The sequence below is a fragment of the Pseudophryne corroboree genome, chromosome 1, assembly GCF_028390025.1.
Source record: "Pseudophryne corroboree isolate aPseCor3 chromosome 1, aPseCor3.hap2, whole genome shotgun sequence".
Taxonomy (NCBI): domain Eukaryota; kingdom Metazoa; phylum Chordata; class Amphibia; order Anura; family Myobatrachidae; genus Pseudophryne; species Pseudophryne corroboree.
The window spans coordinates 1,245,341,533-1,245,456,743 of NC_086444.1; the positions used below are offsets into that span (position 1 = coordinate 1,245,341,533).

At 52.6% G+C, this 115,211-nt stretch overlaps 2 protein-coding genes across 3 annotated transcripts in view; both read right to left on the reverse strand.

Moving 5' to 3' along the window:
* Nucleotides 1–271: 271 nt before the first annotated feature.
* MOGS (mannosyl-oligosaccharide glucosidase) lies at nt 272–93,493 on the reverse strand. The gene is made up of 5 exons (XM_063925713.1): nt 93,400–93,493; nt 52,090–52,422; nt 48,615–48,832; nt 38,351–38,529; nt 272–2,233 (listed from the first exon to the last, which is right to left on the reverse strand). The coding sequence occupies exons 2-5, from the start codon at nt 52,412–52,414 to the stop codon at nt 499–501; spliced, it is 2,457 nt and encodes an 818-aa protein (XP_063781783.1). The 5' UTR covers nt 52,415–52,422; nt 93,400–93,493; the 3' UTR covers nt 272–498.
* A 12,768-nt stretch (nt 93,494–106,261) lies between these two features.
* Nucleotides 106,262–115,211, reverse strand: part of LOC134931886 (programmed cell death protein 4-like) — a 38,863-nt gene continuing 29,913 nt past the window's right edge. For both annotated transcript variants that reach the window (XM_063925732.1, XM_063925722.1), the window contains 3 exons: nt 109,722–109,832; nt 109,510–109,649; nt 106,262–106,406 (listed from right to left, as the gene is read on the reverse strand). In XM_063925732.1, the coding sequence (XP_063781802.1) occupies nt 106,355–106,406; nt 109,510–109,649; nt 109,722–109,832 (303 nt within the window). In that variant the 3' untranslated portion in view covers nt 106,262–106,354. The remainder of the gene's footprint in view (nt 106,407–109,509; nt 109,650–109,721; nt 109,833–115,211) is intronic.

Consider the following 115,211-nt stretch of genomic DNA (forward strand, 5'->3'; position numbering starts at 1 on the left):
ACTGGACATTTTCCGGAATCCCCCCCCACTTGTAGCCACTCATTTCTTCTGAAGACCCTTAAATTACAAATGTCACCATCGCTATTGAGGACCTGTCCTTACCTCAGCCGCTCACCAGCTGTACTGTGTACTGAGATCTGTGCTGCTAATTGTCACTTGTGCCCTGTTTATGTTTTACCCTGTTCTGTCTTACGGTTTGCCTTTGCACGGCGCTGCGGACCACTTGTTGTGCCATAACAATAATATTTGGAAGAAAGATGACAGACTCACATGGGAGGGGGACTCTTTTATTGTGTCCTAGATGTACGCAGGAGAGCGTGTGCCTGAGCCAGCCGGGCACAGATTACACAGACGGAGGAAGTATCCCCCTCAGTGAGGGTCTTCCTGCACAGTATGGACACCTCGTTACTCTGCAGTGGTATAGCCCACGTGGTCAGTGCTGGCCGTGGCACATTTCATGACACAATCCCAATGCCTGCGCCTCACACGGCTGCCTCCTTAGTATTCTTCCGCCATAATAAGTACAACTAAAGAGCTCCAGCCGGTGAACGGGTGACAGCCTTGTCCGCGGCCCGTTTCATCGTTATACTGCTCCCACAGGAATCCGGTTTTCTCGTACTGTCTGTACAGATTAGCGATAAGGTTCACCCTGAGTTCCCTGTACAAGCCGGTCGCTCTGCTCTGGTGTGGACCGTCCACCTGGCTGTATCTGTGCAGGGCGCTGACCGCCAGGTAGTTCATATTCATCCATATAGCTCCCCTCCAGTACGGCGGGTCATGCTCCGTGTTGCGCTGCATGTACAGGGGGCTGCTCTTGGACAGGGAGCGTATGCCATACGAGGTCCATAGTTTGTCAGCATCTCTCAAATGCTCTAACAGGCGTCCAAGTCGAGGGGAGCTAGGAGACAGTATCTGTAGAAAGAACGGGAACAGGGACACATAGCCCAGAGCTCCTACAAACTGCAACTTAGGCGGTTTCCTGACAACTCTTATTAACCTTGGGGGAGGGACACTATGGGGATCCTGTCCAGGGACAGGCCGTGGCCGTTCCCATTCCAAAACCGCTTTCTGCGTGTGGTTCCCATAGTCGGCATAGGCTCCAAGTCTCTCAGCCCAATGGAGCTGGTCCAATAAAGAATTGTCTGAGAGAGCCCTCTGAGACTCCTCATACCGACTCCCGTCATCTCCTAGCAACCTGCAAATGTCAGCCATCACCTCGGATGCCAGAGCCATCCAGCATCGCAGGTCCACGTGACGCTCCTCATCGGACGGATGTGATGCCCGTGGATAGTCATCCAGACCAGATGTCAAAGTTTTGGGATTCAAAAAGAGCAAGGTGTCCCGGTCCCTGCCGCGCCAGCGGTAAGTATACGGTAGAGGCCCATTCTGAGTTGCGTTGAACCAGTTATACCAGGTCTGCAAACGAGGAAAGGCACGGCGGAGAAATGGCAGCCCCTGCGAAGCAGAATCTGGACTGGACAGCAGCTGCCGCAGGGCCAGGAAGAGAGTCGGAGGGTTAGCATTTTCATCCCACTGAACCACAAACTCTGCCGGCACTTTGCTGCGAGCTTCAGGGCCTAGAATTTGCTCGCGGGGAATCCATCCGTCTGCATTCATTAGATCCAGCCAATGGCCCAGAGACTGCCAGGCCAGGGCTGGGTCCCACCGAGCAATGAGCAGCAGATGGAAACCCTCATCCCAAAGGAAGCCACGGGGAAAGAAAGAGCGAGATGGAACTGCAGTGTACAGTGGAGCTGGTGGATAGGACACCGGTTCTGGGATGTGCCGGGACCGGATAACCGAGCTGCCATAGAAGTAGCCCATCCCACCCAACATGTTAGATAGAGCAGCCTGAGCGAACGCCACCTGCTCTGGGATAAACCCCTTGGCTTCCAGCTGAAATGTCTTCCGGAAACGCTCTTCCATGGTCTTTCTGTGCTTTTCCAGCCCCGCGGTCAGGGCCCCACCAGACAGGGACACTGGACGTTGTAGGAAACTGTCTGATTCAAACAGAATTTCCACTTGGAACGGAAGATACATGGTGACTTGCTGGACGACAAGCTGGGAGTGATCAGAGCCTGGCTGGGGCGGTGGGTGGTAGGTGTCCAGGCCAAAGTAACGTCGCTTGTTGGCAGAACCGCTGGACGGGTGAGTAAATCGGTCGCTCATACTGCTGCGCACAACATCTGTGATGTGATGAAGACCATGGCAAGTGGTGGCAAGGTGGTTATAACTGTGAGGAGAGAAGAAAGGATTATTCTACTAAGGTAAATGATTAATCAGGGAAATTACAATATAGATGTAATATGAAAGAGTACACAGTTCATCAAGAGAAACGGCATCGCTAAGGGTAACACATAATACAGGATATAGAGCTTTTAGAACATGTTACCAGTGCTGGGGTTGTATCTACTGCCTGAACCAGTTCTACAGGTGGTGATCAGATCTACTGCATGACCCGGTGATGCGGACAAGCGGTACTCTACTTGACCAACTGCTGCAAGGGGGCAGTCACATGTACTGCCTGGCCCGGTGTTGCAAGGGGGCAGGGTTATTGTAAAGTGATCTGAGGGCAAATCACCACAGGACTCTGGAGAACTGCAGAAGTTTGACTTTACTAGCAGCAAGACATGAACAATGGCTGCACAAGCACTTCCTGCACAACAAACACTTCCTGTATAACAAAGGTCTAACTATGATGTAACTTCCGCCCTCCACATGCAGCATACATCGACATCCCGCTTATTCAGCATAAAGAACAATACTGGTGTGTGGGTGGAATACAGTGTGACAGAGGTGTTGGATCAACAAACACTAAAAACTATAAAATGGTAGACTGAGCAACACAGTCCTGGAATTTTGGATTATGTCTGAAACTTCTCCCAAACCAGGTGACAAAGAAAGTGTTAGCTAGTGTTATGGTCAATTTATGAATAGGCATACTATTGGGTTATGATACAGGACTGTTCTGCACCCCAATAAGTGTTTCTTCAGGGGACTCCTTGTCCATTATGATGGTGTGCCGACACCCTCAGTCAATGTCAAGTTAGGTGGAAGTCCTGACTCTGTAAACCTGCAGCGGTCTGGATGCAGACAGTATGCCCACGGGACGACAGTATTAAGTGATGGAATGTTTTATCACAAGTCGCACTGAGCCACAACCTGGAGGTCTGCAGAGCATCTTGCACATTCTTCTTAACTTGTGGTAGAAGTCTGAACTTTGGAATGAGGGTGCGTGTGCACGTGGACAGAAGGAGTTGAGCAGGAGAGGGAAGTCATCGCTCAGAGTGCTTCTCAAATTCAGGAGCGCCATAAAAAGGTCAGAACCATCTCTATAACATTTGTCTAAAAGGCGCTTCCTGGAACGTACTGCCCTTTCTGCTAGTCCGTTGGACTGTAGATTACAAGGACTACTGGTGACATGTGAGAGGTCTCATTCACTGGTCTAGAACTCACCACTCATGAACTGCATGGCATTGTCAGTAACTAGCTTGCGTGCTATGCCATGTGCAGAAAAGTGTCTTCATTCTGTTGATGACTATGACTCTTGTCCATTTGGGAAGATAATTATCTGGAAGCAACCAGAATATCAATCCACAATGTGCTCTTTTCCTCTGTATCAAGGATTTCTGTAGCAAGGAAGGAACCTCATTTGCTAAGAGGGTGCGAGAAATCTTATTAAGCGCTGGAAAGAACAGTGGGCAGCCTAGGGTACACCTCTGGGGTTTTCCTCTTCCCCCAAAAATGGAACAAGAAATGCAGGTATGGAGTGGTGCAACCAGGGCGCCCTCTTTCTGTGGTATTTGTGTGAAGACCAAAGCAATGATCCCCTTTAACCAATTAAATGGTGAACTTAATTGAAATATGTTGGTATGAATTCCAATAAGTATCACATAAAAACGTATAATTTAATACAATGAAAATTCACATACATAAAAATAATAAGAATTTACTTACCGATAATTCTATTTCTCGTAGTCCGTAGTGGATGCTGGGAACTCTGTAAGGACCATGGGGAATAGCGGCTCCGCAGGAGACTGGGCACAAAAGTAAAGCTTTAGGACTACCTGGTGTGCACTGGCTCCTCCCCCTATGACCCTCCTCCAAGCCTCAGTTAGGATACTGTGCCCGGACGAGCGTACACAATAAGGAAGGATTTTGAATCCCGGGTAAGACTCATACCAGCCACACCAATCACACCGTACAACCTGTGATCTGAACCCAGTTAACAGCATGATAACAGAGGAGCCTCTGAAAAGATGGCTCACAACAATAATAACCCGATTTTTGTAACAATAACTATGTACAAGTATTGCAGACAATCCGCACTTGGGATGGGCGCCCAGCATCCACTACGGACTACGAGAAATAGAATTATCGGTAAGTAAATTCTTATTTTCTCTGACGTCCTAGTGGATGCTGGGAACTCCGTAAGGACCATGGGGATTATACCAAAGCTCCCAAACGGGCGGGAGAGTGCGGATGACTCTGCAGCACCGAATGAGAGAACTCCAGGTCCTCCTCAGCCAGGGTATCAAATTTGTAGAATTTAGCAAACGTGTTTGCCCCTGACCAAGTAGCTGCTCGGCAAAGTTGTAAAGCCGAGACCCCTCGGGCAGCCGCCCAAGATGAGCCCACCTTCCTTGTGGAATGGGCTTTTACAGATTTTGGCTGTGGCAGGCCTGCCACAGAATGTGCAAGCTGAATTGTACTACAAATCCAACGAGCAATTGTCTGCTTAGAAGCAGGAGCACCCAGCTTGTTGGGTGCATACAGGATAAACAGCGAGTCAGATTTTCTGACTCCAGCCGTCCTGGAAACATATATTTTCAGGGCCCTGACTACGTCCAGCACTTTGGAGTCCTCCAAGTCCCTAGTAGCCGCAGGTACCACAATAGGCTGGTTCAAGTGAAACGCTGAAACCACCTTAGGGAGAAATTGAGGAGGAGTCCTCAATTCTGCCCTGTCCGTATGAAAAATTAGGTAAGGGCTTTTATAGGATAAAGCCGCCAATTCTGAGACACGCCTGGCTGAAGCCAGGGCCAACAGCATTACCACTTTCCATGTGAGATATTTTAAGTCCACAGTGGTGAGTGGTTCAAACCAATGTGATTTTAGGAACCCCAAAACTACATTGAGATCCCAAGGTGCCACTGGAGGCACAAAAGGAGGCTGTATATGCAGTACCCCCTTGACAAACGTCTGAACTTCAGGAACTGAAGCCAGTTCTTTCTGGAAGAAAATCGACAGGGCCGAAATTTGAACCTTAATGGACCCTAATTTTAGGCCCATAGACAGTCCTGTTTGCAGGAAATGCAGGAAACGACCCAGTTGAAATTCCTCTGTAGGGGCCTTCCTGGCCTCGCACCACGCAACATATTTTCGCCAAATACGGTGATAATGCTGTACGGTTACATCCTTCCTGGCTTTGATCAGGGTAGGGATGACTTCATCCGGAATGCCTTTTTCCTTCAGGATCCGGCGTTCAACCGCCATGCCGTCAAACGCAGCCGCGGTAAGTCTTGGAACAGACAGGGTCCCTGCTGGAGCAGGTCCTTTCTTAGAGGTAGAGGACACGGGTCCTCTGTGAGCATCTCTTGAAGTTCCGGGTACCAAGTCCTTCTTGGCCAATCCGGAGCCACGAGTATAGTCCTTACTCCTCTCCTTCTTATGATTCTCAGTACCTTGGGTATGAGAGGCAGAGGAGGGAACACATACACTGACTGGTACACCCCCGGTGTTACCAGAGCATCCACAGCTATTGCCTGAGGGTCCCTTGACCTGGCGCAATACCTGTCTAGTTTTTTGTTGAGGCGGGACGCCATCATGTCCACCTTTGGTTTTTCCCAACGGTTCACAATCATGTGGAAGACTTCTGGGTGAAGTCCCCACTCTCCCGGGTGGAGGTCGTGTCTGCTTCCCAGTTGTCCACTCCCGGAATGAACACTGCTGACAGTGCTATCACATGATTTTCCGCCCAGCGAAGAATCCTTGCAACTTCTGCCATTGCCCTCCTGCTTCTTGTGCCGCCCTGTCTGTTTACGTGGGCGACTGCCGTGATGTTGTCTGACTGGATCAGCACCGGCTGACCTTGAAGCAGAGGTCTTGCTAGGCTTAGAGCATTGTAGATGACCCTTAGCTCCAGGATATTTATGTGAAGTGATGTCTCCAGGCTTGACCACAAGCCCTGGAAATTTCTTCCCTGTGTGACTGCTCCCCGGCCTCTCAGGCTGGCATCCGTGGTCACCAGGACCCAGTCCTGAATGCCGAATCTGCGGCCCTCTAGAAGATGAGCACTCTGCAACCACCACAGGAAAGACACCCTTGTCCTTGGTGACAAGATTATCCGCTGATGCATCTGAAGATGCGACCCGGACCATTTGTCGAGCAGATCCCACTGGAAGGTTCTTGCGTGGAATCTGCCGAATGGGATTGCTTCGTAAGAAGCCACCATCTTTCCCAGGACCCTTGTGCATTGATGCACTGAACTTGGCCTGGTTTTAGGAGATTTCTGACTAGTTCGGATAACTCCCTGGCTTTCTCCTCCGGGAGAAACACCTTTTTCTGGACTGTGTCCAGGATCATCCCTAGGAATAGAAGTCGTGTCGTCGGGATCAGCTGCGATTTTGGAATATCGAGAATCCAACAGTGCTGGCGCAGCACTATCTGAGATAGTGCTACTCCGACTTCCAACTGTTCCCTGGATCTTGCCCTTATCAGGAGATCGTCCAAGTAAGGGATAACTAAAACTCCCTTCCTTCGAAGGAGTATCATCATTTCGGCCATTACCTTGGTAAAGACCCGGGGTGCCGTGGACAATCCAAACGGCAGCGTCTGAAACTGATAGTGACAGTTCTGTACCACAAACCTGAGGTACCCTTGGTGAGAAGGGTAAATTGGGACATGTAGGTAAGCATCTTTGATGTCCAGAGACACCATATAGTCCCCTTCTTCCAGGTTTGCAATCACTGCTCTGAGTGACTCCATCTTGAATTTGAACCTTTGTATGTAAGTGTTCAAGGATTTTAGGTTTAAAATTGGTCTCACCGAGCCGTCCGGCTTCGGTACCACAAATAGTGTGGAATAGTACCCCTTTCCCTGTTGTAGGAGGGGTACCTTGATTATCACCTGCTGGGAATATAGCTTGTGAATGGCTTCCAATACTGCCTCCCTGTCTGAGGGAGACGTCGGTAAAGCAGACTTTAGAAAACGGCGAGGGGGAGACGTCTCGAATTCCAATTTGTACCCCTGAGATACCACCTGAAGGATCCAGGGGTCCACTTGCGAGTGGGCCCACTGCGCACTGAACTTCTTGAGACGGGCCCCCACCGTGCCTGAGTCCGCTTGTAAAGCCCCAGCGTCATGCTGAGGACTTTGCGGAGGCAGGAGAGGGCTTTTGTTCCTGGGAACTTCTTAGGTTGAGAAGCTACCTGGGGTAAAAATGTGGATTTTCCAGCAGTTGCCGTGGCTACCAGGTCTGATAGACCTACCCCAAATAACTCCTCCCCCTTATAAGGCAATACTTCCATGTGCCTTTTAGAATCCGCATCACCTGACCACTGCCGCGTCCATAAACCTCTTCTTGCAGAAATGGACAGCGCGCTAACTCTTGATGCCAGTCGGCAAATATCCCTCTGTGCATCACGCATATATAGAAATGCATCCTTCAAATGCACTATAGTCAGTAATATACTGTCCCTATCTAGGGTATCAATATTTTCAGTCAGGGAATCCGACCACGCCAGGCCCGCACTGCACATCCAGGCTGAGGCGATTGCTGGTCGCAGTATAACACCCGTGTGAGTGTATATACATTTTAGGATATTCTCCAGCTTTCTATCGGCAGGTTCCTTTAGGGCGGCCGTATCAGGAGAGGGTAGTGCTACCTGTTTAGACAAGCGTGTGAGCGCTTTATCCACCCTAGGGGGTGTTTCCCAACGTGCCCTATCCTCTGGCGGGAAAGGGTACGATGCCAATAACCTTTTAGGAATTATCAGTTTTTTATCGGGGGAAACCCACGCCTCATCACACACTTCATTTAATTCCTCGGATACAGGAAAAACTACAGGCAGTTTTTTCTCACCAAACATAATACCCTTTTTAGTGGTACTTGTATTATCAGAGATATGCAATACATTTTTCATTGCCTCAATCATGTAACGTGTGGCCCTACTGGAAGTCACGTTTGTCTCCTCATCATCGACACTGGAGTCAGTATCCGTGTCTGTGTCTGCCCTTTGAGGTAACGGGCGTTTTAAAGCCCCTGATGGCGTTTGAGACCCCTGGACAGGCACAAGCTGAGTAGCCGGCTGTCTCATGTCGTCAACTGTCTGTCGTAAAGAGCTGACACTGTCACGCAATTCCTTCCATAAGCTCATCCACTCAGGTGTCGACTCCCTAGGGGGTGACAACTCTATAATAGGCAATTGCTCCGCCTCCATCTCATTTTCCTCCTCAAACATGTCGACACAATCGTACCGACACACCGCACACACACAGGGAATGCTCTGATAGAGGACAGGACCCCACTAGCCCTTTGGGGAGACAGAGGGAGAGTATGCCAGCACACACCAGAGCGCTATATATAGACAGGAATACCACTATAAAATGTGCTTTTCCCTTTATAGCTGCTGTTAGTATTAAAACTGTGCCAAATTAGAGCCCCCCTCTCTTTTTTACCCTTTTCTGTAGTGCAGGACTGCAGGGGAGAGTCAGGGAGACGTCCTTCCAGCGGAGCTGTGATGGAAAATGGCGCCCGTGTGCTGATGAGATAGGCTCCGCCCCCTTCTCGGCTGCCTTTTCTCCCGCTTTTTGGTGAGTTCTGGCAGGGGTTAAAATACATCCATATAGCCCTGGGGGTTATATGTGGTGTATTTATGCCAGCCAAGGTGTTTACATTGCTGCTCAGGGCGCCCCCCCCTAGCGCCCTGCACCCTCAGTGACCGAAGTGTGAAGTGTGCCTGATAACAATGGCGCACAGCTGCAGTGCTGTGCGCTACCTTGTTGAAGACTGATGTCTTCTGCCGCCGATTTTTCCGGACCTCTTCTTGCTTCTGGCTCTGTAAGGGGGCCGGTGGCGCGGCTCTGGGACCGAGCTCCGAGGCTGGGCCTGTGTTCGGTCCCTCTGGAGCTAATGGTGTCCAGTAGCCTAAGAAGCCCAAGCTACCACCACTTAGGTAGGTTTGCTTCTTCTCCCTCTTTTTTACCCTGTTTCTGTAGTGCAGGATGCAGGGGAGATTCTGGGAGCCTTCCTACCAGCGGAGCTGTGTGGGAAAAATGGCGCTGTGTGCTGAGGAGATAGGCCCCGCCCCCTTCACGGCGGGCTCTTCTCCCGCTTTTTTCTGGAAAACTGGCAGGGGTTAAATACATCCATATAGCCCAGGAGCTATATGTGATGTATTTTTTGCCAAATAAGGTAAATTCATTGCTTCCCAGGACGCCCCCCCCCCAGCGCCCTGCACCCTCAGTGACCGAAGTGTGAAGTGTGCTGAGAGCAATGGCGCACAGCTGCAGTGCTGTGCGCTACCTTATGAAGACAGGAAAGTCTTCTGCCGCCGATTTATGGACCTCTTCTTGCTTCAGCATCTGTAAGGGGGCCGGCGGCGCGGCTCCGGGACCCATCCATGGCTGGGCCTGTGATCGTCCCTCTGGAGCTAATGTCCAGAAGCCTAAGAAGCCCAATCCACTCTGCACGCAGGTGAGTTCGCTTCTTCTCCCCTTAGTCCCTCGATGCAGTGAGCCTGTTGCCAGCAGGTCTCACTGAAAATAAAAGACCTAAAACTAAACTTTCACTAAGAAGCTCAGGAGAGCCCCTAGTGTGCACCCTTCTCGGCCGGGCACAAAAATCTAACTGAGGCTTGGAGGAGGGTCATAGGGGGAGGAGCCAGTGCACACCAGGTAGTCCTAAAGCTTTACTTTTGTGTCCAGTCTCCTGCGGAGCCGCTATTCCCCATGGTCCTTACGGAGTTCCCAGCATCCACTAGGACGTCAGAGAAAAAAGCATACCATATAGGTAAGCTAGGAGCCGCAGGTGTAATAGGCGGCAGGGTGGTCAAAAGGTACACCCTGCTCAGGCTCCTAAGCTTACTGATGGGTTGTGAACCCCTGGATTGATGTTGGTAAATATTCAAAACAGCTCAGGTAACAATTCAAATAATGTTGGAAAGCATACCGGAGAGGTAGCTAAGGAGCCGCAGGTGTTATGATAAGCAGGGTGGTCCAGACTTCACCCTGCTCTGGCTCCCAAGCTAACCACAAGGTAGATGTCCAAAAGATGAAAGGTTCGAGTTCCTAATGGATCCAGATATCCAACGCGTTTCGAGATATCCAATCTCTTCCTCAGGGCTTGATGGTGTTACATGTCTCAGAGATGGCTTTTAAAGATGGTGGGAGAGTGGTTCCGGGTCGTAGGTCACTGAAGCCGGAAATAATCCCAAAAGCTCCTTTGGCAAAGTCTGAATCCTGAATTATGGTGTGTTATTGTACCAGTGCTCTTATGGTGAGCATAAGGTGCAAAATTAGTAATTAATAGATGAATACTAAAAAAATGAGATGAGAAACGTCCAGCCGGGCGACCGGAAGTGACCCGGACCGGAAGTTAAAAACCGGAAGTGACATCGCGGCGTGAAAGGCTAATTTAATAGCATGCATAACCTAAAATAGGTTTAGTAAAGGTAGTGGTGGACTTAAGTTTGTATGGTGGGAATAAACACATGCTGGCAGTGGTCATGGTGATCGCGATGTGCAGCCGAACGCGCCGCTGCGATACCAGAAGTGACGCAGCAGTTTGCGTTCCACCGACCGGAAGTGACGCGGTTGTTTGCGTGTCACCGACGGGAAGTGGTGGAGAGAGCAGCTTGGACGGCGGCTGTGAGCTCCAAGGATGTTTATAACAATACAGTGGAAGAATATGGGTGATTAATAGATGGAGATTGTTTAAAGAGAAGTGAAAATGTATTTAAACACCTAAAGGTTAGAATGATGGTGGTTATTAGTACCATAGTAGGTGGGTGTTAAGTTAGGTGCACATGACTCCCCCCGCAATATTATGATCCATAATAATGATATAAAAAAGATATATAAAGTCCGTGTCTGTTAGACACATAAAGTGCATAAATAATAAGTTGTCTCGTCTGAATAAAAAGTCGTCTGAAAGAAGTCATGTCATCTCCAGAGTTGTCCGTAGTTTGTCTTCATTTCAATTGATGCTCCACAGGTCCCCGTGATAAAGAAAAATAAGGAAAATAAAAATGAGTTAGGCAATATGCGGTATCTGGTTGAAGTACATGTTGACTGATGAACTAATACAAGAACCACTTAAGTTCAAAGTCTTTGTTCAGACCTTTGGGACATAGGGACTGAAGTTTGTAAATCAATTTCATTTCCGCCTTTGCAAGATTTTTTTCTGTGTTTCTGTCGCACCAGGTGGATTATATGTGCTGTAGTCCCAAAAATTTCCTTATAGATGTGTATGAACAATTGTGTTCAAATTTAAAATGTTCCGACAGATTGTGTGTCAGGGGACCTTTTCTTATGTTGCGCAGATGTTCACCAAGTCGTGTTTTCAATGCTCTCGATGTGCGTCCAATGTATACCTTCCCACAGGTACATTCCACTAAATATACAACGTTGCTGGTGTGGCAAGTAATGAAATCCTTGATTTTGAAGTTAGTGCCATTAACAGTGATTTCTGTGTATTTTGATGTATCGGTTTTAATGAGTCGGCAAGGGAGACCGAGTCCGCACCTGTGAAATCCACTTGTTCTAACGGGATTATTGTTTTGGGGTAGGGCACTGCGGACAAGTTTGTTCTTTAAATTTGCTGCCTTACGGTAAATGAACGTGGTTTTTTTTGGGATGATGTTCTTTAATGTGTCGTCCATGCATAGTAGGTTCCAATGTTTTCTGATGATGAGTTCCATTTTTTTGTATTGGTGGTCATATACTGTAATGAACGACCATTGTGAATGATTGGGGAATTTATCATCGTTTTTCTTCTGTTTCTTGTTGTGGATGAGAGAGGTCCTATCTTTATTCATTGTTTCTATCTGAATTGTTTCCAAACTTTCAGGTTGATAACCTTTTCCAATGAAGGCGTTTTTGAGTTCGTTAATTTGGGACCTGCATACAGTGTCCTCACTGCAGTTTCTCCTTATCCTTAGAAACTGGCCCTTTGGTATGCCGTTGAGCCAATTTATATGGTGCTCACTCTCTTTACTGATGTAATTGTTTGTGTCCGTAGGTTTCTTATAAGTTTTCGTTTGGATAATGTCATCCTTGATATATATGATAAGATCAAGAAAGTTGATTTCAGTCTTGCTGTTTTCAAATGTGAGGACAATGTTTCTATCATTATGATTGAGATACTCGCAAAACAAGGTTAGACTCTCCCTGTCCCCTCTTCAAAAAAATATGACATCGTCGATGTAACGGTTCCATATTAATATTTTATCCTTCCATGGGTTCTGTTGGTATATGTTTTCATGCTCCCAATGGGCCATGAAGAGATTTGCAAAACTGGGTGCAAATTGCGTACTTATTGCGGTACCTCTCTTCTGAAGGTAGTAATCCCCCTCGAAGAAAAAAGTTATTTTTCAGGATAAAATCCATGGACTCGATGATGAAAGACTTTCTGGCTTCTGAGAACTCAGTCTGGTCCAGGAACCAAATTGTGGCCTCTATTCCTTTCTGGTGTTCGATGATGGTGTACAGGGAAGTAACATCTGCTGTGACCATGATGGTCTCACTATCCCACAATATTCCTTCTAGTTTTTTGATGGTGTCACTCGTGTCCTTCAGATGCGATGGATTCTTTGTTACTATAGGTTGGAGTTCATGATCGATTAGGGCTGATAGATTTGATGTTAGACACCCTGTGCCGGCGACAATGGGTCGTCCTGGAGGTGATGTGCTATTCTTATGTATTTTTGGTAATACATAAATCGTGGGGGTGATGGGGTCTTCAATATTAAGAAATGCGAATTCTGTTTCTGTAATACCACCTTTTTCAAGGTGGGTCTTTAGTAGTTTCTGAAAGCTGGTTTTTATTCTTGCTGATGGGTCGGTCTTGAGTTTTTGGTATGTATCACTGTCCGATAGTTGACGGTAAATTTCCTTCACACAGTCAGATTTATTCAAAATAGCAATACCTCCTCCCTTGTCGCAAGGCTTAATTACGATCTCCTGATCTTCCTGGAGAGATTTGATTGCTTCACGTTCCTTTCTTGTCAAGTTGTGGCGTACTTTCTTCCTTTTTTCCGTTTTGTTGATTGAATTTAAATCTTCTATGACCAGTTTTTGGAAAGTTTCAATGTAATTCCCTTTAATATGGGCAGGATAAAAGGTGGAAGGTTTTTTATGCACGGTTTGGGGTGTGGATTCCACAGAATGTGATGTTGAGGGAGCCTCTTCACTTCTTTTCAGTTCAAAAAACTTCTTAAGAGAAATTTTTCTAATAAATTTGTGTACATCTACAAATCTGTCGAAGTCATCTGTGGTAGTTGTGGGTGCGAACTTCAATCCTTTAGTTAATACCCTTTCCTCAACATCCGTAAGAATCCTGGAACTTAGGTTATATATAACTTTCCTTTTCGTACCTTCTTCCATGATGGTTCCTTGGTCCAAAATATTGATGGTTTTTTTCTTTTTTCGTGATGGTTGACCAGCTCTTTTACCTCTTTTTCTCTTCTTTCTTCTCTTTTTCGTTGTTTCAGAAGTTATTGGTGATTGTAACCCCTCCTTTCTCCTAAAAAAGGTGAGTTCCTTTCTGTCCTGTCATTACCATTCATGGTTCGTGTGCTCCTATGGTTGCCTGATGCAACGTTCTCTTTAGGAGTGGGTGTTCTTCTACGGTCATGGTATACGGGTCGTCAGTCTCTTCTTTCTCCAGGTGTTCTGATAGTAATGCAGAGTGAGCAGTTCCTTGGTATGACGGGCCCTCAAACCATTGCAGGGGGCACAGGCAGAACCAACCCGTTAAAAGTCAGCAGCCATACAGGGCATCCTTAGTCCGCCAGAGGGCATAAAGTATCATGAAACGCTGACCGCCAAAAGCATGCCATCTGAGAGGGCTAATTTATCACAGAAGGCACAAAAATACTTGAGGTCATGAGACCGTTCCCTGGAGGAAGAAAGCCAGCCATGCAGGACAGGACAACATGAGACAACCACTGGCAGAGGTAATGCCTGCAACACGGAGCTCCTCAATGTGTGAGGACATCAAACTCCATGACATTCAAGTCATCATCGGCATCAGGGACACCAGAGTCCGGGATGTGAACGCATGAAAGACTTGTCAGTATACAAGGGTCTCTGGTATATCATCACATTGTACTTAACCAATGGGAGAGGGGGGTACGACAATAAAAATAAGAATTTACTTACCGATAATTCTATTTCTCATAGTCCGTAGTGGATGCTGGGGACTCCGAAAGGACCATGGGGAATAGCGGCTCCGCAGGAGACTGGGCACAAAGTAAAAGCTTTAGGACTAGCTGGTGTGCACTGGCTCCTCCCCCTATGATCCTCCTCCAAGCCTCAGTTAGGATACTGTGCCCGGACGAGCGTACACAATAAGGAAGGATTTTGAATCCCGGGTAAGACTCATACCAGCCACACCAATCACACCGTACAACTTGTGATCTGAACCCAGTTAACAGCATGATAACAGAAGGAGCCTCTGAAAAGATGGCTCACAACAACAATAACCCGATTTTTGTAACAATAACTATGTACAAGTAATGCAGACAATCCGCACTTGGGATGGGCGCCCAGCATCCACTACGGACTATGAGAAATAGAATTATCGGTAAGTAAATTCTTATTTTCTCTAACGTCCTAGTGGATGCTGGGGACTCCGAAAGGACCATGGGGATTATACCAAAGCTCCCAAACGGGCGGGAGAGTGCGGATGACTCTGCAGCACCGAATGAGAGAACTCCAGGTCCTCCTCAGCCAGGGTATCAAATTTGTAGAATTTAGCAAACGTGTTTGCCCCTGACCAAGTAGCTGCTCGGCAAAGTTGTAAAGCCGAGACCCCTCGGGCAGCCGCCCAAGATGAGCCCACTTTCCGTGTGGAATGGGCTTTTACAGATTTTGGCTGTGGCAGGCCTGCCATAGAATGTGCAAGCTGAATTGTACTACAAATCCAACGAGCAATCGTCTGCTTAGAAGCAGGAGCACCCAGCTTGTTGGGTGCATACAGGATAAACAGCGAGTCAGATTTTCTGACTCCAGCCGTCCTGGAAACATATATTTTCAGGGCCCTGACTACGTCCAGCAACTTGGAATCCTCCAAGTCCCTAGTAGCCGCAGGCACCACAATAGGTTGGTTTAAGTGAAATGCTGAAACCACCTTAGGGAGAAATTGAGGAGGAGTCCTCAATTCTGCCCTGTCCGTATGAAAAATTAGGTAAGGGCTTTTATAGGATAAAGCCGCCAATTCTGATACACGCCTGGCTGAAGCCAGGGCTAACAGCATTACCACTTTCCATGTGAGATATTTCAAGTCCACAGTGGTGAGTGGTTCAAACCAATGTGATTTTAGGAATCCCAACACTACATTGAGATCCCAAGGTGCCACTGGAGGCACAAAAGGAGGCTGTATATGCAGTACTCCCTTGACAAACGTCTGAACTTCAGGAACAGAAGCTAGTTCTTTTTGGAAGAATATCGACAGGGCCGAAATTTGAACCTTAATGGACCCTAATTTGAGGCCCATAGACAGTCCTGTTTGCAGGAAATGCAGGAATCGACCCAGTTGAAATTCCTCCGTAGGGGCCTTCCTGGCCTCGCACCACGTAACATATTTACGCCAAATACGGTGATAATGTTGTACGGTTACATCCTTCCTGGCTTTGATCAGGGTAGGGATGACTTCATCCGGAATGCCTTTTTCCTTCAGGATCCGGCGTTCAACCGCCATGCCGTCAAACGCAGCCGCGGTAAGTCTTGGAACAGACATGGTCCCTGCTGGAGCAGGTCCTGTCTTAGAGGTAGAGGCCACGGGTCTTCCGTGAGCATCTCTTGAATTTCCGGGTACCAAGTCCTTCTTGGCCAATCCGGAGCCACGAGTATAGTCTTTACTCCTCTCCTTCTTATGATTCTCAGTACTTTTGGTATGAGAGGAAGAGGAGGGAACACATACACTGACCGGTACACCCACGGTGTTACCAGAGCGTCCACAGCTATTGCCTGAGGGTCCCTTGACCTGGAGCAATATCTGTCCAGTTTTTTGTTGAGGCGAGACGCCATCATGTCCACCTGTGGTTTTTCCCAACGGTTTACAATCATGTGGAAGACTTCTGGGTGAAGTCCCCACTCCCCCGGGTGAAGATTGTGTCTGCTGAGGAAGTCTGCTTCCCAGTTGTCCACTCCCGGAATGAACACTGCTGACAGTGCTATCACATGATTTTCCGCCCAGCGAAGAATCCTTGCCACTTCCGTCATTGCCCTCCTGCTTCTTGTGCCGCCCTGTCTGTTTACGTGGGCGACTGCCGTGATGTTGTCCGACTGGATCAATACTGGCTGACCCTGAAGCAGAGGCCTTGCCTGACTTAGGGCATTGTAAATGGCCCTTAGTTCCAGGATATTTATGTGAAGTGACGTTTCCATGCTTGACCACAAGCCCTGGAAATTTTTTCCCTGTGTGACTGCTCCCCAGCCTCTCAGGCTGGCATCCGTGGTCACCAGGACCCAATCCTGAATGCCGAATCTGCGGCCCTCTAGGAGATGAGCACTCTGTAACCACCACAGGAGAGACACCCTTGTCCTTGGAGACAGGGTTATCCGCTGATGCATTTGAAGATGCGATCCGGACCATTTGTCTAGCAGATCCAACTGAAAAGTTCTTGCGTGGAATCTGCCGAATGGAATCGCTTCGTAAGAAGCCACCATCTTTCCCAGGACCCTTGTGCACTGATGCACTGACACCTGGCCTGGTCTTAGGAGTTTCCTGACTAGGTCGGATAACTCCCTGGCTTTCTCTTCCGGGAGAAACACCTTTTTCTGTACTGTGTCCAGAATCATCCCTAGGAACAGCAGACGTGTCGTCGGAATCAGCTGCGATTTTGGAATATTTAGAATCCATCCGTGCTGTCGTAGTACTATTTGAGATAGTGCTACTCCGACCTCTAACTGTTCTCTGGACCGTGCCCTTATCAGGAGATCGTCCAAGTAAGGGATAATTAAGACGCCTTTTCTTCGAAGAAGAATCATCATTTCGGCCATTACCTTGGTAAAGACCCGGGGTGCCGTGGACAATCCAAACGGCAGCGTCTGAAACGGATAGTGACAGTTCTGTACCACAAACCTGAGGTACCCTTGGTGAGAAGGGCAAATTGGGACATGGAGGTAAGCATCCTTGATGTCCAGAGACACCATGTAGTCCCCTTCTTCCAGGTTCGCTATCACTGCTCTGAGTGACTCCATCTTGAACTTGAACCTTTTTATGTAAGTGTTCAAGGCTTTCAGATTTAAAATGGGTCTCACCGAGCCGTCCGGCTTCGGTACCACAAACAGCGTGGAGTAATACCCCTTTCCCTGTTGTAGGAGGGGTACCTTGATTATCACTTGCTGGGAATACAGCTTGTGAATGGCTTCCAATACCGCCTCCCTGTCGGGGGTAGACGTTGGTAAAGCAGACTTCAGGAACCGGCGAGGGGGAGACGTCTCGAATTCCAATTTGTACCCCTGAGATACTACCTGCAGGATCCAGGGGTCCACTTGCGAGTGAGCCCACTGCGCGCTGAAATTCTTGAGACGGGCCCCCACCGTGCCTGAGTCCGCTTGTAAGGCCCCAGCGTCATGCTGAGGACTTGGCAGAAGCGGGGGAGGGCTTCTGTTCGTGGGAAGAAGCTGTCTGTTGCAGTCTTTTTCCCCTTCCTCTGCCCCGGGGCAGATATGAGTGGCCTTTTGCCCGCTTGCCCTTATGGGGACGAAAGGACTGAGCCTGAAAAGACGGTATCTTTTTCTGCTGTGTGGTGACTTGGGGTAAAAAGGTGGATTTCCCAGCCGTTGCCGTGGCCACCAGGTCCGATAGACCGCCCCCAAATAACTCCTCCCCTTTATACGGCAATACTTCCATATGCCGTTTGGAATCCGCATCCCCTGACCACTGTCGCGTCCATAATCCTCTTCTGGCAGAAATGGACATCGCACTTACTCTTGATGCCAGAGTGCAAATGTCTCTCTGTGCATCTCGCATATATAGGAATGCATCCTTTAAATGCTCTATAGTCAATAATATATTGTCCCTGTCCAGGGTATCAATATTTTCAGTCAGGGAATCCGACCAAGCCACCCCAGCACTGCACATCCAGGCTGAGGCGATTGCTGGTCGCAGTATAACACCAGTATGTGTGTATATACTTTTTAGGATATTTTCCAGCCTTCTATCAGCTGGTTCTTTGAGGGTGGCCGTATCAGGAGACGGTAACGCTACTTGTTTAGATAAACGTGTGAGCGCCTTATCTACCCTAGGGGGGGTTTCCCAACGAGCCCTAACCTCTGGTGGGAAGGGATATAGTGCCAATAATTTTTTAGAAATTAGCAGTTTTTTGTCGGGGGAAACCCACGCTTCATCACACACCTCATTCAATTCATCTGATTCAGGAAAAACTACAGGTAGTTTTTTCACACCCCACATAATACCCCTTTTTGTGGTACTTGCAGTATCAGAGATGTGCAAAACCTCCTTCATTGCCGTGATCATGTAACGTGTGGCCCTACTGGAAAATACGTATGTTTCTTCACCGTCGACACTGGAGTCAGTGTCTGTGTCTGGGTCCGTGTCGATCCACTGAGGTAACGGGCGTTTAATAGCCCCTGACGGTGTTTGAGACGCCTGGACAGGCACTAACTGAGCTGCCGGCTGTCTCATGTCGTCAACAGTTTTCTGTAACGTGCCGACACTGTCACGTAATTCCTTAATTACGGCCATCCATTCAGGTGTCGACTCCCTAGGGGGTGACATCACCATTATAGGCAATTGCTCCGCCTCCACATCATTTTCCTCCTCATACATGTCGACACACACGTACCGACACCCAGCACACACACAGGGAATGCTCTGATAGAGGACAGGACCCACTTAGCCCCTTGGGGAGACAGAGGGAGAGTTTGCCAGCACACACCAGAGCGCTATATATGTATAGGGACAACCTTACAATAAGTGTCTATCCCTTATAGCTGCTTATATCTGTTATTTTGCCAAATAAGTGCCCCCCTCTCTTTTTTACCCTGTTTCTGTAGTGCAGGATGCAGGGGAGATTCTGGGAGCCTTCCTACCAGCGGAGCTGTGTGGGAAAAATGGCGCTGTGTGCTGAGGAGATAGGCCCCGCCCCCTTCACGGCGGGCTCTTCTCCCGCTTTTTTCTGGAAAACTGGCAGGGGTTAAATACATCCATATAGCCCAGGAGCTATATGTGATGTATTTTTTGCCAAATAAGGTAAATTCATTGCTTCCCAGGACGCCCCCCCCCCCAGCGCCCTGCACCCTCAGTGACCGAAGTGTGAAGTGTGCTGAGAGCAATGGCGCACAGCTGCAGTGCTGTGCGCTACCTTATGAAGACAGGAAAGTCTTCTGCCGCCGATTTATGGACCTCTTCTTGCTTCAGCATCTGTAAGGGGGCCGGCGGCGCGGCTCCGGGACCCATCCATGGCTGGGCCTGTGATCGTCCCTCTGGAGCTAATGTCCAGAAGCCTAAGAAGCCCAATCCACTCTGCACGCAGGTGAGTTCGCTTCTTCTCCCCTTAGTCCCTCGATGCAGTGAGCCTGTTGCCAGCAGGTCTCACTGAAAATAAAAAATAAGAATTTACTTACCGATAATTCTATTTCTCGGAGTCCGTAGTGGATGCTGGGGTTCCTGAAAGGACCATGGGGAATAGCGGCTCCGCAGGAGACAGGGCACAAAAGTAAAGCTTTTACAGGTCAGGTGGTGTGTACTGGCTCCTCCCCCTATGACCCTCCTCCAGACTCCAGTTAGGTACTGTGCCCGGACGAGCGTACACAATAAGGGAGGATTTTGAATCCCGGGTAAGACTCATACCAGCCACACCAATCACACCGTACAACTTGTGATCTAAACCCAGTTAACAGTATGATAACAGAGGAGCCTCTGAAAGATGGCTTCCTAAACAATAACCCGAATTAGTTAACAATAACTATGTACAAGTATTGCAGATAATCCGCACTTGGGATGGGCGCCCAGCATCCACTACGGACTCCGAGAAATAGAATTATCGGTAAGTAAATTCTTATTTTCTCTATCGTCCTAAGTGGATGCTGGGGACTCCGTCAGGACCATGGGGATTATACCAAAGCTCCCAAACGGGCGGGAGAGTGCGGATGACTCTGCAGCACCGAATGAGAGAACTCCAGGTCCTCCTTTGCCAGGGTATCAAATTTGTAAAAATTTACAAACGTGTTCTCCCCTGACCACGTAGCTGCTCGGCAGAGTTGTAATGCCGAGACCCCTCGGGCAGCCGCCCAAGATGAGCCCACCTTCCTTGCGGAATGGGCCTTAACAGATTTAGGCTGTGGCAGGCCTGCCACAGAATGTACAAGTTGAATTTTGTTACAAATCCAACGAGCAATCGACTGCTTAGAAGCAGGTGCACCCAACTTGTTGGGTGCATACAGTATAAACAGCGAGTCAGATTTTCTGACTCCAGCCGTCCTTTAAATGTATATTTTTAAGGCTCTGACAACGTCCAACAACTTGGAGTCCTTCAAGTCGTCTGTAGCCGCAGGCACTACAATAGGCTGGTTCAGGTGAAACGCTGATACCACCTTAGGGAGAAAATGCGGACGCGTCCGCAGCTCTGCCCTATGTCGAATGGAAAATTAAATAAGGGCTTTTATAAAACAAAGCCGCCAGTTCAGATACTCTCCCGGCCGAAGCCAGGGCCAGTAACATAGTCACTTTCCATGTGAGATATTTCAAATCCACATTCTTTAGTGGTTCAAACCAATTGGATTTGAGGAAATCTAAAACTACATTTAGATCCCACGGTGCCACCTTAGGCACCACAGGAGGCTGTATATGCAGTACTCCTTTGATAAAAATCTGGACCTCAGGGACTGAGGCCAATTCTTTTTGGAAGAATATTGATAGGGCCGAAATTTGAACCTTAATAGATCCCAATTTGAGACCCATAGACAATCCTGATTGCAGGAAATGTAGGAAAACGACCCAGTTGAAATTCCTCCATCGGAGCACTCCGCTGCTCGCACCACGCAACATATTTTCGCCAAATACGGCGATAATGCTTCGCGGTGACTTCCTTCCTTGCCTTTATCAAGGTAGGAATGACTTCTTCTGGAATGCCTTTTCCTTTTAGGATCTGGCATTCAAACGCCATGCCGTCAAACGCAGCCGCGGTAAGTCTTGAAAAAGACAAGGACCCTGCTGAAGCAGGTCCCTTCTCAGAAGTAGAGGCCACGGATCGTCCGTGACCATCTCTTGAAGTTCCGGGTACCAAGTCCTTCTTGGCCAATCCGGAGCCACTAGTCTTACTCCTCTTTGCCGTATAATCCTCAATACCTTTGGTATGAGAGGCAGAGGAGGAAACACATATACCGACTGGTACACCCAAGGTGTTACCAGCGCGTCCACAGCTATTGCCTGCGGATCTCTTGACCTGGCGCAATACCTGTCCCGTGTTTTGTTGAGGCGAGACGCCATCATGTCCACCATTGGTTTTACCCAACGGTTTAATAGCATGTGGAAAACTTCTGGATGAAGTCCCCACTCTCCCGGGTGAAGGTCGTGTCTGCTGAGGAAGTCTGCTTCCCAGTTGTCCACGCCCGGGATGAATACTGCTGACAGTGCTATCACGTGATTCTCCGCCCAGCGAAGGATCCTGGCAGCTTCTGCCATTGCCCTCCTGCTTCTTGTGCCGCCCTGTCTGTTTACATGGGCGACTGCCGTGATGTTGTCCGACTGGATCAACACCGGTCTTCCTTGAAGCAGAGGTTCCGCCTGGCTTAGAGCATTGTAGATTGCTCTTAGTTCCAGAATGCTTATGTGAAGAGACTTTTTCAGGCTCGACCACACTCCCTGGAAATTTCTTCCCTGTGTGACTGCTCCCCAGCCTCTCAGGCTGGCATCCGTGGTCACCAGGATCCAATCCTGCATGCCGAATCTGCGGCCCTCCAATAGATGAGCCTCCTGCAACCACCACAGAAGGGATACCCTTGTCCTCGGCGACAGGGTTATCCGCAGGTGCATCTGAAGATGCGACCCTGACCATTTGTCCAACAGATCCCTTTGCATGGAATCTGCCGAAAGGGATTGCTTCGTAAGAAGCTACCATTTTTTCCCAGGACTCTTGTGCATTGATGTACAGACACCTTTCCTGGTTTTAGGAGGTTCCTGACCAGGTCAGATAACTCCTTGGCTTTTTCTTCGGGAAGAAAAACCTTTTTCTGAACTGTGTCCAGAATCATCCCCAGGAACAGCAGACGAGTTGTCGGCATTAATTGGGATTTTGGAATATTCAGAATCCATCCGTGCTGCTTTAGCACCTCTTGAGATAGTGCTAAACCCATCTCTAGCTGTTCTCTGGACCTTGCCCTTATTAGGAGATCGTCCAAGTATGGGATAATTAATACGCCTTTTCTTCGAAGAAGAAATATTATCTCGGCCATTACCTTTGTAAAGACCCGAGGTGCCGTGGACAAACCAAACGGCAGCGTCTGAAACTGATAGTGACAGTTTTGTACAACGAACCTGAGGTACCCCTGGTGTGAGGGGTAATTGGAACGTGGAGATACGCATCCTTGATGTCCAAGGATACCATAAAGTCCCCTTCTTCCAGGTTCGCTATCACTGCTCTGAGTGACTCCATCTTGAACTTGAACTTCTTTATGTACAGGTTCAAGGACTTCAGATTTAGAATAGGCCTTACCGAGCCATCCGGCTTCAGTACCACAAAAAGAGTGGAATAATACCCCTTCCCTTGTTGTAGAAGAGGTACCTTGACTATCACCTGCTGAGAATACAGCTTGTGAATGGCTTCCAAAACCGTCTCCCTTTCTGAGGGGGACGTTGGTAAAGCAGACTTCAGGAAACGGCGAGGTGGCTCTGTCTCTAATTTCAACCTGTACCCCTGAGATATTATCTGCAGGATCCAGGGATTTACCTGCGAGTGAGCCCACTGCGCGCTGTAATTCTTGAGACGACCGCCTACCGCCCCCGAGTCCGCTTGCGAAGCCCCAGCGTCATGCTGAGGCTTTTGTAGAAGCCGGGGAGGGCTTCTGTTCCTGGGAAGGAGCTGCCTGTTGCTGTCTCTTCCCTCGTCCTCTGCCTCGTGGCAGATATGAATAGCCCTTTGCTCTCTTATTTTTAAAGGAACGAAAGGGCTGCGGTTGAAAGGTCGGTGCCTTTTTCTGTTGGGGAGTGACTTGAGGTAGAAAGGTGGATTTCCCGGCCGTAGCCGTGGCCACCAAATCCGATAGACCGACCCCAAATAACTCCTCTACGCATCGCCTGTCCACTGTCGTGTCCATAAAGCTCTTCTGGCCGAAATGGACATAGCACTTACCCGTGATGCCAGTGTGCAGATATCTCTCTGTGCATCACGCATATAAAGAAATGCATCCTTTATTTGTTCTAACGACAGTAAAATATTGTCCCTGTCCAGGGTATCAGTATTTTCGATCAGGGACTCTGACCAAACTACCCCAGCACTGCACATCCAGGCAGTCGCAATAGCTGGTCGTAGTATAACACCTGCATGTGTGTATATACCTTTTTGGATATTTTCCATCCTCCTATCTGATGGATCTTTAAGTGCGGCCGTCTCAGGAGAGGGTAACGCCACTTGTTTTGATAAGCGTGTTAGCGCTTTGTCCACCCTAGGAGGTGTTTCCCAGCGCTCCCTAACCTCTGGCGGGAAAGGGTATAAAGCCAATAACTTCTTTGAAATTAGCAGTTTTTTATCGGGGCAACCCACGCTTCATCACATACATCATTTAATTCTTCTGATTCGGTAAAAACTACTGGTAGTTTTTTCACACCCCACATAATACCCTGTTTAGTGGTACCTGTAGTATCAGCTAAATGTAACATCTCCTTTATTGCCAAAATCATATAACGTGTGGCCCTACTGGAAAATACGGTTGATTCGTCACCTTCACCACCGGAATCAGTGCCTGTGTCTGGGTCTGTGTCGACCGACTGAGGCAAGGGGCGTTTTACAGCCCCTGACGGTGTTTGAGGCGCCTGGACAGGCACTAATTGAGTGTCCGGCCGCCTCATGTCGGCAAACGACTGCTTAAGCGAGTTGACGCTATCCCGTAATTCCACAAATAAAGGCATCCATTCTGGTGTCGACCCCCTAGGAGGTGACATCCTCATATTTGGCAATTGCTCCGCCTCCACACCAATAACGTCCTCATACATGTCGACACACACGTACCGACACACAGCAGACACACAGGGAATGCTCTATACGAAGACAGGACCCACTAGCCCTTTGGGGAGACAGAGGGAGAGTCTGCCAGCACACACCAAAAAGCGCTATATATGACAGGGATAGCCTTATGATTAAGTGCTCCCTTATAGCTGCTTTTATATTAATATATTGCCATTTATTTTGCCCCCCCTCTCTGTTATACCCTGTTTCTGTAGTGCAGTGCAGGGGAGAGACCTGGGAGCCTTCCTGACCAGCGGAGCTGTGACAGAAAATGGCGCCGTGTGCTGAGGAGATAGGCCCCGCCCCTTTTTCGGCGGGCTCGTCTCCCGCTATTTAGTACATTTAGGCAGGGGTAAATATCTCCATATAGCCTCTGGGGCTATATGTGAGGTATTTTTAGCCTTTTTAAAGGTTTTCATTTGCCTCCCAGGGCGCCCCCCCCCCAGCGCCCTGCACCCTCAGTGACTGCCGTGTGAAGTGTGCTGAGAGGAAAATGGCGCACAGCTGCAGTGCTGTGCGCTACCTTAAGAAGACTGCAGGAGTCTTCAGCCGCCGATTCTGGACCTCTTCTTGCTTCAGCATCTGTGAGGGGGCCGGCGGCGTGGCTCCGGTGACCATCCAGGCTGTACCTGTGATCGTCCCTCTGGAGCTTCATGTCCAGTAGCCAAGAAGCCAATCCATCCTGCACGCAGGTGAGTTCACTTCTTCTCCCCTCTGTCCCTCGTTGCAGTGATCCTGTTGCCAGCAGGAATCACTGTAAAATAAAAAACCTAAGCTAAACTCTCTAAGCAGCTCTTTATGAGAGCCACCTAGAATTGCACCCTTCTCGGCCGGGCACAAAAATCTAACTGGAGTCTGGAGGAGGGTCATAGGGGGAGGAGCCAGTACACACCACCTGACCTGTAAAAGCTTTACTTTTGTGCCCTGTCTCCTGCGGAGCCGCTATTCCCCATGGTCCTTTCAGGAACCCCAGCATCCACTTAGGACGATAGAGAAAAACCTATTTAAACTTTTACTCTAAGCAGCTCAGGAGAGCCACCTAGATTGCACCCTTCTCGTTCGGGCACAAAATCTTAACTGAGGCTTGGAGGAGGGTCATAGGGGGAGGAGCCAGTGCACACCAGCTAGTCCTAAAGCTTTTACTTTGTGCCCAGTCTCCAGAGAGGGCAGCAAGCAGCTCCTTCCCAGGAACAGAAGCCCTCCGCGGGTTCTGCAAAGCCCTCAGCATGACGCTGGGGCTTTACAAGCGGACTCAGGAACGGTGGGGGGTCGACTCAAGAATTTCAGCGCGCAGTGGGCTTGCTCACAGGTGGACCCCTGGATCCTGCAGGTAGTATCTCAGGGTTACAGGTTGGAATTCGAGAAGTCTCCCCCTCGCCGGTTCCTAAAGTCTGCTTTGCCAACGTCTCCCTCAGACAGGGCGACGGTATTGGAAGCCATTCACAAGCTGTTTTCTCAGCAGGTGATAGTCAAGGTACCCCTCCTACAACAGGAAAAGGGGTATTACTCCACGCTATTTGTGGTACCGAAGCCGGACGGCTCGGTAAGATCTATTCTAAATCTGAAATCTTTGAACCTGTACATACAAAAATTCAAGTTCAAGATGGAATCACTCAGAGCAGTGATAGCGAATCTGGAAGAAGGGGACTTTATGGTGTCCCTGGACATCAAGGATGCTTACCTGCATGTCCCAATTTGCCCTTCACATCAAGGGTACCTCAGGTTCGTGGTGCAAAACTGTCATTATCAGTTTCAGACGCTGCCGTTTGGATTGTCCACGGCACCTCGGGTCTTTACCAAGGTAATGGCCGAAATGATGATTCTTCTGCGAAGAAGAGGCGTATTAATTATCCCTTACTTGGACGATCTCCTGATAAGGGCAAGGTCCAGAGAACAGCTGGAGGACGGAGTAGCACTAACCCAAGTAGTGCTGCAACAACACGGGTGGATCCTGAATTTTCCAAAATCTCAGTTGACCCCGACAACACGTCTGCTGTTCCTGGGAATGATTCTGGACACGGTTCAGAAAAAGGTGTTTCTTCCGGAGGAAAAAGCCAAGGAGTTATCCGAACTTGTCAGGAACCTCCTAAAACCAGGAAAAGTGTCTGTGCATCAATGCACAAGAGTCCTGGGAAAGATGTGCAGACTAGCGGCTCCGCAGGAGACAGGGCACAAAAATAAAGCTTTAGGATCAGGTGGTGTGCACTGGCTCCTCCCCCTATGACCCTCCTCCAAGCCTCAGTTAGGATACTGTGCCCGGACGAGCGTACACAATAAGGAAGGATTTTGAATCCCGGGTAAGACTCATACCAGCCACACCAATCACACCGTACAACTTGTGATCTGAACCCAGTTAACAGTATGACAACGTAGGAGCCTCTGAACAGACGGCTCACAACAAGAAACAACCCGATTTTTTTGTAACAATAACTATGTACAAGTATTGCAGACAATCCGCACTTGGGATGGGCGCCCAGCATCCACTACGGACTACGAGAAATAGATTTATCGGTAAGTAAAATCTTATTTTCTCTAACGTCCTAGTGGATGCTGGGGACTCCGTCAGGACCATGGGGATTATACCAAAGCTCCCAAACGGGCGGGAGAGTGCGGATGACTCTGCAGCACCGAATGAGAGAACTCCAGGTCCTCCTCAGTCAGGGTGTGCCCCTGACCAAGTAGCAGCTCGGCAAAGTTGTAAAGCCGAGACCCCTCGGGCAGCCGCCCAAGATGAGCCCACTTTCCTTGTGGAATGGGCTTTTACAGATTTTGGCTGTGGCAGGCCTGCCACAGAATGTGCAAGTTGAATTGTGCTACAAATCCAACGAGCAATCGTCTGCTTAGAAGCAGGAGCACCCAGCTTGTTGGGTGCATACAGTATAAACAGCGAGTCAGATTTTCTGACTACAGCCGTCCTTGAAATATATATTTTCATTATATTAAACCTATGTACCGTCTTAGAATGCACTTCTTGTAGCAAAGATGATCGTAAGGAACGCATCAGTTTATCGTAATATTTAAAAACATCACCTTGCATCACCGACGGAATGTCAATAGACCATGAGTCAATTATAGATGAAGAGATCTCGTCTTGGTGTTGGGTTTAAGCAGGAGGTGTCAGAAAAGTTATTAGTAAAGAAATTTCGTCTTCTAAGTGTTATGAAGTAAAAATTGTAAGAGCGTATCTATCTCATCTGGGGCTCCTTTATTAGGTGCAAGACCAACCATCGAGTTTATAGAATGCTTTTGTGGCCGGAGAGACCCCCAGCCACGAGGCAAATGGCCGCCCTGGCACTGAAGGGGTTAATCCCTAGTGCCCGGCGCCATTTTTAAGGACAAAGGGCGCTTGGCGCCAGATTTGAAAAATGTATTGTGGGCGCTAGGCGCCGTGTTTTATTAATGTCAAAAATGTATTTTAAACTGTGCCGTGGTCCCGGACCTCTCCGGAGACCACGGCAGGGAGGACAGCCCCCGGCGCGCTCAGCAGTGTGTGCGCGCCGGGGGAGAGGAGGCAGCCGCTGACCGCCGGAGTCCGGGAGCTCCGCTCCCGGCAGCGGTCAGTGTAGCCCCGGGCGCACTGGAGTGTGCGCGCCGGGGAGAAGGGTGAGCGCTGCGGCTGGGAGCTCGGCTCCCGCTGCAGTGCTCTCTGTGAGAGCCGCCGCTGGGGGCCGGGAGCTCTGCTCCCAGCGCCTCAGCCCAGCACAGGTGGCCAGCCGCAGCAGCCGGGACGGACGTCCCGGGCTGCTAGCCGGCGAGGGGGGTGCGCTGCAGCCCCGGCTCCCCGCCGACGCTGCAGCGAGGCCACAAGACAGGCGCCGCTCGTGGGGGACCGGACTAGCCGGCTCCCTAGCGGCGTGGGCAAATTAGGCTGCCGAGCAGGATGGTGAAGCACTGGGGTCCGGGAGCTACGCTCCCGGCACCTCAGCGCTGAAACAAGCCAGGGTCCCGGCGGCCGGGACAAGTGTCCCGGGCCGCCGGACTTCGGTACAGGGGGGTGCGCCACTGCGTGCGGCGAGGCCACTGGTTAGTGCCACACTGGGGGGACAGGGAGAGCCAGCTCCATGGAACCCCAGAGGCAGGAAAGCAGGCTGGAGGATGGGGGAAGCCAGCCCCATACCTCCAGCACTGAGAGGGAGAGCCCTAGCAGCCAGGCTGCAGGGCTAGGGAAGGCACTGCAGTGCCTGAGTATGTAGAGTCTGTGCAAGGCACAGGCTCAGTGTATATTTAGAGGGAAATGTACAGTGTGATTTAAAATGTAATGTATTTAAAGAGAAAGTGCACTTACTTGATTGTGTGTCCCAGGAGGGGGGAATCCATAGCTGTGCAGGCTGATGGATTCTCCCAGACCTTTTCCCCAAAAACGGAATGTTTTCCCATCCAGCCTCACAGTTCCAAGAGGTACAGGGAGAAAGAGAAGCAGCTTAGCTATGAAACAAGCTGAGTGGTTTCTTGGAGCTCCATGGAGATCAGCCGTAGTGCCAAGAAACCTGGACCAGGGAGCCAGGCTGCCCAGCTCTGGAGCCCAAATCCAGGCTGCAGGCAGTGAGAGGGGTCCCGGGCAGGTTTCTGGAAGTCAGTTTAGGAGGGAAAACCTCCCCCCAGCCAGACTGAACGGCACCGTGGGAGTACCCTGCTCTCCCAGATGGGAGAGACAAAGGAGACCGACCACTCCCCACTGTCCATAGGGAACAATGTTAGGTGTGCATGAGACCAGAGCATGCACAGCTCATGGGTAAACATTGATTGGTTGTGCACCACAGGGCGGGCTTACCCCCTGTGGTAAGGGGTCTTGGAGAGGGATAAAAGAAGGGCAGTTGGCCCATAGGAGTGTGGATTGTAACATCTTCTTCTGCTGAAAACATCTTGATTGTATGCTGTTGCCCCTAGCAATAGGGAGGAGCCTTTTTAAAGGTTATTTGAGCAATAAACACCTTTGCCTCAAGAAGACTGCTTCATCTTGTGACCTACAGGGTTAGGCCAAACCTAGCCCCGTTCTCCGGCTGTCCAGGGAAGCACCTGACGTCTCCAAGCTCCGCCTTCCACCAGCTACCGGCAGAGGCCTAGCAAGTGGCTAGTGGGGATTCGTCAGCACCACACAGCTGTGGTAAAGCAGTGCATCGGCACATACAGAGCAGAACCGTGGTTCCAAACGCCACGGCAGGTTAGGAGTTTGGTGGTGGCAGCGAGAACCCGCCCACAGCGCAGTGGGTGGTCAGTAACAGGCGGTTACTGACGGTAAGCGGGAATCCCCTATGTGGTCAGGCCTCGTGCGGCTTGACCTTCCAGTCTGTGCGCAGTCAACGGGACGCGAAAGCGACGAGTGCTTTCGTACGGTACCGTCCTGTCACAGCTTGATTTGGAAATAGGGAAGGTAAAGTGTGGCGTAAGTCCATATTTCTCTTGCAGGGATAGGACGGAATAAAGCTTCCCATCCGGGTTGAAAACATCCGCCGTAGAGCGGACACCTTTGTGGAAAAGTCTGCAAAGGGCTGGACGTTCCATGCCTGGAGTGAAGAGAGGGTTACCCCATAGGGACATATGATTGGAGTAACCAGGGTTTCGGTTTAGTATCTTGTTAGCAGCTAGCCATGGAACGTATATATCTTTAAAGAGAGGGATCAAAAAGAATTTTAAGGGTATTTTAAACCTTCGGAGCACGCAGGAGAGCATTAGGTGAGAATGGGTGCAACAATGCAGAATCTAGTTCATAATCAGTATAAATACTCTGTTCCAGTCTGAGGCGTAGCTAAAAAATAGTTCATAGGTATAGAGTAAACGATCGGGGAGGCCAAAGCCACCATGTTGTCTAGATGACTGTAATTTTATGCGTGCTACACGGGATTTACCATTTTTCCAAAGAAATTTCTGGAATATGGTGTATAAAAGTTTCAAGTCAGAACTCACTAGTCATAGCGGGAGCATCTGCATACTATACAATAACTTGGGGAATATAACGTGTTCCAACGCCGCAAATCTCCCCATTTAACGAGAGCGGAAGTGAAACCCAAACCCTTTAAGAGCTTAGAGATTTTCAGTATTAATGGGGTAAATTCAAAGCATATATGTTATGAAGGTTGTGGCCGGAGAGACTAGCCAGCCACACGTGTAATGGCGTCTGCGGCACTGAAGGGGTTAACCCTCGTGCCCAGCGCCATGTTGCGGACTGTTTAAAAGTTTGTTGAATCATGTGTTTTACTTTTAACATGTCATATGTAGTGCTCTGTGCACTATTGCAGGAATGCATGTTTAACTGTATCTATTTTATATTCAAGACAGGCTTGGTGTATATTTAAAGGAAAAATGCAGTTACTATAGATGTCTGAATACGCATCTCTTATCCTCTGGAAATAGGAAGTGGCATGCTAATGGCCCTGTTCTATCAGAGAGGTGTGAAGGACAATACCTTTTGATGTGTAAGTTCCTTAGAGAGAGATGCTAATCATTGGGTTTATGGGCTTGGATTTGATATACGATCCCTGAATGGAAGATAAAGGAAGGAAGACTGTTTGTTTGTATTGTAGCCATTCCTGTTGTAATCTTAAACACTGGGATTGCCTGGAGATGTGAATGACCAGAAACATCTGTATTTTGAAGATATGTGATAAATTTATCAATAGTGAATGTTAATCTGATACCAAACGTTGTCTGGGTGACAGGAAGGAGGATATTGTTTTATTGCACTTATATCCTTGTAAAATGTAATTTATTGGTATTTTGTAAAATAACCTGATTGGTTGGAGAAGACAGGGAGGGCTTACCCCCCTGTGATACTGTGTGGAAAACTGACATAAAAAGGAGACCTGCGTGCCTCCAGAGTTGTAGTTATACCATATTATTCTGCTGAAACATCTGATTGTATGCTGTTGCCCCTAGCAATAGGGAAGGGTTCTCTTTAGAACTATTGAGCAAATAAACATCTTTGCCTCAAGAAGACTGCTTCATCTTGTGACCAACAGGGTTAGGCCAAACCTAGCCCCGTCCTCCGGCTGTCCAGGGAAGCACCTAGCGTCTCCAAGCTCCGCCTTCCGCCAGCTACCGGTAGAGGCCCAGCAAGTGGCTAGTGGGGATTCGTCGGCACCACACAGCTGTGGTAAAGCAGTGCGTCGGCACATACAGAGCAGAACCGTGGTTCCAAACGCCACGGGAGGTTAGGAGTTTGGTGGTGGCAGCGAGAACCCGCCCACAGCGCAGTGGGTGGAGTCAGTAACAGGCGGTTACTGACGGTAAGCGGGAATCCCCTATGTGGTCAGGCCTCGTGCGGCTTGACCTTCCATTCTGTGCGCAGTCGACGGGACGCGGCAAGCGGCGAGTGCTTCCGTACGGTACCGTCCTGTCACAGAAATTGGTGGCATAGTGGTGGGATATTCCCAGGCGGCTTTTCATCACCCGATTGGAGAAGCCGAGTTACTCAGAAGAGGAGTAACTGCAGCGCAGGAGAACGCACAAGATGGCGGAATTCAACGGAATGTCCAAGGGCGATCTGGAGATCGTGTGCCAGTAGAAGGGTGTGGATATCCCTTCCAACGCGTCCAGAAGCGTCATGAAGGCGGCGCTCAGGAGCGTGGAGGAGTCTCATCGGGCGGAGGTGGAAAGCACTGACGGCGTCAGCATCGCAGAGGACGGCCCAACAGTGGACCTTCGTAAGGAACCGGTGAGAACCACAAGCCCCGCCCTCTCTCACCGCAGCAATGTTTCCCAGCAATCCCTAGCATGGCCTGGATCCCAACGTCCCAGGGGGGGCGGCCCGGATACCCTAGCAGATCGGCTAGCGGAATTGGGGGAAAGGGCAACGGAGCAAGAACGCATGCTTGTCATTCGGATGTGGCATGCGGAGCGGGCATCACAGGCCGTGGTACCCCGGGAGCCGTTGTCAGCTGTTGTACACAGATCAGGACGTATTCAGTTTGCCAAGTTTGCAGACAGTGATGGGGACATTGATGGACATTTACAAGTTTTTGAAAGGACTTGCAAATTACATGATCTACCCAAGTCAGAGTGGGTGAGACACCTTGTGCCCACTCTGCATGGAGAGGCCTTGGAGGCCTATCGAGGAGTGGCGACGGAGGACTGTGGGAACTACGACGAAGTCGCGAAGGCCCTCCTCCAGCGATTCTTCATCACTCCAGAGTCTTACAGGAAGAAGTTCAGAGACTTGCCCAAGAATCCTAGCAGCACCCATGAGCAGTTCGCCACCCAGCTGCGGCAGTACGTGGTGAAGTGGGTGAAGGATTCGGAAGCCACTACATGAGACGCACTGATCGACCTGATCTGCAGGGAGCAGTTCTACCGCAGGTGCGCCCAAGAAGTGAATGAGTGGGTGCTAGATCGGGAGCCACCCAGCTTAAAAATGGCTGCCCAATTAGCCGACAAATATGTGGCAATTCGGCCACGGGGGCAGAAGCGCCCCGCCAGCAGCCAGCTCCAACAGACTGTACCACCAAGGGGACCCCCCTCTTCAGCTCATCACCCCCAAAGACAAGCATCGTCCAACCCGGGTGCTCTTGGCCAGCAACCGCACCGCAGCGTCCCTGCAACTGATCAGAGATCATCGGTGCCACGACTGGAGAAGAAGTGCTACGGCTGTGGGAAAATCGGACATCTGAGGATGAACTGTCCTGCATCCCAAGCACCCCAGACTCGTGCCCCAAATCCGAGTGCTGGAGCCCGGATCGCTTGTTTGACGAGAGGAGATGAGCCTACAGAGACTGTTCCCCCTCCAGTCAGTCCGATGGAGTGTGGCGAGAGACAGGTGCACTCTGCGGAGAGAGTCACCTGCATGGCCAAACAGCCCCTACACAACATGTGGAGGCACCTGCAGCCAGTCCACGTGGGACCCCTGCAGGGAGAAGGCCTAAGAGACTCTGGGGCCTCAATCACTGTGGTGAGACCCCACCTTATAGATCCTGCTGTAGTATTGCAGGGTCGCACTGCCACGGTCACCCTGGCAGAAGGAACAGAAAAAGCGGTTCCCATGGCAAGAGTCTACCTGGACTGGGGAGCTGGACCAGAGTTGCGAGAAGTTGCCGTCATGGATGGTCTCCCAACTGATGTGGTCCTAGGAAATGATCTGGGTGGTGGGATCGTCACTATGTTTGTTGGCGCCATTCCCCGGAGTCAAGTTCCAAAACCACCGTTGACATCAGCTACTCCAGCACAGCACAGCCCAGAGGAAAAGACTACAGCTGCTAGACAACTGCCAGCACAGCCAACCACAGCATCAACCAGCCCAGAGGAAAAGATCACAGCGGCTAGATCAGTACATCGACCCCGCATGCCTTTTGCCTCTGGTATGCCTACGTCCCCTAGCAACGCAGAGGATGTTGGTTCCAGCTCGTGTGATCCTGTGGGGGTGCCCAATGATGCTCCTGACCCAAGTGGTTTGCCAACTCCGGCGGTGAGTATGAGAAACCACACTGATTTTTCCATGACTGACCCCTACCAGACTGACCCTAGTAGTCCCCACCTAGATCCCCTTGTAGAGTGTCCCAATTTAGGAGAGATTGAGGGCCACAGGCAGGAGTTTAGGGAGGCTCAACTCTCTGACCCATCCCCGAAAGGCATGAGGCGCCACTCTGGCAGCGGCCTTGACAGGGTTGGGGCAGGAAGTTTGACCTGGCGGGAAGGGTTAAGGTACAGGGTAGACAGGAAAGTGGGAGGGGATAGACCAGATAGGGAATGTGTCCAACTGGTCCCCTCAGGGAAAGTTCCTGCGCAACCGGTGTCGGTTGCCAGTGAAACCCCTTTGGACAGTAACCCGGAGACAGACCGTACCCTGAAGTGCCTGACACAGAGCTTACCCTGGTCTGGAATGTCGGATGACGCCCAGACCAAATGTAAGGCTGGTGCCATGCGTTGGCCGCCGGGGCACTCCAGCGTTTGTGTTGTCTTTGGGCCTCTGCCCATAGGAGAACCCTTGCAGCAAGTTGCTGTGGACATAGCAGGTCCCCTGCCTGTGCACCGTAGATCGGGGAAGACACGCAGCCTCCCTGTAGTGGATGCCACACAGGATCCAGAGGCTGGTGGTCTGGCCGCCATCCCTGTGGCACAGGTAGCGGACGAGGAGGAAGGAGTAGGCCTAGGTGACAGGGTAGGTTTCCCGAGTCATAGGTCGACAGAAGAGGATTGGAGGGCAGGTCTGACGGTTAGGGCAGACAGTTGCCAGTTAGGTATGACGGAGGTGCAGTGCCTGGGGCACCATGTGGGAGGAGACAGGACCCAAATCGTTGGGACATGGGTCCCTGGTTGACCCGCTTGAATGGGGGGGAAGGAATGTGGCCGGAGAGACTAGCCAGCCACACGTGTAATGGCGTCTGCGGCACTGAAGGGGGTTAACCCTCGTGCCCAGCGCCATGTTGCGGACTGTTTAAAAGTTTGTTGAATCATGTGTTTTACTTTTAACATGTCATATGTAGTGCTCTGTGCACTATTGCAGGAATGCATGTTTAACTGTATCTATTTTATATTCAAGACAGGCTTGGTGTATATTTAAAGGAAAAATGCAGTTACTATAGATGTCTGAATACGCATCTCTTATCCTCTGGAAATAGGAAGTGGCATGCTAATGGCCCTGTTCTATCAGAGAGGTGTGAAGGACAATACCTTTTGATGTGTAAGTTCCTTAGAGAGAGATGCTAATCATTGGGTTTATGGGCTTGGATTTGATATACGATCCCTGAATGGAAGATAAAGGAAGGAAGACTGTTTGTTTGTATTGTAGCCATTCCTGTTGTAATCTTAAACACTGGGATTGCCTGGAGATGTGAATGACCAGAAACATCTGTATTTTGAAGATATGTGATAAATTTATCAATAGTGAATGTTAATCTGATACCAAACGTTGTCTGGGTGACAGGAAGGAGGATATTGTTTTATTGCACTTATATCCTTGTAAAATGTAATTTATTGGTATTTTGTAAAATAACCTGATTGGTTGGAGAAGACAGGGAGGGCTTACCCCCCTGTGATACTGTGTGGAAAACTGACATAAAAAGGAGACCTGCGTGCCTCCAGAGTTGTAGTTGTACCATCTTTATTCTGCTGAAACATCTGATTGTATGCTGTTGCTCCTAGCAATAGGGAAGGGTTCTCTTTAGAACTATTGAGCAAATAAACATCTTTGCCTCAAGAAGACTGCTTCATCTTGTGACCAACAGGGTTAGGCCAAACCTAGCCCCGTCCTCCGGCTGTCCAGCGAAGCACCTAGCGTCTCCAAGCTCCGCCTTCCGCCAGCTACCGGTAGAGGCCTAGCAAGTGGCTAGTGGGGATTCGTCGGCACCACACAGCTGTGGTAAAGCAGTGCGTCGGCACATACAGAGCAGAACCGTGGTTCCAAACGCCACGGCAGGTTAGGAGTTTGGTGGTGGCAGCGAGAACCCGCCCACAGCGCAGTGGGTGGAGTCAGTAACAGGCGGTTACTGACGGTAAGCGGGAATCCCCTATGTGGTCAGGCCTCGTGCGGCTTGACCTTCCATTCTGTGCGCAGTCGACGGGACGCGGCAAGCGGCGAGTGCTTCCATACGGTACCGTCCTGTCACAAAGGTGAACAGGGATTTGAACGCCTAAATATTAGGAATGAGAATGAACTACTTTCACTGCACTTAGGAATGGAGTATTATCCAGGAACTCCTGATAAGGGCACACGCTCTCTGTATTTAATGAATAGCGTGGCTTCTGTACTGTATTATGTTCATTCTGTCTGAGCGCCTTGAGTCCTATTGGAGAGAGAGCGCTATATAAATAACTATTATTATTATTATATTGCAGATTTGCCAAACTGCCCCAATAGATTGCTTATGTGTGGGGGTCCTTAGAGCAGTCAAGGCTTTGGCGTTTGTGCGCTGGAGTTCACGTGACGCAACGTTACAGGGGTTCCGGTGTCACCTTTTATTTTGATGGCACGACTGTTTCCTCATCGATGATTATCTCTGATTGTGGTAAATATTTGACCTGTTTGGCCCTGAGATCATTACATTACGCGGAGGAAAACAGCGTCCGGAGTGTTTTCCGGTGCGGTGGGCTGCTAGAACAAGCAGTGTACGGACGTCGTCTTCAGCTTTAGGCTTGGATTTGCACCAGCGTGCAGTGTCTGATGAAAGAGGGATATTTGTGGGGTTCATGGGAATTGCACTTTTATTGCAGGATGCACAGTGTATAGCAATGTCCAGTGTTAGCTCCTTCTCATGTAATAAATGTGCACGAGTAACATCATTACAAGTCCCACACACAATCCTGTCCCTGCTGAGCTCACCTGCTAATAAACCATAAATACCTGCATGTTACATACACCTGCGTTCCTGGATCACTGCTGCACATACCTTTTACACAAATATCTTTATGTTTTATGCACCATGCCCAATGGTCAGGGCTGGGATTTGGAAACACAGCCCTGCAGTGCCGGGGCACTAGGAGCTAAGCTCTCGCCCTCAGCGTGCGGCACTGAGCCCCACTGGTGCAGTGAACTGGGGGGATAACTAAACCTCCAGAGCTGCAGCACACTCCTCCACAGTGCGGCACGCAAAGCCCTGCAGTACTTAGTGCCCACTCTAGGAGCAGGGTGCTGACCAGGGAGGATGCAGAGTATTAGATCTAATGCACTGCTACAGATAGTGTAATATACACCCCTCACTGACCAGCACCTACACCCAGAACGGACACTGTGCTCTCTGCACGTCTAGCTGGCACTGCGGCACATAACATTACAATCAAAATACCTATTTCCAGACACAGAGCCTAGCCGGTAATTCATTTGAAAATGGTGCCTAGTACTGCAATTATTCGTTAGAAAAATAAAAGCTTTGTGTCAATTTGTCCATTTCAAAATGGTGCCTTGGCATGAGAATTCCGAAGCTGTATCTAACCCCTGTAAGTGTCCTGACACCGGGAAATCACAGTAATAGGAGTATCTTTGTCACCCACAGTCCCACCCTTACCCCCTGTAAGTGTCCTGACACCGGGAAATCACAGTGATGGGTGTATCTCTGTCACCCGCAGCCCCACCCTTAACCCCCTGTAAGTGTCCTTACACTGGGAAATAACAGCAATAGGTGTATCTCTGTCACCCGCAGCCCCACCCTTACCCCCTGTAAGTGTCCTGACACCGGGAAATCACAGTGATGGGTGTATCTCTGTCACCCGCAGCCCCACCCTTAACCCCCTGTAAGTGTCCTTACACTGGGAAATAACAGCAATAGGTGTATCTCTGTCACCCGCAGCCCCACCCTTACCCCCTGTAAGTGTCCTGACACCGGGAAATCACAGTGATGGGTGTATCTCTGTCACCCGCAGCCCCACCCTTAACCCCCTGTAAGTGTCCTTACACTGGGAAATAACAGCAATAGGTGTATCTCTGTCACCCGCAGCCCCACCCTTACCCCCTGTAAGTGTCCTGACACCGGGAAATCACAGCAATAGGTGTATCTCTGTCACCCGCAGCCCCACCCTTAACCCCCTGTAAGTGTCCTTACACCGGGAAATCACAGCAATAGGTGTATCTCTGTCACCCGCAGCCCCAACCTTACCCCCTGTAAGTGTCCTCACACCGGGAAATCACAGTAATAGGTGTATCTCTGTCACCCGCAGCCCCACCCTTACCCCCTGTAAGTGTCCTCACACCGGGAAATCACAGTAATAGGTGTATCTCTGTCACCCGCAACCCCACCCTTACCCCCTGTAAGTGTCCTTACACCGGGAAATCACAGTAATAGGAGTATCTCTGTCACCCGCAGCCCCACCCTTACCCCCTGTAAGTGTCCTTACACCGGGAAATCACAGTAATAGGAGTATCTCTGTCACCCGCAGTCCCACCCTTACCCCCTGTAAGTGTCCTCACACTGGGAAATCACAGTAATAGGAGTATCTCTGTCACCCGCAGTCCCACCCTTACCCCCTGTAAGTGTCCTCACACCGGGAAATCACCGTATAAGAGCCTAGAATACCTTATGTGTCCGATACCTTCGGGCTTGGGAAATCGGAGAGTAAAACCCCCCAACTCCTCAGATGTGCCCGTCACATAGCTCAGGTGCCCTCTTCCATCTGTATGGGGCGTCAGGGAACCTTGCCCATCTGTAGCGACATAAAACAGGAGCGAAACCAGCTGTCCAGGGGCGGACGGGTCCTGAGGGGACAGAGGGTCAGATATTAGTTACTGGCAGGGCGTGAGGAGGGCGCTGTGCCCGGGGGATGTGGCAGAGCTGAGGGGACAGAGGGTCAGATATTAGTTACTGGCAGGGCGTGAGGAGGGCGCTGTGCCCGGGGGATGTGGCAGAGCCGAGGGGACAGAGGGTAAGATATTAGTTACTGGCAGGGCGTGAGGAGGGCGCTGTGCCCGGGGGATGTGGCAGAGCTGAGGGGACAGAGGGTCAGATATTAGTTACTGGCAGGGCGTGAGGAGGGCGCTGTGCCCGGGGGATGTGGCAGAGCCGAGGGGACAGAGGGTAAGATATTAGTTACTGGCAGGGTGTGAGGAGGGCGCTGTGCCCGGGGGATGTGGCAGAGCTGAGGGGACAGAGGGTCAGATATTAGTTACTGGCAGGGCGTGAGGAGGGCGCTGTGCCCGGGGGATGTGGCAGAGCTGAGGGGACAGAGGGTCAGATATTAGTTACTGGCAGGGCGTGAGGAGGGCGCTGTGCCCGGGGGATGTGGTAGAGCTGAGGGGACAGAGGGTCAGATATTAGTTACTGGCAGGGTTTGAGGAGGGCGCTGTGCCCGGTGGATGTGGCAGAGCTGAGAGGACAGAGGGTCAGATATTAGTTACTGGCAGGGTATGAGGAGGGCGCTGTGCCCGGGGGATGTGACAGAGCTGAGAGGACAGAGGGTCAGATATTAGTTACTGGCAGGGTGTGAGGAGGGCGCTGTGCCCGGGGGATGTGGCAGAGCTGAGGGGACAGAGGGTCAGATATTAGTTACTGGCAGGGTGTGAGGAGGGCGCTGTGCCCGGGGGATGTGACAGAGCTGAGGAGACAGAGGGTCAGATATTAGTTACTGGCAGGACGTGAGGAGGGCGCTGTGCCCGGGGGATGTGGCAGAGCTGAGGGGACAGAGGGTCAGATATTAGTTACTGGCAGGACGTGAGGAGGGCGCTGTGCCCGGGGGATGTGGCAGAGCTGAGGGGACAGGTCAGATATTAGTTAGTGGCAGGGCGTGAGGAGGGCGCTGTGCCCGGGGGATGTGGCAGAGCTGAGAGGACAGAGGGTCAGATATTAGTTACTGGCAGGGTGTGAGGAGGGCGCTGTGCCCGGGGGATGTGGCAGAGCTGAGGGGACAGAGGGTCAGATATTAGTTACTGGCAGGGTGTGAGGAGGGCGCTGTGCCCGGGGGATGTGGCAAAGCTGAGGGGACAGAAGGTCAGATATTAGTTAGTGGCAGGGCGTGAGGAGGGCGCTGTGCCCGGGGGATGTGGCAGAGCTGAGGGGACAGAGGGTCAGATATTCGTTACTGGCAGGGCGTGAGGAGGGCGCTGTGCCCGGGGGATGTGGCAGAGCTGAGAGGACAGAGGGTCAGATATTAGTTACTGGCAGGACGTGAGGAGGGCGCTGTGCCCGGGGGATGTGGCAGAGCTGAGGGGACAGAGGGTCAGATATTAGTTACTGGCAGGGCGTGAGGAGGGCGCTGTGCCCGGGGGATGTGGCAGAGCTGAGGGGACAGAGGGTCAGATATTAGTTACTGGCAGGGTGTGAGGAGGGCGCTGTGCCCGGGGGATGTGGCAGTGCTGAGGGGACAGAGGGTCAGATATTAGTTACTGGCAGGGTGTGAGGAGGGCGCTGTGCCCGGGGGATGTGGCAGAGCTGAGGGGACAGAGGGTCAGATATTAGTTACTGGCAGGGCGTGAGGAGGGCGCTGTGCCCGGGGGATGTGGCAGAGCTGAGGGGACAGAGGGTCAGATATTAGTTACTGGCAGGGCGTGAGGAGGGCGCTGTGCCCGGGGGATGTGGCAGAGCTGAGGGGACAGAGGGTCAGATATTAGTTAGTGGCAGGGCGTGAGGAGGGCGCTGTGCCCGGGGGATGTGGCAGAGCTGAGAGGACAGAGGGTCAGATATTAGTTACTGGCAGGGTATGAGGAGGACGCTGTGCCCGGGGGATGTGGCAGAGCTGAGGGGACAGAGGGTCAGATACTAATTACTGGCAGGGCGTGAGGAGGGCGCTGTGCCCGGGGGATGTGGCAGAGCTGAGGGGACAGAGGGTCAGATATTAGTTACTGGCAGGGTGTGAGGAGGGCGCTGTGCCCGGGGGATGTGACAGAGCTGAGAGGACAGAGGGTCAGATATTAGTTACTGGCAGGGTGTGAGGAGGGCGCTGTGCCCGGGGGATGTGACAGAGCTGAGGGGACAGAGGGTCAGATATTAGTTACTGGCAGGGTGTGAGGAGGGAGCGCTGTGCCCGGGGGATGTGGCAGAGCTGAGGGGACAGAGGGTCAGATATTAGTTAGCGGCAGGGCGTGAGGAGGGCGCTGTGCCCGGGGGATGTGGCAGAGCTGAGAGGACAGAGGGTCAGATATTAGTTACTGGCAGGGTGTGAGGAGGGCGCTGTGCCCGGGGGATGTGGCAGAGCTGAGGGGACAGAGGGTCAGATATTAGTTACTGGCAGGGCGTGAGGAGGGCGCTGTGCCCGGGGGATGTGGCAGAGCTGAGGGGACAGAGGGTTAGATATTAGTTACTGGCAGGGCGTGAGGAGGGCGCTGTGCCCGGGGGATGTGGCAGAGCTGAGAGGACAGAGGGTCAGATATTAGTTACTGGCAGGGCGTGAGGAGGGCGCTGTGCCCGGGGGATGTGACAGAGCTGAGGGGACAGAGGGTCAGATATTAGTTACTGGCAGGGCGTGAGGAGGGCGCTGTGCCCGGGGGATGTGGCAGAGCTGAGGGGACAGAGAGTCAGATATTAGTTACTGGCAGGGCGTGAGGAGGGCGCTGTGCCCGGGGGATGTGACAGAGCTGAGGGGACAGAGGGCGCTGTGCCCGGGGGATGTGGCAGAGCTGAGGGGACAGAAGGTCAGATATTAGTTACTGGCAGGGCGTGAGGAGGGCGCTGTGCCCGGGGGATGTGACAGAGCTGAGGGGACAGAAGGTCAGATATTAGTTACTGGCAGGGCGTGAGGAGGGCGCTGTGCCCGGGGGATGTGGCAGAGCTGAGAGGACAGAGGGTCAGATATTAGTTACTGGCAGGGCGTGAGGAGGGCGCTGTGCCCGGGGGATGTGGCAGAGCTGAGAGGACAGAGGGTCAGATATTAGTTACTGGCAGGGCGTGAGGAGGGCGCTGTGCCCGGGGGATGTGACAGAGCTGAGGGGACAGAAGGTCAGATATTAGTTACTGGCAGGGCGTGAGGAGGGCGCTGTGCCCGGGGGATGTGGCAGAGCTGAGAGGACAGAGGGTCAGATATTAGTTACTGGCAGGGCGTGAGGAGGGCGCTGTGCCTGGGGGATGTGGCAGAGCTGAGAGGACAGAGGGTCAGATATTAGTTACTGGCAGGGCGTGAGGAGGACGCTGTGCCCGGGGGATGTGGCAGAGCTGAGGGGACAGAGGTCAGATATTAGTTACTGGCAGGGCGTGAGGAGGGCGCTGTGCCCGGGGGATGTGGCAGAGCTGAGGGGACAGAGGGTTAGATATTAGTTACTGGCAGGGTGTGAGGAGGGCGCTGTGCCCGGGGGATGTGGCAGAGCTGAGGGGACAGAGGGTCAGATATTAGTTACTGGCAGGGTGTGAGGAGGGCGCTGTGCCCGGGGGATGTGGCAGAGATGAGGGGACAGAGGGTCAGATATTAGTTACTGGCAGGGTGTGAGGAGGGCGCTGTGCCCGGGGGATGTGACAGAGATGAGGGGACAGAGGGTCAGATATTAGTTACTGGCAGGGTGTGAGGAGGGCGCTGTGCCCGGGGGATGTGGTAGAGCTGAGAGGACAGAGGGTCAGATATTAGTTACTGGCAGGGCGTGAGGAGGGCGCTGTGCCCGGGGGATGTGACAGAGCTGAGGGGACAGAGGGTCAGATATTAGTTACTGGCAGGGCGTGAGGAGGGCGCTGTGCCCGGGGGATGTGGCAGAGCTGAGGGGACAGAGGGTCAGATATTAGTTACTGGCAGGGCGTGAGGAGGGCGCTGTGCCCGGGGGATGTGGCAGAGCTGAGGGGACAGAGGGTCAGATATTAGTTACTGGCAGGGTGTGAGGAGGGCGCTGTGCCCGGGGGATGTGGCAGAGATGAGGGGACAGACGGTCAGATATTAGTTACTGGCAGGGTGTGAGGAGGGCGCTGTGCCCGGGGGATGTGACAGAGATGAGGGGACAGAGGGTCAGATATTAGTTACTGGCAGGGTGTGAGGAGGGCGCTGTGCCCGGGGGATGTGGTAGAGCTGAGAGGACAGAGGGTCAGATATTAGTTACTGGCAGGGCGTGAGGAGGGCGCTGTGCCTGGGGGATGTGACAGAGCTGAGGGGACAGAGGGTCAGATATTAGTTACTGGCAGGGCGTGAGGAGGGCGCTGTGCCCGGGGGATGTGACAGAGCTGAGGGGACAGAGGGTCAGATATTAGTTACTGGCAGGGCGTGAGGAGGGCGCTGTGCCCGGGGGATGTGGCAGAGCTGAGGGGACAGAGGGTCAGATATTAGTTACTGGCAGGGCGTGAGGAGGGCGCTGTGCCCGGGGGATGTGGCAGAGCTGAGGGGACAGAGGGTCAGATATTAGTTACTGGCAGGGCGTGAGGAGGGCGCTGTGCCCGGGGTATGTGGCAGAGCTGAGGGGACAGAGGGTCAGATATTAGTTACTGGCAGGGCGTGAGGAGGGCGCTGTGCCCGGGGGATGTGGCAGAGCTGAGAGGACAGAGGGTCAGATATTAGTTACTGGCAGGGCGTGAGGAGGGCGCTGTGCCCGGGGGATGTGGCAGAGCTGAGAGGACAGAGGGTCAGATATTAGTTACTGGCAGGGCGTGAGGAGGGCGCTGTGCCCGGGGGATGTGACAGAGCTGAGAGGACAGAGGGTCAGATATTAGTTACTGGCAGGGTGTGAGGAGGGCGCTGTGCCCGGGGGATGTGGCAGAGCTGAGAGGACAGAGGGTCAGATATTAGTTGTGTATGTAGCGTGTCCCCTGTATCGTGTATGAGGCGTTGTGGCGTGTGTATGTAGCGTGTCCCCTCTATCGGTGTATGAGGCGTTGTGGCGTGTGTATGTAGCGTGTCTCCTGTATCGGTGTATGAGGCGTTGTGGCGTGTGTATGTAGCGTGTCTCCTGTATCTGTGTATGAGGCGTTATGGCGTGTGTATGTAGCGTGTCTCCTGTATCGGTGTATGAGGCGTTGTGGCGTGTGTATGTAGCGTGTCTCCTGTATCGGTGTATGAGGCGTTGTGGCGTGTGTATGTAGCGTGTCCCCTGTATCGGTGTATGAGGCGTGGTGCCAGCTGTATGTAGCGTGCCCCCTGTATCGTGTATGAGGCGTGGTGCCGGCTGTATGTAGCGTGCCCCCTGTATTGTGTATGAGGCGTGGTGCTGTTTGTATGTAGCGTGCCCCCTGTATCGGTGTGTGAGGCGTGGTGCCGGCTGTATGTAGCGTGTCCCCTGTATCGGTGCATGAGGCGTTGTGGCGTGTGTATGTAGCGTGCCCCCTGTATCGGTGTATGAGGCGTTGTGGCGTGTGTATGTAGCGTGTCTCCTGTATCGGTGTATGAGGCGTTGTGGCGTGTGTATGTAGCGTGTCTCCTGTATCGGTGTATGAGGCGTGGTGCTGGCTGCATGTAGCGTGTCCCCTGTATCGGTGTATGAGGCGTTGTGGCGTGTGTATGTAGCGTGTCCCCTGTATCTGTGTATGAGGCGTTGTGGCGTGTGTATGTAGCGTGCCCCCTGTATCGGTGTATGAGGCGTGGTGCCGGCTGTATGTAGCGTGTCCCCTGTATCGGTGTATGAGGCGTGGTGCCGGCTGTATGTAGCGTGTCTCCTGTATCGTGTATGAGGCGTGGTGCCGGCTGTATGTAGCGTGTCCCCTGTATCGGTGTATGAGGCGTTGTGGCGTGTGTATGTAGCGTGCCCCCTGTATCGGTGTATGAGGCGTTGTGGCGTGTGTATGTAGCGTGTCTCCTGTATCGGTGTATGAGGCGTTGTGGCGTGTGTATGTAGCGTGTCCCCTGTATCTGTGTATGAGGCGTGGTGCCGGCTGTATGTAGCGTGCCCCCTGTATCGGTGTATGAGGCGTTGTGGCGTGTGTATGTAGCGTGCCCCCTGTATCGGTGTATGAGGCGTGGTGCCGGCTGTATGTAGCGTGTCCCCTGTATCGGTGTATGAGGCGTGGTGCCGGCTGTATGTAGCGTGCCCCCTGTATCGTGTATGAGGCGTGGTGCCGGCTGTATGTAGCGTGCCCCCTGTATCGGTGTACGAGGCGTGGTGCCGGCTGTATGTAGCGTGCCCCCTGTATCGGTGTATGAGGCGTGGTGCCGGCTGTATGTAGCGTGCCCCCTGTATCGTGTATGAGGCGTGGTGCCGGCTGTATGTAGCGTGCCCCCTGTATCGGTGTACGAGGCGTGGTGCCGGCTGTATGTAGCGTGCCCCCTGTATCGGTGTACGAGGCGTGGTGCCGGCTGTATGTAGCGTGCCCCCTGTATCGTGTATGAGGCGTGGTGCCGGCTGTATGTAGCGTGCCTCCTGTATCGGTGTACGAGGCGTGGTGCCGGCTGTATGTAGCGTGCCCCCTGTATCGGTGTACGAGGCGTGGTGCCGGCTGTATGTAGCGTGCCCCCTGTATCGGTGTACGAGGCGTGGTGCCGGCTGTATGTAGCGTGCCCCCTGTATCGGTGTATGAGGCGTGGTGCCGGCTGTATGTAGCGTGCCCCCTGTATCGTGTATGAGGCGTGGTGCCGGTTGTATGTAGCGTGCCCCCTGTATCGGTGTACGAGGCGTGGTGCCGGCTGTATGTAGCGTGCCCCCTGTATCGGTGTACGAGGCGTGGTGCCGGCTGTATGTAGCGTGCCCCCTGTATCGTGTATGAGGCGTGGTGCCGGCTGTATGTAGCGTGCCTCCTGTATCGGTGTACGAGGCGTGGTGCCGGCTGTATGTAGCGTGCCCCCTGTATCGGTGTACGAGGCGTGGTGCCGGCTGTATGTAGCGTGCCCCCTGTATCGGTGTACGAGGCGTGGTGCCGGCTGTATGTAGCGTGCCCCCTGTATCGGTGTACGAGGCGTGGTGCCGGCTGTATGTAGCGTGCCCCCTGTATCGGTGTACGAGGCGTGGTGCCGGCTGTATGTAGCGTGCCCCCTGTATCGGTGTACGAGGCATTCTGCTGTCTGTATGTAGCGTGTCACTTAGAGAAGCATTACGGGTTAGATGTAGACAATGGATCCGAGCATTTGCCGACAAATGATGACGCTCCTCCGAACAGGATGCGGTCAATATGCCGGCTGTCGCAATATCCAGCAGAAGAAATATCGACACCAGAATCCCAACACCAATCAGAATCCTGATGCAGGTTTAGGGCCGGGGGGTACTTAGTTTAGGAGACACCCGGGGGTGTTAGAGTTAGAGTTAGGCTGCGGGGGAGGGGGGGGGGGGGGGGTGGTAAGGTTCAGGCAGTAGGGGAGGGAGGGTTTGGTTTAGGCACCACAGCAGGGAGATTAGGGTTAGGCCCTAAGGGGGGAGGTTGGGATTAGGCAGTAAGGGGGGACGTTAGGGTTAGGCTACAGGAAGGGAGGGTTAGGCAGTAAGGGGGGAGGTTAGGGTTAGGCAGTAAGGGGGGAGGTTAGGGTTAGGCTACAGGAAGGGAGGGTTAGGGTTAGGCAGTAAGGGGGGAGGTTAGGGTTAGGCAATAAGGGGGGAGGTTAGGGTTAGGCTGCAGGAAGAGAGGGTTAGGCAGTAAGGGGGGAGGTTAGGCTTAGGCTGCAGGAAGAGAGGGTTAAGCAGTAAGGGGGGAGGTTAGGGTTAGGCTACAGGGAGGGAGGGTTAGGCAGTAAGGGGGGAGGTTAGGGTTAGGCTGCAGGAAGAGAGGGTTAGGCAGTAAGGGGGAGGTTAGGGTTAGGCTGCAGGAAGGGAGGGTTAGGCAGTAAGGGGGGAGGTTAGGGTTAGGCTGCAGGAAGAGAGGGTTAAGCAGTAAGGGGGAGGTTAGGGTTAGGCTGCAGGAAGAGAGGGTTAAGCAGTAAGGGAGGAGGTTAAGGTTAGGCTACAGGAAGGGAGGATTAGGCAGTAAGGGGGGAGGTTAGGGTTAGGCTGCAGGAAGAGAGGGTTAGGCAGTAAGGGGGGAGGTTAGGGTTAGGCTACAGGAAGAGTGGGTTAGGCAGTAAGGGGGGAGGTTAGGGTTAGGCAGTAAGGGGGGAGCTTAGGGTTAGGCTACAGGAAGGGAGGGTTAGGCAGTAAGGGGGAAGGTTAGGGTTAGGCAGTAAGGGGGAGGTTAGGGTTAAGCAGTAAGGGGGTGGGTTAGGCAGTAAGGGGGGAGGTTAGGGTTAGGCAGTAAGGGGGGAGGTTAGGGTTAGGCAGTAAGGGGGAGGTTAGGGTTAGGCAGTAAGGGGGGAGGTTAGGGTTAGGCAGTAAGGGGGAGGGTTAGGCAGTAAGGGGGGAGGGTAGGGTTAGGCTGCAGGAAGAGAGGGTTAGGCAGTAAGGGGGGAGGTTAGGGTTAGGCTACAGGAAGGGAGGGTTAGGCAGTAAGAGGGGAGGTTAGGGTTAGGCAGTAAGGGGGGAGATTAGGGTTAGGCTGCAGGAAGGGAGGGTTAGGGTTAGGCAGTAAGGGGGGAGGTTAGGGTTATGCAGTAAGGGGGGAGGTTAGGTTCAGGCAGTAAGGGGGGAGATTAGGGCTAGGCTGCAGGAAGAGAGGGTTAGGCAGTAAGGGGGGAGGTTATGGTTAGGCTGCAGGAAGAGAGGGTTAGGCAGTAAGGGGGGAGGTTAGGCAGTAAGGGGGAAGGTTAGGGTTAGGCTACAGGAAGAGAGGGTTAGGCAGTAAGGGGGGAGGTTAGGGTTAGGCTACAGGAAGGGAGGGTTAGGCAGTAAGAGGGGAGGTTAGGGTTAGGCAGTAAGGGGGGAGATTAGGGTTAGGCTGCAGGAAGGGAGGGTTAGGGTTAGGCAGTAAGGGGGGAGGTTAGGGTTAGGCAGTAAGGGGGGAGATTAGGGCTAGGCTGCAGGAAGAGAGGGTTAGGCAGTAAGGGGTGAGGTTATGGTTAGGCTGCAGGAAGAGAGGGTTAGGCAGTAAGGGGGGAGGTTAGGCAGTAAGGGGGAAGGTTAGGGTTAGGCTACAGGAAGAGAGGGTTAGGCAGTAAGGGGGGAGGTTAGGCAGTAAGGGGGAAGGTTAGGGTTAGGCTACAGGAAGAGAGGGTTAGGCAGTAAGGGGGGAGGTTAGGCAGTAAGGGGGGAGGTTATGGTTAGGCTGCAGGAAGAGAGGGTTAGGCAGTAAGGGGGGAGGTTAGGCAGTAAGGGGGGAGGTTAGGAAGTAAGGGGGAAGGTTAGGGTTAGGCTACAGGAAGAGAGAGTTAGGCAGTAAGGGGGGAGGTTAGGCAGTAAGGGGGGAGGTTAGGCAGTAAGGGGGAAGGTTAGGGTTAGGCTGCCGGAAGGGAGGGGGAGGGTTAGGGGGCTGGAAGGAACACCCTTAATTCACCCCTGTTGGGATTGCTGATGTCGGGGTTCTGGTGCTAGTATTATGACCCCCGGGATTCCGTGCGTCGCAGTTACATTATGAGCTACATCTTGTGTGAGGAAGAGGGGTCGCCGGTGTCTGGTAGGTGAAAGTCGGCAGTCAGTAATCAGCCAGTGGGTTACCGTGTGTCACATACAGCGCCTCATATAACAGGATCCGTGATCGCGGCAGTGCGGGATGACAAATGATCTGGGATGTTTTTTTAAAGCGGAAATCATTTACAAAGCGTGATTTTGGCGGGTGAAATATTGGCGCTTTAAAAATAATTCCAAGATCATTCGGCATCCCGCACCGCCGGCAAACACGGATCCCGTTACACGAGCTCCTATAGCCTGCGATCAGAGGAGCGAGAAACCCCCACAACGCCGTGTACCTGTGAGACGTGCCGCCTGTATATACTGATGAGGTCGCCGGCAGCGGGGATTTCCTGTGAGCACAATGAGCCCCATAGGGTGTCACAGAGGACATTGCTGCATCATACAGTGATACTGAGCACCTGAGCATGGTGTAACGCCTCCCTGACCTCACACATGACCCCTCTGTAATAGTGACGCCGGGGGTACCGCAGACAGGCCAGTCCCTGAGCAGGTGCTGATGGCGGGTTACATACAGGATCACTTACCTCAGGGGTCCCCGAGATTCTCCAGCTCCACTCTCCGCCATGCTGCCCTCCGGGTCTCTTCACAAACTCAGTGCTCAGCGTGTAGCCTTTATCTCTGATCTCCTGAACCCCGAAATTCACACCGTCGTGCATGAGCCACCCGTACCGCGCCAGCCCGTCACCCTGCTCACACGTGTGTCGTAGGGAGGGGGATCCGGACTGAGACAGCCACATCAACCCTGGTGACAGACAAAGGACAGAAGATGTCACAGCGGAGGGGAGAGCGAGGGCCACAGCGGAGGGGGGGGGAGAGAGAGAGAGAGAGAGAGAGAGAGAGAGAGAGGAAGCCACAGCAGAGGGGGGAGAGAGAGAGAGAGGAAGCCACAGCGGAGGGGGGGGGACAGAGAGAGAGAGAGAGGAAACCACAGCGGAGGGGAGAGAGAGAGCGGAAACCACAGCGGAGGGGAGAGAGAGAGCAGAGGCCACAGCCAGGGGGAGAGAGATCGGAAGCCACAGCGGAGGGGAGAGAGCGGAGGCCACAGCGGAGGGGAGAGCGCGGAAACCACAGCGGAGGGGGGGGGGGGAGAGCGGAAACCACAGCGGAGGGGGGGGGGGAGAGCGTAAACCACAGCGGAGGGGGGGGGGGGGGGGAGCGGAAACCACAGCGGAGGGGGGGGAGAGAGCGGAAACCACAGCGGAGGGGGGGGGGGGAGCGGAAACCACAGCGGAGGGGGGGGGGGAGAGCGGAAACCACAGCGGAGGGGGGGGAGAGAGCGGAAACCACAGCGGAGGGGGGGGGGGGGAGAGCGGAAACCACAGCGGAGGGGAGAGAGAGAGCGGAAACCACAGCGGAGGGGAGAGAGAGAGCGGAAACCACAGCGGAGGGGAGAGAGAGAGCGGAAACGACAGCGGAGGGGAGAGAGAGAGCGGAAACCACAGCGGAGGGGAGAGAGAGAGCGGAAACCACAGCGGAGGGGAGAGAGAGCGGAAACCACAGCGGAGGGGAGAGAGAGAGAGCAGAGGCCACAGCCAGGGGGAGAGAGATCGGAAGCCACAGCGGAGGGGAGAGAGCGGAGGCCATAGCGGAGGGGGGAGAGAGAGCGAGGGCCACAGCCAGGGGGAGAGCGGAGGCCACAGCCAGGGGGAGAGCGGAGGCCACTGCCGGTCGGGGGAGCGAGGGCCACAGCCGGGGGGGAGGGGGTGGGAGGAGAGCAAGGGCCACAGCGGAGATGGGAGAGAGAGCAAGGGCCACAGCAAAGGGGGGAGAGAAAGCGGAGACCACAGTGGAAGGGGGAGAGAGAGCGAGGGCCACAGCGAAGGGGGGAGAGAGAGCGGAAGCCACAGCCGGGGGGGAGGAGAGAGAGCGGAGGCCACAGCGGAGGGGAGAGAGAGCGGAAGCCACAGCCGGGGGGGGGGGGGGGGGGGGAGAGAGAGCGGAGGCCACAGCGGAGGGGAGAGAGAGCGGAAGCCACAGCGGAGGGGAGAGAGAGAGAGCGGAAACCACAGCGGAGGGGAGAGAGAGAGCAGAGGCCACAGCCAGGGGGAGAGCGGAGGCCACAGCCAGGGGTAGAGAGATCGGAAGCCACAGCCAGGGGGAGAGAGAGCGTAAGCCACAGCGGAGGGGAGAGAGCGTAAGCCACAGCGGAGGGGAGAGAGCGTAAGCCACAGCGGAGGGGAGAGAGCGTAAGCCACAGCGGAGGGGAGAGAGCGGAAGCCACAGCGGAGGGGAGAGAGCGGAAGCCACAGCGGAGGGGAGAGAGAGAGCGGAGGCCACAGCGGAGGGGAGAGAGAGAGCGGAGGCCACAGCGGAGGGGAGAGAGAGAGCGCAAGCCACAGCGGAGGGGGGAGAGAGAGCGCAAGCCACAGCGGAGGGGGGAGAGAGAGCGAGGCCCACAGCGGAGGGGGGGAGAGAGAGCGGAGGCCACAGCCAGGGGGAGAGCGGAGGCCACAGCCGGGGGGGGCGGGGGGGTGGGAGGAGAGCAAAGGGCACAGCGGAGGGGGGAGAGAGAGAGCGAGGGCCACAGCGGAGGGGGGAGAGAGAGCGGAGACCACAGTGGAAGGGGGAGAGAGAGGGGAGGCCACAGGGGGGAGAGAGCGACGGCCACAGCGAAGGGGGAGAGAGAGCGAGGGCCACAGCGTAGGGGGGAGAGAGAGCGGAGGCCACAGCCGGGGGGAGAGAGAGCGGAGGCCACAGCCGGGGGGAGAGAGAGCGGAGGCCACAGCCGGGGGGAGAGAGAGCGGAGGCCACAGCCAGGGGGAGAGAGAGGGTGGAGGCCACAGCTGAGGGTGGAGAAAGGGCGGAGGCCACAGCGGAGGGAGGAAAGAGAGAGAGGAGGCCACATCAGATGGGAGAGAGCGGAGGACATAGCAGAGGAGGGAGAGAGCGGAGGCCACAGCAGAGGAGGGAGAGAGCGGAGGCCACAGCAGAGGAGGGAGAGAGCGGAGGCCACAGCAGAGGAAGGAGAGCGGAGGCCACAGCAGAGGAAGGAGAGAGCGGAGGCCACGGCGGAAGGGGGAGGGAGGGCGGATGACACGGTGGAGGGTGGAGAGAGGACGGAGGCCACGGCAGAGAGATAGAGAAGCCACGGCGGAGGGGGGAGAGCGCGGAGGCCACGGCAGAGGGGGGAGAGAGAGCGGAGGCCACGGCGGAGGGGGGAGAGAGAGCTGAGGCCACGGCGGAGGGGGGGAGAGAGAGCGGAGGCCACGGCGGAGGGGGGAGAGAGAACGGAGGCCACGGCGGAGAGGGGAGAGAGCGGAGGCCACGGTGAAGGGGGGAGAAAGAGAGAGAGAGAGAGCGGAGGCCATGGCGGAGGGGGGTAGAGAGAATGGAGGCCACGGCGGAGGGGGGAGAGAGAGAATGGAGGCCACGGCGGAGGGGGGAGAGAGAGAACGGAGGCCACTGCATAGGGGGGAGAGAGAGAACGGAGGCCACGGCGGAGGGGGAGAGAGCGGAGGCCACGGCGGAGGGGGGGAGAAAGCGGAGGCCACGGCGGAGGGGGAGAACGAGGCCATGGCAGAGGGAGGAGAGAGCCGAGGCCACGGCGGAGGAAGGAGAGAACGGAGGCCACGACGGAGGGGGTAGAGAGAACGGAGGCCACGGCGGAGAGGGGAAAGAGAGCGGAGGCCACGGCGGAGGGGAAAAGAGAGCGGAGGCCACGGTGGAGGGGAAGAGAGAGAGCGGAGACCACGGCGGAGGGGGGAAAGAGAGCGGAGACCACGGCGGAGGGGGGAAGAGAGAGAGCGGAGGCCACGGCGGAGGGGGGAAGAGAGAGAGCGGAGGCCACGGCGGAGGGGGGAGAGAGAGAGAGCGGAGGCCACGGCGGAGAGAGAGCGGAGGCCACAGCGGAGGGGGGAGAGAGAGCGGAGGCCACAGCGGAGGGGGGAGAGAGAGCGGAGGCCACAGACAGGGGGAGAGGGAGGCCACAGCTGGAGGGAGAAGGAATGCACAGAAAGCAATGAGCAATTACCCATTAAATCCACCTCTGCATCACTGTACCTGTGACCACAGAACGTGGACTCCGCGTCTTCATGCCAAAGTATACTTGTGGTCTGTAGGAACCCCAGAACAGGTCCGGGGACACAGCGGGGGAGCTGCTGTTTGGGGGGAGGATGCGAAGAGAGGGATGTAGGGTCACCGGCCTCACAGCCAGACTCCATTTTACATAACTGTTGTATCCAAATGCACTTAGGCCAATAAGGCAAGACACAATGGCCACCAGGACTACGCGGTTCCCTCCCCGGGCTGGGGGCGGCACAGGTCTTCTGGCGGGAAGAGGAGGACGCTGCTCAGATCCAACATGACGCCTCCGCTCACGTGCCATTCTGCAGCCTAGAGGAGCATGGAAAACACTCATTACTGGCGCTCAGACCGGCCCCGGGGGTAAGTGCCCACAGGACCTTAAGTTACCCCTCCGGTAACAATGAGGAACAGACACCTACAGCAGACTAAAAGGCATTATATCAGGTGTGCTATGCAGTATGTAATAATGTGTTATAGGTAATATAGAGGAGAGTTATGGTAGACGTACCCTTGTTTTCTCTCTTTATTCTAAGTTCATAGGGTCCACAGGGAACATTGGGGTTGTAGTGGTGGATAAGAATCCGGGCACCAAACAGTTAAAGCTTTCAGCTGTCCCAGAATGCTCGGCTCCACTCCCCTATAACCCCGCCTCCATGCTCAGGAAATCGGTTTTAATAACCAGCTCAAAGCAGGAAGAGGACAGGAAAGAAGAAAGATATTTACACATAGGAACACATTCTCACAGACAGGAGAAAGGAACCAGAGGCCAAACCCCCAAAAATCCAGAGAGGCCAGGTGCGTCAGAGTGGGCGACCTGTGGATCCTATGAACTTCGAGGAAAGAGAGTTAACAAAAATTAAGTCTACCATAACTCTTGTTTTCTTCATCAGGGTTTATAGGTTCCACAGGGAACATCGAGGATGTCCTAAAGAAGTACTTCAAGGGAATGGACACGCCTGAGAGGATGTAAGAATCCAGCGTCCAAAGGAAGCATCCTGGGAGGTGAACGTATCGAAGGCATAAACCCTAAGAAACGTGTGGACCGAAAACCACGGAGCCGCCTTGTACAGTAGCTCGGAGGACGCAGCATGGCGGGCCGCCCATGAGGGTCCTACCGACCGAGTAGAATGGGCCAAAATTGAAGCTGGTACTGAAAGGTCAGCCTGGAACTGATAATGTTGGTTGCCAATAGCAACCAATGTGAAAGAGCAATAGGAATACGCCGATACACATCCTGTATATCCAGGGAATCCATGAAGTCCTCAGGTTAGAACTATTGAATGCAGGGTTTTCATTCGAAATGTGGAAACTTTCACAAACCTGTTTAAAGATTTGAGATTGAGAATAGGCCGGTGAGACCCGCTGGGTTTTGAACTAGGAACAGGGTCGAATAGCAGCCTCTGCCCCTTTGGGACTGAGGAACTGGCACTATCGCTCCGGAGTGTAGAAGTGAACTGACCACTTTCTGTTGAATTTGAGCCTTTTTCGGGTCTGATGGAAGACCCGTGGTGAAATATTGTGGAGAGGGGCGTCCCTTGAATGAGACGGCGTACCCGCGAGAGACTACTTCTTGCATCCAAGCGTCTGAAGTGGTCATGGTCCAAACTTGCGTGAAGTGCAGAAGTCAGCCTCCCACCTTGAGGCTCACCAGGGGGAGGCCTGCCCTGTCAGGCTGCAGGTTGACAAACTCCCAGGATTGCTTGGCCTTAGATGGTTTTTCAGTGTGTGTGTGGCTGCCTAGGGGGTGTAGTACATTATGCCAGCGGTCGGGCTCCCAGCGGCCAGCATACCGGCGCCGGAATCCCGACCGCTGGCATACCGACAGCTGGGCGAGCGCAAGTGAGCCCCTTGCGGGCTCGCTGCAGGCACAGTGGCGCGCTATCTATTCTCCCTCCAGGGGGGTCGTGGACCACCAAGAGGGAAAAAAATCTGTCGGTATTCCGGCGCCGGTATGCTGGTCGTCGGGAGCCCGGCCGCCGGCAAACTGAAGACCACCCCTGCCTAGGGAATGACTATCCTTTCGCTTTCCCTTGTGGGTGGAAGGAATGACAAGTGGTACTTTAAACCCGCAGGATTAGTCGGGGATAAAAAGTCCAAAGATGTCAAAATTTTATCTTGCTCTTCACCAAAGAGAATGTCACCCGTGAAAGGAGGAGTTTTCAGTTTTCTTGGAATCCAAATCCACCTTCTAAGAACATAGCCAGAAAATACGTTGTGCCAGCACAGAAGTAGAGGACATCTTTGCTGCTAAATCGCCAGCCTCAGATAAAGCTTCCACAGTGTAAGAAGACGCAGACTTGATAGTAGTCAGATACATCCTGCATTCATCCGGCATATCTAAAGGCAGTTCCTCTGCAATTGCCTGCACCCATGCTTCAATAGCCTTAGTGGCCCAGGAAGCTGCCACAGTGGGCCTATGTATAGCCCGTGAGCAAATAAATATATTTCAGACAGTTTTCTATACATCTATCTGTGGGTTCCTTCAGCGAGGAGACAGTGATAACAGGCAAAGTGGACAACACTAAAAGACGTGTGACATGAGAATCCACTGGAGGTGGAGTTTCCCACTTTGCACACACAGGTGCTGGTAAAGGATAGAGCGCCAGTGCACGCTTAGACAAAGGAAACTTTATACCTGGCATATTCCAAGGTTCCTGTCGGATTTTTATTAAATGTTCAGAATGGGGAAAATAAGATTTTAAACCTACCGGTAAATCTTTTTCTCCAAGTCCATAGAGGATGCTGGGGACTCCGTAAGGACCATGGGGTATAGACGGGCTCCGCAGGAGACATGGGCACTATAAAGAACTTTAGAATGGGTGTGCACTGGCTCCTCCCTCTATGCCCCTCCTCCAGACCTCAGTTAGAGAACTGTGCCAAGAGGAGACGGACAGTACGAGGAAAGGATTTTTGTTAATCTAAGGGCAAGACACATACCAGCCCACACCATCCACACCGTATAACATGGAATATACGCAACCAGTTAACAGTATGAACAAAACAGTATCATGCAAAGACTGATTTCAACTGTAACATAACCCTCATGTAAGCAATAACTATATACAAGCCTTGCAGAAAGTAGTCCGCACTGGGACGGGCGCCCAGCATCCTCTACGGACTAGGAGAAAAAGATTTAATGGTAGGTTTAAAATCTTATTTTCTCTTACATCCTAGAGGATGCTGGGGACTCCGTAAGGACCATGTGGTTTATACCAAAGCTCCAGACCGGGCGGGAGAGTGCGGATGACTCTGCAGCACCGATTGAGCAAATGCGAGGTCCTCATCAGCCAGGGTATCAAACTTATAGAACTTTGCAAAAGTGTTTGAACCCGACCAAGTAGCTGCTCGGCAAAGCTGTAAAGCCGAGACGCCTCGGGCAGCCGCCCAAGAAGAGCCCACCTTCCTAGTGGAATGGGCCTTTACCGAATTTGGTTACAGCAATCCAGCCGTAGAATGAGCCTGCTGAATCGTGTTACAGATCCAGCAAGCAATAGTCTGCTTCGAAGCAGGAGCGCCAACTTTGTTGGCTGCATACAGGACAAACAGTGCTTCTGTTTTCCTAACCCGAGCCGTCCTGGCTACATACACTTTTAAGGCCCTGACTACATCCAGGGACTTGGGAGTCCTCCAAGTCACCCGTAGCCACAGGCAGCACAATAGGTTGGTTCATATGAAAAGATTTAACTACCTTGGGCAAAAATTGAGGACGAGTCCTCAACTCCGCTCTATCCACATGGAAAATCAGATAGGGGCTCTTGTGAGACAAGGCCGCCAATTCGGACACCCGCCTAGCAGATGCCAAGGCCAACAACATGACCACCTTCCAAGTGAGAAATTTTAATTCAACCGTTTGAAGCGGTTCAAAACCAGTGAGAGTTTAGGAACCGTAACACAACGTTAAGGTCCCATGGTGCCACTGGGGGCACAAAAGGAGGCTGGATGTGCAGCACTCCCTTTACAAAAGTCTGGACTTCTGGGAGAGAAGCCAATTCCTTCTGAAAGAATATAGATAGGGCCGAAATCTGAACCTTAAAGGAGCCTAACTTCAGGCCCATATCCACTCCTGTCTGTAGAAAGTGGAGAAAACGGCCCAGATGGAAATCTTCCGTAGGAGCATTCCTGGCTTCACACCAAGATACATACTTCCTCCAGATACGGTGATAATGTTTCGTCGTCACCTCCTTCCTAGCCTTTATCAGAGTAGGGATGACTTCTTCCGGAATACCTTTCCCAGCTAGGATTCGGTGTTCAACCGCCATGCCGTCAAATGTAACCGCGGTAAGTCTTGGAACACGCAGGGCCCCTGCTGCAACAGGTCCTCCCTGAGAGGAAGAGGCCACGGATCTTCTGTGAGCATTTCCTGAAGATCTGAATACCAGGCCCTTCGAGGCCAATCTGGAACAATGGCCCTCATTCCGAGTTGATCGGTCGCAAGGCGAATTTAGCAGAGTTACACACGCTAAGCCGCCGCCTACTGGGAGTGAATCTTAGCTTCTTAAAATTGCGACCGATGTATTCGCAATATTGCGATTACTAACTACTTAGCAGTTTCAGAGTAGCTTCAGACTTACTCTGCCTGTGCGATCATTTCAGTGCTTGTCGTTCCTGGTTGACGTCACAAACACACCCAGCGTTCGCCCAGGCACTCCCACCGTTTCTCCGGCCACTCCTGCGTTTTTTCCGGAAACGGTAGCGTTTTCAGCCACACGCCCCTGAAACGCCGTGTTTCCGCCCAGTAACACCCATTTCCTGTCAATCACATTACGATCGCCGGAGCGATGAAAAAGCCGTGAGTAAAAATACTTTCTTCATAGTAAAGTTACTTGGCGCAGTCGCAGTGCGAACATTGCGCATGCGTACTAAGCGGATTTTCACTGCGATGCGATGAAAAATACCGAGCGAACAACTCGGAATGAGGGCCAATGAGTATTGTCTGCCCTCTTTTTCGTCTTATGATTCACAATATTTTTGAGATGAGAGTTAGAGGAGGGAACACATTTAGACCGACTGAAACACCCATGGTGTCACCAGAGCATCTACCGCTACTGCCTGAGGGTCCCTTGACCTGGCACAATACCTCCGAAGCTTCTTGTTGAGGCGTGACGCCATCATGTCTATTTGAGGAAGTCCCCAATGACTTGTTATCTCTGCAAAAACTTCTTGATGAAGTCCCCACTCTCCTGGATGGAGATCGTGCCTGCTGAGGAAGTCTGCTTCCCAGTTGTCCACTCCCGGAATGAAGACTACTGACAGAACGCTTACGTGATTTTCCGCCCAGCGAAGAATCCTGATGGCTTCCACCATTGCCACTCTGTTCCTTGTCCCGCCTTGGCGGTTTACATGAGCCACGGCTGTGACGTTGTCCGATTGAATTAGAACCGGTAGGTCGCGAAGAAGATTCTCCGCTTCTCGTAGGCCGTTGTATATGGCCCTCAATTCCAGTACGTTGATGTGTAGACAAGCCTCCTGGCTTGACCATAGTCCCTGAAAATTTCTTCCTTGTGTGACTGCTCCCCATCCTCGGAGGCTCGCGTCCGTGGTTACCAGAACCCAGTCCTGAATGCCGAACCTGCGACCCTCTAGAAGGTGAGCACTCTGCCGCCACCACATGAGAGACACCCCGGCCCTGGGGGACAGGCTTATCTTCTGATGTATTTGTAGATGGGACCCGGACCACTTGTCCAGAAGGTCCCACTGAATTGTCCTCGCATGGAACCTGCCGAAGGGGATGGCCTCGTAGGCTGCCACCATTTTCCCCAGAACTCGAGTGCATTGCTGAACAGACACTCTTTTTGGTTTTAGCAGGTCTCTGACCATGTTCTGGAGGTCCTGGGCTTTTTCCATTGGGAGAAAAACCCTCTTCTGTTCCGTGTACAGAATCATGCCTAGAAATGATAGTCGAGTCGTTGGAATCAATTGTGACTTTGGCAGATTTAGAATCCAACCGTGCTGTTATAGCACTCTCAGGGAGAGCGACACGCTTTTCAGCAATTGATCTCTCGATCTCGCTTTTATCAGGAGATCGTCCAAGTATGGGATAATTGTGACTCCCTGCCTGCGCAGGAGCACCATCATCTCCGCCATCACCTTGGTGAAAATCCTCGGGGCCGTGGAAAGCCCAAACGGCAACGTCTGAAACTGGTAATGACAGTCCTGTACAGTGAATCTCAAATACTCCTGATGAGGAGGATATATGGGGACATGAAGGTAGGCATCCTTTATGTCTAGTGACACCATAAAATCCCCCCCTTCCAGGCTGGAGATCACTGCCCGGAGCGATTCCATCTTGAATTTGAACTTTTTCAAGTACAGGTTTAGGGATTTTAGATTTAAAATGGGTCTGACCAAGCCATCCGGTTTCGGGACCACGAACAGGGTTGAATAGTACCCTTTAACGTGTTGGACTAGGGGAACCTTGATAATCACTTGCTGTTGACGGGTGGTCTTCTGGTTACCGGCGGTCGGGCTCCCGGCGCTCAGTATACCGGCGCCGGGAGCCCGACAGCCCGACACTTATTTTCCCTCGTGGGGGTCCACGACCCCCATAGAGGGAGGATAAAATAGTGTGGCGCGCGTAGCGCGCCACCGTGCCCGTAGCGTGGCGAGCGCAGCGAGCCCGCAAGGGGCTCATTTGCCCTCGCCACACTGTCGGTAAGCCGGCGGTCGGGCTCCCGGTGCCGGTATGCTGGTCGCCGGGAGCCCGACCGCCGGCCAGCCGTAGTGAACCCGCTGTTGACACAGCTTTTGAATTGCAGCTAACACTATTTCCCTCTCTGGGAGAGCAGCTGGCAAGGCCGACTTGAAAAATCGGCGAGGAGGCACCTATTCGAATTCCAGTTTGTAGCCTTGGTATACAATTTCCATCGCCCAAGGATCCACGTCTGACAGAACCCAGACCTGGCTGAAGAGTCGAAGACGTGCCCCCACCGGTGCGGACTCCCTCAGTGGAGCCCCAGCGTCATGCGGTGGATTTAGTAGAAGCCGGGGAGGACTTCTGCTCCTGGGAACTAGCTGTAGCAGGCGTTCTTTTCCCTCTACCCTTACCTCTGGCGAGGAAGGATGAGCCCCGACCTCTTCTGGACTTATGCGACCGAAAGGACTGCATCTGATATTGTGGAGTTTTCTTTTGCTGTGGGGGAACAAAAGGCAAAAAAATAGATTTACCCGCGGTAGCTGTGGAAACCAGGTCCGCGAGACCTTCCCCAAATAAAACCTCACCCTTGAAGGTAAAACCTCCATATGCCTCTTGGAGTCGGCATCACCCGTCCATTGGCGGGTCCACAGGGCTCGCCTAGCCGAAATCGCCATGGCGTTGGCTCTCGAACCTAGCAGCCCAACGACTCCCTGAGCGTCTCTCATATATAAGACTGCGTCTTTAATGTGACTTAAGGTCAATAAAATGGTATCCCTATCTAGGGTATCAATGTCAGCTGACAAGGTATCTGTCCAAGCTGCTATTGCGCTACATACCCATGCCGATGCTATTGCCGGTCTGAGTAAAGCACCCGTATGCGTACAAATAGATTTTAAGGTAGTTTCCTGTCTGCGATCAGCAGGATCCTTGAGGCTGCCGTGTCTGGAGACGGTAGCGCCACCTTCTTGGACAAGCGCGTTAAAGCCTTGTCCACCCTGGGCGAGGATTCCAACCGTACCCTGTCCTGTGCAGGGAAAGGATACGCCATAATAATCCTCTTGGGAATCTGCAGTTTCTTGTCTGGAGTTTCCCAAGCTTTTTCAAATAACTCGTTCAGCTCCTGAGATGGGGGAAATGTTACCTCAGGTCTCTTTTCCTTATACATGCGCACCCTCGTGTCAGGGACAGAGGGGTCATCTGTGATATGCAAAACATCTTTTATTGCAATAATCATATAATGAATACTTTTGGCCACCCTTGGGTGTAACCTTGCATCATCGTAGTCGACACTGGAGTCAGAATCCGTGTCGGTATCAGTGTCTGCTATTTGGGATAGAGGATGTTTTGAGACCCTGAAGGGCCCTGTGACACAGTTAAAGCCATGGATTGACTCCCTGCTTTTTCCCTGGACTCTGCTTTGTCCATCCTTTTATGTAATAAGGTCATATTCGCATTTAAAACATTCCACATGTCCAACCAATCAGGTGTCGGCGTTGCCGACGGAGACACCATAATCATCTGCTACACCTCCTCCTTAGATGAGCCTTCCGCTTCAGACATGCCGACACACTCGTACCGACACCCCCCCACACACAGGGATATATTCATATGGAGACAGTTCCCCAATAAGGCCCTTTGGAGAGACAGAGAGAGAGTATGCCAGCACACACCCAGCGCCAACTGACACTGGCAACAAAATTCCCAGATAAATAGCGCTTTTATATATAATTATCTGTATATAATACACTCACTGCACCTTACAAGTGCCCCCCCCCCCTCTTTTCTGCCCTGTGTCACCGTGTTCAGCAGGGGAGAGACCGGGGAGCCAGCTTCTCTGCAGTGCTCTGTGGAGAAAATGGCGCTGGTTAGTGCTGTGGGATCAAGTTCCGCCCCCCCAGCGGCGGGCTTCGGTCCCGCTCAATTTTGAAATACTGACGGGGGATTTTAACATCTACTGCCTCCGCAGCCTATATATGTCTTAGCCAGAGGTTTAATATTGCTGCCCAGGGCGCCCCCCCTGCGCCCTGCACCCATCAGTGCCTGCAGTGTGTGTTGTGTGTGGGAGCAATGGCGCGCAGCGTTAACTCAGAGAAGATCTGAAGTCTTCTGCCGCCTTTGAAGTCTTCTTTCTTCTTATATTCACCCGGCTTCTATCTTCCGGCTCTGTGAGGAGGACGGCGGCGCGGCTCTGGGACGAACGGCGAAGGGAGACCTGCGTTCCGACTCCCTCTGGAGCTAATGGTGTCCAGTAGCCTAAGAAGCAGAGCCTATCAGTTAAGTAGGTCTGCTTCTCTCTCCTCAGTCCCACGATGCAGGGAGCCTGTTGCCAGCAGTGCTCCCTGAAAATAAAAAACCTAACAAAATTCTTTTTTCAGAGAAACTCAGTAGAGCTCCCTGTAGTGCATCCAGTCTCCTCTGGGCACAAGATCTAACTGAGGTCTGGAGGAGGGGCATAGAGGGAGGAGCCAGTGCACACCCATTCTAAAGTTCTTTATAGTGCCCATGTCTCCTGCGGAGCCCGTCTATACCCCATGGTCCTTACGGAGTCCCCAGCATCCTCTAGGACATAAGAGAAATTCTGTTTTAATTATCTTTTGCTTTTTAAACAATTCAATTTTCTTAGTAACAAGTGCGGGTTCCTCCTCATTAGAGAGTTGAAGGATGTTTAATAGCTGCCAAGAGGGCAGGGAAATCTACCAAAACGGTCCTCCCCAGCTGCTCAGGAGTCCGCATCAGAGAGAGGTGCATGCTCACCTTCCTCCTCAGATGACACGTCTGAGAGGACTGTGGATTGGGAGGATGAAGTAGACTGCTTAGAGCTGGCATGTCCAAACTGCGGCCCTCCAGCTGTTGAGAAACTACTCATCCCAGCATGCCCTGACACAGCTTTAGCATTCTCTGACAGCAAAACTGTGTCAGGGCATGCTGGGATATGTAGTTTCACAACAGCGGGAGGGCCGCAGTTTGGACATGCCTGGCTTAGAGGAACTGATTACACGTGTATGCCCAGTCAGAGCCTTTTGTCTAGTCAGAGTGTGCGTTAGCTGTTCCATCTGATTAGACAGGGTATCCGCCCAAGGCAGACTTACTATTAGCACTATATTAGGTGGTAGTGCCACAGAGGGCCCATTGTGGGCGTAAGGCGGCCTACCAGAGTACCTAATAATTTAGAGAAGGCCGCCCAGGGAGGCTCCTGTGTGGGGACAGGAGGTGTAAACTGACTAGGAGGAGTAGAACAGTTTAGAGAAGGCCGCCCAGGGTGGATCCTGTGTGGGGGCAGGAGGTATGGGCAGACTAGGAGGAGTATAACAGTGTAGAGAAGACCGGCCAGGGAGGATCCTGTGTGGGGGCAGGACATGTGGACTGACTAGGAGTATAATAGTTTAGAGAAGGCCGCCCAGGGAGGCTCCTGTGTGGGGGCAGGAGGTGTAGACTGACTAGGAGGAGTATAATAAGAATTTACTTACCGATAATTCTATTTCTCGTAGTCCGTAGTGGATGCTGGGGACTCCGTCAGGACCATGGGGAATAGCGGCTCCGCAGGAGACAGGGCACAAAAGCAAGCTTTTAGGATCACATGGTGTGTACTGGCTCCTCCCCCTATGACCCTCCTCCAAGCCTCAGTTAGGTACTGTGCCCGGACGAGCGTACACAATAAGGAAGGATCTTGAATCCTGGGTAAGACTCATACCAGCCACACCAATCACACCGTACAACTTGTGATCTGAACCCAGTTAACAGTATGATAACAAAGAAGTAGCCTCTTAAAAAAGATGGCTCACAACAATAATAACCCGATTTTTGTAACAATAACTATGTACAAGTATTGCAGACAATCCGCACTTGGGATGGGCGCCCAGCATCCACTACGGACTACGAGAAATAGAATTATCGGTAAGTAAATTCTTATTTTCTCTAACGTCCTAGTGGATGCTGGGGACTCCGTCAGGACCATGGGGATTATACCAAAGCTCCCAAACGGGCGGGAGAGTGCGGATGACTCTGCAGCACCGAATGAGAGAACTCCAAGTCCTCTTTAGCCAGAGTATCAAATTTGTAAAATTTTACAAACGTGTTCTCCCCTGACCACGTAGCTGCTCGGCAAAGTTGTAATGCCGAGACCCCTCGGGCAGCCGCCCAAGATGAGCCCACCTTCCTTGTGGAGTGGGCTTTTACAGTTTTAGGCTGTGGCAGGCCTGCCACAGAATGTGCAAGTTGAATTGTGCTACAGATCCAATGAGCAATCGTCTGCTTAGACGCAGGAGCACCCATCTTGTTGGGTGCATACAAGATAAACAACGAGTCAGATTTTCTGACTCCAGCTGTCCTTGAAATATATATTTTCAATGCTCTGACAACGTCCAGTAACTTGGAGTCCTCCAAGTCGCTAGTAGCCGCAGGCACCACAATAGGCTGGTTCAAGTGAAAAGCCGAAACCACCTTAGGGAGAAAATGAGGACGTGTCCGCAGTTCTGCCCTGTCCGAATGGAAAATCAGATATGGGCTTTTGTACGATAAAGCCGCCAACTCTGAAACTCTCCTGGCTGAAGCCAGGGCCAATAGCATGGTTACTTTCCATGTAAGATACTTCAAATCTACCAATCTGAGAGGCTCAAACCAATGAGATTTGAGAAATTCCAAAACTACGTTTAGATCCCACGGTGCCACTGGAGGCACAATTGGGGGTTGTATATGTAGTACACCCTTAACAAAAGTTTGTACTTCAGGCACTGAAGCCAATTCTTTCTGGAAGAAGATTGATAAGGCCGAAATTTGAACTTTAATAGACCCCAATTTGAGGCCCATAGACAATCCTGCCTGCAGGAAATGTAGGAATCGACCCAATTGAAATTCTTCCGTTGGGGCCTTCTTGGCCTCACACCACGCAACATATTTTCTCCAAATGCGGTGATAATGTTGTGCGGTCACTTCCTTCCTAGCTTTAATCAAGGTAGGAATAACTTCCTCTGGAATGCCCTTTTCTTTTAGAATCCGGCGTTCAACCGCCATGCCGTCAAACGCAGTCGCGGTAAGTCTTGGAACATACAAGGTCCCTGCTGAAGCAGATCCCTTCTTAGAGGTAGAGGCCACGGATCTTCCGTGAGCATCTCTTGAAGTTCCGGATACCAAGTTCTTCTTGGCCAATCCGGAGCCACTAGTATTGTTCTTACTCCCCTTTTCCGTATAATTCTCAGTACCTTTGGTATGAGAGGCAGAGGAGGAAACACATACACTGACTGGTACACCCACGGTGTTACCAGAGCGTCCACAGCTATTGCCTGAGGGTCTCTTGACCTGGCGCAATATCTGTCCAGTTTTTTGTTGAGGCGAGACGCCATCATGTCCACCTTTGGTTTTTCCCAATGGTTCACAATCATGTGGAAAACTTCCGGATGAAGTCCCCACTCTCACGGGTGAAGGTCGTGTCTGCTGAGGAAGTCTGCTTCCCAGTTGTCCACTCCCGGGATGAACACTGCTGACAGTGCTATGACATGATTTTCCGCCCAGCGAAGAATCCTTGCAGCTTCTGTCATTGCTCTTCTGCTTCTCGTGCCGCCTTGTCTGTTTACGTGGGCGACTGCCGTGATGTTGTCCGACTGGATCAACACCGGCTGACCCTGAAGCAGCGGTTTCGCCAAGCTTAGAGCATTGTAGATCGCTCTTAGCTCTAGTATATTTATGTGAAGAGACGTCTCCAGGTTTGACCATACACCCTGGAAGTTTCTTCCCTGTGTGACTGCTCCCCAGCCCCGTAGGCTGGCATCCGTAGTCACCAGGACCCAGTCCTGTATGCCGAACCTGCGGCCCTCTAACAGATGGGCACTCTGCAACCACCACAGGAGAGACAACCTTGTCCTTGGTGACAGTGTTATCCGCTGATGCATGTGCAGATGCGATCCGGACCATTTGTCCAGCAGATCCCACTGAAATATTCGTGCATGGAATCTGCCGAATGGAATTGCTTCGTAAGAAGCCACCATCTTTCCCAGGACTCTTGTGCATTGATGTACTGACACATTTCCTGGTTTTAGGAGGTTCCTGACAAGTTCGGATAACTCCCTTGCTTTCTCCTCCGGGAGAAACACCTTTTTCTGAACCGTGTCCAGAATCATTCCCAGGAACAGCAGACGTGTTGTCGGGGACAATTGAGATTTTGGAAGATTCAGAATCCACCCGTGTTGTTGAAGCACTACTTGGGTTAGTGCTACACCGACTTCCAGCTGTTCTCTGGACTTTGCCCTTATCAGGAGATCGTCCAAGTAAGGGATAATTAATACGCCTTTTCTTCGTAGAAGAACCATCATTTCGGTCATTACCTTGGTAAAGACCCGAGGTGCCGTGGACAAACCAAACGGCAGCGTTTGAAACTGATAATGACAGTCTTGTATCACGAACCTGAGATACCCTTGGTGTGAGGGGTAAATTGGGACATGCAGATAAGCATCTTTTATGTCCAGGGACACCATGAAGTCCCCTTCTTCCAGATTCGCTATCACTGCTCTTAGTGACTCCATCTTGAACTTGAATTTCTGTATGTACAGGTTCAAGGATTTCAGATTTAGAATAGGTCTTACCGAACCGTCCGGCTTCGGTACCACAAATAGTGTGGAATAATACCCCTTTCCCTGTTGTAGGAGGGGTACCTTGACTATCACCTGCTGAGAATACAGCTTGTGAATGGCTTCCAATACCGTCGCCCTTTCTGAGGGAGACGTTGGTAAAGCAGACTTTAGGAAACGGCGAGGGGGAGATCTTTCGAATTCCAACATGTAACCCTGAGATACTATCTGCAGGATCCACGGGTCCACCTGTGAGCGAGCCCACCGATTGCTGAAAATCTTTAGTCGACCCCCCACCGCTCCTGAGTCCGCTTGTAAAGCCCCAGCGTCATGCTGATGGCTTTGTAGAACCCGGGGCGGGCTTCTGGTCCTGGGCAGGGGCTGCTTGCTGCCCTCTCTTACCCTTTCCTCTGCCTCGTGGCAGATAAGACTGTCCTTTTGCCCGCTTGTTTTTATAGGAGCGAAAGGACTGCGGCTGAAAAGACGGTGTCTTTTTCTGTTGGGAGGGGGTCTGAGGTAAAAAAGTGGATTTGCCGGCAGTTGCCGTGGCCACCAGATCCGATAGACCAACCCCAAATAATTCCTCTCCTTTATATGGCAATACTTCCATATGCCTTTTGGAATCCGCATCACCTGACCACTGTCGCGTCCATAAACTTCTTCTGGCAGATATGGACATCGCACTTACTCTCGATGCCAGAGTGCAAATATCCCTCTGAGCATCTCGCATATAAAGAAACGCATCCTTTAATTGCTCTAGAGTCAATAAAATACTGTCCCTATCCAGGGTATCAATATTTTCAGTCAGGGAATCCAACCACACTACCCCAGCACTGCACATCCAGGCTGAGGCTATTGCTGGTCGGAGTATAACACCAGTATGCGTGTATATACTCTTCAGGGTAGTTTCCAGCCTCCTATCTGCTGGATCCTTGAGGGCGGCCGTATCTGGAGACGGCAACGCCACTTGTTTTGATAAACGTGTGAGCGCTTTATCCACCCTAGGGGGTGTTTCCCAGCGCGCCCTAACCTCTGGTGGGAAAGGGTATAATGCCAATAACTTCTTAGAAATTAGCAGTTTTCTATCTGGGTTAACCCACGCTTCATCACACACGTCATTCAATTCCTCTGATTCTGGAAAAGCTACAGGTAGTTTTTTCACCCCCCACATAATACCCCTTTTTGAGGTACCTGCAGTATCAGAGATCTGCAAAGCCTCCTTCATTGCCGTGATCATATAACGTGTGGCCCTATTGGAAAATACGTTTGTTTCTTCACCGTCGACACTAGATTCATCTGTGTCGGTACCTGTGTCGACTGACTGAGGTAAGGGACGTTTTACAGCCCCTGACGGTGTCTGAGACGCCTGAGCAGGTACTAACTGGTTTTCCGGCCGTCTCATTTCGTCAACTGACTTTTGTAATGTACTAACATTATCACGTAATTCCATAATTAAAGCCATCCATTCCGGTGTCGACTCCCTAGGGGGTGACATCACCATTACCGGCAATTGCTCCGCCTCCACACCAACATCGTCCTCATACATGTCGACACACACGTACCGACACACAGCAGACACACAGGGAATGCTCTTATCGAAGACAGGACCCCACCAGCCCTTTGGGGAGACAGAGGGAGAGTTTGCCAGCACACACCAAAAGCGCTATAAAATGTATATAAACAACCCTAAAAGGTGTTGTTTTTGTTATATGCGCTTTAAATATATAAATATCGCCAAAATATGCCCCCCTTCTCTTTGTTACCCTGTTTCTGTAGTGCAGTGCAGGGGAGAGTCCTGGGAGCCTTCCTCACAGCGGAGCTGAGCAGGAAAATGGCGCTGTGTGCTGAGGAGAATAAGCCCCGCCCCCTTTTTGGCGGGCTTTTCTCCCGGGTTTTGAGATATCTGGCCTGGGTTAAATACATACATATAGCCTCAATGGCTATATGTGATGTATTCTTTGCCATCAAAGGTATTAAATATTGCTGCCCAGGGCGCCCCCAGCAGCGCCCTGCACCTTCCGTGACCGTTCAGTGTGAAGTGTGTAGCAACAATGGCGCACAGCTGCAGTGCTGTGCGCTACCTTCATGAAGGCTGAAGAGCCTTCTGCCGCCTGTTTCCGGACCCTCGATCTTCAGCATCTGTAAGGGGGATCGGCGGCGCGGCTCCGGGACGAACCCCAGGGTGACCTGTGTTCCAACTCCCTCTGAAGCTATGTCCAGTAGCCTAAGACTCCAATCCATCCTGCACGCAGGTGAGTTGAAAATCTCTCCCCTAAGTCCCTCGATGCAGTGAGCCTGTTGCCAGCAGGACTCACTGAAAATAATAAACCTAAAAACTTTTTCTAAGCAGCTCTTTAGGAGAGCCACCTAGATTGCACCCTGCTCGGACGGGCACAAAAACCTAACTGAGGCTTGGAGGAGGGTCATAGGGGGAGGAGCCAGTACACACCATGTGATCCTAAAAGCTTGCTTTTGTGCCCTGTCTCCTGCGGAGCCGCTATTCCCCATGGTCCTGACGGAGTCCCCAGCATCCACTAGGACGTTAGAGAAAACAGTTTAGAGAAGATCGCCCTGGGAGGCTCCTGTGTTGGGGCAGGAAGTGTGGACTGACTAGGTGGTGTATAACAGTGTAGAGAAGACCGCCCAGGGAGGCTCTTGTGTGGGGGCAGGACATGTGGACTGACTAGGAGTATAACAGTTTAGAGAAGGCCGCCCAGGGAGGCTCTTGTGAGGGGGCAGGACATGTGGACTGACTAGGAGTATAACAGTTTAGAGAAGGCTGCCCAGGGAGGCTCCTGTGTGGGTGCAGGACGTGTGGACTGACTAGAAGGTGTAGAGAAGTGTAGAGAAGGCCGTGTACAGTGTAGAGAAGGCCGCCCAGGGAGGCTCCTGTGTGGGGGCAGGAAGTGTGGACTGACTAGGAGAATAACAGTTTAGAGAAGACCGCCAAGGGAGGCTCCTGTGTGGGTGCAGGACGTGTGGACTGACTAGGAGGAGTATAACAGTTTAGAGAAGGCCGACCAGGGAGGATCCTGTGTGGGTGCAGGAGGTGTGGACTGACTAGAAGGTGTATAACAGTGTAGAGAAGACCGCCCAGGGAGGCTCCTGTGTGGGTGCAGGACGTGTGGACTGACTAGGAGGAGTATAACAGTGTAGAGAAGACCGCCCAGGGAGGCTCTTGTGTGGTGGCAGGAGATGTGGACTGACTAGGAGGAGTATAACAGTTTAGAGAAGACCGCCCAGGGAAGATCATATGTGGGGGCAGGACGTGCGGACTGACTAGGAGGAGTATAACAGTGTAGAGAAGACCGCCCAGGGAGGCTCCTGTGTGGGTGCAGGAGATGTGGACTGACTAGGAGGAGTATAACAGTGTAGAGAAGGCCGCCCAGGGAGGCTACTGTGTGGGGGCAGGAGATGTGGACTGACTAGGAGGTGTATAACAGTGTAGAGAAGGCCGCCCAGGGAGGCTCCTGTGTGGGTGCAGGAGGTGTGGACTGACTGGGAGGTGTATAACAGTTTGCACAGAGGCCATCCTGTACAACATTCTCCGCAGATAGCCCTGCTGAGGAAACTCTACATGAGAGTAACACAGGGGATTCTGCTATTTTGCGTCCTGTTTTGTTAGACATAGTAGGGAGACAATGTGGGCACTCTGAACACAATGATATACACAGTGCAGAATGTGGTATGTGACTGCACACAGCAGATACACACGGTGATAAAGAACCCTGGAAGCACCTGTGCCCTGGTACAGTACAGTGAAAAGAGAACTCGGACAGCAGAGCTAGCACACAGTCACAGTACCCTTTCCAGACCCACCCTGAGCGCCACCTCCCCTATGCTGCTCTTCCACCCCAGGTATACGTAGGGCCTGTTAAATAGGTGTTTTTAGCACCTAGACCTGTGCCCAATAACACCCTGGTGGTCTAGTGGAGTCCCTGTTCTGGGTCCGTCTCCCCAGACACGCCGCGGACCCAGAGAGGGAACCCTCTTCCCTGCCCCCCGTTGCCAGCCCGCAGTTCTGGGGTCCCCACAGCAAGCGGTACAAGTCGCCCTGTATGTCCCCTGCCACAAGTTCCCGTCTGAGTCCAAGCGGGAGTTTCGGCGCCAGCGGGGGGAGCAGCGGTGAAGTTACACTGAACTACACTGCTAACAGTCCAGGGGGGAAAAAAAATCACAAAAGTAAAAAGCTTTGGGGCTGCTACAGCCGCTCCCCGTCATGGTGCACCTGCATTCTGATTGGCTGAGCATGGAGGCGGGCTTATACAGGAGAGGAGCTGTGCATTCTGGGACAGCTGAAAGCTTTAACTGTTTGGTGCCCGGATTCTCATCCACCACTACAATCCCGATGTTCCCTGTGGAACCTATTAACCCTGATGAAGAAATATAATTTATAATAAAGTGCAATGAACAACGATGTGTAATATAACTTACAATGTGTAATAATATATAATGTGTGAGATTCGGTGTAACAATATATACTATAGCGTGTAATAATATATAACAATGTGTAATAAGGTGTAATATATATTACATGTCATAAAGTGTAATTATATACAATATAACGTGTAATAAAGTAATTATATATAGTATAATGTGTAATATAAAGTGTGAAAATGTGTTATAGTATAACGTGTAATAAGGTGTAATTATATATAGCACAACATGTAATAATATATAGTATAACGTGTAATAATATATAGTATAATGTGTAATAAGGTGTAATTATATATAGCACAACATGTAATATACAATGTAACATGTAATAATATATAGTATAACGTGTAATATACAATGTAACGTGTAATAATATATAGTATAATGTGTAATAAGGTGTAATAATATATAGTATAACGTGTAAATATACAATGTAACATGTAATAAGGTGCAATTATATATAGTTAAACGTCTAATACTATATAATATAACTTGTAAAAATATATAGTATAGTGTAATACAGTGTAATTATATATAGTATAACGTGTAATAATATATCATATAACGTGTTATAAGGTGTAATAATCTATATACTGTATATAAAAGGTAAATACCACTGACTGATAAAATCTGCTGAATCATAAGGACTAGGAATTTGACATTTGGACAGTAGCTTGCTTCTGTGAAAAATCCACTAAGGGATTTTTTTTTTTTTATTCCACCCATAAAGGGGTTAAAAGGGGTGAGGTGATTATTTGGAATTCCCCCCTCATAGAGGAGAGTTAAGACAGACCACCTAGCTGGTGCTATAAAGAATGCATGGTGCCGGTGATACCAAGTCGCGGAGGGGGGAGGATACAATGCTCTGTTCTAGACTTCCTTTCCAGTGGCAGTTGCAGAGCAGTCCATTATTCAAATAGTGGAGCCACATCAACTGACACCCCTAAACACCGTCAAACAGCGCTGGGTGTTGATCCCCTGTTTGAATAATGCACTGCTCTAAAACTGCCACTGGCAAGGCAGTCCAGCCTTTTTACCTCAAAGGAGGAGCTCTAAGGAGAGCGAGAAGCTAAGCAAGGAGCCCTGGGGCCCTTTGGAATAGTGTCAGCCTATCGCTGCACACCTTACATATATAACATACAGCGGGCGGATCATGGCCTGCCGTCCCAGCATTTACAGCACTGAGCAGGGTAGAGAAGGAGGCGGATTATTCTCCACAGCACCAGCCTTCTGACGGCATTAATCTGGGGAAGGCCCGCCTAGAGGTGTGGCCTGACAAAGATTGGCAGTGGTGGGCGGAGCATGTACTATTGTAAGTCTAATTGCTGATCTTCTGTGATAAACTAACCAGGTAACTTTAGATATATCCCTTAAATACCAGCGCTTTTCATCTTTTTGTTATTATACTTGAAATTCCGTAGCGAAGCACGGGTATTGCCAAGAGAAAGATGAGAAACATGAGACGGAACAATGCAGAAGAGCTGAAAGCCGCTACTGAAGCATCCGGGTCTTCCATAACATCTCAGCAGTGCCACCGGCTAATAGAATCCATGCCACGCCGCATTGAGGCAGTAATTCATGTAGAAGGGGCCCAAACCAAGTACTGAGTACATATGCATGATTATACTTTTCAGAGGGCCGACATATCTGGATTTAAAATCCTTTTTTTATTGATTTTATGCAATATTCTAATTTTCTGAGATTTTGGATTTGGGGTTTTCTTAAGCTGAAAGCCACAATCATCAAAATCATAACAAATAAAGGCTGAAATGTCTCACTTTGCATATAATGAGTCTATATCATATATTAATTTCACCTTTTAAGTTTAATTACTGAAATACATGAACTTTTGCATGATATTATAATTTTCCGAGTTTCACCTGTAGTATAACGTGTACTAATATATACCGGATCCTGGGAACCAACCCCTGGACAACTCTCCCTACTGGCTCCTTGGTACCTACCACTGGCCCCTGAACAACCCTCCCCACTTCCTCCTGGAAAACTGTCCACCCTACTGCATCCTGGGTACAGCAGTGTGGGATGGAGAAGGGGAGTACATAGAAGGGGAACAGAGATAACATATACTTAATTCACTGTAAATTATAACATTGGTCTTGTTATTTAATAGCCACACCTTGTATCGCCTTGACCATGGGTAACCAACCCCCCCCCCCCCCCCCCCCGGCTCCTAGACGACCCCCCCATACCCAGTGAAGTGAAGCTGCTGCAGAGTAGCCATCTGCCGGTAAGGGATGGAGTACCAGACACATGGACCATAAGGAAAGGGAGATGTGCCCCACAAGACATAGGAGAAGGAGAGGAAAAGCCCACGCCAGGGGCAGAGGAACTAGGATCTCTCCATATCACAGCTTGGGTTTCAGAGGGAGTCTAAACAGGTGCCAAGCTGACCCCATACCACTACCTTCCTGCAGAGGGCACTGGTGATCCCAGGCTGCCTGTCAGGAGGGTGTCAGGAAGGAACAGGAGTAGACTCAACTCCAACGTGATTGTGTGCTCCTGACAGGAGAGACCGGGGAGCAGACCAAGGAGAGAGTGCAGGATAAGGGGACAGGAGAGACCGGGGAGCAGACCAAGGAGAGAGTGCAGGATAAGTGGACAGGAGAGACCGGGGAGCAGGGACAGAGTGCGGGATAAGGAGACAGGAGAGACCGGGGAGCAGACCAAGGAGAGAGTGCAGGATAAGGGGACAGGAGAGACCGGGGAGCAGACCAAGGAGAGAGTGCAGGATAAGGGGACAGGAGAGACCGGGGAGCAGGGATAGAGTGCAGGATAAGGGGACAGGAGAGACCGGGGAGCAGACCAAGGACAGAGTACAGGATAAGGGGACAGGAGAGACCGCAGAGCAGACCAGGGACAGAGTGCGGGATAAGGGGACAGGAGAGACCGGGGAGTAGGGACAGAGTGCGGGATAAGGAGACAGGAGAGACCGGGGAGCAGGGACAGAGTGCGGGATAAGAGGACAGGAGAGACCGGGGAGCAGATCAGGGACAGAGTGCGGGATAAGGGGACAGGAGAGACCGGGTGTTAGGCGCCGGGGTCCGCTCGTCGGTGCGGCCCGGCGCCTAGCAACCAGGGACGCCGTGCGCGTACAGCCGCCGGCTCCCTGGCAACGCTAGACGCCGGGCGCACGGAGCCGCTCTGACCTTAGCAACGGGGACGCCACGTTCAGCCGCGTTCCCCGTTGCTGGGTCTGTCCTGATTACCTCATGGTGTGCTGGCCGTGCAGCATGCAAGCTGCACGGCATTTCAGTTGATTACCCTGTCTGGATTTTGATTGGAGGGTTCCTGAATAAAGGCACCCTCAGGACTCCTTACAGACGCCGGTGACAGCTTCCTGTTTGCCTGTGTCTGCTACAGAGAGCTTCCAGTCCTGCTCAATCCGGTTGTTCCTGTCCTCAGAGATCCTGTACTCGGAAGTTTGTCATCTGTTCCTGGAGTCTGACCGAGCACCTTTAACATCTTGTGGTGTTCGTGAGTCGCGGCTCAGCCGTGTGTTGCGGCTTGTCCGCTTACTGTTTATTATTTAGTTTACTTGTGTTCTGGAGCTTTTGCGGAGGATTCCGCTCCCACAGATCCACTCTGGTATCCAGCGGTGCTGGATAGGAGTAACGGATCAGGGGATCTTTGGTTGTCCTTTTCCCTGGCGGCTAGTCCGCACATACCTTTGGTTTAAGTTAGTTAGCTTGTAACCCCTGGCCTGGTTGCTTAGTCAGAGGGCCCCTTGTTATCACCCTGTCTCGGACTTCCCCTTGTCTCCCTTTAAGACCTGCAGGGGCATCGGGGTTGGGCAGACATAATCCGCCCTTCGAACGCGGCTGCCATGGGCTCAAGCAACCATAGTCTCGCAGGGGATTTCTGATAACACGGGCGAGACAACGGAGTTAGGGTGCCAGGGGTTACTAGGCTCTCCTGCTCCCACAACCAGCTTATTTTCCCTGTACTCAGACCTCTGCCATAAGATCTCCTCCGGTCTGGAGTACAGGAATCATAACATTATCACCGGCCAGACAAAAGAAAAAATTTTAATTAACAGGAGTTAATTTTTTCACTTATTCAGTTGGGAGATTTTGTCGGCCTCATGAATCCCGCCGGTATTGGGCCAAATCCTGGCCAGCTTCTAGTTAGTCAGATTCAAGAACTTACTCAGATGGTTCAGGATCTGTCCCTCCGGGTGAGGTCACAGGAAGATCTGTTACGGACTTCCCCGAGGGTCATCCCTGAACCAAAAATGCATCTGCCTGACCGTTTTTCTGGGGATAGAAAACAGTTTTTTAATTTTAAAGAGTCTTGTAAACTTTATTTTCGTTTAAGACCAGTCTCCTCAGGTACGGAGGCTCAGCGGGTTGGAATTATTATTTCTCTGCTTCAGGGGGATCCTCAGACCTGGGCTTTTAGTTTAAAGACAGACGATCCGGCCTTATCGTCTGTAGACGCCTTTTTAAAATCTTTAGGGCTATTGTATGACGACCCTGATAGAGAGGCGTCCGCTGAGAGTCAGTTGCGTGCTCTTAGACAGGGTAGGAATCCCGCAGAGAATTATTGTACGGAGTTTCGCCGTTGGTCGAACGACTGTGGATGGAATGACCCAGCTCTGCGCAGTCAGTTTCGCCTCGGCTTATCTGAATCTATAAAAGACAGTCTCCTTCAGTATCCCGCTCCTGAGACTCTCGATAAACTCATGGAGCTCTCTATTAAGATAGATCGTCGGCTCAGAGAGCGGAGGGCTGAAAAAGGGGCATCTGTCGGGTCTACTCCTTGTGTGCTTTCCATTCCTGTAGACATGGAGGAGCCTATGCAGATAGGTCTCTCCAAACTGTCTCCTGAAGAAAGAACCAGGAGGCAAAATTCTGGTCTTTGTTTATACTGTGGAGGTAAGGGACATTTTGCCCGTAGTTGTCCGAACAAATCGGGAAACTTCCTGACCAAGTGAATTGTGAGGGGGTTCACTTTGGTCTGCAGCTCATCTCCTCAAATAACTCACTGTTAGTTCCTGCTAAAGTTTGCTTTGGCAGCCTCTGTTCCTCGGTCTCTGCTTTTGTGGACAGTGGAGCTGCAGGGAACTTTATGGATTTAACATGGGCCAAGGCCTTAGGTATTCCTCAGTTAACCTTGGGTAGGTGTGTCACCATGCATGGTTTAGATGGGAGTCCCTTGTCCAATGGGGTTATTTCTCTAGGTACACCTCCTGTTTTACTCTCGGTGGGAGCCCTGCATTCTGAAAAGATTGAGTTTTTCCTTACTCATTGTCCAGCAGTTCCTGTGGTTCTGGGTCACCCTTGGCTGGCCTTTCATAATCCCATCATTGATTGGCAGTCGGGGGAGATCTTACAATGGGGTACCATCTGTAATAAAGAATGTATTACGCTTCCTATCCGAGTAGCTGCCGCCGTTCCTGCACCCATTCCTGAGGAATATCAGGATTTTGTTGACGTGTTTTCCAAGGGCAATGCGGATATTCTGCCTCCCCATAGGCCTTACGATTGTGCCATTGAGCTAATTCCTGGTGCCACGTTGCCTAAAGGAAGGTTATATGCATTGTCTGGTCCTGAAACTGTGGCCATGAATGAGTATGTGAAAGAAAGCCTTGGGAAAGGTTTTATCAGGCCATCTAAATCCCCTTTAAGTGCAGGTTTCTTCTTCGTAGAGAAGAAGGATGGTTCACTCAGACCCTGCATTGACTTTAGAGCTTTGAATAAAATCTCAGTAAAGAATACTTACCCTCTGCCGCTGATCTCTGTCCTCTTTGATCAGCTACGTTCGGCTGTGATTTTTTCTAAGATTGACCTTAGAGGAGCATATAACCTCATCAGAATCAAGTCAGGGGATGAGTGGAAAACGGCATTCAGTACTCAATCAGGCCACTATGAGTATCTGGTTATGCCATTCGGCCTGTCAAACGCTCCGGCAGTTTTCCAGGATCTCATTAATGATGTGCTCCGTGAATTTCTTGGAAGATTCGTTGTAGTCTACTTAGACGATATTTTGATATATTCTGACTCTGTAGAACAACATGTTACCCAGGTGCGTCAGGTGCTAAAGAAATTACGTGAAAATCACCTATATGCCAAACTGGAGAAGTGTGAATTTCATGTCACGGAGGTATCCTTTTTAGGGTACATTATTTCCCCTCGGGGATTCCGTATGGAACCAAAGAAGCTCCAAGCCATCCTTAGTTGGGCGCAACCCACCAACTTAAAAGCAATTCAGCGCTTTTTAGGGTTTGCGAACTACTATAGAAGATTTATTCACTCTTTCTCTGACCTAGTTGCTCCCATTGTGGCACTTACTAAGAAGGGAGCAGATCCTACCAATTGGTCATGTGAAGCTGAGTTATCTTTTCAGGCCTTGAAACAAGCCTTTGTCTCAGCCCCTGTCCTTAGACATCCCAACCCAGAATTGCCTTTCATTGTTGAGGTTGATGCCTCGGAGGTTGGAGTTGGGGCTATCCTTTCTCAGAAGGATCCAGATTCCCTTGAATTACATCCTTGTGCCTTTATGTCCAGGAAATTCTCATCTGCAGAATCCAACTACGATGTTGGTAACCGGGAATTGCTGGCTATTAAATGGGCTTTCGAGGAGTGGAGGCATTGGCTTGAAGGAGCGACCCATACCATTTCAGTTTTGACTGATCACAAAAATCTTCAATACATTGAATCTGCTAAACGACTGAATGCCCGGCAGGCTCGTTGGGCTTTATTTTTTACTCGTTTCAAATTCATTATCACCTTCAGGCCAGGTTCCAAGAATACTAAGGCAGATGCCCTGTCACGCAGTTTTCTTCCAGTTCAAGACAATAGTCCTGATACTCCCATACTTCCATCTTCAGTCATTCGGGCAGGCCTCACACAGGATGTATTTACCCAGTTAAAGCTGCTTCAACATCAAGCTCCTGGAAATACTCCTGCTGGTCGTCTTTTTGTCCCTGAGTTTTTGAGAGCTACTGTTTTGGCGGAGTTTCATGATAGCAAGGTTGCCGGGCATCCGGGAATCGCTAAGACTTTGGAATTAGTCTCCCGCTCAGTATGGTGGCCTGGTCTTTCCAAAGACATTAAAGAGTTTGTTTTTTCTTGTCAGGTCTGTGCACAGCATAAAGTTCCCCGTTCTTTGCCTATAGGTCAACTTATGCCCTTGAATGTTCCCCCTAGGCCATGGTCGCATATCTCCATGGATTTTGTGGTGGACCTCCCTCTGTCAGCCGGATGCCGAGTCATATGGGTGGTAGTGGACCGTTTTAGCAAAATGGCCCATTTCATTGCTCTTCCCCGATTGCCATCTGCCCAGGGATTGGCAGTCTTGTTCCTCCGCCATGTTTTCAGACTCCATGGCTTACCCACTGATATTGTTTCTGATAGGGGTCCACAATTCATTGCACAATTTTGGAAGTCTTTTTGTGCTTCGTTAAAGATGAAATTATCTTTAACGTCCGGTTATCATCCCCAATCCAATGGGCAGACTGAGCGAGTTAACCAATCTCTAAAACAATATTTGCGTTTGTACTCGGCCAAACTCCAAAATGACTGGTCTGAGTTTCTTCCTTTGGCGGAGTTTGCTTATAATAATGCCTGTCATTCCTCCACCAATGTGTCTCCATTTTTTGCAGTTTTTGGTTTTCACCCCAGAGCTGATTCATTTTTTCAACATTCCTCTGTCTCCTCTCTGGCCCTGACCTCTCATCTTAAACTTATTTGGAAAAAAGTGCACTTGGCTCTCAGAAAAGCAGCATTCCGGGAAAAAAGATTTTCTGACAGGCTCCGGCGGCCGTGCACTTTTAAAGTAGGAGACAGGGTGTGGTTGTCGACTCGCAATATTAAACTTCGACAAACCTCAGCCAGATTGGGTCCTAGATTTATTGGACCATTTCTCATTATCAAAAAAGTCAATCCAGTTGCTTTCCGGTTACGTTTACCAAAAACTTTACGGATCGGAAATACCTTCCATTGCTCATTACTGAAACCATATGTTTCGTCCAGTAGATTTCCTCGTAAAATATCTCAGGGGAGATCACCACTAAATGTACAGGGTCAGCAGGAGTTCTTGGTGGAGAAGGTTCTCGATTCCAAGTTGTCCCGGGGTCGGCTTTATTTTTTGGTACATTGGAGAGGTTATGGGCCAGAGGAAAGGTCTTGGGTCCTGGATGAGGATCTTCATGCCCCGAGGCTCAAAAGGGCATTTTTTCGAGAATTTCCTCAGAAACCCGGCTTTAGGGGTTCCTTGACCCCTCCTCAAGGGGGGGGTACTGTAAGGCGCCGGGGTCCGCTCGTCGGTGCGGCCCGGCGCCTAGCAACCAGGGTCGCCGTGCGCGTACAGCCGCCGGCTCCCTGGCAACGCTAGACGCCGGGCGCACGGAGCCGCTCTGACCTTAGCAACGGGGACGCCACGTTCAGCCGCGTTCCCCGTTGCTGGGTCTGTCCTGATTACCTCATGGTGTGCTGGCCGTGCAGCATGCAAGCTGCACGGCATTTCAGTTGATTACCCTGTCTGGATTTTGATTGGAGGGTTCCTGAATAAAGGCACCCTCAGGACTCCTTACAGACGCCGGTGACAGCTTCCTGTTTGCCTGTGTCTGCTACAGAGAGCTTCCAGTCCTGCTCAATCCGGTTGTTCCTGTCCTCAGAGATCCTGTACTCGGAAGTTTGTCATCTGTTCCTGGAGTCTGACCGAGCACCTTTAACATCTTGTGGTGTTCGTGAGTCGCGGCTCAGCCGTGTGTTGCGGCTTGTCCGCTTACTGTTTATTATTTAGTTTACTTGTGTTCTGGAGCTTTTGCGGAGGATTCCGCTCCCACAGATCCACTCTGGTATCCAGCGGTGCTGGATAGGAGTAACGGATCAGGGGATCTTTGGTTGTCCTTTTCCCTGGCGGCTAGTCCGCACATACCTTTGGTTTAAGTTAGTTAGCTTGTAACCCCTGGCCTGGTTGCTTAGTCAGAGGGCCCCTTGTTATCACCCTGTCTCGGACTTCCCCTTGTCTCCCTTTAAGACCTGCGGGGGCATCGGGGTTGGGCAGACATAATCCGCCCTTCGAACGCGGCTGCCATGGGCTCAAGCAACCATAGTCTCGCAGGGGATTTCTGATAACACGGGCGAGACAACGGAGTTAGGGTGCCAGGGGTTACTAGGCTCTCCTGCTCCCACAACCAGCTTATTTTCCCTGTACTCAGACCTCTGCCATAAGATCTCCTCCGGTCTGGAGAACAGGAATCATAACACCGGGGAGCAGACCAGGGACAGAGTGCGGGATAAGGGGACAGGAGAGACCGGGGAGCAGGGACAGAGTGCGGGATAAGGGGACAGAAGAGACCGGGGAGCAGATCAGGGACAGAGTGCAGGATAAGAGGACAGAAAGACCGGGGAGCAGACCAGGGACAGAGTGCGGGATAAGGGGACAGGAGAGACCGGGGAGCAGACCAGGGACAGAGTGCGGGATAAGGGGACAGGAGAGACCGGGGAGCAGACCAGGGACAGAGTGCGGGATAAGAGGACAGGAGAGACCGGGGAGCAGGGACAGAGTGCGGGATAAGAGGACAGGAGAGACCGGGGAGCAGGGACAGAGTGCGGGATAAGGGGACAGGAGAGACCGGGGAGTAGGGACAGAGTGCGGGATAAGAGGACAGGAGAGACCGGGGAGCAGACCAGGGACAGAGTGCGGGATAAGAGGACAGGAGAGACCGGGGAGCAGACCAGGGACAGAGTGCGGGATAAGAGGACAGGAGAGACCGGGGAGCAGACCAGGGATAGAGTGCGGGATAAGAGGACAGGAGAGACCGGGGAGCAGACCAGGGACAGAGTGCGGGATAAGGGGACAGGAGAGACCGGGGAGCAGGGACAGAGTGCGGGATAAGGGGACAGGAGAGACCAGGGAGCAGGGACAGAGTGCAGGATAAGGGGACAGAAGAGACCGGGGAGCAGGGACAGAGTGCGGGATAAGAGGACAGGAGAGACCGGGGAGCAGGGACAGAGTGCGGGATAAGGGGACAGGAGAGACCGGGGAGCAGGGACAGAGTGCGGGATAAGGGGACAGGAGAGACCGGGGAGCAGGGACAGAGTGCGGGATAAGGAGACAGGAGAGACCGGGGAGCAGGGACAGAGTGCGGGATAAGGGGACAGGAGAGACCGGGGAGCAGGGACAGAGTGCGGGATAAGGGGACAGGAGAGACCGGGGAGCAGGGACAGAGTGCGGGATAAGGGGACAGGAGAGACCGGGGAGCAGGGACAGAGTGCGGGATAAGGGGACAGGAGAGACCGGGGAGCAGGGACAGAGTGCGGGATAAGGGGACAGGAGAGACCGGGGAGCAGGGACAGAGTGCAGGATAAGGGGACAGAAGAGACCGGGGAGCAGGGACAGAGTGCGGGATAAGGGGACAGGAGAGACCGGGGAGCAGGGACAGAGTGCGGGATAAGGAGACAGGAGAGACCGGGGAGCAGGGACAGAGTGCGGGATAAGGGGACAGGAGAGACCGGGGAGCAGGGACAGAGTGCGGGATAAGGGGACAGGAGAGACCGGGGAGCAGGGACAGAGTGCAGGATAAGGGGACAGAAGAGACCGGGGAGCAGGGACAGAGTGCGGGATAAGAGGACAGGAGAGACCGGGGAGCAGGGACAGAGTGCGGGATAAGGGGACAGGAGAGACCGGGGAGCAGGGACAGAGTGCGGGATAAGGGGACAGGAGAGACCGGGGAGCAGGGACAGAGTGCGGGATAAGGAGACAGGAGAGACCGGGGAGCAGGGACAGAGTGCGGGATAAGGGGACAGGAGAGACCGGGGAGCAGGGACAGAGTGCGGGATAAGGGGACAGGAGAGACCGGGGAGCAGGGACAGAGTGCGGGATAAGGAGACAGGAGAGACCGGGGAGCAGACCAGGGACAGAGTGCGGGATAAGAGGACAGGAGAGACCGGGGAGCAGACCAGGGACAGAGTGCAGGATAAGAGGACAGGAGAGACCGGGGAGTAGGGACAGAGTGCGGGATAAGGAGACAGGAGAGACCGGGGAGCAGACCAGGGACAGAGTGCGGGATAAGTGGACAGGAGAGACCGGGGAGCAGACCAGGGACAGAGTGCGGGATAAGGAGACAGGAGAGACCGGGGAGCAGACCAGGGACAGAGTGCGGGATAAGAGGAAAGGAGAGACCGGGGAGCAGGGACAGAGTGCGGGATAAGGGGACAGGAGAGACCGGGGAGTAGGGACAGAGTGCGGGATAAGAGGACAGGAGAGACCGGGGAGCAGACCAGGGACAGAGTGCAGGATAAGAGGACAGGAGAGACCGGGGAGTAGGGACAGAGTGCGGGATAAGGAGACAGGAGAGACCGGGGAGCAGACCAGGGACAGAGTGCGGGATAAGGGGACAGGAGAGACCGGGGAGCAGACCAGGGACAGAGTGCGGGATAAGGAGACAGGAGAGACCAGGGACAGAGTGCGGGATAAGGGGACAGGAGAGACCGGGGAGCAGGGACAGAGTGCGGGATAAGGAGACAGGAGAGACCGGGGAGCAGGGACAGAGTGCGGGATAAGGGGACAGGAGAGACCGGGGAGCAGGGAAAGAGTGCGGGATAAGGAGACAGGAGAGACCGGGGAGCAGACCAGGGACAGGGTGCGGGATAAGGAGACAGGAGAGACCGGGGAGCAGACCAGGGACAGAGTGCGGGATAAGGGGACAGGAGAGACCGGGGAGCAGACCAGGGACAGAGTGCGGGATAAGGGGACAGGAGAGACCGGGGAGCAGACCAGGGACAGAGTGCGGGATAAGAGGACAGGAGAGACCGGGGAGCAGACCAGGGACAGAGTGCGGGATAAGGGGACAGGAGAGACCGGGGAGCAGACCAGGGACAGAGTGCGGGATAAGAGGACAGGAGAGACCGGGGAGCAGGGACAGAGTGCGGGATAAGGGGACAGGAGAGACCGGGGAGTAGGGACAGAGTGCGGGATAAGAGGACAGGAGAGACCGGGGAGCAGACCAGGGACAGAGTGCGGGATAAGAGGACAGGAGAGACCGGGGAGCAGACCAGGGACAGAGTGCGGGATAAGAGGACAGGAGAGACCGGGGAGCAGGGACAGAGTGCGGGATAAGGGGACAGGAGAGACCGGGGAGCAGGGACAGAGTGCGGGATAAGGGGACAGGAGAGACCGGGGAGCAGGGACAGAGTGCGGGATAAGGAGACAGGAGAGACCGGGGAGCAGGGACAGAGTGCGGGATAAGGGGACAGGAGAGACCGGGGAGCAGGGACAGAGTGCGGGATAAGGGGACAGGAGAGACCGGGGAGCAGGGACAGAGTGCGGGATAAGGGGACAGGAGAGACCGGGGAGCAGGGACAGAGTGCGGGATAAGGGGACAGGAGAGACCGGGGAGCAGGGACAGAGTGCGGGATAAGGGGACAGGAGAGACCGGGGAGCAGGGACAGAGTGCAGGATAAGGGGACAGAAGAGACCGGGGAGCAGGGACAGAGTGCGGGATAAGGGGACAGGAGAGACCGGGGAGCAGGGACAGAGTGCGGGATAAGGAGACAGGAGAGACCGGGGAGCAGGGACAGAGTGCGGGATAAGGGGACAGGAGAGACCGGGGAGCAGGGACAGAGTGCGGGATAAGGGGACAGGAGAGACCGGGGAGCAGGGACAGAGTGCAGGATAAGGGGACAGAAGAGACCGGGGAGCAGGGACAGAGTGCGGGATAAGAGGACAGGAGAGACCGGGGAGCAGGGACAGAGTGCGGGATAAGGGGACAGGAGAGACCGGGGAGCAGGGACAGAGTGCGGGATAAGGGGACAGGAGAGACCGGGGAGCAGGGACAGAGTGCGGGATAAGGAGACAGGAGAGACCGGGGAGCAGGGACAGAGTGCGGGATAAGGGGACAGGAGAGACCGGGGAGCAGGGACAGAGTGCGGGATAAGGGGACAGGAGAGACCGGGGAGCAGGGACAGAGTGCGGGATAAGGAGACAGGAGAGACCGGGGAGCAGACCAGGGACAGAGTGCGGGATAAGAGGACAGGAGAGACCGGGGAGCAGACCAGGGACAGAGTGCGGGATAAGAGGACAGGAGAGACCGGGGAGCAGACCAGGGACAGAGTGCAGGATAAGAGGACAGGAGAGACCGGGGAGTAGGGACAGAGTGCGGGATAAGGAGACAGGAGAGACCGGGGAGCAGACCAGGGACAGAGTGCGGGATAAGTGGACAGGAGAGACCGGGGAGCAGACCAGGGACAGAGTGCGGGATAAGGAGACAGGAGAGACCGGGGAGCAGACCAGGGACAGAGTGCGGGATAAGAGGAAAGGAGAGACCGGGGAGCAGGGACAGAGTGCGGGATAAGGGGACAGGAGAGACCGGGGAGTAGGGACAGAGTGCGGGATAAGAGGACAGGAGAGACCGGGGAGCAGACCAGGGACAGAGTGCAGGATAAGAGGACAGGAGAGACCGGGGAGTAGGGACAGAGTGCGGGATAAGGAGACAGGAGAGACCGGGGAGCAGACCAGGGACAGAGTGCGGGATAAGGGGACAGGAGAGACCGGGGAGCAGACCAGGGACAGAGTGCGGGATAAGGAGACAGGAGAGACCAGGGACAGAGTGCGGGATAAGGGGACAGGAGAGACCGGGGAGCAGGGACAGAGTGCGGGATAAGGAGACAGGAGAGACCGGGGAGCAGGGACAGAGTGCGGGATAAGGGGACAGGAGAGACCGGGGAGCAGGGAAAGAGTGCGGGATAAGGAGACAGGAGAGACCGGGGAGCAGACCAGGGACAGGGTGCGGGATAAGGAGACAGGAGAGACCGGGGAGCAGACCAGGGACAGAGTGCCGGATAAGGGGACAGGAGAGACCGGGGAGCAGACCAGGGACAGAGTGCGGGATAAGGGGACAGGAGAGACCGGGGAGCAGACCAGGGACAGAGTGCGGGATAAGAGGACAGGAGAGACCGGGGAGCAGACCAGGGACAGAGTGCGGGATAAGGGGACAGGAGAGACCGGGGAGCAGACCAGGGACAGAGTGCGGGATAAGAGGACAGGAGAGACCGGGGAGCAGGGACAGAGTGCGGGATAAGGGGACAGGAGAGACCGGGGAGTAGGGACAGAGTGCGGGATAAGAGGACAGGAGAGACCGGGGAGCAGACCAGGGACAGAGTGCGGGATAAGAGGACAGGAGAGACCGGGGAGCAGACCAGGGACAGAGTGCGGGATAAGAGGACAGGAGAGACCGGGGAGCAGACCAGGGATAGAGTGCGGGATAAGAGGACAGGAGAGACCGGGGAGCAGACCAGGGACAGAGTGCGGGATAAGGGGACAGGAGAGACCGGGGAGCAGGGACAGAGTGCGGGATAAGGGGACAGGAGAGACCGGGGAGCAGGGACAGAGTGCAGGATAAGGGGACAGAAGAGACCGGGGAGCAGGGACAGAGTGCGGGATAAGGGGACAGGAGAGACCGGGGAGCAGGGACAGAGTGCGGGATAAGGAGACAGGAGAGACCTGGGAGCAGGGACAGAGTGCGGGATAAGGGGACAGGAGAGACCGGGGAGCAGAGACAGAGTGCGGGATAAGGGGACAGGAGAGACCGGGGAGCAGGGACAGAGTGCGGGATAAGGGGACAGGAGAGACCGGGGAGCAGGGACAGAGTGCAGGATAAGAGGACAGGAGAGACCGGGGAGTAGGGACAGAGTGCGGGATAAGGAGACAGGAGAGACCGGGGAGCAGACCAGGGACAGAGTGCGGGATAAGGGGACAGGAGAGACCGGGGAGCAGACCAGGGACAGAGTGCGGGATAAGGAGACAGGAGAGACCGGGGAGCAGACCAGGGACAGAGTGCGGGATAAGAGGACAGGAGAGACCGGGGAGCAGGGACAGAGTGCGGGATAAGGGGACAGGAGAGACCGGGGAGTAGGGACAGAGTGCGGGATAAGAGGACAGGAGAGACCGGGGAGCAGACCAGGGACAGAGTGCGGGATGAGGGGACAGGAGAGACCGGGGAGTAGGGACAGAGTGCGGGATAAGGGGACAGGAGAGACCGGGGAGTAGGGACAGAGTGCGGGATAAGGGGATAGGAGAGACCGGGGAGCAGGGACAGAGTGCGGGATAAGAGGACAGGAGAGACCGGGGAGCAGACCAGGGACAGAGTGCGGGATAAGGGGACAGGAGAGACCGGGGAGCAGGGACAGAGTGCGGGATAAGGAGACAGGAGAGACCGGGGAGCAGACCAGGGACAGAGTGCGGGATAAGGAGACAGGATAGACCGGGGAGCAGACCAGGGACAGAGTGCGGGATAAGGAGACAGGAGAGACCGGGGAGCAGACCAGGGACAGAGTGCGGGATAAGAGGACAGGAGAGACCGGGGAGCAGGGACAGAGTGCGGGATAAGGGGACAGGAGAGACCGGGGAGCAGGGACAGAGTGCGGGATAAGGAGACAGGAGAGACCGGGGAGCAGGGACAGAGTGCGGGATAAGGGGACAGGAGAGACCGGGGAGCAGGGAAAGAGTGCGGGATAAGGAGACAGGAGAGACCGGGGAGCAGACCAGGGACAGAGTGCGGGATAAGGGGACAGGAGAGACCGGGGAGCAGACCAGGGACAGAGTGCGGGATAAGGGGACAGGAGAGACCGGGGAGCAGGGACAGAGTGCGGGATAAGGAGACAGGAGAGACCGGGGAGCAGGGACAGAGTGCGGGATAAGGAGACAGGAGAGACCAGGGAGCAGACCAGGGACAGAGTGCGGGATAAGGGGACAGGAGAGACCGGGGAGCAGACCAGGGACAGAGTGCGGGATAAGAGGACAGGAGAGACCGGGGAGCAGACCAGGGACAGAGTGCGGGATAAGGGGACAGGAGAGACCGGGGAGCAGACCAGGGACAGAGTGCGGGATAAGAGGACAGGAGAGACCGGGGAGCAGGGACAGAGTGCGGGATAAGGGGACAGGAGAGACCGGGGAGTAGGGACAGAGTGCGGGATAAGGGGACAGGAGAGACCGGGGAGCAGACCAGGGACAGAGTGCGGGATAAGAGGACAGGAGAGACCGGGGAGCAGACCAGGGACAGAGTGCGGGATAAGAGGACAGGAGAGACCGGGGAGCAGACCAGGGACAGAGTGCGGGATAAGAGGACAGGAGAGACCGGGGAGCAGACCAGGGACAGAGTGCGGGATAAGAGGACAGGAGAGACCGGGGAGCAGACCAGGGACAGAGTGCGGGATAAGGGGACAGGAGAGACCGGGGAGCAGGGACAGAGTGCGGGATAAGGGGACAGGAGAGACCGGGGAGCAGGGACAGAGTGCAGGATAAGGGGACAGAAGAGACCGGGGAGCAGGGACAGAGTGCGGGATGAGGGGACAGGAGAGACCGGGGAGCAGGGACAGAGTGCGGGATAAGGAGACAGGAGAGACCGGGGAGCAGGGACAGAGTGCGGGATAAGGAGACAGGAGAGACCTGGGAGCAGGGACAGAGTGCGGGATAAGGGGACAGGAGAGACCGGGGAGCAGGGACAGAGTGCGGGATAAGGGGACAGGAGAGACCGGGGAGCAGGGACAGAGTGCGGGATAAGGGGACAGGAGAGACCGGGGAGCAGGGACAGAGTGCGGGATAAGGGGACAGGAGAGACCGGGGAGCAGGGACAGAGTGCGGGATAAGGAGACAGGAGAGACCGGGGAGCAGACCAGGGACAGAGTGCGGGATAAGAGGACAGGAGAGACCGGGGAGCAGACCAGGGACAGAGTGCGGGATAAGGGGACAGGAGAGACCGGGGAGCAGGGACAGAGTGCGGGATAAGGGGACAGGAGAGACCGGGGAGTAGGGACAGAGTGCGGGATAAGAGGACAGGAGAGACCGGGGAGCAGGGACAGAGTGCGGGATAAGGGGACAGGAGAGACCGGGGAGCAGGGACAGAGTGCGGGATAAGGGGACAGGAGAGACCGGGGAGCAGGGACAGAGTGCGGGATAAGGAGACAGGAGAGACCGGGGAGCAGGGACAGAGTGCGGGATAAGGGGACAGGAGAGACCGGGGAGCAGGGACAGAGTGCGGGATAAGGGGACAGGAGAGACCGGGGAGCAGACCAGGGACAGAGTGCGGGATAAGAGGACAGGAGAGACCGGGGAGCAGACCAGGGACAGAGTGCGGGATAAGGGGACAGGAGAGACCGGGGAGCAGGGACAGAGTGCGGGATAAGGGGACAGGAGAGACCGGGGAGTAGGGACAGAGTGCGGGATAAGAGGACAGGAGAGACCGGGGAGCAGACCAGGGACAGAGTGCAGGATAAGAGGACAGGAGAGACCGGGGAGTAGGGACAGAGTGCGGGATAAGGAGACAGGAGAGACCGGGGAGCAGACCAGGGACAGAGTGCGGGATAAGGGGACAGGAGAGACCGGGGAGCAGACCAGGGACAGAGTGCGGGATAAGGAGACAGGAGAGACCGGGGAGCAGACAAGGGACAGAGTGCGGGATAAGAGGACAGGAGAGACCGGGGAGCAGGGACAGAGTGCGGGATAAGGGGACAGGAGAGACCGGGGAGTAGGGACAGAGTGCGGGATAAGAGGACAGGAGAGACCGGGGAGTAGGGACAGAGTGCGGGATAAGGGGATAGGAGAGACCGGGGAGCAGGGACAGAGTGCGGGATAAGGGGATAGGAGAGACCGGGGAGCAGGGACAGAGTGCGGGATAAGAGGACAGGAGAGACCGGGGAGCAGACCAGGGACAGAGTGCAGGATAAGAGGACAGGAGAGACCGGGGAGTAGGGACAGAGTGCGGGATAAGGAGACAGGAGAGACCGGGGAGCAGACCAGGGACAGAGTGTGGGATGAGGGGACAGGAGAGACCGGGGAGTAGGGACAGAGTGCGGGATAAGGGGACAGGAGAGACCGGGGAGTAGGGACAGAGTGCGGGATAAGGGGATAGGAGAGACCGGGGAGCAGGGACAGAGTGCGGGATAAGAGGACAGGAGAGACCGGGGAGCAGACCAGGGACAGAGTGCAGGATAAGAGGACAGGAGAGACCGGGGAGTAGGGACAGAGTGCGGGATAAGGAGACAGGAGAGACCGGGGAGCAGACCAGGGACAGAGTGCGGGATAAGGGGACAGGAGAGACCGGGGAGCAGGGACAGAGTGCGGGATAAGGAGACAGGAGAGACCGGGGAGCAGACCAGGGACAGAGTGCGGGATAAGGAGACAGGAGATACCGGGGAGCAGACCAGGGACAGAGTGCGGGATAAGGAGACAGGAGAGACCGGGGAGCAGACCAGGGACAGAGTGCGGGATAAGAGGACAGGAGAGACCGGGGAGCAGGGACAGAGTGCGGGATAAGGGGACAGGAGAGACCGGGGAGCAGGGACAGAGTGCGGGATAAGGAGACAGGAGAGACCGGGGAGCAGGGACAGAGTGCGGGATAAGGGGACAGGAGAGACCGGGGAGCAGGGAAAGAGTGCGGGATAAGGAGACAGGAGAGACCGGGGAGCAGACCAGGGACAGAGTGCGGGATAAGGGGACAGGAGAGACCGGGGAGCAGACCAGGGACAGAGTGCGGGATAAGGGGACAGGAGAGACCGGGGAGCAGGGACAGAGTGCGGGATAAGGAGACAGGAGAGACCGGGGAGCAGGGATAGAGTGCGGGATAAGAGGACAGGAGAGACCGGGGAGCAGACCAGGGACAGAGTGCAGGATAAGAGGACAGGAGAGACCGGGGAGTAGGGACAGAGTGCGGGATAAGGAGACAGGAGAGACCGGGGAGCAGACCAGGGACAGAGTGCGGGATAAGGGGACAGGAGAGACCGGGGAGCAAGGACAGAGTGCGGGATAAGGAGACAGGAGAGACCGGGGAGCAGGGACAGAGTGCGGGATAAGGAGACAGGAGAGACCGGGGAGCAGGGACAGAGTGCGGGATAAGGAGACAGGAGAGACCGGGGAGCAGGGATAGAGTGCGGGATAAGAGGACAGGAGAGACCGGGGAGCAGAGACAGAGTGCGGGATAAGAGGACAGGAGAGACCGGGGAGCAGAGACAGAGTGCGGGATAAGAGGACAGGAGAGACCGGGGAGCAGGGACAGAGTGCGGGATAAGGGGACAGGAGAGACCGGGGAGCAGGGACAGAGTGCGGGATAAGGGGACAGGAGAGACCGGGGAGCAGACCAGGGACAGAGTGCGGGATAAGAGGACAGGAGAGACCGGGGAGCAGACCAGGGACAGAGTGCGGGATAAGGGGACAGGAGAGACCGGGGAGCAGGGACAGAGTGCGGGATAAGGGGACAGGAGAGACCGGGGAGTAGGGACAGAGTGCGGGATAAGAGGACAGGAGAGACCGGGGAGCAGACCAGGGACAGAGTGCAGGATAAGAGGACAGGAGAGACCGGGGAGTAGGGACAGAGTGCGGGATAAGGAGACAGGAGAGACCGGGGAGCAGACCAGGGACAGAGTGCGGGATAAGGGGACAGGAGAGACCGGGGAGCAGACCAGGGACAGAGTGCGGGATAAGGAGACAGGAGAGACCGGGGAGCAGACCAGGGACAGAGTGCGGGATAAGAGGACAGGAGAGACCGGGGAGCAGGGACAGAGTGCGGGATAAGGGGACAGGAGAGACCGGGGAGTAGGGACAGAGTGCGGGATAAGAGGACAGGAGAGACCGGGGAGCAGACCAGGGACAGAGTGCGGGATGAGGGGACAGGAGAGACCGGGGAGTAGGGACAGAGTGCGGGATAAGGGGACAGGAGAGACCGGGGAGTAGGGACAGAGTGCGGGATAAGGGGATAGGAGAGACCGGGGAGCAGGGACAGAGTGCGGGATAAGAGGACAGGAGAGACCGGGGAGCAGACCAGGGACAGAGTGCAGGATAAGAGGACAGGAGAGACCGGGGAGTAGGGACAGAGTGCGGGATAAGGAGACAGGAGAGACCAGGGACAGAGTGCGGGATAAGGGGACAGGAGAGACCGGGGAGCAGGGACAGAGTGCGGGATAAGGAGACAGGAGAGACCGGGGAGCAGACCAGGGACAGAGTGCGGGATAAGGAGACAGGAGAGACCGGGGAGCAGACCAGGGACAGAGTGCGGGATAAGGAGACAGGAGAGACCGGGGAGCAGACCAGGGACAGAGTGCGGGATAAGGAGACAGGAGAGACCGGGGAGCAGACCAGGGACAGAGTGCGGGATAAGAGGACAGGAGAGACCGGGGAGCAGGGACAGAGTGCGGGATAAGGGGACAGGAGAGACCGGGGAGCAGGGACAGAGTGCGGGATAAGGAGACAGGAGAGACCGGGGAGCAGGGACAGAGTGCGGGATAAGGGGACAGGAGAGACCGGGGAGCAGGGACAGAGTGCAGGATAAGGGGACAGGAGAGACCGGGGAGCAGACCAGGGACAGAGTGCGGGATAAGGAGACAGGAGAGACCGGGGAGCAGACCAGGGACAGAGTGCGGGATAAGGAGACAGGAGAGACCGGGGAGCAGACCAGGGACAGAGTGCGGGATAAGAGGACAGGAGAGACCGGGGAGCAGGGACAGAGTGCGGGATAAGGGGACAGGAGAGACCGGGGAGCAGGGACAGAGTGCGGGATAAGGAGACAGGAGAGACCGGGGAGCAGGGACAGAGTGCGGGATAAGGGGACAGGAGAGACCGGGGAGCAGGGACAGAGTGCGGGATAAGGGGACAGGAGAGACCGGGGAGCAGGGAAAGAGTGCGGGATAAGGAGACAGGAGAGACCGGGGAGCAGACCAGGGACAGAGTGCGGGATAAGGGGACAGGAGAGACCGGGGAGCAGGGACAGAGTGCGGGATAAGGGGACAGGAGAGACCGGGGAGCAGACCAGGGACAGAGTGCGGGATAAGGGGACAGGAGAGACCGGGGAGCAGGGACAGAGTGCGGGATAAGGGGACAGGAGAAACCGGGGAGCAGACCAGGGACAGAGTGCGGGATAAGGAGACAGGAGAGACCGGGGAGCAGGGACAGAGTGCGGGATAAGAGGACAGGAGAGACCGTGGAGCAGGGACAGAGTGCGGGATAAGGGGACAGGAGAAACCGGGGAGCAGACCAGGGACAGAGTGCGGGATAAGGAGACAGGAGAGACCGGGGAGCAGGGACAGAGTGCGGGATAAGGAGACACGAGAGACCGGGGAGCAGGGATAGAGTGCGGGATAAGAGGACAGGAGAGACCGGGGAGCAGAGACAGAGTGCGGGATAAGAGGACAGGAGAGACCGGGGAGCAGACCAGGGACAGAGTGCGGGATAAGGGGACAGAGTGGAGGTACTGGGGACAGAGTAAAGGTATTGGGGACAGAGTAGGGGTCATGGGGACAGAGTAGGAGTCATGGGGACAGAGTAGGGGTCATGGGGACAGAGTAGGGGTCATGGGGACAGTGGGCTATGAGAGGGTGATGGAGCAGTAACAGAGAGGAGATATTAGAGACTATAGGCACGGAGTGGGTGATGGGGCTAGGAGAGAGAGGTTACAGGGCTGGGGGTACTGGAGACAGAGAGGAGGTACTGAGGAGGACACAGGGTGGGGGTACAGGGGACGCAAGGTGCAGGGTGGGGGTACAGGGGATGCAGGGTGGGGATTCAGGGGACTGGGTGGGAGTACAGGGGACGCAGGGTGGGGGTACAGGGGACGCAAGGTGGGGGTACAGGGGACGCAAGGTGGGGGTACAGGGGACGCAAGGTGGGGGTACAGGGGACGCAGGGTGGGGGTACAGGGGACGCAGGGTGGGGGTACAGGGGACGCAGGGTGGGGGTACAGGGGACACACAGGGGACGCAGGGTGGGGGTACAGGGGACGCAGGGTGGGGGTACAGGGGACGCAGGGTGGGGGTACAGGGGACGCAGGGTGGGGGTACAGGGGACGCAGGGTGGGGGTACAGGGGACGCAGGGTGGGGGTACTGGGGACGCAGGGTGGGCGTACAGGGGACGCAGGGTGGGCGTACAGGGGACGCAGGGTGGGGGTTCAGGGGACGCAGGGTGGGGGTTCAGGGGACGCAGGGTGGGAGTACAGGGGACGCAGGGTGGGGGTACAGGGGACGCAGGGTGGGGGTACAGGGGACGCAGGGTGGGGGGACAGGGTGGGGGGACAGGGTGGGGGGACAGGGGACGCAGGGTGGGGGGACAGGGGACGCAGGGTGGGGGTACAGGGGACACACAGGGGACGCAGGGTGGGGGTACAGGGGACGCAGGGTGGGGGTACAGGGGACGCAGGGTGGGGGAACAGGGGACGCAGGGTGGGCGTACAGGGGACGCAGGGTGGGCGTACAGGGGACGCAGGGTGGGCGTACAGGGGACGCAGGGTGGGGGTTCAGGGGACGCAGGGTGGGGGTTCAGGGGACGCAGGGTGGGAGTACAGGGGACGCAGGGTGGGCGTACAGGGGACGCAGGGTGGGCGTACAGGGGACGCAGGGTGGGGGTTCAGGGGACGCAGGGTGGGAGTACAGGGGACGCAGGGTGGGGGTACAGGGGACGCAGGGTGGGGGTACAGGGGACGCAGGGTGGGGGTACAGGGGACGCAGGGTGGGGGGACAGGGTGGGGGGGACAGGGTGGGGGGACAGGGGACGCAGGGTGGGGGGACAGGGGACACACAGGGGACGCAGGGTGGGGGTACAGGGGACGCAGGGTGGGGGTACAGGGGACGCAGGGTGGGGGTACAGGGGACGCAGGGTGGGCGTACAGGGGATGCAGGGTGGGAGTACAGGGGACGCAGGGTGGGAGTACAGGGGACGCAGGGTGGAGGTACTGGGGACGCAGGGTGGGGGTACAGGGGACGCAGGGTGGGGGTACAGGGGACGCAGGGTGGGAGTACAGGGGACGCAGGGTGGGTGTACAGGGGACGCAGGGTGGGGGTACTGGGGACGCAGGGTGGGGGTTCAGGGGACGCAGGGTGGGGGTTCAGGGGACGCAGGGTGGGGGTACTGGGGACGCAGGGTGGGGGTTCAGGGGACGCAGGGTGGGAGTACAGGGGACACAAGGTGGGAGTACAGGGATGGGGGTACAGGGGACACAGGGTGGGAGTACAGGGGTCGCAGGGTGGGGGTTCAGGGGACGCAGGGTGGGCGTACAGGGGACGCAGGGTGGGCGTACAGGGGACGCAGGGTGGGAGTACAGGGGACGCAGGGTGGGGGTTCAGGGGACGCAGGGTGGGAGTACAGGGGACGCAGGGTGGGGGTTCAGGGGACGCAGGGTGGGGGTTCAGGGGACGCAGGGTGGGGGTACTGGGGACGCAGGGTGGGCGTACAGGGGACGCAGGGTGGGGGTTCAGGGGACGCAGGGTGGGAGTACAGGGGACGCAGGGTGGGGGTTCAGGGGACGCAGGGTGGGGGTTCAGGGGACGCAGGGTGGGGGTTCAGGGGACGCAGGGTGGGGGTACTGGGGACGCAGGGTGGGCGTACAGGGGACGCAGGGTGGGGGTACTGGGGACGCAGGGTGGGGGTTCAGGGGACGCAGGGTGGGGGTTCAGGGGACGCAGGGTGGGGGTTCAGGGGACGCAGGGTGGGGGTACTGGGGACGCAGGGTGGGCGTACAGGGGACGCAGGGTGGGGGTACTGGGGACGCAGGGTGGGGGTTCAGGGGACGCAGGGAGAAGGTACTGAGGAGAACACAGGGTGGGGGTACGGGCTGTGGGTACAGGGGACACAGGGTGGGTGATGGATCAGGGGCAGCAGAACCGGGGGGGAAGGGGAGTGAGGAACACAGACCCGGGGACCCCACATACCGGCGGAGCTCTGTGATTGGCTGGAGAGCGGGACGCGGAAGTGCTGGGTGACACGTGGATGAAGCGCAGGGAAGCAGCCGCCATCTTGCTCCTCTAATTGGCCGCGACCCGGAAGCTGCTGCTGCCATGTTCAGAAGCAGAGGGGAGGCCATCTTACTACACCCAGCGCATGCGTAGTACAGCCCCCGTAGCCTGTGATAATATCCTGCTGCTGCTGAGCACTGAAATGCCCAGCATGCCCTGTCACATACCTCTCAACATGACCCTCTCCAGGAGGGACACCATGCTCTGCTTCTGTACTTTCTCTTTCTCTATGATTGCCGGCACCTGTGTTGAACAGGTTAATGGAAAGGAAAGGTGTTTCAGCACAGGTGCTGGAAATCATACATTATTAGGGAAGTCCAGGAGCAGAGCATTGTGTCCCTCCTGGAGAGGGTCATGTTGGGAGGTATGCTGTCATATGGCATATAATACCACAAGGCATTACTACTGAAACTAGAGAGATCTCCAGAGTGTCAGCCCTGATGTTATATACAGACACCTACCTACCCAGAGGCCAACTTACCCATCTGCCCCAGGCCGCCAGTTACCCCTTCCCCAGACCCTAATAACCGCCCCGTCACTGGTGATTACACCGATTATCACCGTCAGTTACCCCTTCATGTATCAGGTAATAACCGGCCCCTTCACTGGTAATTACACCGATTATCACCGCCAGTTACCCCTTCATGTATCAGGTAATAACCGGCCCCGTCACTGGTGATTACACCGATTATCACCGCCAGTTACCCCTTCATGTATCAGGTAATAACCGGCCCCGTTACTGGTGATTACACCGATTATCACCACCAGTTACCCCTTCATGTATCAGGTAATAACCGGCCCCGTCACTGGTGATTACACCGATTATCACCACCAGTTACCCCTTCATGTATCAGATAATAACCGGGCCCGTCACTGGTGATTACACCGATTATCACCGCCAGTTACCCCTTCATGTATCAGGTAATAACCGGCCCCGTCACTGGTGATTACACCGATTATCACCGCCAGTTACCCCTTCATGTGTCAGGTAATAACCGGCCCCGTTACTGGTGATTACACCGATTATCACCACCAGTTACCCCTTCATGTGTCAGGTAATAACCGGCCCTGTCACTGGCGATTACACCGATTATCACCGCCAGTTACCCCTTCATGTATCAGGTAATAACCGGCCCCGTTACTGGCGATTACACCGATTATCACCGCCAGTTACCCCTTCATGTATCAGGTAATAACCGTCCCCGTCCCTGGTAATTACACCAATTATCACATGCAGGGGTAACTGGTGGTGATAATCGGTATAATCACCAGTGATGGGGCCGGTTATTACCTGATACATGAAGGGGTAGCTGGCGGTGATAATCGGTGTAATTACCAGTAACGGGGCCGGTTATTATCTGATACATGAAGGGGTAACTGGGGGTGATAATCGGTGTAATTGCCAGTGACGGAGCCGGTTATTACCTGATACATGAAGGGGTAACTGGTGGTGATAATCGGTGTAATCGACGGTGACGGTTATTACCTGATACATGAAGGGGTGATAATCGGTGTACTCAACAGTGACGGGCCGGTTATTACCTGATACATGAAGGGGTTACTGGCGGTGATAATCGGTGTACTCACCCGTGACGGGGCCGGTTATTACCTGATACATAAAGGGGTAACTGGCGGTGATAATCGGTGTAATCACCAGTGACGGGGCCGGTTATTACCAGATACATGAAGGGGTAACTGGTGGTGATAATCAGTATAATCACCAGTGACAAAGCCGGTTATTACCTGATACATGAAGAGGTAACTGGTGGTGATAATCGGTGTAATCACCAGTGACGGGGCCGTTTATTACCTGATACCACCAGTTACCCCTTCATGTATCAGGTAATAACCGGCCCCATCACTGGTGAGTACACCGATTATCACCACCAGTTACCCCTTCATGTATCTGGTAATAACCGCCCAGTCATTGGTGATTACACAGATTATCACCACCAGTTACCCCTTCATTGTATCAGGTAATAACCGGCCCCGTCACTGGTAATTACACAGATTATCACCGCCAGTTACCCCTTCATTGTATCAGGTAATAACCGGCCCCGTCACGGGTGAGTACACCGATTATCACCGCCAGTTACTTCTTCATGTATTGTGTAATAACCGCCCCCATCACTGGCGATTACACAGATTATCACCGCCAGTTACCCCTTTATGTATCAGGTAATAACCGGCCCCGTCACTGGTGAGTACACCGATTATCACCACCAGTTACCCCTTCATGTATCAGGTAATAACCGTCACCGTCGATTACACCGATTATCACCACCAGTTACCCCTTCATGTATCAGGTAATAACCGGCCCCGTCACTGGCAATTACACCGATTATCACCCCCAGTTACCCCTTCATGTATCAGGTAATAACCGTCCCCGTCACTGGTAATTACACTGATTATCACCGCCAGTTACCCCTTCATGTATCAGGTAATAACCGGCCCAGTCACTGGTAATTACACCGATTATCACCGCCAGTTACTCCTTCATGTATCAGGTAATAACCGGCCCCTTCACTGGTGATTATAGCGATTATCACCGCCAGTTACCCCTTCATGTATCAGGTAATAACCGGCCCCTTCACTGGTGATTATAGCGATTATCACCGCCAGTTACCCCTTCATGTATCAGGTAATAACCGGCCCCGTCACTGGTGAGTACACCGAATATCACCGCCAGTTACCCCTTCATGTATCTGGTAATAACCGCCCAGTCATTGGTAATTACACAGATTATCACCACCAGTTACCCCTTCATTGTATCAGGTGATAACCGGCCCCGTCACGGGTGAGTACACCGATTATCACCGCCAGTTACCCCTTCATGTATCAGGTAATAACCGTCACCATCGATTACACCGATTATCACCGCCAGTTACCCCTTCATGTATCAGATAATAACCGGGCCCGTCACTGGTGATTACACCGATTATCACCGCCAGTTACCCCTTCATGTATCAGGTAATAACCGGCCCCGTCACTGGCGATTACACCGATTATCACCGCCAGTTACCCCTTCATGTGTCAGGTAATAACCGGCCCCGTCACTGGTGAGTACACCGAATATCACCGCCAGTTACCCCTTCATGTATCAGATAATAACCGGCCCCGTCACTGGTGAGTAGAGATGAGCGGGTTCGGTTTCTCTGAATCCGAACCCGCCAGAACTTCATGTTTTTTTTCACGGGTCCGAGCGACTCGGATCTTCCCGCCTTGCTCGGTTAACCCGAGCGCGCCCGAACGTCATCATGACGCTGTCGGATTCTCGCGAGGCTCGGATTCTATCGCGAGACTCGGATTCTATATAAGGAGCCGCGCGTCGCCGCCATTTTCACACGTGCATTGAGATTGATAGGGAGAGGACGTGGCTGGCGTCCTCTCCGTTTAGAATTAGAATAGATTAGAGAGACACTTGATTTACTAATTTTGGGGAGCATTAGGAGTACTCAGTAGTGTACAGTGCAGAGTTTTGCTGATAGTGACCAGTGACCACCACTTTTATTTATAATCCGTTCTCTGCCTGAAAAAAGCGATACACAGCACACAGTGACTCAGTCACATACCATATCTGTGTGCACTGCTCAGGCTCAGGCCAGTGTGCTGCATCATCTATATATATTATATATCTGTCTGACTGCTCAGCTCACACAGCTTATAATTGTGGGGGAGACTGGGGAGCACTACTGCAGTGCCAGTTATAGGTTATAGCAGGAGCCAGGAGTACATAATATTATATTAAAATTAAACAGTGCACACTTTTGCTGCAGGAGTGCCACTGCCAGTGTGACTAGTGACCAGTGACCTGACCACCAGTATATAATATTAGTAGTATACTATCTCTTTATCAACCAGTCTATATTAGCAGCAGACACAGTACAGTGCGGTAGTTCACGGCTGTGGCTACCTCTGTGTCGGCACTCGGCAGCCCGTCCATAATTGTATATACCAGTGACCTAACCGTGGTTTTTTTTTCTTTCTTTATACATACATACTAGTTACGAGTATACTATCTCTTTATCAACCAGTCTATATATTAGCAGCAGACACAGTACAGTGCGGTAGTTCACGGCTGTGGCTACCTCTGTGTCGGCACTCGGCAGCCCGTCCATAATTGTATATACCACCTAACCGTGGTTTTTTTTTCTTTCTTTATACATACATACTAGTTACGAGTATACAATCTCTTTATCAACCAGTCTATATATTAGCAGCAGACACAGTACAGTGCGGTAGTTCACGGCTGTGGCTACCTCTGTGTCGGCACTCGGCAGCCCGTCCATAATTGTATATACCACCTAACCGTGGTTTTTTTTTCTTTCTTTATACATACATACTAGTTACGAGTATACTATCTCTTTATCAACCAGTCTATATATTAGCAGCAGACACAGTACAGTGCGGTAGTTCACGGCTGTGGCTACCTCTGTGTCGGCACTCGGCAGCCCGTCCATAATTGTATATACCACCTAACCGTGGTTTTTTTTTCTTTCTTTATACATACATACTAGTTACGAGTATACTATCTCTTTATCAACCAGTCTATATATTAGCAGCAGACACAGTACAGTGCGGTAGTTCACGGCTGTGGCTACCTCTGTGTCGGCACTCGGCAGCCCGTCCATAATTGTATATACCACCTAACCGTGGTTTTTTTTTCTTTCTTTATACATACATACTAGTTACGAGTATACTATCTCTTTATCAACCAGTCTATATATTAGCAGCAGACACAGAACAGTGCGGTAGTTCACGGCTGTGGCTACCTCTGTGTCGGCACTCGGCAGCCCGTCCATAATTGTATATACCACCTAACCGTGGTTTTTTTTTCTTTCTTTATACATACATACTAGTTACGAGTATACTATCTCTTTATCAACCAGTCTATATATTAGCAGCAGACACAGTACAGTGCGGTAGTTCACGGCTGTGGCTACCTCTGTGTCGGCACTCGGCAGCCCGTCCATAATTGTATATACCACCTAACCGTGGTTTTTTTTTCTTTCTTTATACATACATACTAGTTACGAGTATACTATCTCTTTATCAACCAGTCTATATATTAGCAGCAGACACAGTACAGTGCGGTAGTTCACGGCTGTGGCTACCTCTGTGTCGGCACTCGGCAGCCCGTCCATAATTGTATATACCACCTAACCGTGGTTTTTTTTTCTTTCTTTATACATACATACTAGTTACGAGTATACTATCTCTTTATCAACCAGTCTATATATTAGCAGCAGACACAGTACAGTGCGGTAGTTCACGGCTGTGGCTACCTCTGTGTCGGCACTCGGCAGCCCGTCCATAATTGTATACTAGTATCCAATCCATCCATCTCCATTGTTTACCTGAGGTGCCTTTTAGTTGTGCCTATTAAAATATGGAGAACAAAAATGTTGAGGTTCCAAAATTAGGGAAAGATCAAGATCCACTTCCACCTCGTGCTGAAGCTGCTGCCACTAGTCATGGCCGAGACGATGAAATGCCAGCAACGTCGTCTGCCAAGGCCGATGCCCAATGGCATAGTACAGAGCATGTCAAAACCAAAACACCAAATATCAGTAAAAAAAGGACTCCAAAACCTAAAATAAAATTGTCGGAGGAGAAGCGTAAACTTGCCAATATGCCATTTACCACACGGAGTGGCAAGGAACGGCTGAGGCCCTGGCCTATGTTCATGGCTAGTGGTTCAGCTTCACATGAGGATGGAAGCACTCAGCCTCTCGCTAGAAAACTGAAAAGACTCAAGCTGGCAAAAGCACCGCAAAGAACTGTGCGTTCTTTGAAATCCCAAATCCACAAGGAGAGTCCAATTGTGTCGGTTGCGATGCCTGACCTTCCCAACACTGGACGTGAAGAGCATGCGCCTTCCACCATTTGCACGCCCCCTGCAAGTGCTGGAAGGAGCACCCGCAGTCCAGTTCCTGATAGTCAGATTGAAGATGTCAGTGTTGAAGTACACCAGGATGAGGAGGATATGGGTGTTGCTGGCGCTGGGGAGGAAATTGACCAGGAGGATTCTGATGGTGAGGTGGTTTGTTTAAGTCAGGCACCCGGGGAGACACCTGTTGTCCGTGGGAGGAATATGGCCGTTGACATGCCAGGTGAAAATACCAAAAAAATCAGCTCTTCGGTGTGGAGGTATTTCACCAGAAATGCGGACAACAGGTGTCAAGCCGTGTGTTCCCTTTGTCAAGCTGTAATAAGTAGGGGTAAGGACGTTAACCACCTCGGAACATCCTCCCTTATACGTCACCTGCAGCGCATTCATAATAAGTCAGTGACAAGTTCAAAAACTTTGGGTGACAGCGGAAGCAGTCCACTGACCAGTAAATCCCTTCCTCTTGTAACCAAGCTCACGCAAACCACCCCACCAACTCCCTCAGTGTCAATTTCCTCCTTCCCCAGGAATGCCAATAGTCCTGCAGGCCATGTCACTGGCAATTCTGACGAGTCCTCTCCTGCCTGGGATTCCTCCGATGCATCCTTGCGTGTAACGCCTACTGCTGCTGGCGCTGCTGTTGTTGCCGCTGGGAGTCGATGGTCATCCCAGAGGGGAAGTCGTAAGCCCACTTGTACTACTTCCAGTAAGCAATTGACTGTTCAACAGTCCTTTGCGAGGAAGATGAAATATCACAGCAGTCATCCTACTGCAAAGCGGATAACTGAGTCCTTGACAACTATGTTGGTGTTAGACGTGCGTCCGGTATCCGCCGTTAGTTCACAGGGAACTAGACAATTTATTGAGGCAGTGTGCCCCCGTTACCAAATACCATCTAGGTTCCACTTCTCTAGGCAGGCGATACCGAGAATGTACACGGACGTCAGAAAAAGACTCACCAGTGTCCTAAAAAATGCAGTTGTACCCAATGTCCACTTAACCACGGACATGTGGACAAGTGGAGCAGGGCAGGGTCAGGACTATATGACTGTGACAGCCCACTGGGTAGATGTATGGACTCCCGCCGCAAGAACAGCAGCGGCGGCACCAGTAGCAGCATCTCGCAAACGCCAACTCTTTCCTAGGCAGGCTACGCTTTGTATCACCGCTTTCCAGAATACGCACACAGCTGAAAACCTCTTACGGCAACTGAGGAAGATCATCGCGGAATGGCTTACCCCAATTGGACTCTCCTGTGGATTTGTGGCATCGGACAACGCCAGCAATATTGTGTGTGCATTAAATATGGGCAAATTCCAGCACGTCCCATGTTTTGCACATACCTTGAATTTGGTGGTGCAGAATTTTTTAAAAAACGACAGGGGCGTGCAAGAGATGCTGTCGGTGGCCAGAAAAATTGCGGGACACTTTCGGCGTACAGGCACCACGTACAGAAGACTGGAGCACCACCAAAAACTACTGAACCTGCCCTGCCATCATCTGAAGCAAGAAGTGGTAACGAGGTGGAATTCAACCCTCTATATGCTTCAGAGGTTGGAGGAGCAGCAAAAGGCCATTCAAGCCTATACAATTGAGCACGATATAGGAGATGGAATGCACCTGTCTCAGGTGCAGTGGAGAATGATTTCAACGTTGTGCAAGGTTCTGATGCCCTTTGAACTTGCCACACGTGAAGTCAGTTCAGACACTGCCAGCCTGAGTCAGGTCATTCCCCTCATCAGGCTTTTGCAGAAGAAGCTGGAGGCATTGAAGAAGGAGCTAAAAGGGAGCGATTCCGCTAGGCATGTGGGACTTGTGGATGCAGCCCTTAATTCGCTTAACAAGGATTCACGGGTGGTCAATCTGTTGAAATCAGAGCACTACATTTTGGCCACCGTGCTCGATCCTAGATTTAAAGCCTACCTTGGATCTCTCTTTCCGGCAGACACAGGTCTGCTGGGGTTGAAAGACCTGCTGGTGACAAAATTGTCAAGTCAAGCGGAACGCGACCTGTCAACATCTCCTCCTTCACATTCTCCCGCAACTGGGGGTGCGAGGAAAAGGCTCAGAATTCCGAGCCCACCCGCTGGCGGTGATGCAGGGCAGTCTGGAGCGACTGCTGATGCTGACATCTGGTCCGGACTGAAGGACCTGACAACGATTACGGACATGTCGTCTACTGTCACTGCATATGATTCTCTCAACATTGATAGAATGGTGGAGGATTATATGAGTGACCGCATCCAAGTAGGCACGTCACACAGTCCGTACTTATACTGGCAGGAAAAAGAGGCAATTTGGAGGCCCTTGCACAAACCGGCTTTATTCTACCTAAGTTGCCCTCCCACAAGTGTGTACTCCGAAAGAGTGTTTAGTGCCGCCGCTCACCTTGTCAGCAATCGGCGTACGAGGTTACATCCAGAAAATGTGGAGAAGATGATGTTCATTAAAATGAATTATAATCAATTCCTCCGCGGAGACATTGACCAGCAGCAATTGCCTCCACAAAGTACACAGGGAGCTGAGATGGTGGATTCCAGTGGGGACGAATTGATAATCTGTGAGGAGGGGGATGTACACGGTGATATATCGGAGGGTGAAGATGAGGTGGACATCTTGCCTCTGTAGAGCCAGTTTGTGCAAGGAGAGATTAATTGCTTCTTTTTTGGGGGGGGTCCAAACCAACCCGTCATATCAGTCACAGTCGTGTGGCAGACCCTGTCACTGAAATGATGGGTTGGTTAAAGTGTGCATGTCCTGTTTTGTTTATACAACATAAGGGTGGGTGGGAGGGCCTAAGGACAATTCCATCTTGCACCTCTTTTTTCTTTTCTTTTTCTTTGCATCATGTGCTGATTGGGGAGGGTTTTTTTGGAAGGGACATCCTGCGTGACACTGCAGTGCCACTCCTAGATGGGCCCGGTGTTTGTGTCGGCCACTAGGGTCGCTAATCTTACTCACACAGTCAGCTACCTCATTGCGCCTCTTTTTTTCTTTGCGTCATGTGCTGTTTGGGGAGGGTTTTTTGGAAGGGACATCCTGCGTGACACTGCAGTGCCACTCCTAGATGGGCCCGGTGTTTGTGTCGGCCACTAGGGTCGCTAATCTTACTCACACAGCTACCTCATTGCGCCTCTTTTTTTCTTTGCGTCATGTGCTGTTTGGGGAGGGTTTTTTGGAAGGGCCATCCTGCGTGACACTGCAGTGCCACTCCTAGATGGGCCCGGTGTTTGTGTCGGCCACTAGGGTCGCTAATCTTACTCACACAGTCAGCTACCTCATTGCGCCTCTTTTTTTCTTTGCGTCATGTGCTGTTTGGGGAGGGTTTTTTGGAAGGGACATCCTGCGTGACACTGCAGTGCCACTCCTAGATGGGCCCGGTGTTTGTGTCGGCCACTAGGGTCGCTAATCTTACTCACACAGCTACCTCATTGCGCCTCTTTTTTTCTTTGCGTCATGTGCTGTTTGGGGAGGGTTTTTTGGAAGGGCCATCCTGCGTGACACTGCAGTGCCACTCCTAGATGGGCCCGGTGTTTGTGTCGGCCACTAGGGTCGCTAATCTTACTCACACAGCTACCTCATTGCGCCTCTTTTTTTCTTTGCGTCATGTGCTGTTTGGGGAGGGTTTTTTGGAAGGGACATCCTGCGTGACACTGCAGTGCCACTCCTAGATGGGCCCGGTGTTTGTGTCGGCCACTAGGGTCGCTTATCTTACTCACACAGCGACCTCGGTGCAAATTTTAGGACTAAAAATAATATTGTGAGGTGTGAGGTATTCAGAATAGACTGAAAATGAGTGTAAATTATGGTTTTTGAGGTTAATAATACTTTGGGATCAAAATGACCCCCAAATTCTATGATTTAAGCTGTTTTTTAGTGTTTTTGGAAAAAAACACCCGAATCCAAAACACACCCGAATCCGACAAAAAAAATTCGGTGAGGTTTTGCCAAAACGCGTTCGAACCCAAAACACGGCCGCGGAACCGAACCCAAAACCAAAACACAAAACCCGAAAAATTTCAGGCGCTCATCTCTACTGGTGAGTACACCGATTATCACCGCAAGTTACCCCTTCATGTATCAGATAATAACCGGCCCCGTCACTGGTGAGTACACCGAATATCACCGCCAGTTACCCCTTCATGTATCAGATAATAACCGGCCCCGTCACTGGTGAGTACACCGAATATCACCGCCAGTTACCCCTTCATGTATCAGATAATAACCGGCCCCGTCACTGGTGAGTACACCGATTATCACCGCAAGTTACCTCTTCATGTATTGTGTAATAACCGCCCCCGTCACTGACGATTACACCGATTATCACCACCAGTTACCCCTTCATGTATCAGGTAATAACCGGCCCCGTTACTGGTGATTACACCGATTATCACCACCAGTTACCCCTTCATGTATCGGGTAATAACCGGCCCCGTTACTGGTGATTACACCGATTATCACCGCCAGTTACCCCTTCATGTATCAGGTAACAACCGGCCCCGTCACTGGTGATTATACCGATTATCACCACCAGTTACCCCTTCATGTATCAGGTAACAACCGGCCCCGTCACTGGTGATTATATAGATTGGGATGTGCTTCTGTTTGTAGCGGCACTGTAGCTGTACTTATCATGGTGTAAGGAAGCACTGGTGCAATACTCTGTTGATACGTGAATGTATAGATATGAAATAAATACTTTGTAGTGTATTGCAAAGATAGGCATGTTATACAGACCCATGGAAGCACAATGTTGTACAACGCTCTGCAGACCCATGGAAGGACAATGTTGTACAACGCTCTGCAGACCGATGGAAGCACAATGTTGTACAATGCTCTGCAGACCCATGGAAGGATAATGTTGTACAATGCTCTGCAGACCCATGGAAGCACAATGTTGTACAATGCTCTGCAGACCCATGGAAGCACAATGTTGTACAATGCTCTGCAGACCCACGGAAGGACAATGTTGTACAATGCTCTGCAGACCCACGGAAGCACAATGTTGTACAATGCTCTGCAGACCCATGGAAGCACAATGTTGTACAATGCTCTGCAGACCCATGGAAGCACAATGTTGTACAATGCTCTGTAGACCCATGGAAGGACAATGTTGTACAATGCTCTGCAGACCCATGGAAGCACAATGTTGTACAATGCTCTGCAGAGCCATGGAAGCACAATGTTGTACAATGCTCCGCAGACCCATGGAAGCACAATGTTGTACAATGCTCTGCAGACTCATGGAAGGACAATGCTCTGCAGAGCGCTGTACAACTAATGCTAGAGGATAAATAAGAGCTTAGGTTAGTAAGAACGGAGAATGAATGTAAGTTTCAGAGTTACACAGATGTCTGGGATAAGCGCTGTTCTGAGGCCATGATACTGAGGTTGCCTGGGCCATGAGACACCACCAGCGGCTACGGAGGACAGGAAGATGGTCCCATGGGCCAATGAATCAACATGAGAAAGGGTCTTTGTAGACTGTGGAGTGGAGAGGTTGGTTCCTCAGTGTGTGATGCGGTCAGACATGGAGGAGGAAGCGTGGTGATCCGGGTCTCCCTTGCTGGATCCCGAGTTGGTGACTTGAACCAGAAGAACTACTCCAGCATTTAGCAGTGCCATGCAATACCTTCTGGCCTGGTTGGTCAGGAGTTCCTCCTACAGCGAGATGATGACCAACAACCTACCCCCACGCTGTCAGAGCTACCGTCTAGAAGAGAACAAGGTTACACCAAATCATGGAATGGCGAGCAGCCTCCAGCTGGTTGAGATGACCTTGCAAGAGGAGTGACCATAGAGCAGACTACAGGTGCTGCACATCTGTGGGAGCTTCTGCACCAGTGATGGGAGAGATTCCCGGACACTATGCGTCGCGATTCCCATTGTAGGAGATGCCGCGTGTGGTTATATCTGCTGTAGGCAGCTGCTGGGAGGAGACAGAGTTTTACTTTCACATGTTTCTAGGATTTCCCATTCTAGGATTTGGTTCTAGGATTTCCCATTCTCTCCATCTGTTTATTCTATGCTATCATGTCAGGGTCCACTGAGACACGAAACCGCGTCACGTTCAATGCCACCTGGAGAAACGGGTCATGTACAGCTTATGTCTCGGACAGATTGGTGGCACAATGCTCCTTAGATACACAGAAGGACACACTATGTAGCACAATGCTCTGCAGATGCACGGAAGGACACACTATGCAGCACAATGCTCCTTAGATACACAGAAGGACACACTATGTAGCACAATGCTCTGCAGATGCATGAAAGGACACATTATGTAGCACAATGCTCTGCAGATGCACGGAAGGACACATTATGTAGCGCAATGCTCTGCAGATCCACGAAAGGACACATTATGTAGCACAATGCTCTGCAGATGCACGGAAGGACACATTATGTAGCACAATGCTCTGCAGATGCACGGAAGGACACATTATGTAGCACAATGCTCTGCAGATACACGGAAGGACACATTATGCAGCACAATGCTCTGCAGATACACGGAAGGACACATTATGTAGCACAATGCTCTGCAGATACACGGAAGGACACTTTATGCAGCACAATGCTCTGCAGATGCACGGAAGGACACATTATGTAGCACAATGCTCTGCAGATGCACGGAATAACACATTATGTAGCACAATGCTCTGCAGATACACGGAAGGACACATTATGCAGCACAATGCTCTGCAGATACACGGAAGGACACTTTATGCAGCACAATGCTCTGCAGATACACGGAAGGACACATTACGCAGCACAATGCTCTGCAGATACACGGAAGGACACATTATGCAGCACAATGCTCTGCAGATACACGGAAGGACACTTTATGCAGCACAATGCTCTGCAGAACTCATTAATACACCAGTCAGTTCCTTTCAGTTTTATCCCTTTATTTTGGTATAATAGAGCATCTTCCGGTGAGACGCCTCCTAACCTCTGGCCGGTGTCGCTGGTTACAGAGCCTGGTCACTGTTTAATAATTCCCCCGTCCCCCTCACTTACAAAGCGCTTGCGGCCCCTGCAGGAGAAAGAACACATGGCAGTAGGGATTATACACAGTATAACCAGAGTCATGAGATCAGTTCCCTGCACTGACTCCTCCCTCTCATACCGAGCTCCTCCCCCCATACACATGTGCTGCAGGGAATAGGTGTGGCCTATGCTCTTCCCCCTCATACTAAGCTCCACCCTCTCATACGGAGCCCTTCCCCATCATATATCTGTACTATAGGAAAGAGGTGACCTAAGCTCCTCCCCTCATTCTGAGCTCCACCATCTCATACGGAGCCCCTCCCCATCATATATCTGTACTACAGGAAAGAGGTGTGACCTAAGCTCCTCCCCTAATACTGAGCTCCGCCCTCTCATACTGAGCCTCTCCCCCTTGTCTACCTGTACTACAGGAAAGAAGTATGACCTAAGCTCCTCCCCTCATACTGAGCTCCACCCTCTCATACTGAGCCCCTCCCCCTCATACACCTGTACTACAGGAAAGAAGTATGACCTAAGCTCCTCCCCTCATACTGAGCTCCACCCTCTCATACTGAGCCTCTCCCCCTCGTCTACCTGTACTACAGGAAATAAGTAAGACTTAAGCTCCTTCCCTCATACTGAGCTCCACCCTCTCATACTGAGCCCCTCCCCCTCATACACCTGTACTACAGGAAAGAGGTATGGCCTAAGCTCCTCCCCTCATACTGAGCTTCACCCTCTCATACTGAGCCCCTCCCCATCATACACCTGTACTACAGGAAAGAGGTATGGCCTAAGCTCCTCCCCTCATACTGAGCTTCACCCTCTCATACTGAGCCCCTCCCCCTCATACACCTGTACTACAGGAAAGAAGTATGACCTAAGCTCCTCCCCTCATACTGAGCTCCACCCTCTCATACTGAGCCTCTCCCCCTCGTCTACCTGTACTACAGGAAAGAAGTATGACTTAAGCTCCTCCCCTCATACTGAGCTCCACCCTCTCATACTGAGCCCCTCCCCCTCATACACCTGTACTACAGGAAAGAGGTGTGGCCTGAGCGCCCCCTCTGTAATAGCACAGCCCCCCATGTTGCTTCCATTGCGGATACTTCTGTCGTGTTGTTTGTCTGATAGAGGCAGGATATGGAAAGTTCTGTGACATAGGGGCAGACTGAATTGGCGGCGGCGGGGGGGATGACAGCGTCTTTTTTCTTGCACCCCCAGAGCGAGTCTGATATTTCCTAAAATCTGTAATTTTAGGAGAAATCACCGGGACCTGCTCCGGCACGCTGGCGACACCCCCCCTTAGGACTTCCAATTCCTTAATTAGTCTGTAAATACTCACCTTCCGAAGCGCAATCTTCTGCATACAACGTCGGGAGCTGGGTCTGCGGCGGCAGCGGGGAGTATGTGAGTGCGTGTGAACCCCAGTATGGGTGACCCCCCCCCCCTGTGTAGTATCTCCCTCCCCTCTCACCTTGGAGACAGCCACTGGGAGAACTACATCTCCCAGCAGCAGCCGCAGAGACCCCTGGAGACGTCCGGAGAAGCGAGTATAGTTTTTTCTCGCACAGCCCCGAAAAGCCCACAATATTTTTTAATTTTTTTTTTAATGGATACCGCGGGTATCAGGGGCGCACATACCCACATTAATCCAAAAATGTGGTGAGGCTTTTTTACCTTGTGTGCAAATAAATTCCCCCCTTAGAGTGTGTGTGGTAAACTGAACTTCTTGTCTGTTTCCAATGGTAACTGCTAAAAATGCTTAAGGTAACAGCGTGCATTAGAGCGCGCTGCGACCCGACACAGGGGCTAAATCAGGTGGGACGGCAGTGTGCGAGCCAACCGCTAAAAATGAGAAAAGATGCGGGCGCACCAAGCGCTGCGGGAGCGGAGACCAGCAAACAGGGGGTGTTGCGGCACGAACGGGGGCGTGATAGCCGCTGCGATTGGAAACATGGAGGCGGAGGCATCCTTCATTTAAGCTAACAAGCAGCGCTTGCGTTGCGATCACAATTTCTGCTTGTTGAAGGGGCGGGGGGGCGGCGGTCAACGTGCGATCGATTGCAGATTCATTACGCCCACAGAACGGACACCCAGGAATTGCGCGGTGGAGTCCGCGCCTGTGTCAGCATAGGGACTGCGCCCGGGCGCGTATCCTGATTTATCCAGATCATTGGTGTATACTGAGGACATGGTGCGAGGACGCAGGACTCACCCTCTGTAGCCGGGCGTGTAATCATCTGTTTATTGGTCGTCCGTGTATACACACAACACTAAGGCATAAATACCGCGTTGTGCGCGTTCTGTAACTCCTTGCAATTCAAAGAACGTAGGGATAAATGTGCTATAGCGGCACACGGCACTGAGGTGACGCAGGACTGACACCTTGTCTGCCAGAGCGGGGAAGCTGCATCAGTTTGTGTCTCCTCTGCGCATGTGCGAGTTCCCCAGCGCAGCCCGGCGGCCGCCAGTGTCACCTCTATGCCGGCTGTGGTGAATGGGCATCACCACCTGCAGCTGTCCGTTCATACAGTGCCCAAGCAACTCGGCCCTGCTGTCACTGGGCACACACTGCGGCTATCAGACATGGGGGGAAGCGCTGACACAGTACCCCCCATATCGGCAGCTCTTATATTTACCCCATAGTTTCCACTGGAAACACCTTATACACATACTGAGCTCCTCCCCCTTATACTGAGCTCCTCCCCCTCACACCTGTGTGCAGGAAAAAGGCGTGTCCTATGCTTCTCCCTTTCACATACACCTGTATACAGGAAAGAGGAGTGTCCTAAGCTCCTCCCCCTCAAACACCTGTGCTACAGGAAAGAGGCGTATCCTAAGCTCCTCCCCCTCTAACACCTGTGCTACAGGAAAGAAGCGTATCCTAAGCTCCTACCTCTCAGACACCTGTGCTACAGGAAAGAGGCATATCCTAAGCTCCTCCCCCTCAGACACCTGTGCTACAGGAGAGGCGTATCCTAAGCTCCTCCCCCTGACAAACGCCTGTGTACGGGAAAGAGGCGTGTCCTAAGCTCCTCCCCCCCACAGACACCTGTATACAGGAAAGAGGCGTATCCTAAGCTCCTCCCTCTGACATGCGTGACAATAGAAGCTCCTGGGAGGTGAAATGCCCCCACGTCACCCACCTGGATGGGCACTCGTCTCGTAGCTGCTGGGTAATGACCCCTTCCTGGTAACACAGATCCACCAGCTTCTCCATCACACTGTGGGCCAGAGGGACGTCCAGGGTGAGATCCGGCAGCTCGGAGTAGACCCGCTGGAAGCCCTGTATGACACAAACAGTAAGTACCAGGCATGGACACCTACAGCGTGACTGCTACCGGACACATAAACTCACCCGGTTCATCTGGTCCAGGGTTATCAGACCACTCTCCCATAACGCCTTCAGGAGATTCACCGCCATCAGCACGTGTCCTTCAGCCGAGCCTTCCAACACCAGCACCACGGCCTGCGGACAGAGACAGCGGTCAGAGAGGAGAGGTCTATCCTCTGCTGTTCTCATATGGTCAGAGGCTGTGTAATGGGGACAGGGACCATAGACAGGGAATACACCGCAGCCCTGGTTGCAGAGCTTGCCAGGAACTTACCATGGTTAACTCCCTTTATGCGAAGTACATAGGGTCCACAGGGAAATATCGGGGGCGTAGAGATGGATCTGGATCCAGGCACCAATAGGTTAAAGCTTTAGCTGTCCCAGGATACATAGCTTCCCTCCTTTATAACACCGCCTCCAGGCACTGGTAGCTCAGTTTTGTTAACAAGTCCAATGCAGGAAGTAGAAAAGGAGAGAAGGAAGATGTTAGGCACACAAGAACACATTGTGACAGACAGGAGAGGGTAACCAGTGGCCAATGCCATACAAACCCAAAGAAGCTAGGTGCGTCAGGGTGGGCGCCCTGTGGAACCTATGTACTTCACAGAAAAAGGGTTAACCATGGTAAGTCTACCATAACTCTTATTTTCTGTAGCAGATTACATAGGGTTCCACAGGGAAACATCAGGGATGTCCTTAAGCAGTACCTCAAAGGAGAGGACGCGCCTGAGCGGATGTGAGAATCCGGCATCCAAAGGAAGCATTCTGGGAGGCGAAGGTATCAAAGGCATAGAACCTAAGAAACATGTTCACTGAAGACCACGTAGCTGCCTTGCACAATTGTTCTGAGGATGCACCACGGCGGCCGCCCCAGAAGGTCCAACAGACCGAGTAGAATAGGCCTTATTTGAAGCCGGAACTGGAAGACCAGCTTGTGTATAAGCTTGTGTAATCACCATTCTAATCCATCTGGCCAGTGTTTGCTTGTGAGCAGGCCAGCCACGTTTGTGGAAACCAAACAGTACAAAGAGGACATCAGACCATCTAATGGAGGTTGTACGGTCCACGTATATACGTAGGGCCCTAACCACATCCAAAGACCGATCTTTAGCCGACAAGTCTAAAGAGATGAAGGCCGAAACCACAATCTCTTGGTTAAGGTAAAAGGATGAAACCACCTTAGGGAGGTAACCAGGTCTAGTCGGGAGAACTGCCCTGTCCTGGTGAAAAATTAAAAAAGGCAGGACGACAGGACAATGCGGCTAAGTCCGAAACCCTCCTTGCAGAGGCAATACGTTAAATGGCGGTAAGCCATTTTATGTCTACTGATTCAAGGGGCTCGAACGGAGGTTCTTGAAGAGCCCTCAATACAAGAGATAAGTCCCATGGAGCCACTGGAGGGACACAGAGAGGCTGAATACGTACCACGCCCTGAAGGAACGTGCGTACATCAGGTATGGAGGCAATCTTGTGTTGGAACCATACCAACAAGGCAGAGATGTGTACCTTGAGAAGCAATCCGAAGGCCTAAAGGTGTGTACACGCGGTTCAATGACTATATAGTCAAAATCGTAAGGAAAGTTAGTGCATATCGCACAGGGTGCCGATGTGCGGTCCCGCGGGATCAGCATAGCAAGAAATAAAACAGACTGTGCAGGCAGCCCAACATTGACTATATCAGCGGGGAATAGTCAATGTCGGGCTTACGCCGCATTGCGCCGTGTGTAGATGGCTTTAGTCCAAACCTCTCTGTGGAAAAGCCAGAATTCTGGAAGCTCTGAATTTAGAGGCATCATAATTCTGAGCAGCACACCAGGTGAAGTAAGAATACCATACTCGGTAGTAAATCCGGCCAGAGGCCGGTTTGCGGGCCTTCAGCATAGTCTGAATAACAGAGTCTCAGAGAATCCTTTGGTCCTTAGGAGTGATGCTTCAAGAGCCACACCGTCAAAGCCAGTCTGACCAGGTCCAGATACAGGCAAGGGCCTGCTGTAGAAGGTTTGTCGCTGAGGAAGCAGATGGGGAGGCTCTGCCGAGAGTCCCTGTAGCTCTGAGAACCAGTTAAGTCTGGACCATGCTGGAGCGATCAGAATGAGAATTCCTCCTTCTTGTTTGTACTTCCGAAGGACCCTGGGCAGAAGTGTCACTGGAAGGAATATGTAAGCCAGACGCAAGTTCCATAGGACTGCCAATGCGTCCACGAATGCTGCCTGAGGATCCCTGGTTCGTAATCCGAAGACTTGAACCTTGTGATTGTGTCAAGACGCCATGAGGCCCCATCTGTCTACCAGGAGTTGGAAGACTTCGGGTTGAAGACCCCACTCTCTAGAGTGAACGTCCTGGTGTCTGAGGAAGTCCGTTTCCCAGTTTAGGACACCTGGTATGAACACTGCCAATATGGTCTGTATATGGTGTTCCACCCATTAAAGGATCTTGGATACTTCCAACATTGCTTCTGGTACCGCCTTGATGGTTGATGTAGGTCACCGTGGTGGCATTGTCAGACTGTACTTGAACAGACCTGTTCTGTACCAGTGGAAGAGCCAGAGACAGTGCATTGAACACTGCTCTCAATTCCAGAATGTTGATGTGAAGCAGGGATTCTTCCCTGGTCCAAGGACCCTGAAAGGATTGTTGCTCTGTCACCGCTCCCCAACCCCAAATAATGGTGTCCGTTGTTAGTAGGACTCAGTTGGGGATCCAGAAACGATGGCCCATGCTCAAGTGCTGGTCCTGTAGCCACCAGGACAGCGACGAGTGCACCTCCGGAGTCAAGGAGATCATCTCAGCTCTGATTCGATGAGGTAGGCCGTTCCACTTGGATAGGATCAAATGTTGTAGAGGACGGGAATGAAACTGAGCATACTCTATCATGCCGAAAGGAAGACAACATCAGACCAAGCACTTGCATCGCCGAGTGTACTGACACTCTGGGGCAACGGGGGAAGTGTCATATCTTGTCCTGAATTTTCAGAACCTTGTGTGAAGAAAGAAACAGTCTTTGACTGTGGGTGTCCAGAAGTGCCCCTAAGTGTACCATGCTCTGAGATGGAACCAGGGAGGACTTTCTCCAATTTATCAGCCACCCGTGGGCTTGAAGGAAAGTTACCGTCAGTTGGAGATGATAGAGGAGAACTTCCTGTGAATTTGCCAGGATCAGAAGATTGTCCAGGTATGGCAGGATTCGGATCCCCTGGCGACAGAGGTAAACCGTCATAACAGCCATGACCTTGGTGAAGATACGTGGAGCTGTCGCTAGTCCAAATGGCAGAGCCTGGAATTGGTAATGTAGGTTGCCAATAGCAAATCGCAGGAACTGCTGTATATCCAGGGATACCATAGTGTCTCCGGGTTCCATAGCCAGAACTATAGAGCACAAAGTTTCCATACAAAACTTTGATACTCTCACAAACTTGTTCAAAGATTTGAGGTTGAGTATAGGCCGGTGTGACCCGTTGGGTTTTGGGTACCAAGAACAGGTAGAGTAATAACCTCTGCCCCTTTGGGACTGAGGAACCGGCACAATCACTCCTGTACGAAGGAGGGCCTCGACCACAGTTTGTAGAGTTTGCGCCTTCAGCGGGTCCGATGAAAGGCCCGTGGTGAAGAACTGGTGAGGGGGACGTCCCTTGAATGAGACAGTGTACCTGTGAGAGACAACTTCTAACACCCAAGTGTCCGAAGTGATCGTGTGCCAGACCTGGGCGAAGTGCAGAAATTGGCTTCCCACCCTGGGGTCCCCCAGGGGGAGGCCCGACCCGTCAGGCAGTAGGCTTGTCAGGCTTAGAGGCAGGCTGACGGGCTGCCTAGGGCTGTTAAGTTTGGGCTTTTAGGGTTTGGGATTGCGAGACTGTCTAGGGTATGACTGACCTCTCCCTTTTCCCCAAGGCTGAAAGGAATGAACAGCAGTATTCTTGGCCTTTGCAGTAGGATTAGTAGCGGGGAGGAAAGCTGTCTTGACAGCCGCCAGTTCAGACACTTATTTAGGTCTTCCCCAAACAGAATGTCCCCAGTGAAGGGGAGGATTTCCAAGGTTTCATTACCTGCAGCTCCCAATATAGGGAGTTACTCATATCCCGTTTTGTACACCAGAGAAAAAGAACAATTATGAAAGCGCTGGTATTCAATTAAAATAAGATTTTTTTTTTTATTATTATTTTTTTTTTTATAGTACTGTTTTTATCTCAATTGTATATGCAGTCATAGCTCTTTAAAATTCCACTAAAAAGCAGTCTAAAATCACATTTTTATAATAACAATTTTCTCATGACCCAAAGAAAAGGAGGCTGGTTGTTTTATATGTGTATCGTCAGATTCGTCACAGATCTATTCAGTGTCTATGTGTAAAAGGATTTTTTAGGGGGGAAAAAAGGGGTGTTTATCTTTCAGTTATACACATATAAACCCTATACCAATGTCTCCTACAATACTAAGATCACAGACACACACATATACACACACACACACACACACACACACACACACATATACAAACAGGTTGAGTATCCCATATCCAAATATCCGAAATACGGACTTTTTTGAGTGAGAGTGAGATAGTGAAACCTTTGTTTTCTGATGGCTCAATGTACACAAACTTTGTTTAAGACACAAAGTTATTAAAGATATTGTATTAAATGACCTTCAGGCTGTGTGTATAAGGTGTATATGAAATACATATATATATATATATATAAACAGAAGTCCAACAGTGTGGAGGTGCACTCTTCCAGTTAAATAATTTCTCACAAGTTCATCTTTCACAATAGCTTTATTGCAGTCAAATTTAGGCTTATTTAATCGACGTTTCGATCCTCAGTTTAGGATCTTTATCAAGATAAGCTTCCAGTTTATGAGAGCATCATATATTGATTACTGAAAAAACACAGAGTAAAACACATAAATATACATACAGTAAAAAAACAAAATACAATAAGGAAACAAACAAATAAAACATCAGTGGACCACCACGCCCCTCTTGGTCAATTATCAAAAAAGATTCATTAATCACCAAAGTGAATCATAAGTATTGGCCAGTGTCTCTATAGATAATTACCGTGTGTAAGCAAACCTACACCAAGGATATATATCACACCGTGCTCAGATACCAGGTATAAACAACCTATGGAATAGGTAAAAACTAGCTTCATAATGTCACTGGCCCTGTGCACTTACTCAGACTAATCAATATGTCAGGTTCAGACAATACCAGGGCTGTAGGGTTAATAAGGCCATATTCAAGTAGAGTTTCTGTAGATAAATCAATCAATGCATATATCTGTAAAGGCACTCCAACACACTAACATGTATATATAATCCATGTGTGTGTGCATTTTCACCAATGGGTGAACATAAACCTTAGTACTTACTATTATGTTTATTAGAGTTCACTCTCATGAGACGGCTTAGGCAACCAGAATAATCACTGTAAACAGACACACAATAAGCCAACCTCTCAGTCTATTGGAGACCAATAATACAGTTACTATCTTACCAAGGGTACAAAAACTACAGTAC

Coding starts and splice junctions, on each gene's coding strand:
- MOGS (XM_063925713.1), bottom strand. CDS start 52,414: ATGGCACGTGAGCGGAGGCGTCATGTTGGATCTGAGCAGCGTCCTCCT. Junction 48,833..52,089: donor TCCACGTTCTGTGGTCACAG/GTACAGTGATGC, acceptor GTCTGTCACCAG/GGTTGATGTGGCTGTCTCAG. Junction 38,530..48,614: donor GAATCTCGGGGACCCCTGAG/GTAAGTGATCCT, acceptor CTGTCCCCTCAG/GACCCGTCCGCCCCTGGACA.